The 129,096-nt window shown below is 41.7% G+C and overlaps 3 protein-coding genes across 5 annotated transcripts; all 3 read left to right on the top strand.

Annotated features, from left to right (window-relative positions):
• The first annotated feature begins 4,714 nt into the window (after positions 1-4,714).
• Positions 4,715-15,956, top strand: zpld1a (zona pellucida-like domain containing 1a). 2 transcript variants are annotated; one of them, XM_044041463.1, is made up of 11 exons: positions 4,715-5,039; positions 5,602-5,715; positions 5,947-6,167; positions 7,573-7,754; positions 9,058-9,130; positions 9,550-9,647; positions 11,236-11,316; positions 11,412-11,583; positions 12,502-12,604; positions 12,955-12,984; positions 14,959-15,956. In XM_044041463.1, exons 2-11 carry the CDS (start codon positions 5,610-5,612, stop codon positions 15,132-15,134), a joined length of 1,242 nt encoding a protein of 413 aa, XP_043897398.1. In that variant the 5' UTR covers positions 4,715-5,039; positions 5,602-5,609; the 3' UTR covers positions 15,135-15,956. The 2 variants fall into 2 exon arrangements, with proteins under 2 accessions (XP_043897398.1, XP_043897399.1); XM_044041464.1 differs by lacking the exon at positions 14,959-15,956 and adding an exon at positions 13,111-13,251.
• Positions 15,957-22,515: 6,559 nt separating this feature from the next.
• Positions 22,516-27,245, top strand: si:ch211-103f14.3 (zona pellucida-like domain-containing protein 1). Its single transcript, XM_044042804.1, has 12 exons — positions 22,516-22,553; positions 22,661-22,751; positions 22,831-22,941; positions 23,199-23,419; positions 23,524-23,708; positions 24,060-24,132; positions 24,752-24,849; positions 25,005-25,085; positions 25,170-25,335; positions 25,414-25,519; positions 26,558-26,578; positions 26,703-27,245. Exons 3-12 carry the CDS (start codon positions 22,833-22,835, stop codon positions 26,828-26,830), a joined length of 1,188 nt encoding a protein of 395 aa, XP_043898739.1. The 5' UTR covers positions 22,516-22,553; positions 22,661-22,751; positions 22,831-22,832; the 3' UTR covers positions 26,831-27,245.
• An 11,526-nt stretch (positions 27,246-38,771) lies between these two features.
• Positions 38,772-121,237, top strand: alcama (activated leukocyte cell adhesion molecule a). 2 transcript variants are annotated; one of them, XM_044042188.1, is made up of 16 exons: positions 38,772-39,062; positions 85,718-85,824; positions 88,375-88,594; positions 90,368-90,432; positions 94,559-94,646; positions 95,536-95,706; positions 101,991-102,115; positions 103,060-103,192; positions 107,910-108,022; positions 108,835-108,958; positions 109,653-109,774; positions 112,614-112,743; positions 114,861-114,887; positions 117,306-117,420; positions 117,833-117,953; positions 119,103-121,237. In XM_044042188.1, exons 1-15 carry the CDS (start codon positions 39,005-39,007, stop codon positions 117,915-117,917), a joined length of 1,683 nt encoding a protein of 560 aa, XP_043898123.1. In that variant the 5' UTR covers positions 38,772-39,004; the 3' UTR covers positions 117,918-117,953; positions 119,103-121,237. The 2 variants fall into 2 exon arrangements, with proteins under 2 accessions (XP_043898123.1, XP_043898124.1); XM_044042189.1 differs by lacking the exon at positions 114,861-114,887.
• Positions 121,238-129,096: the final 7,859 nt, after the last annotated feature.

Raw genomic sequence — 129,096 nt, 5'->3', positions numbered from 1 at the left:
TAATTTCCTAATGATTTTTATATAGTTTCAGTAATATACAGGCTTAATGTAGCTGAACTGATTTGCAACAGGTCTGCTGCTCGGGAGAGGCAGAGCTCGCACCCTCCATGAATAATGTATTTGTCATGTATATAATGGCTATGTCAACCAGGAGCAGGAGCTTAAACAGGGATACTCTCCGAGGGACCCCAAGAATGATGCAAAGACTTGCTTGTATGCATGCCAAGTGATGACATTTTTTTGCCAACAAAGGCCCGAGAAACCTGCCCTTTCATTTTCTCAAAGACGCTAAATTATTTGTGTGCCACTCAAACTGATAAAGAGGGCTCAGTGTGACGGCACTCAGTCTAGATTCATTTCACCGCAAAGAAAGGATCCTCAGATCTTTTTTTTTCTTTCTGTTGAGGAGGGGGAGGGGGGGGTGTCACCATTGGTTTTTATCATAAACTGAAGCAATACCACAGTTTTGTAACGCAGCGATTCATTCTTCTTCTGCGACCTTATTCAAATGCTATATTTCCACCGACAGTGAGGTCATTGACACTGACATTTACAATCTCACTGTATATAAAAGACGTGGAATTTGTCAAACGAGTGGGATTTGAACGTGCCAGTCTTAAAATCTGAATGCAAAGTGGAAAATAAGACTCATTACTTCACAATTACAATGCACATATATAGTATCACAACAGCCGTGAATATTCATAGCTAATTTGCATTTTGATTTTATGTGAAATAAATAAGAAAATGCTATTATTGGGTGTCAGTCGCCATCACAATTCACTTTTATTTTTGTAATTAACAACCTCCTCAATCAATGACAGAATCATTAATGTCAAAAGGTTTAAAACACGTCGGACTAAATCGTCATGGGAAACGTGTACCTGCGTATTCATCAGGTAGCCGTTCTGTCTGCATCAAAAAATCAGTCACCGGAGTTAAAAGCTTTTCATTGTTAAAGGAAAGTTCACACCGTGCTGTAGAATCCACGACACAAAGAATTACACAAGCACCGCGTAAAAGGTGCTTTAAGGTTTCCATTTCCCAGTTGACTTATTACATCATAAACAAGTTCGGCTTGTTGGCGTGTGAATTACCATACGCTCACAGACTCTTCATCAGTCCAAAACACACCAATCCAGATTTTACTCAAAGCCAGAGGTCGTGAACTGTGGAGCATGCACAGCAGAGCTCGAGTCTGACCGGTTGTACTCCCGGGTGCATTATCTGAGTGTTTGAGAAATTTAATTTCGTACAATTCTGGTCACACTAACATGTTTAAATGTTTTAGTTGGAAGAACACAATCATTTGTTTTAACGTCCGCTGTGGATCACTCCAGCAGAATGTTGCTGAAAAACCCAGGATGGCCCGGTTCAGAGGTCACGTGCGGAAGCTTGAAAGTCGCGCAGCCACGGTCGTTAGCGTTTGAAATCAACTAAAGATGTCGCAAACCTCTGCAGCGCATGAATGGAAACACAGACCTGTGGCTTCTGACCTCGCTCGTATAACTCACGGGGGGGAACGTCACAGCTGTGTGCCCTAAAACCATGGATGAAGGAGTGCACAGCAGATCACGATAGATATTTGTACTTAACCCCGGAGTGGAGGTCATCTTCAGAGGGAAAGTAATTACAAGCTTTTTTTTCTGAAGTGTCAGTGTGATAACAGCGACTTTTAATTAATGGTGTTAGTGCCACAATGTATACAGTATATTATGTTCCATAGGATCATCAACCTTATAGAAATGACATCAAGCGAAAGCGAAAGTTATTGAAGTCCTTTACTACAGACTTCTGGTTACAAAAAAACGACTATTTTGCTATTTGGTCTGTCACCTATTGGATGATTCCAGCTGTTAATCACACTCATGTGCCATGTGCCTACTTTCCTCTCAACGGGAGCATAAATAACAATCTTGTGCTACTGAAGACCTGAAACTAGCAGTAGAGATCATTAACTCCCCCTTTTTTTTCTTTACAACAAGTGGTATCGCTCCCCCCCCCCGTGGCTATGCAAATTGTAACTTCCTAATTAGACTCAGCCTGCAAGCGAGAGCCACTCAGAAGGCTTTGGCCATCCTTGGAGACCCTCAGCGCCAGTTCTGCACACAGAATTTAGACTTGTGCCAACACGGAGGAGGTTAGCTTAGGTCAGGAGGGTCAAATCGCATAGATCGCTGAAGTCATTTTGTCCCATCAGCTGCGTAAATATTGAGCTCTCGAAGTAACACCATTATCGCCGATGTTGAAATACAGCGGCGCACATAGGCTGAGCTAAGTCAGCTCCTGAGATTCATCCTCCTCTTCCTCACATAATATACTTCACACACTGGTATAGTGAAATTAGATGGAGATGAGAGTGAGAGATAAGGTGACTCTAATAATTAAAATTCAATGCATGATTATTATTTTGCGATTCATAAAAACAACACACCCTGGTATATACAGTAGAACAGTATTTCTGATTTTCCTCCGAGTACCACTGGTGGTACACGTACCACAGTTTGAGAACCATGGCCTTTACTGCATGTTCTATGTATATATATATATATATGTGTACATATATATATATATATATATATATATATATATATATATATATATATATATATATATATATGTACATATATATATATAAAATAATATAATAAAGATATTCCAAATCAATACAATCCAAACAGGAAGAAGAATACATGTGCACAGCATATGGACAGACTGATGGATCGATGGATCGTTCTCGGTAGTTATAGTCTTTTCTGACCTCTGATTAGTATTAGTGACATTTCTTACGGCGAGACACCAGATTACAACTCAGGTGCACATAAGCAATCCCTCCGTTTAATATAAAACTAGCCTTTGCAAAAAAAAAAAAACATTTTCAAAAAGCACATTAGCATTCATGCTGCCCTGACAGACAGATGGAATCAGAACAGGTTCATAACACTGTGTTTCCTACCAGAGAAGTAAGGGAAGGGAGTGGAATTCATGCCTTTTTTTTTTTCTTTTTTTTTGTTAAATTTGATATGCTGTCCCAGAGTGGCAGCAGCAGCAGCTGTGATGTCTGACAATTTTCCCCCTGCCAAATATAAGCTAATATTCTGCCCAAGATCAAAATCTTTTGCATATTCCCGCATGTTACGTTCTATCACACATGAGTATAGCTGCATACAGTGTGCTCGGGTAAATCCTAATGGGAAAAGTTCAAGAGGAATCAGTTGAGTTTAGGTTGAGTAAAAAGAATTAGTTCCACTCGGTGAACTATATGTTTTAATCAAACTATGCAATATGAAAACTTTGCAGTATGCCTCACGTGCATCCATTCACTTCTACTCTTGTTGTAGGAGAATCTACTCTACTGTTGTGTGTTCACAACTCAACATGGACAAATCTATACTTGCTCATGTTCTGCAGCATATATTCTTTCCCAGCTGTAATCAAGAGATTATAAAATGTGAGCTATCCTATAACATAAGGAGCCATTAACACACAGACAGCACTCAGGATTTGGCTTCGTAAAACCTTCCGTGTTTGGCCTGACAATGCTAATCTATCTGGCACCGCAGGGTGATGAAAAGTTAAAAAACGACATCTTTATCCTCCATGGTCGCCGTGTTCTATGGCCCAAGGTTCTCGCCATCTGATAAAGACCAACGATCAGGCATATACAGTAGAGTGATGAAATGAGTTCTGGATAATTGAGGGCCCGGGCCTCTCTAGATGGATATCAGTCCGCGGTGAATCTCCAGGTTTTTGGCCGTCATTCCTTATTCCTCATTCCAATTTATGTGGATTAGCAAAGTCCTTATAAAAAAAGACAGTGTCTATCCTCAAGCATCAGTGTTGAACTTTCTGGACTCTCCCAAGTGAAAACCAGAGCAGTGAAGGAGAAGGGCTGCAGAGAGTTGCTGCACACAGCAGCAGCTTCAGGAAGGTGTTTTAATCTGGGACAGAGCCATAAGGACCGAAAGTTTATGTTGGCAAGTCACTGCAAGTGCTGAGGACACTTTATCAGCAAAAATAAATGCTGAGGACGACTCCAAATTAAGAAGGTAAGGGCAAATTGCACCTGATCAACAATGCAATCTGATGCATTGTTGTTGTCTGAAGACAAGCTGTGACACTACATGTCAGACCGCTGACAATAAGGCACTGAGTGAAAGGAAAATAAGGAGAGGAAAAGTGCAAGTGGGTGGATTCTCTAAAGGTCAGCAAGCACATTTGTGCTCCTCTTTTGTTTCTCGCTGGACTTAATCACAACTTTCACTGCACTGTGCTTTTCCATCTCGTGCAGAATCACCGTATGTCGATTGCTGGAGGACAGGACAGCAAGGACGGGGGGGGGGCTCTGGAACTCCCTTGGACCTCTGTGAACTTTGTTTTATCTCTGCGGTGGCAGTCCTGTGAGCAGGACTCACAGATTGGGGGGGATCAGGTATGAGTAGGAGGCCTGCAGCAGCCCGCAGCTCCGCCAAGCAGATTGCCTGCTGCTGTGCTGACTGAGGACTGCCACACACAAAGCATGAAAAGCGTGGATTCCCGTGGCCGAGGGCCCGTTTCGGGTTGTGCTCTGCACTCCCCGACCAGCCCACGGAGAAAGGAACGGCTCAGTCAGCAGGCCGGGGCCACTGGAGCGATGAAAAGATAATTCCCCCCCCCCAACCGCTCCCCATGCTCGCCCACCTCACCCCACCCCACTGCCATTGGACCTCATGCAGCGTCAAACCATTTGTGAGCAGTGACAGAGGCAGATTGGGCCGAAAGGATATGAGTGGGAAACTTCAAAACCTGCTCATGTTTCTGCGACCGTGAAAGGATTTGTATAACACATTCAGATTTGATGGACTTTCCCATGTTCGCCCCGGACAGCCCTTTTTTGTTGACATGTTCAAATAATGAATCTCTTATGTGTGGGATCCCTTTTTCCCCCCCTGCCCCTGAGTCCTGTTTCTAGTTGTCCGGCAGGGATGCTGTGTGGACCACTCCGTCGTCTGGCCCAAGCTTATGGAGAACCGCTGACTTGCTGGCTTCCAGGAACCAGGGTGAGTGGATGTATACTTTTAAAAGGCAATTGTTTTATCTCAGGTTTGTGGGCACAACATCAACCTTTGCTGCCGGAGCTGGAGACGTTAACGACAAACAAAATGGCGCAATTAATCCTTTAATTTGTCATTTTCCTCGGGACTGAGACTCTGCGTGTGCGCATGTGACTGACGTCTATTATGAGATAACGGGACAATGAGATGTGCTCACAAAGATATGCCATTATACCTCATGGAATGACCATTGTTATCAACACATTAGTCAGCATAATTTACTTTAACTTTGATGCCAAACCTGCAGGTGCTCAAAGATAAGTCAATGTGGCATTTGTCTGCTTTGATTCTGCTTCGCAGCCATGTGAAATATGCTCCTCTGAAGTCAGAACTGTCAGGAGAGCTGAAATCTTCGGGGGAAAATGTTCCTCTTTGACATTAGCATAGAATATGTTACAGGGTTTTTTTCCCTCTCGGTGAAAGTAATTAAATAATTGCTGGATTTCTTTTTACTTTTTACTTTCTGTAAAACTGTGTCCTAGTTTTTCTAATTCTTGCTCTGTTCCAGGTGCTGAAATGGATCATATACATTTGATTCTTTTACTGTTTAGTAAGGCCTTATCAGCTGGAGCTCAATTTAATGGATTCAACTGTGACGGCAACTTTCACAACCGCTTACCAGGTGAGGAACTCATTATATTTCTGAGTAACTGGTCAGAATGTATATATGTATATATATATCTGTATATATATATATATATATATACTGTATACATATATGAATAGCCACATTAAGGCGAGAGAAAATGTCCATAAATCAGCGATTAACACTTTAGGAACTAACTTAAAAGTAATGTTATGAATTAATTCATTCACTCACTGAGTAGTTGTCTGTGTGCGCGTGCCTGTGCAGCGGAGAGAGACATCAGCGTGTACTGTGGGGTTCAGACCATCACCCTCAAAATCAACTTCTGTCCGGTCCTCTTCTCCGGCTACTCGGACACCGACCTGGCCCTCAACGGTCGCCATGGAGACGCCCACTGCCGCGGATTCATCAATAACAACACCTTCCCCACTGTTGTAATCTTCAGCATCAGCCTGGCGTCGCTGGAGTCCTGCGGTAATTCCCTGGTGGTAAGCAGAACAATGGAGACACAGAGTTTTATTCACAATATTAAGTGTTTGCGTCGCTGGAGAAAAAAATATTATTATAATCAATATTGTTGTTATCATTATATAAGTAAACAAGTATTATACTATCAGCTTTAAGAAAATATCATTTTTTTGTAGTATTTAATTGTGGCAAAGTTGAAAATAACAAGTTGATATAATATTTAAAAGCACTCTACACAGTGCTGGTGTATATGATGAAGAATAATATTTGACTATAGCGACATTAGCTTTGATATAAAACTCTGACGGCATAAATAATTCCACAGTTCATCTGAAACATTTCCAAACACAAATGTACACATATTTATAGATAAATTGATAGTTATATCACAGAATAGCCACGTAGTATGAGTAATAGGAGATTTTTGTATATGCTACATCCTTTATTTTGTCAATTCTGCTCAAATCTGTATATAGATGGATTCACAAAGTGACAATTTCCACTTATTTGTAACTCCAGTCCGTCGTTACTTAGTGTAAAATTCACTTTCAGACACTTGAAAGGGAGGCCTGTCTGTGAGGCTGCGTAACAGGGGATTGGGGAACTTCTTCTTCCTCTTCTTTTTTTTTTTAAACAATGGATAATTGTAAGTTGCTCTGGTGAAGCTTTACATGGTGACCTCTGCCAAGGACATTTTGGGCCCTCTTCTTTGTCTCTTGGTAATAATATTTTTTTAAAGAAAAACCCTTGAATGAACTTTCTAGAAACTTGGTAGAAGTGTGGAGTTTGGGAGTGGAGTGTGATTCAAAGGGCAGGGATGCAGATCTTTGGACCCAAGAAATGGTCCATATTTTAATCCCGGTCGATGAGTCTTTCTGTTTCTCGACATGCTATCTTTAGGACATTTTTTTTTCCACAGGGAGATGTAGTATGAAACTTTAACTGTAGCAAAAAGGCTGCCAGCAGCTTGTAAAAAAAATCAAAAATCTGATGTGACTTCTACCTCAGCTGGCTGTGTCACTCTCCGCATCCATCTTCTGATGTTGACAAGCTGTGTTTTTTCCTGCACGGGAATGAAGTCCGGCACGTCTTGTCTGTGTGAAGGCGTCGTACGAGAGATCCTGGAGGCCCTGTCAGGATGATGACGAGCAAACGATTCTTTAAAACAGTGTATGGGGAGTTTTTAAAGTGAGTCTCTGCTGTGAGCTGTCTCTCAGCAATATTTTTTTTTTTGCTCCGTGATTGAGCTGCGCGGAATGGGACTATTCCTGGAGGGTCTGTTGTCAGATAAGGGAATGACTTGGGGGATTAGCGAGGTGCATTAGTGTGCTCAGGAGGTATGGCTGACAGTACTCACTCCTGTGCCGGCCAGTTAGTGAGCCACAGGGAGAAGTATTAAACCATACGTGATGTTCTGTGCTGCAGGTCTCCACAGCTCATGGACCCAATGCTTATGGGAACATGTCCCTGGTGCAGATTGGTAACATATCTGGGTACATCGACACGCCGGATCCCCCCACCATCATCAGTTACCTGCCAGGCCTGCAGTACAAGTTCAGCTGCAGCTACCCACTGGAATACCTGGTCAACAACACACAGCTGGCCACGTAGGTCTCATTTCCTCACTTTTACATTTTACAAAAACTTGGATAGTTGATGTCGGGAGACGAGGGAATTGTTGTCTTCTTGTCTTTGTGGTTTCCCCGTGCTTCACACAGGAGCCTTGGCAGCAGAATAAGCACATTATGTGATAAATACACACAATAAAATGAAAATGAGACAGCACTCTGGTTAAATAGTAGGAGCCAATACTTCTTACTTCACTCTGATATTCCATAGGCTGTTTATAGCAGAGACTGTGAAGCAGACGGTGTCGTTAAAAGGCTACCCGGAATAAAACTGTCTGCCACTGTGAATATAAATACAGATTTCAGATACAGATTGGAATTAACTTGGTTTGAAATTGAGTTGGGGGTGGGGGGGAATACAGAAGGGCAGTTAAATAAAAGTCTGAAAGGGACATTTTGACATAAAAAAATAGGAAAAGGAAAACAATATTTATGAAAAATACTGTATAACTTTATTAACTTCTGTCCTGAGTGAACCTAAGTGTTTAGCACAGAGGTTATTTGTGCACGTGCACACGCACACATCCTGATTGTGTCTTCAGATCTTCAGTAATTCAAACCACATTCAGAGGAGGTCCTGGGACACATGTGGCCACATTCTTGTACATGTGTGCATGCAAATCTGTCATCAGGAGGCATTCAACCTGTGACTCACTTGCAGGTTCAAAGTTAACTGAAAGTAGTTTACACTCCTCAAGGCCCTTTGCTGATTTGTTTGAAGCCACTGCCACGATACTAATTTTATTTTCCTGATTTTACTTACCGTTCACCCAACCCTAACCCTTAAACCAAGTCTTAATCCCCAAAAAGCCCTTTGAAGATGCATGAAATGTTCTTACAATGTCACAAACATTCTCACAGAGAGAGGTTTGCATCAAAATGTGACCTTTCAACGTACTGCAGAGATGTCACACATGCACAGACTGATACAGGTAAACACTGACAACAGACACATCTGCTCAGTCAGGCTGGTTAAAAGCATCGTTTCTGTCTATTTGTGATCAGATCAATACAGAATTTCTGCATTGAGAGACGACAAAACCTCTAAATAATGATGCCGTTGAATCCACATTTTTGCTTTCAAGTGCGCCCAGTTCTCCAAACTGTGCTCCAAAGCTACAGTTTTGTGATCACAACATGAAGGTGAAAATTATTATTATAATTATTGTTATTAATGTTATTATTAAATGCTGCCTGTTTAGTTTCAACATCCGTGCTCCCGGAATAAGCTTCTGAGTGGCTTTAAATAATGACCCAAAAGGTTTTCTCATCTTCTCTGAAGGTCAGCAGCTGCAATCACAGTGAAGGAGAGCAATGGTACCTTCATCAGCACGCTAAATCTCCTGCTGTACAATGTGAGTTCACATCACCCCTCTACTGTAATATAATAACATAACATACAGCTAATCTTTAACCACCTTTTAAATCTGTTATTTCAAGGATTTCTGAAAGTGAATGCACAAAAGGGGACAACACCACAAGTTCATAAACCCTTTCATGCAGCTCAGGCTGTTAATAGATGACCTTTAATGCCACAGCTTGACAGAATTATGCCCAATTAACCTTAGGATTCATTTAAAATAATGTTCTCTAAACACGTCGTTATGAACCAAACAACATAACAGTAGTGGAGTGAAAGTGAACCAATCAATCTAGGTAACAGGATCTGTGGCAAACACCATGTGGAATTTGTTTGTGTTCACTATTTCCTGATGGACACATCCTTCATTGAACTTCCTACACTTTGCTGAAACGCTTTGTGGTTCGTGTGCAGGACTCGTCGTATGGGCAGCAGCTGGCCATTCCCATGGCGGGCCTGACCCTGAAGACACGCGTGTACGTGGCTGTGAAAGCCTCCAATCTGGACAAGAGGTATACACACTTACATATCGACTACACACGTTCACTATCATCTGACATCATGCGATAATAGACAAATGTAAGGTGGGTATTTTTCACATATTGTGCAGCGAAATACACCATGTTTTAGTGTATCAAATGTCTGGATTATTGTAATTCCCTGTACGTTGGTTTTAGACCAGTCCTTTTAAGAGAGACCACATCATCACAGCCGTGTTGTGCTCTCTCCACTTGGGGCTGTTCCTGTTTTAGGATTGATTTTAAAATGTTATTGTTGGTTTTTAAAGCTCTAAACGCTTGTTTGGCACCATCTCACCTCTCTGAACTTGTTCGCTGAGCTCTGAGGTCTAATAACAGGCTGTTTTGAGATGTGATCAAATCCCAGCTAAAAACACACACGGGGTGATCGAGTCCTTTTCAGCTGCAGCCTAAACTTTGGAACGAGTTACCCGTGGAAATTAAATTAAATTTGCCTTTAAAGACCCGCCTCCTCTCCTTGGCCATCACTTCAGGATAAGAATAGTCAACTCGGACACTTTTACTATTCTATTATGTCACTGTTTTAAAGCACTTTGGTCAACTGTGGTTGTTGTGCTCTAAAAATAAAGCCGACTTGACTTGACTGGGTGCTGCATAGCAAACTGCAGCTTGACTCATAAACACCTTAAATAAATCAATTAAAATAAATCAAAAGAATTGACATCAGTTCACCTTTGTGGGACCTTCTCTCTTTTAGATCCAGCTGCTGCTAATGATGATACAAAGAGGGCAGGCAGGGCCCAACCATGTGAAGCTTTTTCTGAGGCTTTACACAACTTGAGGAAACTCAAGGTTTCTAACTGGTTTCTTAAGGTTTATTACGGCAGCTCGTGTGTTACCAGGGTACCCTACCATGGCAACGTAACGCCACATACCTTAATCAACAGCAGAGAAATGTCATGGTTTAGATCAGATTAAGACATGGAGAATAATTGCCAGTATAGCACTCAGTAGAAAGTGCTGCCATTATTAGATGAAAATCTCTTCACTTTTCCCTCTTCTATATGCTCAAGATGAGGGAACGTCATTATTGCAGAGAACCAGCGAACCTGGTTTACTTGTAATTCTGAAAGCAGGTTTATTCATTCTTTTATACAGTATTTATCTTCTTTTTATGTATATATGTATATATATATATATATATATATACATATACTGTATATATATAAAATATATATCATGCTCTCAAACCAGTTTGACACTGCCAGAGCTACAGTTCAAAGAAAGCGTGTTGTCTTTCATGCAGCCACAATACATCTAAGCATCACATTCATTAAACAACATAACGGTTGTGTTTAGCTTGGGTGAGTGAGACCAGAGAATGAAGAGAAGAGATATCCTGGTTAAATTAATCTTGCTTTGGGTGTTATTCCAAAAGTGCAGACTTACTGGAATCATTGTATCCACTTCTCTGAAGGTGTCTGAACTTTTGCTTCCTACACTGGAAGAAACACTATTTCTCTATAAGACACAGTTTCTAGGTGACAACATAGTACCGTCAATTAGTGCTCATCTACAAAGAAAGGCTCGGACGAATGAACTCTTTCCTATTGTAAACTAGATGGAACGTTCTAATGGAGTACTGCTACACCACGCCCTCCGGAAACCCTAATGATGACATGCGCTATGATCTCTTCGTTAGGTGAGTCTCACGGCAAACACATCTCTGATTTGTTTTTTGCTTTTTTCCTCTCGCTTCTAATGACCATCCTTTGTAACCCCCCCCGTCCCTGTCAGCTGCAACAAAGACCCTCAGACCACCATCTTTGAGAACGGGAAGAGCCAAATGGGCCGCTTTGCCTTTGAAGTATTCCGCTTTGTGAAGCACAAGAACCAGAAGATGTCCACGGTGTTCCTGCACTGCGTCACCAAGCTGTGCCGATCGGACGACTGTCCGCTGCTCATGCCAGTGAGAACGAGAAACCTCTGAGGATAGCATGCGACACGTGTGATTTGTTGGCATCTCCACGACACAGATTGACAAAACTCCTTTTTTAAGTGGCGGATTTTCTAAAGTAAACATTCCCATTGTTTCAATTTTGTCTTAAAATGATAGATAGGTGCCAGTTTCTCTCAGGAGATTCAGAAGGGTTCCACAAAGGCCCTCAAGGTCTGTGTCTTTGTGATTGGCTGACGCTGCACACCCTTCCTTTATCGCTCATGTTCATCCCGTAAAGGCAGCGTTTGACAAACAAATCGATGTCAAATCGCGTTGTCTGTGCTCATCCAGCGGGGATAAGATATGTAAGCCTGTGGATTTTTTAAGTGTGATGTAAGGCTGAGACAACGCCGGGTTCACCCGAAATTCAGTTGAAGCTAATGATTCGATTATTGATTACATTGCACATGTATGAAGAGGTGAAGGTTTAATAACAACAGTCTTTAGTTGCATCTTATTTTTTTTTTAAACCCAAGCTTCAAAAAGAAAAGAAAATCAAAGTCAATCACATATTCCTGAATTCCTGATCATGCTTCCAAACAGTGTTCTCTATAGGCAGTCAGTATTCTCTGTGAAGCCATTGCGCTCTTGTCTCGTCTCTTTGTCTTATAAATCATTCAATTTGAATCATTTATGGCGTAAGACAAGTAATAAATGCCGCAGCGTCAATAATGACTCAAATCACCGGAATAATTTAGCGTTTGTCCTTTTAAATCCGTCATGTTTCATTTAATGCTGTAACCGGGAAAGCCTTGGATAGAATAGACTGTGAAATGTGGAGAGGTTCGGGTCACATTAGCGATCCGTATCACGAGGATCACGGCGGGAACGTGCAAGGCTCCGCTCTGTCACCGTATCTCCCTCTGACATTTTTTTTTTTTAACACAGATCTGTGGCAGCAGGAAAAAGAGAGACGTCTCAGAGGGGAAAGAGTCAAGCGCGGCATCTGGAAACGCTGTCCTGACCGCTGGGCCCATCATCACTCGCTTTGGTATGTACTGATAACACTCCTCATTCTACCTCTTGTTAATCCTCCTCCTCAGAGTTTCCCAGCAACCGCTGCTCCTCCACAACTGAGAGTCACCCTCTCCTCCAATACAGTATATATAATAAATATACCATCATTTCCAACATAGTGTTTAAATGACATTAAAAACGTACCGAGTGTGTCAAACTGGATATCTGACACACAGTTTTGTTGACTAATGACGAAAACCAATGAGGGTGACCCAGATAATCACAAAGTGCCTGAAGGCATCCTGTTGATTTGTGTGCTGAACAAAAACTATATACATATTGCTGTTACATTAAACGCACCCTTTTTGCCTTTTTTGTTCACAGACGAAACGCCAACCAACAACTCTCAGCTCGGTAAGACGTTCTGTCATGTTGTGTGTGCAACGACACGTTCATCGAATGTGATTATAATGCATTGATTATAATGATTTTCGGCAAGCAAACCAGGTCTTTAGGTGACTCTTTGTTTTTCTCCTGTAGGCCACGATCAACACTAATACTTCTATAAAATACCTCAGGGCTATACGTGCCACTCCACGTGTGCTCCATGTCTTATTGCCTTTCAAAGACATGAAAGAGGGGATCATGACAATAAACAAAAGCCACCATGCTGAAGGAAAACGCCTCGTGCAGTTCAGTTCTTTGACTCTTTTATGTCTAATTATCCTGCAAAAGTCCGTGCCTTGCAGGAGTTGTACTAACGTGCCATTATTCTCAGCCTGTGCTATTCTAAATATAATTGCGCTGTGCAACGCCCCTTAAATGATTTGAATGGAGAGACAGTTGGAAATTCCCCCAGACACTTATTGGCACAGAGGGCAACAGCAGCTGATTGCTTTTATTCTTTGCACAAAACCAAGAGAGGGCAATGCGTTCTGCAGGCAATCATTTTTTTCTTCTTTCAAATGTAGAAACACGCGTGTCCTACAATTTAGTGTCTGACGACTGAGCCGCATTTTCAATTATACTTACATGTAAGGAATGAGTTTTATGAAACAAAGAAGTACATTACTTATGCACACTTGCATAACCATGAGGTGTATGTGAAGAAGTCAGGGTGGTGAAAACAATCCGCGATACCTCCTCAATGTGGGCAAGGTCGTCACAGCACGGCTGCATGAAACTGCCGTGACTTGTGAAGCAGTTGTTTTCCATGTCCTGAAGCATTCAGAATCAGTTAATTAAAAAGATTTGTTCAGTTTCTTCCTGCATGACTCCGTCTGACACGGTCACTGAACTGAAATACAGTTGGGCAGGTGTTGTGATGCGGCTCGCTGCTCGTGATCGCAGTCTTTCAGCAGTGCTGTCGCTAAATACACCAGACTCCCCTGTTAAATATTGAGATTTTAGACATTTCCTTGGTAAATGTTGGCGATTAACGCATGTTTTCAGGATTGGAGAGTCTTTTGCAGACTCTGTAAACGCTGATTTACAGTTGGGCACTGGTCACGGCAGTCTGATGACGTCATGCATCGTGTCAGCTCAGCTCGCTTGGAACACCCCGTGTGGGCAGGTACTAAAAAAAAGTACCAGGCACAATCGCTAATGGAGAAGCAAAATAACCATGCTGTGCAGAGGCGAGGCGAGTCGTGCTCGTGGAAACGTGCTCACATAGAGATTAACAGCCGTTCACTCTCTCACCACTCACACCTACGGTGAATTTAAAGTGCCCACTTTGGGCACAAAACACCCACTAAATGGTCTGTCTCCATGGCATCACCAGTCAACATCCTGTCCATAAAAAGACATCACAATGTCACCATAACTCTGTAACAACTCTTCTCCAGGCTTTTTGTCAAATTTGTCCCCAACTGTGGTCTGCTGCTTGGTAGACCCCACACACACACACACCACCAGCTCCTTGTCCTACGGGTCCAAATTTGGCCTCCAACACTTCTCTGGTCTCTATTGTTGACAAAAAAAGAAAGAAAGACAAAATTCAGTGTAATCTTGGAGAAAATATGCTCCATTTGAGGCAGTGCAGTAGGAAAACGATGTTGAAATGCAGTACGTCCCGTCCGGCATCCATTTTTTGTCTGTGCGACTCCAATCACGGCGAATAGATGGTTATCTGCTGTTAGGTTGAATTTCTACTTTCCCTTCTTTTGCTGAACACTCAGGCTGTTTAATTCCTGCACAGATGGCTGAAATATTTTGTCTTTTGCTATAAAATCCAACTGTGACCTCCCAGCGTGTGCACTTTCTCAGGAACAAGAAAACAGCGGAATATTCAGTGGGCGTTTTTCAATGTGGCCGATTTTGCATTCTGAGGTGAGCCATTTATGAACCAGAATTGATTGTTCCATTGGTGCTTTTGTGCTGTTCCAGGCCTGCTGAAAGCTCCAGAGTTTCAGATAAACACGGTGACCGGCGCCCTCATCTCAGGAGTGATCATCTTGGGTGTCATGAGCGTCTGCTTCTTCATCTTCTCACTCACCCTCCTCAAAGGCAAAAGCCCCGTGATCAGCACCTCGTCTGGAGCTCGCAACCCAGCCTTCAGCTGAACACCCCGAACCCGACTCACGCATGTGACGCGTGCATGTAGTCGTTTTTTACAAGATAAATGTGTAATGTTTGATCTGTATATGTAGTGTAGAAGTAAAGCAGGACTTTTCGTATGATATTTGTGATCAACCTGCGGGTGATCGCCTGTCGTGCAGCTTTAACCCACATAGTGGGTGCACTTAACTTAACTTAAATCAATACCTCAGCTGTATGTTTTTCAGTTGCAGGTAAAGGATCAGTTACACGGCTCACAGTATATTTGTGTATAATTTGCTGGTGAGAGAATTGAGAGAATTAGTAAACGGGGAAAAGGGTGCTGTCTGAGACTGACTGAAGTGAGCAAACAGAGAGCCTCAGGGTCGACTGCTTCTGCTTTCACCGCTGAATAAATAATCTAGTATATTGATATAATAATAATAATAATAATAATAGCATCATTGAGATTTTAATTTATTAACATTGTTAAGTTGTGAAGGGTGTGTTTGTACTCGGCATGTACTTGTGTGTGTATCATCTACCTGAGATTTGTTCTAAAGGCCTTTGCACATTAACAGCAACGCAAATAAATGGCACCGATTCTTGGAACATTTTTCAATGTCACTGTTCACATGACATGTTCACTTTTTTTTAGAAGAAGAAGAATTTTAGTTCACTTGATTCACATTGTGCTGGACATACTTTCTGATATCTGTCTGGACAGTTTGAAGTAAAGAAAATATTATTAATGTCTGAATAAATCTCATTCATAAACTGGTGTTTCACTAACCTTTCCTTTGAATGTGGTAGTGTGAAATTAAAGATACAATATGCATTTATACAGATAGTTAAAGTGGATATTATTTCTTTTATTCATTTAAGATTTCTTTTCTGATTTGCTGACTAATAATGCCTTAAGGTTTTGGTGGTTTGGTTTAGAGGCGAATCTTGTCTGCGATCGGACAGACGTCCTGAGGGGCTACCGTAATGACAAATATATTGGTGCAAAACTCCGGTATCCATCCATCCATCTTCTACCGGGACGGGGTCACACCCTGGACAGATCGCCAAACGGTCTAGGAGTTGCGGTCATGAGAAGTACACAGAAGGAAAAAATGCAGTTGAAAATGAACAAATGATGAAATGAAAAGGGCTAAAAACTATTTTTGTACCATCAATTATTCTTAAAAATGACAAAAGAGCTGATTTAGTTCCCTTCTACAGGTCAAGTCACACATGTATCATGGCAAATTATAATCCATATAGCATGTTTTATTTTTTAATAGGTCTTCTGTTCTCTCTTGTTATATCAGGTGTCCACACCCTGACGTTCATTCATTAAAAGCCTTGTTTTTTTTTTTGATCAAGTGTAGTGCACGGTTTGCCCACGGGAACAATGGTTTTAGATTCTGTTTTTTTTTTTTTTTGAACATCATCTCTTTATCGCGTATTAGGTGTCCCATCTCCACCCAGATTGTGTACACGTTTGGTATATCAAGCTTCTTCATGAGACAGGATGTGAGGATCTCATTATTGACCCATAATAATAACAAATTCAGTTCAGACATATAAGTATGACTTAATGTCACTGAACTCTGGGTTGGTTGAATTTTAGAAATGTGAAACTTATTTAACAAAAAACAAGATGATACAATATGACAGCTTCAATCTGAAGCCACCTTTTCCTGCATGTTAATAATTGCTTTATTCATTTGGTTGTGTTTCTGGCCTTGTTTGTCTGTTTTTGAGCAGCTGAACACAACATGTACGATCCCGATTTAATGCAAATATACAACAAGTAAACTAGGAAAAAGAAACACAAATGTCGGAAGCAACACACTGGGATATTGTTGTGTTACGTTGCTTGATTTGTTTTTGTTTTTTGTCTTTTCAGACGCAGAGGCAGACACACGGCAGATGTTGCCAGTGATGTGTTCATTCATTCATTCCTTCACCACCACAGTGTTTGGAGGTGTAGTGATGGAACAGGGAGTGGGCAGGTGTTGAAACACTGGACTCACAGCTGAACTATGACTTTTCATTTTAAGTATTAATGTTTGGAAACGGTGGAAACTAAAGCTGTTTTTTTTTTAGCTGACATCTGGAGATATTGCAAGTGCTAGTTTATCCTGCCTACCATGTCACAGATGGTGGCTTTTGTCCTGGCAACCACCTGGATGGTTCTTTCGCTCTTGATGCTCAAGAACAACAAACCTGTTTTTGCGAGTGAATCACTTGAGTCTTTGAGGATTATTACCCTTTCATCCTGTGGAACCAGCTCCCAGACACCGTATCCATATTTAAAGTTAGACTTAAAACCTTCCTTTTTGGAGCCATCGCTTAGTTACGCTGCTATATACCTAGACTCCGGCGGGAACTCCTGTGGTGCACTCACACTCTCACTCTCAGGGTATGAATATGACATTATTACATGTCAATAACCTTGTTCTTTCTCTCCCTAGATTCTGCCTTTCGTTCCCAGGATCCAGATCCAGCTGTGAATTATCATTAGTAGTATTTTCATCATCATTTCTGCTATAATATAAGTATAATTTCTCTTCAATAATCTATGCTGCTACATGTGTAAATGACACTGTAATAGTATAAAAATGAATTTAATGCAACTGTTATATACAGTACCTGCTCCTGGTCTTTCTCTTCTGTCTCTACCTCGCCTCCGTCTTTCCCTTTCTCTCCCCCATTTTTCCATTTCACCCCAACCTGTCTAGACAGATGGCCGCACACTTTTAAGTCTGGTTCTGTCAGAAATTTCTTCCTGCTGTTAAAAGGGAGTTTTTTTTAATCTCTCCACTGAAGCCTAGTGCTTGCTCCTTGTGTGAACTGTTTCTCATTCATCATATTGTTAAGGTTTCTGCCTTACTACGTAACTTTCTATCCCTTTCTATTTGGCGCTATACAAATAAAATTGAATTGAATATACCAACATGAAGTCATGAAAATTTAACGTCGAATGTGCCAGTATAATGTCATCACAGCAGTATGTAACTTTAACATAACCGTTGTTAGGGGGATGCCCACAATCAAGTGTTTTTAAATATTACCGTAAATGACTGAGTTCTGATGGGGATGGATTTGTGCTTTGGGGAAACGTTCTGTTTGTAATCTTATAAGAGTTGCTCTGTGCCCTGAAAAACAAGTTGACACTTCAGAACACCGACGAGCCGAATAGGAAGACAGCCGTTCAAAGTACAGAACCATGTCTGATATTTAATTTAAACTGCCTTTTAACTCTGAGTCACAGAATAAATCTGCAACATTAAGTACCGTCTGAGGGCTGGGCGGACAGAATGGTTGATGCAGTGAGCGAGTCTCAAAAGCATGTCATTGTGTAGATCAGATTTGTCAAAGTCGCAGAACCAGTCGGCCTCAAAACTGTCTAATGCTGCAGTATTGAACCAAGAACTGCCATCTTTACCTCACTTTTTCAGGGATGCAACTTTTTGTTTTTAACAGTTGTGCATATATTATAACTCCCAGTGAGTATGTCTTTGCAGTTTAGGAAGTTTTGTAGCAGAAGGTGAGTTATCCTGAGAGATTTCTAAAACACATCTGGTGAAAACACTGACTCTCTGTTCACCCAGTGACGAAATCCATCATCCTTGTAAAATCTATGGATAAAAACATAAAACTTAAAGATAACAATGTGACGCAACTGACATCATACATTTTTCTCTTTGGTCGTCTGTGGGGTTTCTTTTACACCTTTTTTTTACCAGCTGTCCCCTTTGTGCATGTTGGATGTGGTTTCAGGTCATGTTCCCGACTGATCCTCCTGTTGTTTATCTGTCACTCTTGCAACTCATGGTGTCTGACAATGAATTAGCCTCTGGGTGCAACAGCTAAACTAAACTAAAGTCAACTAAAGTCTGCTGTCACTCGGTTGGTGAAATTGAAAATAGATACTGGAAGGCTTCTGGTTCCTAAAGTTCTGACTCCAGACACTTCCACAGAGAGCTCACGATGAAAAGTAGTCATGCCCAAACTCCACTCAGCACAATTTGTACATTAAATATCAAATCTGTACAACACTTGTTTTGTCTCAGTGACCTGTGCCTTGAGTCCAGTTTCAAAAGAAACTCCTCGATCAATCAAGACAGGCTGAAATCTGTGCAGCAATAGAGCTCCGGGCATCGTGTTTGTTTACACCACCATGTTGACAGGAAAAGCCTCTGTTAAAATGAATGGCACCGGCGGCGGGTTTCAAGCCATCAGTGCTCCCTGTGCACTCGAAGTCCGAGGAGGTCGAGCAACATATTGCTAAAACTTGACACACGGGAATATAAGTGACCTTATTAAGCCACTGGGGTAGATATTAATCCAGACCTGCAATATCCTGACACCTTCAACTCTCGGATAACTTTCCCTTTCCCCAATGAAGCGTGTAAAATAAAAAAGTCATATGCAGGAAAGTCTACGACAAGTATTACGGCCAAACAGAAGAAAAAGAACAAAGTCGTCATCTTTCAAGAATGAAGTTGTAATAGCACTGTGAAAATAAATTCATTATGCGGAGCAGTTTTGTGAAGTTATATTTTGTTTTTGGGCTTCACAATGGAAGGAAATACTTAATATTTTTGGCACATCAGCACCACATGATCATTAGCATCGGGACTTTGGAAATATTTGGGAGAAAGAATCAGAAAGAATGAAATTGTGTCTTCTGTGGAGCAGAAAATGGCTGCTGTGTACATCTGTGTTCTGTTGTTATTTAATGATAATACTACTAATAATAATACATTGAATTAAACAATGATAAAAAAACTTAATTTATTACCTTTATTTTTTCTCTTTTCGGTTTTGGCCCTAACGCTCTGTCGTATTCTGTACCTGACATGCAGTGATCACCACACAAGCGGCATCCGTTACCTGTTACACGTGTGATTTCCTGTATAAATTTGGCCCATTAAGCCGAGTTATAACACTATATATAACACATTCTTTGAGAAGCGCCGCTACGATAATCCTGATCTATGGCTGACGTGTCAATGTTTCTGTTTATACAAAGGCAAAAGTGAGGAGACACACTGAGCGATTTAAACAGCCTTTTCGTCCTTGTTGAAGACAACGAGTCGCTCCATGATTGATTTGTCTTACGTGAGTGACTTTTCCTGCAGATTAACCAACAGCACACCGCGAAACTTTAACACTCTTGACTTTCTATGGCACACACAGATCCCAACTGTGGCGACACCTTTTCATCCCTCTCTCCCCTGGAAACACCAAATGCTGCAGAGAAGAATAAGAGGACTGTTATCTCCTCCTGCTGAATTAAAAAAGACAGTGACTGTAGGGCTTATGAAGTGGTTTAATCCAACAAAGGCCGTGTAAAAGCTTGTGTATTATGTGTCTTACTTGACACATTGTAAATATAACTATGCAGCACTTTTCCCTTATTAAAAGCCACTCAAAGCACTTAAAACTCACCAGCTCAGAGCTCACCGATTCCATAATCAAAGACACATTTGTACAAAGAGGATCAGGCATCATTGTCATTAAAGACAGGAAGGATTATACATTTACAGCATTGGTTTTTGTAAACCAGGCCTCAGCGACAGCACATTTGCATGTGCATCAGGGAGTGTGATAGTGCGACAGTGGCCGTCCACTGTCCAGCAGCCATTAGTAAACAGCTCATGCCAGGAGAACAGGAGCAGCGAACCACAAGTGATCTGCATATGAACGACTGCCGGCCTCCAATCAGCGACTTCATCCTCAGCTTCGCTATTTGTCGTGCCGCTGATCCTGACACCTGCAGACGAAGAGTGAGGAAGCTGCAGCTGTTGCACGACGTTTATGTCCCGTCGATGTTGACGGTTTTTGCATTTCACTACTACTGAGTATTCTCTGGAGAGTTCTCTCACGAATGTTCATGGGCACAAGGACATGGTTTGATTTTTAAAAAGCAGCCGTTAACAGACCTCACTTTGAAACACTGGAAACTGACTGAGTTTCATTTCACTGAACGCTTTCAAATCCAAACTGAGAGTTCTTAAAGGCTGACTCCACGACATGCACTTGTTGTTCAATAATGTACTATTCCTTTGATGATTTGTTTTCTGCTCGTGTTTTAACTGCGTACATTTGTAACTGTTGAGTGTTTGCGTATTTGCTGCTGTCTATCTTGGCCAGGACTCCCTTGAAAAAAAGAGGTTCTTAATCTCAATGGGATTTTCCTGGTTAAATAAAGGCCAAAAGTCCTCACTAAGGACGCTTTACAAGTATGTATGTGTGTGCATACTCATAAGTCCACAGGGGGGCAGTAGAAGTTCCACACTGGAGCTTTAAGGCTTCCAGAGCTTCAGGATGACCTCATATGAGGTTTAGTGTAAAATGTTACATATGTACAAAACAAATAGAGATCTTCATGGAGATACTGATAAATATATTCAGTGTCTCCATGTCTGACTTTGTTTTGTCAAATTTGACAGATTCTACATCCAGATACAGAGATACGGATTGTTTGGCTTCACTTTTGGGAGCACATGTCTATGATTTTTATAGATTGGTATACAGTGTTGTGCTTTTGAGACACAACATAGACACCGTAGTTACTCATTACTTAGCTCAGAAGTTATTCAGTGACTCGGAGATAAATAAATTTAAAAAAAAGAAAGAAGCAAATTTCAGACACAGCACTCGTCTTTGAACTGCTGTTTTCTGGTTTGGGCCGACAGTTTTCTGAAGTGTAAACTTGTCCTCTGGTCACATCACAACTCTTTTTTTTGTAAATCATGAAAGCAAATCACAACACTCCTGCAGAGTTTGATACTGGTGATGCAGCCATTTAAAGTTCTTCTTCTTTTTATCAGTAATCTTTCATTTTTACATAAAGAGACGGTAGTTGATCTGTGTTGCATGCAGCACGGATCAATCAGATGTGATCTGACTCTGAGAACATCTCACTTTGTCACACGCCACCGCCAACACCCTCTTCCCTGTGTGGAGAACTTCATTCACGTCAGAAAATGTGGCAAAAACAAACATAATCTGGGGTTATTTTTTGCCGGTGCATCCATCACAGCTGCTTCGTAAAAAAACAGTGGCATGGAGCAAGAGGAATTGTGTCCATGGTGAAGCACAACATAGAACTCCAGAAGACAAACGTAAACACAGCTGCTCTGTGCAATATTCCTCAAGACACTGGGATAACGTTGGAGGATGATCTCTGGGTCACGCTAAAGGATATTGCTTTTATTATGAATGCAAGAACTCTCACCAAAGAAAAGGGCATCAAAGTATTAGGTGTGATCTCCGGGGATTTAACACTTACTTCATAAAGTCTCATGTTAGCATTCTAAGGGAATCTATATTTTGAAGAAAAGGAGCACGGCCATTGTTTGCGGTCCCTCATAATGAGTCTCGCTGTGTAGGGTTTCATTAATGCTTCGGTGCAGTGACGTCCATGGACATTGTACCTTAAGGTAAGGTCCATGGTAGCCCCTGTACAAAAGACATGGCTCCCATTCAATAAAGTTAAGGTGGATACACCAAACCACACTGACCTTGTTTCTGTCCAATCACGTGACAGAGCCACAGCTGTATTTAAGAACCTCCAGCTCCACACATTGGCCCACGCTGGAGACAAGCACAGAAGAGGGGACAGCAGCAGTGCCACAGAGGTGGGTGCTTTGTTTTTTACATTACATTACAGACGCGTGTGTGCTTATTTTAAAGCATATGTAACTGTCGCTGTTGCAGGAATGTCCACAAAAAGGAAGGCTAAAATGAAACTTCTTGGTGTTCTCTTCTTGGTGTCCATGGTGGCAGAAAGTCACCAGTTAACGTGCACAAGTGAATTTCGACGTCCAGGTACAGTATAGAGCTGTGTTTGTTCTCTTCTGATCCATTTTACGCAATCAAGCCATGTCGCTGACCCACTGATGTCAAAACATATGATTGTCAGGATGCATGATTACATTGAGACGGCACATTCTTGCCTCCAGGATTTTTCTGTTTTCCTTTCCTGACAGATGTGAGATTAGGTTTGTGGGCCGAGTAAGAGTTCATGTGACAGTTTGTTTAGAAAAGCTCGGTAACGTGTGTCTCCCTCGCTCGCTCTCTCTTAGAGTACACTGACATTTCAGTTTCATGTGGGACGGCCTCGATTAGCCTGGCTATCATCGTCTGTCCCGTTATCTACACCGGCTACAATGAATCTCTGCTCATCCTCAACAACATATACGACAATCCGGAGTGCAAGGGAACTCTGGATGAGTCCGCCAACCCGCCTGTTGTCAGGTTCACCTTCCCACTCAACATGACCAACGCTTGCGGCAGCCTCTTCCAGGTTAGTAGAAGTTGGAGGAGGACTAAAATTCTTTAAAAAACGCCGTCTCTCTTTCTCTGTGTGTGTGTGTGTGTGTGTGTGTTTGACTCATGTGTTGCCTCCAGACCACCAGTGCAGCTGGAACAGGGATCTTTTCTGACTTCTCCAACATCCAGACGGTTAATGTCAGTGGCAAGGTGCAGTCTCACGATCCAACCACGGGAATGGTCACCTATAACGCTGAGCTCAAATATTTCTATTCCTGTGCTTACCCTCTGGAGTATCTCATCAACAACACCCAGGTGGACGTGTAAGATCTCTCTTCTTCTGTTTATAGAGATGTTTCCTGGAGCATAACTGTACATGGGTTTGTTGAGACGATCTGATGAATGTCACACTCTCATATTTTATCGAATTATGTGACATTTCACTCAGACAAACGCATAGATGCCCTTTTCCGTTCTGCGAGCGTGGGTTAAAAGAAAATGAATTCACGGACTTGGCGATACATAACTGTCGCCATCACAGTTTCTCTCAAAAGAAGACGTGTCTCACAAGTAAAGCTAAAGTTATTTACTGGTGTACAGCGTCACGTGAGATGCAGTCAGATATATTCTACCCCTCACTCACACACCCTCGTTTTGTCTCATGTCCCATGAAGGTCATCTTCTTCTATTGCATTGACGGACAAGAATGGAAGCTTCATCAGCACCCTGAGCATGAAACTCTACAGTGTAAGTTGAAATGACATGTTTGAGACATGGTTCTGAAAACAAATTGTGTGTCCTTAAGATGTTTGTGGTGTTAGATTAACTGGATGCAGGGCTGGGACGGAAAACAAGCCAGAAAACACGAGGAGAACACAAGGAACACAGAAGAACTGATGCTGAAAAGTCCAGTCAGAAAAATCTCTAAAAAAAATCACATTTAAGAAGTTGAAAAATGACAGAAAGTAGAAAATATTCACATTTATGAAACTGGAAAATAACAGCTGAAAGAAGCTGAAAAATAACAAAGTAGAAAATATTCACATTTTAGAAGCTGAAAAATAACAAAGTAGAAAATATTCACATTTTAGAAGCTGAAAAATAACAAAGTAGAAAATATTCACATTTTAGAAGCTGAAAAATGACAGAAAGTAGAAAATATTCACATTTAAGAAGCTGGAAAATGACAGAAAGTAGAAAATAGCCACATTAAGAAGCTGATGTCAACATTTAACAGCTTAGAATTGTAACTATGTAATTTATGTAAATGTAAGGAGATGCATGCGATTCTTCTGTTTTATTCTGGCTCTATACGACTTAATAGTGTATGCTGAAAAAATGACCTACTCCACATGTTTGTTGACAGGACATCAACTTCCAAAATCCTTTAGTCATACCAACCAGTGGATTAGAGCTAAGGACGGCGATTTACGTAGAAGTCGAAGCGTCCAACCTGACTGCTCAGTAAGTGCTGACTCACATATTTCACACAACGCACTCTTGGATCCGTAGTGTCTCAGATGTTTCCACTCCTGGGACATAATAAACTAGCAGTGAAGCGAGTGTTCTTCAGTGTAAAAGTTTCTTGATTAAAAGTCCATTCTTCCCTCGCCCTCCAGGTACAACGTCCACCTGGACCGATGCTATGCTTCCGTCTCTCCTTACCCCACAAACTCCTCAGCCTTCAACCTGTTTGTCTCGTAAGTCTCATGACTCAGGCTCAACAATGGCAACAGTCCATCGCCGCCGTGCTGGGTCAACTCTATTCCCTTGATCTCAAACAGGTGCTCTCAGGACACCATGACCTCAATCTATGAGAACGGTGACAGTCACAGTTCCCGCTTCTCCTTCAAGGCCTTCAGGTTCATAGAGCAGCAGAACGAGACGGTGTCCACTTACTACATCCACTGTATCGCACGACTCTGCTCGATCAGCACCTGCATTGATTTTGTGAGTGGAGGTTCTAATAACAAAAGAGGGACGGAGGGAACTTTGTTTGTTATCTTAGTTTCTTTGTCTCATCTACAGAAATGTAGCAGCACCGCCAGGAGGAGGAGGGATGTGTCTGCCAGTGATGTTTCAGAGGCGACCACCTTATCCTCCAACTTCCCCATTGTCACCAAAAATGACAACCGTGAGTGTGACTGTGACTGTTTGACAAACTTTTCCATTAGAGGTTCCAAGCGAGCTAAGCCGATTCTAAAATGTGACGTCAACAGAGCGCTGGCCACTGATTGGTCAGAGAGTGTCGTCACAGGAGTCAAACCGCACAATGCCAAACTGTAGATCAGGTAAAAAGACTTTGAGGTCCTGGCAACCTCCAACATTGAGCAAAGGAAATGTCTAAAATCTTAATATTAAACAGAGGAGTCTGGTGCCATAACACTATAAAAAGACAGCACTTCAGTTAAGAAGATAAGCATCTGAGATGCAATTACACTGCGAGCATTTGCAATTTCCCATTTAGCCCACGAACAGACAATCCATGTCAGTCGTGAATCGTCCACAGTCAAACTGCAAACTCTCCACATTCGGACACTTCAAGTCTGTGGTAAAGCACAAAGAGAAAATCTCCTCGTCGTCTCACAATGAGCTCTCAAATCGTAGAATTCAGCCACATTCTCTGCCCTAAAAAGCTGGAAGGAGCACACACACCCTGTATGTCACAGTTATCTGGATCAAACCTCCTTTTTTTAACAATCATCTATTTTTCCAGCATCACTGACGACCGCAGCTTAAATATAATAAAGAGCAGTGGTAGTAGTCATGTAGCGACGAGGAAATACACTGTTCTGTAAAAGCAAGTATTCACATCTTTAAATGTAAATGATCTGTAGAATAACATCCATCACTAGATTTCTTCATCATGACTTACAGCGTCATTGCCTCTGAAGCGATGTGCAACTCTGGGTAACACTCTTTAATGCTAAGTAATGATTAAGTGATTATTAATTAATCATTTACTTTTCCTCATTCCCTGTTGATGAGGAGTTGTGCACCCACATAATGGTTAACCGATCAATAATTACTAATTACTTAACCATCGGCACAATGATTAGTTTACAAGTGTCAGGGTTAGACTACTAAAGGTCCACTTAATGAAATCTACAGTGTTATTCCTCATGATCATTGTAATCACCTCATTGATTTTCCTTTTTTTTTTTTTTTTCAGCACTGACATCTAAGGAGGAAGGTATGTTATTGTGGCTTTTACCAATAATAATGAAATGTTTCAAAGCCAATGACAGACAGTGAGATCCACTGGTTCCTCAGTTAAAAAGTAAATGACACGATGCCGTGTTTGTACTCGTCACCAGCCGTGTCCAGTGCCAAATCCAACTCGGGCTCCACGGTGGGACTCGGTGTAGCTGTGGGCGTCCTCGCGGTGGCGGTGGTCGTGGCTGTGAGTGCGGCTGTCATCTTCTACAGGCGGCTCAGACACTAACAAAAGTAGCGCAGACACCTGGATGCAGTCATGCGCAGCAATGTCTCCCGCCTGGTGTAGAACTAAGCCCCGGCATCATATCACCCATAAAGTAGCATTCACAGTACGGCGTGGCTGCAGTTCTATTAGAAATGTACTGTGTAGAATTGTCTATATTTAAGAGTGGAGTGCACAAACCTCTGGACAAAGAGATGCTTTGTTTTCGTAGAGAAGCTGCATCATATAATAAGCTAAAGTGTTTATAGTGAGGGTAGAAAAAGTGAGTCCTTCTTAATAGTGTTGTAAACGCAACAAAACTAAAAATCACTTTAATCAAACCATGTCTCAAAAGACTGACAAGAATGAAATCAGACGAGTTTTGAGAGACGCCACTGTTGGATGACTGTTTACGGAGAAAGTTAACATGTAAACATGACGGCAATAAAAAAAAGTTAACAATCAAGTTACTTTCTGTGTGTGTGTTATTTTTTTTAACTTTGTTTTACGACATTGTACTTCATCCTCGCACATGTTAGGAATCCATGGCCAATCTCACCCAAACATAATGTATCTCCACTTTCTATAGCTCTCTGACCCCATCCCTGCATCTTTTTGCATTGACAGGATATTGTGTGTTGGTTTTTTTATGTAGAAATCTTCATTATCTAATGACAACGGTGGAAGATACAAGGGAATAAAAGAAAAAACAGACCTGAGTTACCACAGTTGACCCCTCATGACCCAAAAGAACACTCTTTTTAATGTAAATTCATAAAACATGACATGACATTGTATATATTCAGTGTATCACATATCGTTTATGTTTGTTCCTCTGTCGTTGACAACCTCCAGGGATGTTAAGGTTAGGGGACATGACAAGTGGTTAAGGTAAGGGATTATGGGATGGGATAATAGGTTGCGATGTGGGCATGAATGTAAACAGGGGATTAATGTAGTGTTGGGTTGACGTCACATTGGAATCTGTTGTGTCTTCTACTTGCCCGTGACCCCAATGAGGACTTCACGGTTAAGACCACACACACACACACACACACACATCATAAGACCACAATGGAGGTTCACATAATATCACTGAAACCAGACTCAGTCACTCTCTGTCTATACAGGCTGCTCTTGAACTTGAACTTGGAAAAACATCACAACACAATATTACAATGAGTAAACGACAACACTAGGACTGAAACTGAATACCGCTCTGTCAAAAGAGGTGGGAAAGTCCGGGGGCAACGGATCTCCACATCTCTGTTTCGTGGAATCTGGAGCAACGGTTTTTTACTTTGACTGGTGTTTGGAGCCCAGCTGGCCACGTGCACAGTTCCCCCTCACCGAAAAACCTCAAACAATCTTAATATACCTATTGAAGATCACGCCTCATTGTTGGGCTAAGAAAAGAATCCCTGCTCTTACTTTTCACCATAGCTCTCCTTTTGTATTATTCACCGCAAGTGAGCAAGCAGCTGGAGAAGAGATACTGTAACATGCCTCCACGTCTTTGACACTGTATGTACGCCCGATGTACATGAATGGCCGTGTGATATTTGTTTTCAGGCTTGTTGGTATAGAAAGAGAGGATTTCTGGTACGGACGGTATAACTTAGAGATCTTTAAAAAAAACAAGATACAGGACTAAACTGATGGAACGATGGAGGAGAGCACAAACTCTCATGATGTCAATACACACAATTGTTAATAAAATGAATAAATAAATGCTGAATACAGACGCCTTTTAGAGCACCACCAAAATCAATACGAGAATGTCATCCAAATCCGACCTGTACACTGCTGCTCACGTAGGAACAGGGGAGGAAAAAAAGGCTAAAAATACAACCTTCTTGGTAAATCACTGATCCCACATTGTCCTGTCACTCCTCAAGACAAAACGTCCGCCCCCGCAAAAACACTGAAATTCTGTGGATTGTGAATGCACTTCCCCTTCCATTCTACCATGAGCGGGCTCACTTACTTCTGCTTCAGCTGTGTTTGTCGTCTGATCGCTCGTCATGTGCAGAACAATCACGAGCACGAGCGTTTATACTAATTGGGAGAGTTTTGAACGACAGGAGCACCACAGTATTTTCATTAAGCTGCTGCTGCTGCTGCTGCTGCTGCTGCTGCTGATGCGGAAAGATCAATTGAGTCCACTGATGAGACAGACATCACCCATCAGGATGATGAAAGAATGTGATCTAAGTGATGTGACCGTGACATGACTGTCAGACAGACGGCTTCAATTGTTTCTGAAAGTGTTGATGTGAGATCACACGCGACGATTTTTGGACTTTTTCTTTACACAGAATGGAGGCGGGAACAAAAAGCATGCGGCGAGCGAGCCGCAGTTTGGCGTTAATGAGAGCGGTCAGAATGCGGCTACAGAAAGTAAGTCACATAACCGCGATAGCAGAGAAGTCAGCATCTGAGAATGATCAACAGAGTCACGACAGACAGAAGAAGAGTGCTTATACATGCCTGTCCCATGCTGTCCCCAAAAAATATACCAGCCATTCTAAAGAGAAGGGAAAAAGGGCATATACAGTACATATACTATATATATACTATATATATACTATATATTTAGTACAAGTGAAAGTTCTGGTGTAAAAATGTACCCAAGTTAGAGTAAAAAAAGTAGCTTGTTTATAATGTACCTGGTTACTTTTTTAACAAGGTTCTTTCTTGTGTCGTGCCAAAAGGACACAAATCTCACATGAATTGTTTTTAATTAAAAGCAAACCTTTACTAATTAAAGTGCTGACATTCACCTGTCATCAACATTCGTTCACCTGTCCTCATCATTCACCTGTCCTTATTGTTCACCTGCCCTCCTCATTCACCTGTCCTCATAATTAATTCACATAATTAATTCACATTAATTCATCATTCATTCACATATCCTCATTCATTCACCTGTCCTCATCATTTACATGTCCTCATCAGTCATTCACCTGTCCTCATCAGTCATTCCTGTCCTCATCATTCACATATCCTCATCATTCATTCACCTGTCCTCATCATTCATTCATATCCTCATTCATTCACCTGTCCTCATCAGTCATTCACCTGTCCTCATCATTCATTCACCTGTCCTCAACATTCACCTGTCCTCATCATACACCTCAGTTAGAGTAACGGGAGTAAATGTAATTCATTACGTTCCACCTCTGGCCACAGGAGCGTACATTTAGAATAAAACAAATCTCAGTTCCCTTCCATTGCGGCTAATTTGATTCCCGTCGCTCTGTGATTCTTTCGTAAGCTGGATTTGTTTTCTCGTCTCCAGCTGAGTCACCCGGGCGAAGGTGTCTGATGTTCAAAGATCCCAAACACCCTATGAACTCAAGTCCAACACCGACAACGACGTGTCCAAGTAGCACCATGACTCTCGACTACAGAGCCAGAGAAAACAAATGCAACACAGTCTTAAGTTTCCTCCCATTCTACCTAATTTGATTCAAGTTGCACTTGTTTTTGTTTTAAACTTTAGCCAGCCGAGTGCGTGTGTACGCTCCCGTCTTTGTCTCCCGACTTTCATCTGCATGACAAGCTTTGTTTGACTCTGCCTGAAAATAATAGGATGGAATTTCCCTTTCACTCGTGCTGAAAACTGCACCAGTGGATTCAAAGAGAAACTCCATCAGCGAGACGCTCGGTTACTGAGAGGCAGAGAAGTTCGGGCTGTTGTTTCTGAACAGATGACAGGAGGATCACTGAGACTTTGAACTTGCCAGCGAGCAGAAGTGGGCAGCAGAGAGTTTTCAGACGAGAATACACACCTCTGTGTTCCACGTCGTGTTCACACGCACGCACACAGTATGTAAATGATCAGATAAGCACTCCATTATTACCACTTAAACCCCTCCATCTTGAACTCAAAACCATGTCTCGTTTCCAAGACAATTTTGCCCATTTATGGCAATTCCTTTGACAAACCAGCAGGAGGCACTTTAATCAGTTGTTCCCTCTTGGAGGGTTTTATATAATCCGTCAACACACAACATACTCATTATCCATTGACTTGGTAATTATTCTCTTATGCCACCCACCACCCTGCTAAAAAACATCTTTAATTTAATTAACAGAAGCCTGAAGTCTAAAATACAAAACTTGGTGAATAAAATCGTCTCATTAAGACTTAGAGGTGTCAAATAATGGAATAGTTTTTCCTCATTGGGCTGAAAACTATCTCGGAATGAATTGTTTTAATTGTATTTGATGTATTATTGTTGCATTATATAAGGGTTGTCTGTGAGAACGCATGTTGTGTTTTGTAATCAGAGTATTCTCTGCATATAAGTCTGATTGATTTTTCACTCTCTCCCTGCACTGTATCCATTATGTTTCACTTGTGTGCAGAGTAAATCAAATCACACCAATTTGAATTAACAGAGAGTCATAGTTTAATCTCAATCCATAAACTGTCTGAAAACAGTTGAGGACACTCCTGCTGTGCGGCATAATTCAGTGGACTGAGAAAGTGATCAGGCTTCTTCTCTCCTGTATGGTGAGGGGGTTTATTTTTGGTCATAATTCAAATATTTAAAGATAAAACAGTGCATTTCCACTGAAGCCTTTTCATTTCCCATTCCCGGGTTATTTGATTATTTGTTGTCTATTTCATCTTTTATAAATGCAGTTAATTTCATTTTAGTTAAGTTAGTTATGTTTTTTTTTTCCATCGGCATTTAACATATTCTTTTAATTTAAAATCAGCTGTTTCAATTTTCTTTCTCTTTTGAACTTTAATTGTGGTCTGATTTTTCCTGCTAGTATAGCTGAATTCTTTTTTTTTTCTGTAATTGTGGCCTAAAATATCCTCCATGAAATTATGAACATTCATATTCCGGTTTAAATGAGGAGCAGGAGAGACGTGGAAAAAGTCAGAGATGCTTCTCTTTGTGGCGTCATGCCACACCTGTCCACTGGATGTCCTCAGTGAGCTTCTCTCCTCTGCCACTGCTGCTGATCACCTGACTGCCTTTGTTGTCAGCTGCCTTGCCTCCTCTTCTTTTGCTCATTAGTCAGTTCTCTTTATGATTTACTGTCAGACTGTCAGTTCCTCACTTTCAGATTACCTGCCGACTGATTATGTGAGTGTCTGGTAATCTGTAAGCCAGATGCTGGCTGTCTGTCTGTGTGTCTGTCTCGGGCTGTTTTCCCCAGTTGCTGTCCTTTCTCATCTGTACTTTTTTTAACTTATAGCAGCAGGAAAGGCAGAATGTAAATAATGACTTGAGTGACAGCTGACTGCTATAGCCGCTTCCCTTACGGTCCACGCTGCTTCACTGTCACACTGTCACTCCTCAACGACTGTGTGACAACAGCTGTGGTCAGTCACATTGTCTGAGAACAGGTCAAAGGTCAAGGCACGGAGTTACAGACGCACAAGCTCATTAAGTTGAACTCTATTACGACTTAAAACTCTTACAACTGTATTAGCAACCTGTGTTTAAAAAAAGCCACATTCTCACACAGCTCTGGGCTGCATTTATATTTAAGAGTTGTAATGTAAGGAATGCAGGAATCTTTTCAGATTTTCATTTGTTTTTCACATGTGACCAAATAGCGATGAAGTTCACAAGTATTTTAGGGAAATGTTCTCACTGGTGGAGTGCAGCAGAGGACAGTCCAGATCCAGAGACCAAACATGGGAAGATTCCATCAAGCGGCAGACCGACCGGCTGAGGGAAAAAAAACCCGGCATCTTTTCCCTGACCCTTAAACCTTTTCCTGACATTGTGACTAAACCTAACCACGGGTTACTCACTGCTTAAACCTAATCATATGCAAGACCAGGAAATGGTTTCATCGCGCTCGTTTCCTCATTTCGCCCAAAAGAGCCAGGGTTTGAAAACACTGTCATTTCATGTGCACGTCCCTCAGACATGTAATTAAGTAAAGTCATTTTGGTTCAGAAAATATTTATTGATATAAATAGCCGAGTTGTGTGAGAGTGTAATTTCATTTGGGGCCAGTTTCGCAGCAGATCTCGGATCTGAACCCTGAATTAGGTCACAGCTGTGCGTCTGCTTTTGGGTCCTTGTTTGCTCTTGTTGGCTAACTCACACTTCTGCAGGGTACGTGTCAAAAGAATATGGAGCAGACTTTAAGTAAAAAGTGAGTGTGGAAATGTGTGCATTCTAACTGCAGCACCCAAGTGGTCTTGGTTAATACTAGTAAACAAAGGCCCGGGATAATGTCCTTGTGCAGGAATTCCATCTGGAACAGATAAAGCGTTTGGTTACCATGCTTTATCTCTTCAACCACACTCAATCTGATCCTTTACTGGAAGAAAAGAGGAGAAACTGTTGCTACATTGTTCAGAGGAGTCAAGGCGAAGATGTCCTTGAGCTTTGTTCCCCGATCAAGGACAGCTCGTGTTTTTGAAAGGCATCCACCGGGTCCTCATTTCATACAAACAGGTCTATGGGCACAACAACATTTACATATACTTCATAAGCAATTGCTGCATCAGCTTCCTTGAAAAACAAAAATGTTGAATTAATTATAACTTGGACATTAAAGTCTGAGCATGTAGTGACTGAGCAGATAGCAGTTGTTGTGGTTACTTCTATGATAACTTAATAAATGGAGGTTAGGGATCAGATAAAACTAGGCTATTCATTTAGTATCTACCGCTAATTCTGTGGGTGAACTGGAACCAGACCCAGCAGACATTTGACGTGTTTCCACCGGCTCGACTGCTGGCCACTGATTGGTCAGAACGCTGTCACAAGAATCAAGCCAAACAACAGCGGACTGTAGCTCCGTTAAAAACTCTCAACAATCCTAAAAAACGTGGGTTAATCTCCAACAATTACCAGGGAAATACTTAACAGAGCTTAACAGAGTGGGTTGTAGTGGAAAACCAACCTAAACCGAGCCGTGCCGAGGCGAGTTGGGACCATAGGTGGAAAAGGGGCCATCGGGAGAGAGGCCTAGTCCATGTGAACAGGTGATCATAAGCTGTATTTGAAAACAAACGTCAACAACCTTTTTTCCTTCTGTTTTATTTGCGTGTGCTGCTCAAGTGGGTGTGGTTTCCTGTTCCCTCGAGTCTCCTGCACACCTGAGATGACTGTGCACGCCACGCTTCATACATAAGGGCAGACTGGTTCAACCACACGACTCGGCACATCGGAAATGCATTCATGAAAACCTGTTGTTTTTTCATGCGTGCTCAGGCTCATCCACCCACCACTCAGCCACTGTGTTGAACTATGTGTGTGTGTTGGAAACAGAATCCCTTCAATGCGATGCAACTCTTATCAAATCGTTCTCGTTTTAAATAAAACATAAAAGTATCGCACCTTTTTGAAAACCCACTCAGCTCCTGCATTTTCATGAAGAATGAATGGGCTCAAAGCCGAGAGCCGGAGGAAGATAGAGAGTATTGAATTATGAGACAGACTGACGTGTTTGTTTTAATCTTGTCATGGGATTTGCTCATAATAAGGAATATTGAATGGCAACAGCCTTGTCCTTCACACAAGACAAACGCGTCTGTGCCAGCAGCTAATGCACAGCTTCAGGCTCGTACTCTTGTACATATGTCGTGTGTGTGTGTGTGTGTGTGTGTGAGCGTTTCAAATCAAAGCCAGCTGGGTGGGGGGATTACTTTTTACCAGAAAGCCCTGATCCCCCTGGTTTAATGTGCTGTTTTAATGTTGTATTTTCTGCCCTCATACACTTTTTTTTATATTTAATTTGCTGATATTTTCTGACCTGCCTGTTATTACTGTATCTGTTGATGACAGCTCACAAGAATGCTGTTTTCCAGAGAAGCACAGAACTATGTGGCTCAGGACCTGTGATTAGGACTCCGTGTCCTTCAGTCCGTAACACTGAAACATTCTGTCAGCCGCTGAAGTGCCACTGAGCAAGACCGGCATTTGCGTGCCAGCAAAAATACAACCAAAAAATTACACTTGGCTTCTGTGTGCAAAAAAAAAAACCTACCAATTATGGAAGTCAATTATTATAGCAAATAAACACAGAGCAGTGTTTTCCACATCATGGAGAAAACAAACATTGCTGCGACTGAACAACACCATCCTCAGTATCTGGAGTCTGAAGTGAAACCCTCATGGAAGGAAGGTGCATGTACTCATGAATGATTTAGTGATTTAGTGGAGTGTGCTGTACTAGCAGAGGAAAATGTAACTAACGGTGTAGGATAAAAAATGTTACAAGATATGTTTCATTTGAATGCCTATTCTATAAGTTTGTTAACAATAGCCGAAAACGTTTGCACGGTTCATTTGATAGTATTACTTTATTATTATTCTTAGTAGTGCTAGTAGGTAGGTAGCCAGTGTGGAAAGTAATGAATTGCATTTACTCACATTACTGTAATTGAGTAGGTTTTTTGTGTACTTGTGCTTTTCAAAGTCATTTCTAAACTTTGTCATTTTACTAATGATTTATTTTTTGTTTTTTTTACTCCCCTATATTTCCTCTAACTATCTTTGCTACTCGTTTCCACCAAATAAATTCATAAGAAGAAGAAGAAGAGTTGGTATTATGGTCTGTTTTCCTCGCCATGATGAGCTGCGATAGATAGATAGATAGATAGATAGATAGATAGATAGATAGATAGACAGTCAGATAGATAGATAGATAGATAGATAGATGGATAGATTGATGATCCATGTCAGGTTAGCCCTCTGTTGCGTCGCTATAGCAATAACATCCTCACACAGGAGAGCAGATGACATCAGTAACAGTGCAAAAGAGACATTCAGGTGTATTTAGTGTGCATGAGTGACCTGTGGACAGTGATGGACAGATGGTTCATGCGATCACCTGCCAAGTATCTTTCCCAAACCAAACCCCCCACACCCACAGATGGTGCTGTGGAACAAACCATCTGGCACATCAGGTTAGTGGACCACTGCTGTGCAGAGGTACTGGGGATTTAACCACTGGTCTCTTTTAAAAGATGACTCTTTATATGACATAAATAAAACATCATAAAAAAAATAACAGAGGCACTCACTCCTCCAATGATTGCTTAATTTGGGAGTTTTGGATTTAAGGTCAGGGACGCTTCTCTTTAAAGAACAACGGGACCTGAGAGAGAGAGAGTAAGAAGCTGAGGGTGATGCACGACTGTGACCTTTTCTGCAAAGAATTACCTCCGAACAATAACTGTAATTGAAGGCCATTCAGTGCCAGCTGAATTGCATTTATTTTGACTTAGCAAAATGGGAAAGCATTATATCTGCACGCAGGCATCAAGGGGAAGGTGGAAAAAAAAGCTACAGTTGTTGTTTTTTTATTTTTATTTTGCTCTACAGAAAAGAAAATTTAAAAGGGGATAATTATCTTAAAATTGATAGAGCTTCCAAATAAAGCAATCTGTGATAATGGAGAGTCGATTGAAGATTCAAGTAGAAGACCTGGGCCAAACTGATTAATTCAAAAAAGGATTTATGACACATTATTTACAGCAAAGCGCTCATCCTGGCTGGGCTGTATATGCACAATGTCTTCAACGCTTGCACTATAGTCAAACAGCACAGTTATTAATTAGATTATTTTGTTGACACTGACTTTTTAAACGTGAATACGTCAACATAGCTGAGAAAACAATATTCATTGTCAAATGTTTGGATTTCCCTTGGTTGACCAGTGTTCAGTGGCGACACTGACCGCCTTTCATTACACCGAAGCACGGACATCTAATTGATAAAAGGCAGCGTGCAGTGGCATGGAGTTGCTGTGACCGTGCGTGTTCACAGTCTGCATTATGCATCAGCTCAGTTTCGTCTGTCAGTCAGCAGTTAAGGCTCTGCTTAGTTCCCACAGTGATATGAATGGTTGATGAGTTACTGCAGTCGAGTGTGTGTGTGTGTGTGTGTGTGTGTGAGTGAGTTTTGTCTTTCTTTCTGGTTTCTGAACAGATGGCATCACTGCCATCACCGCCTCAATCCTGACTTCTCCCGACTGGCTCCTTGTGGACTTAAGCGTCTACTCAGAGATTTTTTTACTGATCATATTTTAAAGCTTGTATGGGTCTAGTGCTTGTGCCACATCATGAAAAGGTTGACCCTATTTGAGCCCGCGTTAGATCCTCTGACGGGGCCTTCCGTCCGTCCCAAAGTCAAAGCTGAAAGTGACTGAGTTCTTGCAATTGGGGGCCCCTCGACTTTGGAACGACCTCCCTGATGAAATATGTTCTGCATATTCAGTTTATGATTAAAACCAGTCAAATATTGAGTTAATAGTGGTGATAACATCCTCTATTACTTCTTCCTTCTCTTAAAACCCATTTTTACAGACTTTTACCTTTTAGTTTTTAGATAATTTTGTTTTTTTCATCACTTTGTTTACTCTTTTGCTTTTATTATATTGACATTGGTGTTCTGAATGTTATTGACATTGGTGTATGAATGCCTCTGTCTGCCTTAGTGCAGTGTTTCCCAAACTGTGGGCCACGGCCCACTGGTGGGCCTTGGAGGTATTGCAGGTGGGCCACAGAAGGGAGTATAAATAAAAATTCTTCCATTTACCACATTATTCAAAAAACAAAACAAAACAAAACATATTCTTCATTCGGGGAGAGAAAAATATTAAATTGAGAGATAATTTGGGATGAAATGTGTTGTTATTCACATTTAACAATTCATTAATTCATCTACAACTTTGTTATTTCCCCCTGTCAATGCAAGTTGAAATGATTATTTATGGTAATTATTCATTGGTTATGTGGACAAAACATTTGAATTTCATCGTTATATCTTAACAAAAAAAAAAATCTAGGTGTGTGCATTTTTAGGGTCTTAAAGTTTGGGAAGCTCCTCTTTCTGTCGTGAGTTTCTGTTTGTCAAAGCACTTCAACTCTTTTGTTTTCTAATATCATTAATAACAGGTTATATGTCGTGTGTAATAATAATAATAAAATAATAATAATAATAATAATAGCTCCTTGCATTTCAATAGGGTACTACGCACCTTGTGCTCGAACCCTAATAACTAGGGCCGTGCGCAGTCATGAAAGGGCCCTCGCGTCCCCCACGCAAGTCGGGGAGTGCAGCAGTTCCCTGACCTCACTCGACAGTCTTCACTTTTATTCGTTATTGGGACGTATTCGGGGTCAGCTATGAAGTTTTGAGGGGAAGGTCGATGTATGCCAAAGTTATAGGGCACTTCCTGTTTCGCCCAAAACGCCGATGGACACCTTTCGACAACTTTTAGCCTCGGATGTGTCTGGTACAAATGGTGTTTGTACAATGTTGGTGCGACACACACGCTCATAGGAGTTTATGTACATTGCAAACCGACAAAATGGATGGCAAAATTTTAAAAATGGCCGACTTCCTGTTGAGTTGAGGCCATGGTTCCTATTGATCGTGGATCCGTTCATCTTGGGTTACGCCATCTTCCCGCCAAGTTTCGGGAAATTCGGCGGCACTCAATTTGGCCTCTGTTTTCACCTTAGGGGGGCGCTATAGAGCCATTGAGCTACACACAAGTCCGGGCACTATGCCAATAGCGCATTTTTGCCAGACCTGACCTCCGTGCAAAGTTTATATGCACGTTTAACTCACTCAAAAATGACCACAAAGCCACAGATTAAATAATGATAAAATAATATAAACAATAGGTTCCTTGCACACATTTGTGCAGTGATAATGGATAATCATACTGGCTAGGATTACTATTATTACCTTTTAAGTTGTTGGATTGTATATTGTGCCATTTTGTGTATTGTCATTCATCAAAGCCAAATGTCACACACACAGTTGCACTTTTTTAACATCCCCTCCTCTCTATGATGACCTTCACGTGGCTACGAGAGTGGCCAGATTTCCGACAGCACCTCACAGCACCAAAGGCGGAAAAAAGCCCCAGCGTTGCCTCCTCCTCCTGCTCTTGTTTCTCTCTCTCTCTCTCTCTCTCTCTCTCCTCGCTGTGTCACCTGCGCTCCCTCCCTCCCTCCTTCTCTCTCTCGCTCTCTCTCTCACACACACACTCATTTCTCTCGCACACTCAAAAGAAGAGGCAGAAACTGAGCGCGCTCTCCGGCTACGTTTTGGACTTTCCACCCGCTCTCACTACAGCAGCGACGTATCCTCCGGCTACACACCGCGCACAGCTCACTCTCAGCGGCTCCACTGCGCCTCCGTAGACGCTCCTCACTTCCTCTGAACGACTTTTTGTTTTTTTATTACCAGGATGACTGCGGCTGTTTTCCTGTTACTGGCTCTCATGTGCGCCGGCACACTCGCCCAAGGTAAGCGCCGCTCCAACACTGTACTGCATCTGTTTCTTTACCCCCGGAAGTCACCTTTTACTGCTCTGTGCGTAAAAGTCGTTAGCGCGTAAAACGTGTCAAGCTTCTGTTTTCTGTTTCCTTCTTCTTCTTCTTCTTCTTGTAAGCCTGCTTGTAACACACACGCTCACTTTGAATACCTGCAGGGTGACGCACACCTCTCACCTGAACTTCCCGCTCCTGCTCCCATAATAATGATAATTGAGCGTAGTCACGTAGCCATGGGATTCGTGTGCCTGATTCTGCGGGGAATACACAAAACCCCTGACTTTATTATGATAATAATAATACTAAGAAAATGTCAAGTCTACGTCCTAATATTCACAGTCAGAGTGAAGGTTAATGCATGTGCAGTTTATACCAGCTGGATACCATTTATTACTAAATATTTACTTCATTGTGCTACAGTAGCGTCTATATGGTAATGTGTAGCACCTTTTAATGTTGACTAAATGTCTCCTCGTATGTGAACATGATGTGTTGGGCACTTGCTTTTAATAAAGCCAGCTCCCTGCCTAAACAAATAATCCACCCCCCCTTCCCCTCCTCCCTCCCTTCTCCTCCTTCTCTTCTCTTCCTGGCACCCCCAGGGTGAAATAGTGGTCACTGCTATCAGATCATTTGTTTGTAATTAGGGATGTGGTTGTTTAAATTCTCTAGTAATCCAAGCCTCTGTTTGTGTGTGTGTGTGTGTGTGTATGTATGTATAATGTGTGTGTGTTTGAATGGACCACAGAGGGGAAGCCAGAAATACCTCCGTCATACAAAGTCTAATGACTTTTGTCACTCCAGTCACAGGATCGTCTTACCACCCCGTGTTGTTATACGTGTATAACTCCTTGTTCCTGTGTTTATAAACGCAGCATCTCATTAGAGCCGTGCTTTAGTGGAGAAGCTAAATATTTTCTGGATTTTCTTTCGTGTGTTGGCTTTGTTTTTTTTTTAAATAAACCCTGTGTACTTTCTGAGGTCTGAGGGGGTGAAAGGCTTTTGTTTTGAAAGAGTGTTGGGTCATTTATAGACAGGACAAGTCAGACTAAATGTTTTTTTGTTTGTTATCTCTGTTTGTTGCGTCTGTGTCACTGGCCACCTCCAGCCATTTGGGGGGCTGGTCTTCGTCAGGGCGGCTAGAGGACAGGCAGCCTGTCTCACTTGTGGATCTCTCTCTCTCTCTCTCTCTCTCTCTCTGTGTGTGTGTGTATGTGTGGGGTAGGAGGTTTGACAGGAAAGGGTGGGTGGGTTCCATCACCGTCACTTGATGCTGTCTGCTCTGTCTCTGGATCAGTGACTCCGCAGGAGGACGGCGCGCGCCTGTTTCATATCACTTATTTATTTATTTGGTCACGGTCACATATTTGATTCAAGTGACAAAAAACCTTATTCTCCACATAGTGACAGATAGCAGCGGCGGCGTTGATAGCAGCAGAAGTTGGTTTCCAGCCCCGATCTGTGGCCGTCCACACATCAAAGCGGGGGGGGGGGGCCCCCTGCTTTCAAAGGGACTTTCAGATTTAGGGGTTTTAATGCCACAGAAGGCTTTTCTGTGGCTAATATGAGGGTGGATAAAGCAAAGTGCTGGGCTGTTGAGGGTATGTACAGGTTAACAGTTTGGAGAAGTCAGTATCAATAGCATCAAATGTTCCTGGTGAAGCGCTTCAAATTCTTCGTTTTTGATAGAAAGTCTGCAAACAAACAAAAACGCCTCTTTTACACCGTGACCAGTGCGCATATGTACATTTTTGTCATCAAAGCTAAACCAGTCCTCTTCTCTTACAAATCTCTGAACATCAAAGGAATATTTTCATGTGTTGTTGGTCCGAGAGAGGCTAGCTTTTGTGAAGCGCTGAACCACTCGAGCCAATTGTTTTGAAAATGGGTTAATTGCTCGAAAAAGCTTCAGAGTGACCTCTCCTGGCGAAGTGGACGGGAGGCTTTTACTCACTGAGCAGCCTCGGATAAACTACTTTACTTAGAAAAGAAAACAAAGACCTTTCGTTCTGAACCATCTTTGCTTTGATCACGCTTTTAAAAATATGATCTTTGCTTTGACTGAATATTATGTTATATTTACAGATAAAGATTGGTGAATGCGTGTATTGTTGGACAGAGTGCTGGAAAAATGTGGTGTAGGTAGTAACTATGGCAGCGGGTGATGATGTGGGATGGTGTTTTTTGTTTTGGGATCCAGCCGGGTTCTTCTTTTTTGGCTCACAACTTCTCCATTTTGGAAAACACTCACTCACGAGGAACAGTGCCAAGGAATCACCTGATTGGACCACGAACCAGTCAGGTGATTCATTCAGGCAACGAAGCAGTTGCTGCGTCGGATCACGTCATATGTCACAAGACCTTAAGCAGTGAAGGAAGAGGAGGTTGATGAGAGAGCAAATGATCTTATCAGGAATAAATCCGCTGCGTGGGGAAAGCTGACTTTACTTAGTACAATTTCAGTTAAACTAGCACTTTAACATGTATAATTAAAAGCCCGGTTTAGCTGAACTAACACAGGCATTTGTTATTCCTACTATGTGAATAAATGTTCTGAGCATTCACCAAGGTGTCATGTTTCCATCACTGCCGATGGGAGCAGGAAATCAGGGGATGATAAAAAACCTGCAGAGTCACTTGAATCCAAAGTGAATGCAGATTGTTTCCATTCACTGTGCAGACTAAAGCCACATGTTGAAAGCCTGATTCATGGCTCCACGTTCGTGCTACGGTACACGTCGGTCTCTGGACGACCCGCACCTCCTACGGAAATGTAACTACACGGTGTAGCGAGGCAGAGCTTCACAGCTGTGATTGGTCCACTTGGTGCATTATGTTCCGGCTCCATGAACCAAGCGCGGTGAAGGATGGATTGTGTCGAGAAGTATGATTTGTATGACCTGTAATCTTCCCATTACAAAGACACAGATTGCAGCAAACTCGGTCTCCCGAGATTGCTTGTTTACTTCGGGTTTTTTCTGTTATTTTATTTTTCAATTTGTTTGGCTAGAGACAGTGTGGAGGAGACAGGAAACAAGGTTAGAGAGATGGAAGAGACAGGCAGTAAAAGGTCCGCCCGACTGGGAGTTGAACCTTTGGCCAGCTGCTGAAGGCATATTGCCCATGTGGTTTGCATCCTAACCACTTAGTCGGCCATTGTTTGAAATAATAAGCAGCGGCTCCATGTGGAAGCAAACACTGTGTCTCTCAGCACATGAGACTTATCCTCCTGTCACTGTTGGTTCAGTGGTTGTACACAGAGATGAAGTGTAAAAAGTAACTGTTCACCCGTTCAATCTCAGTCGCCATTGTTTGATGTACACAAAGAATCTCAACACAGTGGCATAACAAGTTTTTCCCATCATGATGAGAAGGGGAGGGCCTTTTGCACTTTCTATCCTGACTCAAAAGCCCTGTTTTATTCTCTGCTTTATCTTGGTTAAAACTGGGAATGCAGCAACAGCAGCAGCAGTGGCAGAGATGCATTCTGATAGGTTTGTACTTTTCAGAAAGATCATTCAGTGCCAGAGCACACGTGTAACTGAAAGCTTGTACTAGGACTGGGATTAAGTTCCTGCTGCAGGCCAGGTTTTCCCTCTTTTATGGTCTCACTGGTGTCACAGGCCGTGCAACAAAGGGAGGCTCATAAAAGTTAACTTTGAATAAAATGTAACTTTAAGGTTTGATATTATCTGCTTTTGACCTAGATCCTGATACTGTAGGGAAGAGCTGCTACCTGCCAGATATCCGATAACAACCAGTTAATAATTGACTACTACATTGGTGCATAGCCAGAAAGTTTATCCTCCCAGTGGCGTGATGGCTATCCATCTTGTTTAAGATGCATTTTCCATTTGAAGCACAAATGTCCCCCATTACTGTACCTCGATCCTTTTGATCCTTTTTGAGCACGGATTATAATTCATTCTAGTCGACTCATGCTTTAAATATGTGCCATGAAATGGACCCAATGCCTTAAACTGTGGATTATAGGTCAAGCAAACTCTCCTCTCTTTAATCTTAGGTCTTTTTCTCTTGTTGAAAGCATCAATAAATTAGGTGTGTACCAGTTTCTAACCAACCTGTCTTTCTGAGTGTTAAATGCTGATGATGTAGACGTTCTAAAATCAATCACTGCCTTATAAAACATTAGCAAAACAACAATTAATGTGTTAGTCTGACTCAAACCAGACTTTTAAAATACATATAAACATTTTTACTAATTCAAATTGCAGACTTACACATCCAGATAGTGTGATTGGGAGTAGAATTAATACTGCATACATTAAACTGGATCTAAACTGGGCGCTGTACACCTGCTCCACACTTACTCCCTTCTGGCTTTGACATGGAAATAATAGAAGAAGCTGGTACACAGAAGAAGAAGAAGACAACAGAGAGGAAAAACATGACAAAAACATGGCAGGTACATTTTTAGGACTGACAAGGAGACTGAGGTAAAGCGCTGCCAGCTCAAAGAATGAAATATTTTAAAGCTTATAGATGGTAGGAAGACTTGCAAAAGCACTGGGCAGTTGGTAAACTAGAAACTGCCTAATATAGTAAGCTGAAAAGGGGGCACATCACCACCAATCAACTGATAGATTCCCTGCTTATGCTTGTGCACTGGGACAAGAGCAAGTGGTTCTATAAAACAATGTATTTGAGCTGCAAATGAAAAGCAGTGAATGTCAACAGAGCTTCCGTCGTGTTTAGGAAGTTTGATAAGGCTGGAACCAAAACAGTGAGCCATCAGTTTACATCCGTGTCTGCTCAGACTTTTTATGATACATACTCATGATTCACTTCCTGCAGTGCAAACAACGTTCAACCTGAAAACACAATGACCCTGGCCATGGAGACACATAAAAAAAGGGGGTCATTACTGCTTCTAGTCAGCACAGCCAGACAAGATCATGGGAGTGGTATGTGCTGTAGTGCCACTTGAAAATTGCCTTTGTTTGGGGGGCAGGGTGTTTTGAAAAGTGATCTCTATCTGCCTTGACATGTAAAACTGGAGGGAAAATACCTTGATGGTTGTCTGTGCTGGGTAAGGTGGGGCTGGGAGCTCCATCCAAACCACCCCAGTCGCTAATTTCTGAAAGGTCACAGTCTGTTTGAAGCTCCACCTAAATCGTTCTGTCAGATCGTTTTATTCTCCTTGGTTATTCCGAACGCCTCCTTTAGCTCCTCCTGCTCCTCGGGGCACATCAGCCCACCACAGCCCTCCCCCCTGTAACTATTGCTATTGTCATGTGAAAGGGCTCAAAGGTTTATATGGTTCCTTCAATAGGTTAGGGGAAGTCCTTCTCCTATGAGCTGCTGGGGAAATGATTTCAAAAACTGTGACTGATACATCACATGTTTTATAGAAATTCTGAAAAAAAGGTGACATCTGAGAGAAGCAAGGGTTTTTTCCTCCAGCGGCGATGACATCATAAAGAGCAGAGAGAGCTCAGGATGTCATCATGATATTATCAGCACTCAGGAGAGATGCTTTAAATAAATGTTGGTGTTGGAGTGGGGCTGTGGCATTAACTCTGCACCAGGGTTAATACAGTGATTCAGTCCTACACTTAACTGCTTCTCTTTCTTCGGCTCGATTAACAGTTCCCTTTCTCCACAGAAACAAATGTGGGTCGCTTTAATTAATTCTGATGTTTTCCCCTACATTGGCATGTAAATGCAAACGTACTGTTGAGTAAATAAAGAATCCCCCGGGCGGCGCTCGTGGTGGCAGAAATGACAATGGGTTTGACTATGCGTCCTCTTTCTCTCTCTCTCATCCGTGATCAAGGTGTTTGTGCATGCAGCTCATTTACTGTCTGGACGTGAAACACAAATTGGTACTTTAAAGATGTCAAGACACTCGGAACAGCTTGTGAGAGTAAACTTCACCCTCGTCATAGAGGAATACTCGATACATTTGAACCCATTTGAGGCCACATGGCTGTGTAGAAGGACCTGCAATTAAAGGACCTTTCTGAGTTTGAGTGTCCAAAACATGGACAGGATAACTGGACACTCTAAATTGAGAGTGGACATTTGTTTGTCTCTATGTGTTGACTCTGTGATGGACTGGTGACCTGTATAATGTTTACCCCCCCGTCATGTGGAGGATAAAGTGGTAGACAACGAGTGAGTGCAGCCATTTGAAAAGATTTTGACCCCGCCTTTCGCCCTTTGCGCCCATATACTTGTCATTACGTTAGCCCTCAGGACTTCCCTTGGAACGACAGACAAGATTCACCAGCGACTGTATTCCTAAACGGTTGAATAACTGCCAGATATTGAGCGTTATCTTGCAAAATAGACTGTTCACTGTCCTCGCTCCCCATCGACATCCGGACAGCGGAAAGTCTCCACATCTTCTGCCGCTGACTAAAAACATATTTCTTCCGACTCTACCTCGACTAAGACGACAACGACAAAAAAACCCCAAAAAAAGGTATACGTCGCACTTATGACTAGCACTTCATAGTTTGGTTTACTTGAAGCTCTTACTTACTTCTAGCTCTTATTTGTACCCAAATGTTTAAATGCACTTATTATAAGTCGCTTTGGATAAAAGCGTCTGCTAAATGACATGTAATGTAATGTAATGTAATGCAAAAAGGAGCAGAATGGGAGGCAGAAGCAATACAAAAAAACAGCCATAAAATCAATATAAATCCAGGCGGCCTGATTATCTCGATGGTCATAAGAGGGTTAATAGCTATTTTAAAATCACCTGGTTAGAGCTGGGAAATGATCATGTTTCCCTTAGAGCATCAACATCCTTTCCATTAAAGAACATGTCACACTCAGACCTGTATTCAGCTTTGTCCACATGTTATTGGATCACTAAGGACAGATGTTATTACCGCCGTAAACACGTCCACCTACGAGCACGGCTGCCACTTCTAATAACAATAATAATTATCAAGTGGTTGTCATGTCCTTAAGAGAGAATTGTCTGGAGCGTCCATCAGAGTCCCGCTGCAAACTGCACGCACCAAATATATTCAGTTTTTTTCTGTGATAGACGAGCAAAGAAAATGGGAAAATCTTCACTTTCAAGAAACAGAAATCTGATAATATTTTATTATATTAATCTTGAACCACTTAATTAATTATACAATAGCTGACAATTAACTTAGTCAGTAAAACGCTCTACTTCAAATAATTGAGGAATAGGTTGCTTGACGAGACACATTATCAAACTATGTCACAAAAATGAATGTTAAAATGTGTTTTCCCTCGAACAGAACGTGCACTGTTACATAGTTAATGTTGCTCGGACACTGTCTCTATGTGGCTCGCTTTTAAGACAGCACATTATTCCTCCAGCACACACTGCACCTTCAACAAAGATACACAATCTGCCGCAGCGAGCAAAGAGAAGCTAATGAAAGATCAGGAACAGACCATGTTAAATGCGTATGGTAAGTCCCCGCCATTCCTCTTTGTCAAGGTGAGAAGCATATCTAATGCTGGAGCCTCAAATAAGGCTGTGTGTGTTGGTCGGTACAGTGGAACTCCCATTTTCAGCAAACTCCCTCCCCTATCGACAACAAAGTACCTTACAGGAAAAAAAAGGAAGCTGTCTAAAGTGAAAGTGAATGAACTCATGGGCAAACCCACGGCGACTCACTCACACTCACATGAGAGTGTGACTCACTGGTAAAGTGTTGCACTCTTCCTCCTGTGGTGAGCAACGTCAGGTTGTTCCCATCTTGTAATGATGTCATGGTGAAAAGTCGCTTGACAGTTCCAGGGAAGCGTGACTGTGTCGAAATGAGAAGTTAAACGCTCCGTTTGCCCAAATCCCATCAGTGGTGCAGCAGTGGCGGCAGCTTTGTTTAATGTGCAGGAGAAAAAAATTCAAATTTGATCAAGACCACCTTGCCAAGAAGGAAGGAGGAGGAAGCGAGAGGAAAAGAGAAGCACAGAAAGTCATAGGTTGATCAGGGCGTGAGTGTAGCTGAGCAAAAATCCAACTTTTTTTTCTCTCTTTGACCTCGGCTGTGGATTACTCTCTCATTAGGGATGAATCGGTATGAAAAAAGTAATTATCATGGATTATTACAGTATTAAAACGCTAATAAAATATTAATGTGGATATAATACACACACTGAATCACTGCCATCATTAGTATTATTGTTATTATTATTACTATATCAATTATATATAATATTTTATGAAGTCCCAGGTGCGTCTCTGTCGCACTGTCCCATGTTTTCATCGTCATTAAACAAACCCCTGCATCTGAAACACTGTAGTAAAGTTCCCTGTGATACTGGAAAGAGTTTGTGTTTTTTTTGTTTTTTTTTGTCGGCGCAGTAATCAAACGAGGGTTTAAAGATAATTAAAATCGGAGATGGCGATGCTCACCTTCGGGAACGCTTTCCGTCCTCAGCTCCCCACCCCTGTGTGCTCCTGGTAATGGAGTCATTTAAGTTATGTGATGAGCAGAGATGGGGACCTCCCATTAGACTTTGATAAATGGCTGCAGATATATTAACTTTCTTATTCCCACGACGGAACCACACACACACCCTACCGTATATATATGTGTACATTCAAATGAAAAACAAGGTTTGTTTCATTCATTTGTTAGTTTTTGTGTGTGTGTCCACTTGTTTTGGTAACTTCTTGGGGACTTTTTGTGGCATTATATAAGCGTTGACTTTATCAGAATGAATGGAAATCAATGCAGTGTCCTCACAAGAATAGCTGTTTCAAGTCTGTCCAGTGGTCCAAGTGAGGCAGAACCTCATCCCTGAGGAAGTGGTTAAGTTAAGTATTTTTGCTGTTAAAATGAATGGAAGTTAAAATGCAGTGTCCTAAGAGGCATAGCAAGCCTGTGTGTGTGTGTTTAGCGCCGCCACTGGATGAGTTTCATTTGAAAGGAGCACGCTGTGCTCAGAAAGACTATTATTTATGTAGATAAGAGGTTATTCTTACCCAGAAGTCCTTGCCACGGCATACTGAGAGAGCCACTGAGAAAGCTCACTCAGATAAGTTCTAAATAAAAGATAGAATAAATGTATTTGCAATACGCAGATCACTTTGTAGGCGCTGAATACATGAGCCGATGCGTGATGAGAAGGGGTGGAATTGGATAATATAAAGACGTGGATGTTTCTCTCGTCAGCCACCTCACCCCGGGAACTCTGACACGTACTTATCAGTCTGAGGAAGTTCGGCTCTTATTGTGCACTGAAAAGAGCGATGACCTCATGAGCTGACATACAAGTCTCCACCCCTTATCCGAGGCAGTTCTAAAAAAAGCTATTTACAGACATGAATGTTGGGTGTGGACAAGGACTGGAAATTTGAATCACTTTAAAGTATTTAAAGTACTCTGTGATCTGTCACCTTTTTTTTGGGTGTACATAACATTTATTTTTCTCAGATTTTACATTTTTAAATGTGATTAGTTCCTGGTTTGTCTGCTTAGTGAACAAATTTGGTTTGTGGACAAACCATGACCTCTGAGGAAGCGTTCTAAAAGAGAGTTGGAGTGTTAACACAAGTGTTAATGTGTTAATATCGGCAGTGACTTTCAGCCTAATATCATCTGTCATGAGCCTTTCCGTGCTCGTTGGATGAGAGGAGCCCAGGACAGAGAGCCGTTCTCCCCGTTGATCAAACTCAACAATCAACTATTTTTCCAGCGATCTGCCTTCTGCAGCTTTAAACCAACGCGGACTCTCTGAGAGTCTTATTAAAGCCCGGCTGAAGTGTATGGTGAAAAACCCTCTTGGGACCCTGTTAGGACTGAAAATGAAAAAGAAATCAACAGACACAAACCAATTATAACTGGATTTAGACTCCTATAAGCAGCAGCCATTGTTGCAACCATACATGTCAGTATCCGGATGCAGTTGAGCGATCTTTAAAAGAAAAAAAAAAGCTGTGTTACGACTCAGCTGAAGGGGATTTGGGGGTAGAATGATCACATCACCTCAACAGTGTAGTATAACAACACTGCCTGGCTACCTGCTGGACACCGCTTGAAAAAAGTCAATGATGCACATTTCTTGCCAAGAAAGTGGGTTTTCCTAAAAGCTAAACACTGACTTTTATGTGTATGAACATGAGTAGGTCTGATATTTGAGACACAAGCATTTGACTTGTTGTTTGACCTGCATTCCTGAGAGGTGCAGGTCAGCTCGTCTCCCTTGAGCTAAAAATGAAAATATGCATGTTACACAACACAAAACACCTGAATAAGAATCTGTATATATATATATATACAGATTATATATATATACATATATATACAGTATATGTATATATATGTATATATATATATACATATATATATATATATACATAGGTGTGTGTGTTCTTAATCCGGCAGAATCTCCATCTGTTTCTGAGCTGATCAAAACCACTGGATTTCAAAAAAGAGAGAGAACAGTGTGGTCACTCTATTCACGGTAATTTGATTTGTCACAACAGCTTCTCGCCAGACTTGACTTCACAATCTTTCATTTCTGCACAAAATGTCAGCGCCGCAGACCTGTTGTGATCGCCTTAAAAGATGTGACAGTGAGGCATTTCCCTGCGCGCCAAAGGATTGAGTTACAGTGTATGTGAAGGTGGGGGTACCAGCAGCAGACTTAGGGGGCAAGAGGGCACATCGCTGGGTTTTTTGGGCTAATACTGTACAGCCACGACAATGTGGAGCGGGCGTTTCGCCGTTTGAGCGCGGTGGCTGACAACAGGGGCACCAGAAGAGGCAGGAAAGTGGGTCATGTTGACATTCTCTGCTACTTTTTAATTGGTGTGTCTCAGTGGCTTTCACAAAGCGAGCATTCATCTCGTATTTGCCCTGCAAAGGGCTCCTATTGCTCAATGAAAGCACAACAGCGGTAGATTCGCCCCCATTTGTGGCAAGCGGTGATGAGCTTGTGTCCACCACCTCGGGCCGCACGAATAATTGCCAAGTAATCCAATAATCTGCTTTATGATTAAGGGCAATATTAGAAATGGAAACACACGCCGCAAAGGGCAAATGTGGGACAAACAAAACAGCATTGTTTCGTATTTGGAATGCCGCAGGAACAAAAAAAAAAAATATTCGTAAATATCAGTCCAAAATGATCACAATATGCTCTACCGCCACCCAGCATTGTCTCCAGAATTCCTCTGTAAACATCAAGATAATGGATCTGTTGTTCATTAACAGCCAACAAGCTTCACACTCAGCAGAGTGATTAGAATGAACCTGTGGGGATTTGAATGTCAGCTTACAATCCAAATTTTTGCAACCCCTTCATCAGCATACACCACCACCAAAGACATGATTCTTCAAATTCTGACTGCTTTGTCTGACTTTGTGACTATGCTTGTGCGGTTCCTTTCAAATGCTGTGGGGGGAAACAAGGTGCAGCTCGGGTCTGGATTTAATTTGTGTGTGAGGATGAGGAGGAGTGTTGTTGCCAACAACTTTTTTTTTATTTTTTATTTTTTTTTTTTACAAGGTCTCTCTCTGTCGTACAAAAGCAAGACACATCATAGAAATGTGGAATTCCTTAAGAGAGAAAAAAAAAACTTGAGATAAAGGAAAGTAAAAACACTGACAGCAAGTAGGCCAAGGGAATAAAATTGGAAATTCTCTGTCATGTTTTTCTAGAGAGCGGTAAATCGCCCCACTGGTGGTTGTGTCGCTACGACACCGTTGATAAATGGACCTTGAGTCGCGGCGTGGCGACCATCGGATGAGACGAGGGCTACACGGACACTACACGGTGTCCTCATTTCCCAAAGACCTTCGGATAAACACGTTCACAGGGGATGCGAGCTCAGTCCGTCGCAGAGCCGTTTGGGGACGGCGCTGGAATGGAAGCATTTATTAGATGCACAAAGCTTTCTAACATTTGCCTGCAGCAGTGCGAAGGAGGAGGAGAGATGTGAATTTAAAGCAGGAGGATGTGAAAGGCCTGACCTTGGGCTGTAATGGGAGGAAAGCCGAGATTCATCTTGTGTTAATGGGCTCTCTGGTTTATTGTGGCTCTGACATAGAAGTATATCAATGGCAACCTGACCAGACAAAGTGTCAGAGGATCCGGCTCAGTGAAAAGGGCTTTGCCATTAAAGCTTTTTGTTTGTTTTTCCTGACCGTTTTCAAATGACTCTTCGCCGTCGTGAACAATCCCAGCTCATTGCAGCTGCGAGATATTGAACGCGGGGAAATCTGTCATCCCGGCGACGAGCGATACATTTTTCATACCGATCACAAACGTCGACATCAGCGAGGACATTAAAATTCAAAGCACACTAATACTGGAAAAAGTAACTTTTTTTTCGGAGAATTCCTGATCCATAACACAAAATCTGCAGTCTGCACGACTCTCCTTCCTTTACAATCTTGTGGGTGTTTTTTTTTGTGTTATCCCTCCAGCATGCTGTTTCTGTTGGTAATCCTAAACCTTATACAGCCTGAAGCCCAGGCTTTTGGTTTTTAATCTGACAGCCACCTCTGTGCTTGTGTACCAGTTGGTGGTACAACATGATGCTTCACATGATGCTGTCGAGCGGCTCAGGTTTCAACTCAGTGGGACTGGCGACGCGGCCCACTCTCATCCCTGTTCACACAATCTGCAGGAGATCCAAATAAAAAAAAACATCTTAAGGACATTTCATCCTTGAAGTGTGGCGGCATTACTGTTTTGGAGAGCATTAATATTGATATTAATGCATCATTGACGAGAGATGAAAAAGATTTCCTTTGCATTAATGCAGGCACGAGACGTGGGTAACCACCTCAGCTCCCAGTTACTCTGTGGTTGTTAAAACGAAGACAGTTGCTCACAGTGAGTGTCATTGTGGTATTTGTATTAGTACACCGTGTGGTCAGGGCCTCAGAGTGGATCTGTTGGGGGGTTTTCAGAGTAAAAGCCCCACAAATGCCATTTTCTGACATGAAGTCAGACGTTTTTGCTGGAGTTTGGCTGCTCACACTATAACAAACGCAGCAGGAGTTCCCGCGTTGGACAGGTGACAACTCTGGAACTGCCAGGTGGGGGCGGGGGGAAGGGGTGTTTGCTTTGGGGTCACAACGTGCAGGAGGCAAATTTAAATCAAGCTTGCTTGCATTCTTCTTGCAAGGGGCTCACTCAGACATTATAGTGACATATGACTCAGGAGAATGTTTGGAGCAGCATTTTCGTTTTCAAAGGCCCCATGAACAATCTCCAAAGAATGTCAGGACTCCGCTGGCCGTCTGAAAGCAGCTACAGCGGTCAGGGCTTTCGGAGAGGAGAGGAGTGGTGCATGCTTGACAGTCGGCGGGGCTCGGTCACTGTCCTATTTTTGTCCATTGTGTTTTTTACACCGTGGCTAAAATGTCATAATTACAAACAGGATCCAGTACAGTTTCAGCACCAGGTGCCAATAGTCTGTTGATTATTTCTAGAGTTGCAACTAATGATTGTTTTCATAATTGATTAATCGTTTGGTCCATAAAATGTCAGAAAACCTTAAAACATTGTTGATCGACGTTCGTCAAACCAAAATGATTCACTTTTAACGATGAAAATACTCACATTTAAGAAGCTTAAACAATCGGAAATCTTGTTTTAATCACGAAAAAAAGCTTCAAACCGATTAATCGATTATCAAAATAGTTGTTGGTTGATTTAGTAATCAAAGTTAATCAATGTATTCTCATAGAGGAGCGTATATTTTCCACACTATTGACTTATAGTTAAGCTCCATAGTGTGTATCAGCTTCACATTGTGGATTATTCTGAGTTCTTCAGAAAAGCTCCTATACATTTGTGATTGTCACTTCTATTTTCTTTTTTTTTTAAGACTCTAAATGGAGAAATAATAAAATACTGTGCTTTGGTCCTCGGCGGCACTCACTCTGTGGTATGTGATCCCGGTAAACAGCGCAATACCCTTCCCGACAAATACTGTCACGGACTCATGAGTTCAAGTATCAGTCAAAAGACGGAGAAGAGATGGACTTTTCTCTGGCGAGCAGATGCTGCTGTCTGACAGTTTCTGTCAGAAGCTGAGAAATCCACCAATCTGAGCGAGACATGCAGCCAAAAACATATACTCCGAGTGTGACGCCTGTGGGAGTGTGTGTGTGTGTGTGTGTGTTAGTAATCATTAGCAGCGAGCTTCCAGAGAGCAGTGAGGAGACCAGATAGTGTTTCAGACATCAGTGTACACACTGAATTACTCGTTATTTCCAAATTTAGCTCGAGCTAAGACTTGGCGAGGAGATATCAGACATCTGGGGTGGGGGGGCGGGACACTCAAGCTCTTAAGTTCTATTGACATAATTCCCAGCTCCCCTTACTCATCGCTTTTTATGATTATACATAACCAGCTTATGCATTGTATTGAGAAACAGTCCTAAAGGCACAGCGTGTGGATTTTCCTTTATTGCTGCCGAATTATAATAATTTAAAACATGTGTCGGTCGTAGTACACTGTAGGTTTTTCATAGCACTTTCACATCTGGCCTAAGATCGTTGTGGACTCTGAGGTCACGTGGATGTTGTTCTTAGGTATCTTTTCCCCTCTTGAAGTTGAAATCTATCAAGATCACAGGGCTTCACATCTCGGCTGAGACTGAAAGTCTTAATGTAAAGTTGTAGTTTTACTTTTCCCGCTGTAGTGAGAGGATTAAGCGAAAACAGACCAGTGTTCTCTTCTGAGGTCTGTGGGGGTATTAAGGTTTAATTTTAACTCAGGGACTAGATGGGAACCAGTTGAGGCTTTGTCCTTTTGCTCTTATTGAGGAAATACCAAGGTGATCTCCTAGGGACCTTCCAGAGAAAACAGCCAGCACCACCACCACCACCACCAGGCTGTCTCTCAGGATGGTCCAGCACTCAGGTATTTCATCCTGAACTGGCTCCTTCGTCTCCACGGCAGTGTACCAGGATCGGCTCATGACTCAGACACCCTGACATTTTTGCTTCCATTTATGTACCTTTTAGCTCTATTGCTGAGAGCCACTACAAATGTGTTTACCACTGATAAGAAAGCAGAGAGAGAAAGAGAGAGAGAGGGAGATTCCTGTTTCAAGGGATACTTTTGGGATGTACACTGCCTTTATTTCTTCTTAGTAACGCGAGACAAAAAACACACAGTCATAAAGGCTGATACTGGCCACACAATTACAGAAGTGAGCATCGGGGCCAGTGAAGCTGTGACGCCTGCCTGTCAACATGCTGATGCTCTGACCCTGTGGGTTTATTTATTCAGCTATTACATTTATTACAAGTGCTCAGTAGGACTCAAATCTGCGCAGGCGCCACTGCCATGGCTGTGTTGGCAACCGCAGCTCCCCCACCACACGTGTGAATTTTAATGCAAGCCGGTCTATAAATGGTTTTCGTGTTACTTTTAACAACAATGTCTAGGTGTTGTTGTTGGCTGCAAGTAATGGTAGTGATGGAATTCAATCGTGGGGAAAATCTGACAATGATCTCTGTGTTCGAGGTGGAACAACATCCTCTCTGTGATTTAAATTGACTCTCCTCATAGTTTACAGACAATCTTAAGTCAAGGCCGTATATCAAGAAAATGTTATTATTTTTTTGGATTATCTAGTTATTGTCACAACTAGTATTTGAAAGTAATAATGCCATTGCCTCAGGTTGTAAATCTGACTCTCCACGCTGCCGGCATTGAGTCACCGTGACTCACTGCCACAGTAGCGTCAGCGCTGTGAGGCGAAAGAACACACACATTGTTCTGTGGGTCTTAGTCACAGATTGAAACTCACACTTCTTAGAGCTCACTTCTCATTCTGATCTCAGCGACACACTGGTGAAGCTCAGTGACTGGACTTTTGACTGGATGACAGTTGTAATGTCTCCATGAAGTCAGTCTGACCAAAACCAGACTCAAATGGCAACTGGATCAGGTCATGCCCCACAGTTCCCACCCTGACCTGCAACTAATAGAAGACACTGGTACACTGAAATAAAAAGGAGAAAATTGATATTTTAAAGTTGATGAATGGCATGAAGCCAGGGAATAAGTGGTCTACGTGCTAACTAACCACCAGCCGATGTTTCTGTTTGTGACGTGTGAGGTCAATAAGGTGAAAAAGGAGCGCATATCGCCATTTATTCTTTCAATAAATCGATTCTTCACTTGTGCGCACTGGGACAAGGACAGCCGTCCAATTAAACAACGTGGTTCTACTTCACTTGTGCATGGAAGCCTATCGAGTGACGGGCAACATAAACACCTGTCTGAATACTCAAAAACTGCCTCTGTGACTTCCCACAGCAGCATTCTTACATGACACCTACACATACACACATATGGGGTAACAATAGGTTCTTGCAGCGGGTAAAGAAAAGCCTGTAAGAGAAGAGAATGCATCTCTGTCCTCATTTGTAAGGCAGCCCACGCGACGCCGGTGCAAAGGTGCAGTGCATGCCAGCCATTCCCGTGTCTCCGACTGACATATACAGCGGTTAATAAAGGGACCTGAGGCTCCAGACTTCCCCTCTAAGACCACCGCGTCCCTGCCTCGGCTTTGACTCGTATTTGGCCTTTCATGGCTCCGTGCTCTCCGTCTCGTTCCATGTTCGCCGAGTAAACCTCGCTTCCTTTGAGACAAGCGCGACCCGCTCAGTTCATTATGCTGCGGCGGTCTCCTCGGACAACGGAGACCTATGCCGTGTTTTGTGTCACTTTCCTACCAAAGGGATTCACCAGCACTTGTCACCTTACATTGGAAAAAACAGATACTGTTGAAATAGACTTGAGGTTGGACTAATCCAAAAAAGAAAGTGAGAACATCAGTGGAGAGTTTGTTTTGAGTCATTAATAATCCATACGAGCGTAGCTGATACCTGTCCGTCGCATTGCAGCGATGACAATGTTATCTTTTTACATCATCTCACTTGTATGTGAATATTTTCCAGAACTGCTGGTGCCGGTGGCAGAGCGAAGAGGATTGTGACACAACTGCTAATAACGTTTCCAAAAGATTGCTTCCATCTACAGAAAGGGGTGGAAATTGCAAACGAGCCCCAAAAATACTGGATAGATAGACTTGAAGCTTTTCAGCTTTGTTCCCCCTCTCTACCTCTCCTTCCCCCTCAGAAGCTTGAACTGTGACATGCAGCTTTTGAAGAGAGAGACGCTTTGGTGCAGTCGAGACTCCCGATGATGCCACGATAGGCTTGTTGACTTTTTTTGAAGCTCACTGAATTCACTTAATCTTGTAAAAATAAATAAATAGTCAGCCCGGGGGGAGCTAAATCATCTCGGTTTGAAGTGATACATATATATATATACATATATATATACACATATATATCACTTCATGTATAAATTTGCTCAGTCACGACATACATCCAGACTCTTGTGTGTGTCGCAACCTGAAAGAAAGACAAGCTTGTACTGAATAACGGGGTCATATGGTGTGTATAACATGTTCTTTTCAAATCCTGTTGTGTGTTTTTTTTTTTTTTCTTGGTCAAGTTACTACTTGTGTCAGGGAGCCGATGACAGTAAGACAATCACGGCTGGTTGCTCCGGGGCGAAATTCCAACCAGTTTTGTAAGACTGAAAAGGGAATACAACTCACCTCCGGTGTCTTACTTACTATACACACACTTAACAATTAGAACAAGCCTTTGCTCTCTCTGTATGTGGTAACTCGATAAAAGAAGTGACAGTTTTACAGCACGAACAAAGCACTTTGTGAACGTGGATACAGTTTTTGCTGCCAATACTAAATTGACTACTTCCTTTTTTTGCCTCTCTATACTTTATGAACTCAAAAAAAACAAGATTTTAGTTTGTTGACTAGGACTGAAATACTTATTACTTGATTATTAATCAATGACTAAATGAATCGTTGAGTGTTTTTCAGGAATTTTCTGATTTTTCAGCTTCTTAAATGTGAGTATTTTCTGGTTTCTTTGCGCTACGTAACAAAGAAATCATTCAAGCTGAATCATTTTTGGTTTTTGGACAAGACAACAAGACGAGACATTTGAGAACATCACCACGATCGACATTTTATGGACCAAACGATTACTCGAATACAAGGACATTTTATTTTTAACAAACCTGGAAATGATTCACTTTTAATGATTTCTTTGTTATCCCGAGCAAAGAAATGAATAGAATATTCACATCTAAGAAGCTTAAACAATCGGAAATCTTTTAATCACGAAAAAAGCTTCAAACCGATTAATCAGTTACCAAAATAGTTGTCGATTAATTTAATTAATTAATTGTTTCAGCTCTAAAACACAGATTAACATCTTTTAATGCTTTCTGACATTGTATGGACCCACAAACCCCCCTCCCCCCAACTGATTAATTGATAAATTATTATCATCACAGACAACATTTACTTTTGAGCAAGATTTTCAGGTAACTGTTGCAGAGAAGCGAGGAAATGTGAAACATAGTCACAATTAAGAAGTTGTTTAAGAGAATAGATTCACGTTGAGCTTTATGTTAGCTTTTTAAAGCTTTTAACAAAGTTGGTCGACGCCTGAACAAACAACCCTCTGTCAATCGGCTCGCGTTGTCAACCTACACGTATGTCAGCGCTGAGCTACCTTACATGCACGCCGTCTGTCTTCACTTGGTGATGAAAGGGAGATGACCTTCACGCTTGTCCACACATACCTTCTAGTTTGTTACCTTTTGTTTTTTTTTTCCCCTGACAAACGGTGTGTGTGTGTGTGTGTGTGCACATTGTGACACGGCTCACTCGCTGGTTTTCTTTACGGATTTGACTTCTTACACAACAAGAGTTTTTTTCTTTCTTTTTTGTTATTGTGGATAAAGAACAGTATGGTTAGAATGACTCCAGAGCAGAGAGGAAGACAATCGCGCACAGCACTTGTAAGTGGGAATCATGAAATGCTAATGTGCTGTCGTTAGCGGAGTATTTGAGAGCCCTCCCAGTCTGTCACCTGTGGCTCTCGTCTTTTCCTGACTAGATTGTTCTCTGCACTGAAACCAACGCAAACATCGCAAATTCACATCTGCCTGAAACAGTCTTTCATTAACCGCCGGCACAGAGCCCTTAAATCACTCGTCTGTCAAATCATTCCCACAGTAAATTATTCATTTCCCCTTAATCTGCTGTTGGCATTATATAAATTGGTGCCATCACCTTGAGGATGCATGTTCTCCAGCAGAACAGATTACTGTCAGCAGAGCTGCTGTTTTCCTGTTGTTTCTATCCCGAGTGTAAAACCTGAAAAACACACTCTGCTGCATTCCTGTTGTACAGTTTGTGTAATTCTAGTCATCACTGTCTTCCATCTTAGACGTAGCTTCGAGCCGTTTGCGCCCCCCCGGCGTCTGATGCCTCGGGCCACATTGTTTGGCCTTTGTTTCCGCGTTATTTGACCTGACGATGGTGGAGCTGTGTAATAGGGTTAACGTTCACGTCATGTGAGTCACGCAGCGCTTGGAATACAGCGGAAAAAAACTTGATCTGATTTACTTTTAACTTTATTCTTGAGATTAATCCTAAATTCCACATATGGTTAAAGCTGGGGTAGGCAACCTACTTCAGCGTCATTGATTAATAATGTCATAATAACCTTTTTATTGTACTGTAAATCAAGTGATCTGAGAGAGAGAGAGATGGACTCACTGCACCTCAGTTCGGCTTGGTTTACAGGTAGAAATATGAGCTTTGAAGGAAGAGTTTGACCAATCAGTGAAAAGAGAAAGGGGGCGCTCTATTCTACTTAAGGACACTTCCTCTTCTGTGGAAAGGTCGCTTCTAGGCTGTATATTTTAAAATCCAGGCATCACAATGAGTAATCAAACTCACGTGACTAATAACAAGTGTCTGGCTGGAACAATGAATCCATTATTCATCGATTTGAGTGGGGTTTTTGTTCTTATTAAAATAATTTAAAAGTTTTCAGATTTTTCAGCTGGAATGTGAATTACTAATGAATTATTACAACCTTTGAGAACATAACTTACAGTTTTGAAATAGCTATAATAAACATTTTCTGACATTTTATTACTCGATTAATCCAGAAAATAATGGACAGACTCAACAATCCGCTAGACGACTTAAGATTCCCTCAAAAATCATAAGAAAATGTCCCTCTGGGTATTCTCAATCTTTACACTTTAAATCTTGAGAGCAGCTTTAGAGAATGATTTATTTAAAGTTCGAAATTGAAAATCCTCAACTGAAAGTGAAGCTGGAACTCATGGTGGATGGACTGAGCATGATGTCACCCACTGTATTTAGCTTGTTATCTAAAACCAGGAGATAAAAACCACTGCCTTTTTGTCATTTCGTTTGAGGCGGAGCAGGCCGCGCTACACTAAAGTGGGCACTGAAATCAGAGTCAGTAAAAATCAGTCATGAGAATGAGAACACGGGGAGGGCGATCAGGGGAAAGTTCAAAACCCCGGAGTAGCTCTAGGTTTGGCTTTCACAAAGTGTTTTCTATGCATTTGACTCTCTAACAAGATCTTTTCCATGGCGTCGGCTCGGATAACATCTTAATCTATTTAAATCTGCATAGATAAGAGATAAGGCGGAGATTGACTTATTGGGATTCTGATCATGGCGAATTTGTCGTTTCTAGATAAACATGCACCGACTCAATCGTGATAAGCGACAATTCGCAGCCCTGCTTAATGTCTCTTTCCTCCATATCAGCCCGGCGAGGAGCAGCGGAGCGTTTAGCCGCTGATGGACGTGTTTTTAAGCTTTTACTGGAGAATATCACTTGACAGGCTGTGTCCATTAATATCCACTCTGATAAACATGGAGAGCTGCCACGGGTTGACTGTTTGTGCTAATGGACTTCTGCTTAGTAGGCACTTGTGCTTTCCACTTTCCACAACAGGCAAGTGCAGGACTCATGCATGCCCACGAACATAATGACAGGACGTCTGCCGGAGGTCAACATTTCTTCTAATTACTCGTCTCTCAGTCCAGGTTCCTCAGCTGGAAAAACAACAATGTGCACAGTCAGTGGCCATTGTTTTGTTTTTGGGCCAATTATGAAGTTTGCAAGTAATGAAATGCACTTCCAATTTATTTATTTTTGAACAAAAAGGGGCCTAATGTTTGTGTCCATCTCCGTTGACGAGCGTAATGATGTCTGCAGACATGCTGGTGCCGGCAGCCTGCTGAAGCAGCAGAGAGCATTTTCCCAAATAGAATGAATTAGTCTCAATTCTCAAGGGTACTAGCCTTTCCATCTTTTACTCCCACTACAGGGCACCACAGACAGGGGCAGGCAGAGGCCACATTGCAGCTGATGAGGGAAGTTTATATGAAGGACGCGTGTTTTACCTTGGGACCAAGGCAGCGTAACACATGGTGCCCATGAAAGAGGCAAATGGAGAAGGAGCAGCCAAATAAGGTGTTGCTCTTTGTTCTTGTCAGAAAACAGTTTCCCCCCCAGAGGGCTCAGAGTCGGAGTTTAAAATCTGTGGCCACTGACATGCACATTTCATGTGATTTACGAACAGTGAGCCCTGTGAGTATCAGAAGCCACGTCAGCGCTCGCAAGAACCACTTCCACATTGAGTTGGTCTCATGGATAAAATCGTCACCGTTGAGAGGCTGAATGAGCAATAGACGAGTCTTTGTAAGCGAGTCTCTTCTGTTCGCTCCACAGAAAATGTTTGTTTCCATGAAGAACGGAAGGCAAACATGAGCAAATTAAATCAGCACTGCAGCCGGCTGCAATAGTAATTGTTACGTTTTTTACAATAGATCATCTGTTTTGAGTAACTTTTTCTTTTAGGTTCTCTGATGATTTTTTAAAAATTAATTACTGTTAAATAAATTAAAAAAAAAAACTATTAAGTGACGAGAGCCCAAGTGAAAGCTTAAATATGAGAAATCATATCAGGCCAAGTTGTCTTTGTTCTAAAAAGGCATTTGTTTGCTTAACTTGACAAGCAGTAAAAAGTCTGTGAAGATGTCCGTTTGTGTGCTTCATTTGTTTTTCAGAAGGCTGGAACGAGGAAAATTATCTTTAGAGTGCGCTTGTAGATACCGAGATCAAGCATCTGGCGTCTCGTATAATAAAACTGTTACACGCCGTTTGAATATTAAAGCCTTAAATATTGTTAGTAGCTTTCAATTCTCATATGCCCGAGTCACTTGACACTTTAATTCCTATTGCCTCGGCTTTATCAGCCGCCCTCTAAATAGTAGACTTTCAGGCTTTTTTAAAATGACGGCGAGCCATTTCCTCTCTTTAGGACACCCCACCATTATTTACATGGGTCAATTGGGTTTTTTTTTGTCTCCGGTTAATCAATCTCTTTTTTATCTGTGTCATGTCTGAAATACAAATTGCAAAGTGCCTCAGACCTCAGTGCTCTGCATTCCTCTGCAGATGCATGTGAATAATAAGGGTGCTTTTTTTTTCCTTGTAAAGGTAATGACAAAAGCAGCTGTAGGGACGAGTCAGCCCTCCAACTTCCTACTCCACCACTTAACCCCGCCACCACTACACTCAGCCGCCCCCCCGCCGCCGCCAACAGCGGCACTTTAGAGCCAGTGGGAAGAGTTTGTTTGACCTCCTTGACCTCATCCTCTCTATCTGCACTCGCAGAGAGGGAGACGGAGAAAAGGAGCCGATCTGCTCCGAGCCACCTGTTCGACATTTTATCTTCCAGCAGAGTGTCTGCATGCGTGCGTCCACGGCTTTTATTTGCATCACCAATGTCCTGCTTTTATCATTAAACGACACCGTTGCATATTTGCTCAGGCAAAATAGTTGTTTTTCCCCCTGCTCATGTCATTGCCTCTTTCCCCAGGCTATGGGGGCGGTGGGAACAGCAGGAGAGAAAAACAGTGCCGCAATTTCCTGATCAAGGAGGAAAAGTAATTTTTGTGAAGCTAATGTCAAACTTCTGGTGTAAATATTTACTTGAGCTGAAGTAAAAAAAAAAAGTACCAACATTAACTTGTGGAAAACAAATCATACGATGGAAAGTCAACCAGATAATGAATATCCATTTGCCGCAATGTTTCGGGGCACTTTTGTTGGATTCAAGCAGCATGTAATTGCGAAAAATGATGTATTTGTTCTGTAATATTACACCATGTTGGGAAATCTGTGTATTACTACACACATATTATTATTTTGTGCACTTTTTTTTGGATTTAGTCATTTTTCAAAGCTCATCCGTCGTTTTAGTTAAAACTATGTATGACCTTTACAGATAGAGAAAAGTACTTTTTCTTGTCAATATAAATCAATATATACAGTAAATAAATTCATATTACGTGACACCCGGCGCTTGTGTGAGGATGGGATGTACAACGTTCCCTCCCCTGACCATGGTAATCCATGTTTTGTTGTCTCTGGTGACATGGGCATGCGTTATTCATTTATTTCTTTTGGCAGTGACAGGTGTTTGTGGGAATGAAGGGAATGGAGGAATGAATGTGAAGCATCCCTGGCCTCTAGTCCTGTTGTTCCATTAGTTGGAATCATGCTATGTTGGTGGTATGTTTATTTGTAGTGTGCAGATTTTTTATTTTTTTTTCCTTTGGCCACCCAGACTGCCCGTAGTGTAGCCTGAATGTAGCATCGAGTCAAGGCCACATCCTCCCTGGGATTTGTGTCTGTGTCACACCAAAAGACGTATAGTACAGTCGAGTATCTATGCAGACGCCGCATTGTCTGCTCCGGCCATTCAGGAGATTTGTTAACATAGCTGCCATATTTGTCCAGGCGAGATCAGAACTGTAATCAAATAGAACTAGTCTGGTTTGGTTCTCTGTCCTCTGTGCTCACATAATTCGCAGAATTCACAATGAGGCGTTTTCACTTGTTTTTCCTGCCCCCGTGCTTCCACTGAAACACTGCTCATTCACATTTGAAGGGCTCTGCATCACAATGAGCCCCGGCACCAAGTGTCGTTCATGCCCGTTGTCTCCATGCCCATGACACACTTGATACATCGGGACGTGAAGAAAGCAGCTCCATGACTCTGGCACCCTCGCGCGCGCCCCACTCTTCCTCACAAATAGACGTCTAAACTGAGGAATTGGGAAACTGATTTTGTGTGCGAGTGTATTCATATCCTGTTATGTGTGCCAAGATAATGTTATCTAGGTGGGCCCAGGGGAGTGCTAACACAGCACAGTTTGTGTCTGTGTGAGTCAGGTCTACTTTCCAGTACCGAAGGCATAAGCACGCACGCACACACACACACACACGGCTCTGCCTTATCACTCCCTTCCTTCCACATTGTCTTGCTGTCCAGCTGCCTCTAAAACCCACACCAGAAGAAAAGGCTTATTCTTCTGCATAACTTTTTTTTTAATTTTCTTTAATGGCAGGTGAGGACAAGTCATGCACGGAGGTGCTTCTGTGTGTGTGTGTGTGCTGCCGGTGCATGCGAAAGAAAGGGATTATGAACTGTCAGTCAATTTGCTCCCAACTGTAAAGTTCTCGAGCAGCAAGGCAGGGGGATTAGGGCTGGATCAAAGCACTTATTCATCCTTTTAAAACTTGGTTTGAAACGGACAGGAGAGATGAGGAAGACTGGTGGACTGAAACAGGGGAGGGCAGGGTAAGAGAGCGAGGCTGTGGAGCATTGATAGTGCTGTGCTGTAACACCTGCAGTGTTGAGAGAATCTTTCACGAGAACTGCAGGTGGTGCAGCTATTCTGAAACAACACTGTGCCCAGTCAGAGTCCAGATAAAGTGCCAGACTGCACAAGACACCCCCCATCTCTCCCTATGTGTGTGTGTGTGTGAATGGTTGTTCTAGTTTAACCCTTCGGGGAAATGTATACACTGTATGTATTGTTATTTTTATGAAGGCAGGATAAAACATTCTGGTTTCTTTTCCAGTTTCTGTGTAAATATTTGTTTTTTAGCACATTCATTGCTGAGACACAGGTTGTGTATTGTATCCTCAGGGCCGTTTGGCAGGCTCGTCACCTGGCAGCGTTCACATGCAACATGTGGCATCATAATTGTAAAATGAAGATCACTCACCCTTTCTATTGTTAGCCCTCTGTCCCATTCAGTGTGTGAGCGGCTGACGAGGGTGGAACTGGAGCTATGTTGGGAGTATCAGAGTGGATTATGTTCCATTGTCGGCCTCGGCTCACTTTGCGTTATCTTCCAGGGCTTTTTACCCGTGCTGGTTCGAAGTCGTACTCTCAGGATATCATCTGGCATTCATTCATACATCCATTCATCTGCCACTGCTTATCAAGCATTTTATCACAGTGGGAGCTGATTAAGCAAGTCGGTCCAGCAACACTTTCCAGATCCTCTGGGGTGCCTTTTTCGGCATTCCCCAGATTAGATGAGAAGATTAGTCTATCCAGCATGTTCTGGGTGGGGTGGGAGGGGGATGTTAACGATTAACCAATTCCCGGTTAATTGCGGATGAGAGTTTCACTTCGAATGTCTCCATAAATTTACAGACAGTGTCACTTTCATTGTCGTGTGCTTGTCACTTCTCCAGACATCACATGCTGTGCAACTAAGTCTTATGCCAAAGTGTCCACATGGTTAGCAGAAGAAGTAGCAAGGAAAATAAACGTGGCGGTACCTGATTTGCACCTGAAGGCGCAGCAACAGCACAGGCGCAACTCTTTGGGGAGCAACTCTTTTAAAGTGTTTCTTCTAACAGAGCTGAAGCAGAAGTTTAAAAAAATAAAATAAAAATGTCCTCGACGACAACAACAACAACGGCCACTGCATGTGTAAACCCCATACACTGGTGGAAAGTGACATACTTGCTATTAGAGAGAGTGTGTGACATAAGTGATTCTTTCATGTGAGAGCTTCACTGCTCACTGATTCATGACATGAATGTTTGCTTCTCTAGTTCTGGTCATCTACCAGTTGGACGTGCCTTGAAGGTGTTGACTGTCGCCGCCAGAGGCGAATATAATACGATACAGTGGAAGATCAAGAACCATGCCTGAAAGGCCTCCTCCTTCACCTCGGTGACCTACCTCGCTGCACACATCTAATATCGCTTTCTTTGGTTGCCAGAATGAAAGGCATTGATATGATCCTCTGACCTCACCCAACGTGGCTTCTCTCCACTTGGCTCACTCGGATTCAGAGTCCCTCACCTCCTCTGCAGGATGTGCAGGAAATGGGAGTCGACCTCGCTCACAAGAACTCTCAGCCAAGAGTTCCGAGGCCACAGCAACACACACACACACACACACACACACACACACAAGTCGTGGGGGTTTATCAGGTCTGTCCGAATGACTTACTCCGCCAATCTGATCTAACTCACCACCAGGTGGTAATCAGTTCACAGCTCTGCCTCGAGCAGGTCTGATAATAGAGAGATACATTTCCATGTTAAAAAGGAAACTGAAGTTAAGATTATCATCAAAGCCACAGCCTCATTTAACGGCAAGGGAAATTTAACGTAGTTTAATCAAACGCAAATCTGCGATGTTCTCTCGAGGAGTGAGCGGTATTAAAAAGACAACTGTGCTCCGAATAGGTCTGACAGATACACGTGTAATGAATTGCAGTGTGCATTAGTGTTACGTGGTAAACACGTTTCATTGTATGTTTTGCAAGCTCCGCCGGTGACTGAGCACATGAATTTATGAACTTGTGTCACGGCGTGTAATGAAGCGTGACGGCGGTGTGTCGTACAGTAACATTCCCGAGCATGACTTAAGGTCGCAGTCACACTGAAAAGGGTCATATTTAATTGAGTGAACGGGCCGGCAGATTTCTGAAGACAGTAGCTCATCATTCATGGTTAGCGAGGGAGGTGCGTGGTGAATGAGCAGCATGATTCCACCTCAGTGGCGTTTGTGCTTGGATTTAGCAACATTTCAGCTGGCGCTGCATCTTTATTTCCCTGAGAACACGACGGCAGAAAGTGCAGATGCCTTTCCTCCTGCTTTCCCTAGAAATGTGTTGTTTATTGCCACACAAATCTGCACGGCAGATCGCAAAAGCAGTTCCTGACTTTACAGCTTCTATGGGCCGCTTAGAGTATTTTCTCCTGAATGGAAGTCCAGATATGCCGCTGTACAGTCCTGGTTTTATGATGATTAATGGCATGACGGGGTTCAATCATGTATGTTTTATACTTTTTACTCGTCATCAAACACAGAACTAGGGATGGAACCATGCCACTTTTTTTGAGTCTGATACCAATATCACAAACTCGAGTCCGATCCGGTCATTTTAGACCATTTCTGAACTATGAAGCTACACAGAACAGTCGAAAATAGAACCCCAGGCCCCTTTTCATTTACTGTGGAACACTATATATATGGCCAAAGGTCCAAAGTCAGAGCCAAAAGATGGAGCAGTGATTATAGGCTGTGTGAACTGTGTCTTTTATCTCGTCTCCTGTGAAGCATAACGCTACCTTAACTTGTGAAATGGAAGCTGTGTCCGTGTGTGTGTGTGTGTGTGTGAGGTACTGTAGGTGCTGTTGCACTTAGCTGCAAACTTAACAACTGCTAATTAGTCTGGTCGATCATGATACATAATAATCAGGTAAAAGAAAAAAAAAAGAAAAAAGGAGCTTGCTGCACAATAATGAGCCACTGATGCTTTGTCATTTTCACGCGGCCGACAAACGATAGACGGAATGAATAATAGAAAAGGGAGGAAGCCATTCATGACTGGTGAAAGCCGGTGATCTCTACCTCCATTACAGCAATGATCCACCCACCCTCTCACAGTTGCCCTCCCACCACTAACCCTCCAAGGCCTTGTTGTTCTAATCTGTGTGGGTAATATATCACACGGCAAGTCTGATTTTAAAGTGCACCTACCTCGCACAGTAGACGGATGAAAATGCCCACAGGGCTCTGTTTAGGTGCTCTGGCCCTGTGTTCTCTTTTCCATTCATTAAGAGGTTTGCCTGCCCTTTCTTTCCCCCTGCCTGCCTTATAATTTCAACAGTGGGGAGAATTGAGTGGACCTGTGAAGGGGAGTAATTGGAAAGAGGCTAATTTCAGTGAAACACTTTAATAGCACTGCATCAATATGTTTGCGATGGAATTCTTTCTTCCAACCTTAACTAATTTAAATTGGATATCATTTTATCATTTGGTGGTGTGAGGTGGTCATTCCCACCTTTCCCCCCTGCCCCCTCCCCTTCTTTCCTCTAATGACTTTGTTGGTGTTATAGTTTATATTAAAGCGGTTTTTCTTCCTAAATGTTTGCCTTTCATCTTCCGCAGGCTTCCGTTGTACTGTTGTGTAAATGAATGCCACATGTCTGCAATCAGCAAGGAACGCCTGAGGGAAGTTAATTCTGTTTAACTTCGCGGGCGCAAAAGTACAAACTGATTAATATGTGAATTGATTAGCCAGCAATGCTTGATTTTTCCCCTGAATAAATTGCAGCTCTGAATGTAGAATGACAGGTGAATGCTGATGCAGTCGTAGTCATAGCTCCAGACAGGGAAGACTTTGCCTTAAGCCAAGCGTAGAGTAAACGTGTACAGTTTGTACTCATACATTCACACATTCATACAAAATACAATCATTTCGGTGAGTGAGTGAGTGAAGCCGAAGAAAAAATATAGTCTATAAAAAAGGTTTTAAAGGCACTATGTTACTTTAAAATGATGCATCAAGTCGTAAAAGAGATTATAGCAGTGCTATTTCATTTTAGGTGCACCTACATTTGTCAACACGGCCACAGTTTTAAGGGTTGCCTTGTGGTCATTTACCATAATTAATTAATACTTACAGTATGTAAATGATTATAAACAAGAATAAGGTGTAGGTAAGTGAAATTTAGTGCTTACACACACACGCACATTAAATGGTGACATTACTTTGTGGGTTTGATCAACAGGGAACATCCTGACTGTTTATTACTTACTAACTCTACTGAGAATAACTATTATACTATATAATGGACACTACTATACTATATACTATAGTGAGGTCTACTGTAGTGAGTAATTATATCTAATTGCGATATGATTCAGGATATTTGCGAGGTAATGGTCATTTCTACATCATTATTCTCATTTTCATTCGCAAAAAAACATATTTAAAATGATTACTGTGTGCTATTTGTGCAGATCTGCGATAAACATAGATGTTCCCTTTAATTCTGTGGAATAAGATGTGTGTCGGTCAAGACAATAATTCATCAAACATCATATTTTGACACTCATTTTGGCAAAATTTGGATTCATTGTTCAGCCTATAGTGAGTATGTTGTCAGTACAAACACAAACATTAATGCCACAAAAGCTGATTTAGATTTAGAGATATAGCATTTTTTTTCAGCTGAAACTGTGTACCTACATCATTAATGTGTTTGAACAGCTGTATGCTAATAACCCCGTATGAAAGTGATGATTATCTTTGCTTTATGGCCTGGCTCGGTTTTAATCCCCGCGGAAAACAAATGCATGTGGAGAACGAGGGCATATAACTTTATTTTATCGTCGAGTTTGACTGTCGTAACTGAAAAAGAAGACAAATCAATAAACAACGATTGCTTTCTTTAGTGAGAAGACAGTAGGGACTCTTGCAATCGTCGGGGAGCTGGCGTTGTGTTGTTTTTTGTCATAAGCAGCAGCAGCAGCAGCAGCAGCATCAGCAGCCCTGTGTGAAAATCATGATAGATACCAGGTGAATTCCACTCTCCACTCTCCTGGATATGGATTTAAGCATTTTTTTTTGTGTGCTGTAAATCACGTCGTCAAGTAAGACAATAACCTAGCACTGCAGGCTCTATGTGCGAACGGAAATGTTGACAGAAGTCGTTCCGGACCTTCTCCTGAGATCCTACGCAGCGGGAGAAACTCTCATTAACTCGCAGCAAATTAATGGACTAGTGTTTTGCCTCCTGCCAGCCTCCAACCCCTCATCATTCTCTGGACATTATCTGGAGTTTATGCCTGAACGAAAGGCGACAGTGAAAACAAGACTTATAGGGGATCGATATAATCACGACTGTGTTTCTTTTCCTATCACTATTACACCACACAATCAATTTCAACATCATAATGACAAGATTCATCCTAACGTTGGACAGACCAGCATTAAATAGCTGTTAGAATAACAGCCACAGTGTAGAGAAATGTATCTTTCACAGTGACACACACAAGTTTAACAGAGAATGGTTGAAAAATGTGAAAAATAGGATTTGCGAGGACAGAAAACTCTAGTTTTATGTGGGTGAAAGTAAATACTCCAGAGATATAGAGTACTGGATCAGTGCATCATGTGCACACTCGCTAAAGCCCAGTCTTTACTGTGCGTGAGGCATTTCTGCCACCGCTGCGAGAATCAGAATGTCCCACGTGAGGAATTGGAATAGGCAGTAAATTAAGTATGTGCCTTTTGAGATGAATTGAGTCCACGGGTTTTAACTGTCCTTAATGACACTAACAGAGCGCCACAGTAGCAGTAGCACTCCTGGACCCTGTTTCCATTACAGCGACTTCATAACTTTACATGCGTGTGTTTGCCGAGAAAACCGAAGCAGATGTCCGCCTAAATAAAGCTGGTGTGTTCCGTGGCACCGCTGATGGACACAGGTAGTAATTTAAACTGTCACAGGGAGATGAATCCACTGGGACTCGGGCAGACCTGCTCTGACCTTCACACCGCAGGTCACCGGCCTTGTTCTTTTTCAGTTCCAGATACTGATGAGAAGTCCTGCTGACTTGTGTTTTTTTTCCCTTTATGTTATAAAACCTGAGCCAAAAGGCGGGTTTCTGTGTAGTAGTGGCAGCACAAGCACAGGTTTGAATAATGCAAACGTAAACAAAGTTCAGACAGGCCCTTTGTTCAGCTGCCGAGTTATCTCTTAATATTTCCCCTGCCAACGCTGGATGAAAAAGGGATCTGTTTTGCCTTAATTTTTCATTTACCATGCGCCCTGGTATGCAGCCGCGATGTTTAAAAGCTTTAGCTGTTGGTTTTCACAGGTGCAACATGTCTAAACCAGTGAGCAGTTTCCACGTTTACAGCTTGTGCTGGAATGTGGTGAACTCACTCACTGTGTGTCAGTGTATGTGTGTGTGAAATGGAGAAGATGTGAGACAAGTAAGGGCAGAGGACAAAGGGATGAGTATGGTGGAGGGGGTGGTGGTGGCGGCGACGGTGGCACTGAACAAACCTAACTTTTAGTTTAGCCTACGGGCATCTCTTATGCATGTGCTGCACTCTGCTAATTAACAAAAAAATAAGAACAAAAGATTTTATTGGAAGTGTTGGAGGTGTTGGAGGTCGCGTGCCTGCTTCTTGTAGTGAATAAGGAGATGGCACCTTCATTTATCTTTGTAAAAACAGATACATACATACATACATACATATATATATATATATATATATATATATATATATATATAACTCTAGTTCCAGGAGTTGTGAATATCCACATGAGAACCTTAAGCCTCATCTTTGAAAAATACCCTCAGCTGTGGCGGATTTACGGGGGGGGGGTTTTATGGCTTTCGGGAACATCTGAGGCTCGCTCATTTGTGTTCAAACCTCCTGCACGCATGTTTGGACCGTAACAAAAGCTGTGATTAGCCTGACTGCGTCTTGATGCTCGGCGTGTGTGGTGAGTGGGACAGGTTTCAAGACGGTGGTTTTTGCAGCTCCCACTCAGTCAGCGATGGATCAAAGGCCATCATCTATGAAAAGTAACTTCTCTGTTGTTACAGCAAACACGAGGTGTTTTTCTTTAAAACCTCCAGCCAGCACATGAAATTCTTTCTGCCCAACAGAAAAACAGAAAAGTGTGAACTCAATATCTATTTTGGTGTTGATGAGAGACAGAGACTGCAGCTCCGTGGTAGAGCGAGGCATCTGTCAACTTGAACGTCGTGGGTTTCATTCCCAGCTCCATAAGTCTACGTGTTGATGTGTCCTTGAGCAAGACACTTAACCTCACGATTATTTTCTCGATTAACCGAGTAATTGCTCGGTTCAAAAAATGTCAGAAAATATTGATCAGTGTTCCTCAAACCTGGAAATGATGACTTGTTTTGACCACAAACCAAAAATGATTCAGTTTTACTGATTTCTTGGTTCTATGGAGCAAAGAAACCAGAAAAGATTCACATTTAAGAAGCTGGGAAATCAGAAAACTTGCTTTCTATATGGAGTTTGCATGTTCTCGCCGTGTGTGCGTGGGTTTTCTCCGGGTCCAAAAACAAACAAGATGAAGTCAATTGAACGTTGCGGGTGCACTCTGCCTTTTACCCTACGTCATCCGGGATTGGACAGCTTAATTAATCACAGCGGGGGGGACGGACAGTGATGCTTCTACTAACTTCTCAAGGACATAAAACACAGTTGAAAGTGACGTGAAAAACCTCTCTGGATTTAAATGCCAAGTTAATATCTTTGTGTTCCAGGCAAAGTCATTTTGCAGCCTGACTTTTTTTTCTGGTATTATTGCCTTTATTTTATGTCAGGCTAGAAAGTGTGAAAGGTGGTTGGAGACACAGCAAACGACTTGAGCTGGACAGAGAGGGGGTGAGTTATACGCTCGCCCCTAAATGTGACTTTTTTTCCTACCGAGTGCCTCATTGCTTTATTAGGTGGTTATTTTTTATTTTTTATTTTTTTATTGTTTGGGATTCATGAATCCCTAACAGTGTGTGAATGTCACACAGCTGATGTGACATTTAACATTTAATCTGAGGAAATTGAAATACATTTATATTTCTTTTTATTGCTCATGACTAATCGAGCATTGATTATTAACCTGTTCAACTATTGGTTAAGGAAAATCTGTGTGTTCCAGATATACTGGAATATACACATTTGGACACATTTGCAAACCGTCTGTGAAATATTCAAAATGCTGAAATCCTGAAAACGTGTGCTGCTGCTGTCTGTCTTGACAGCTTGTGTTTATATAATATATAACTTTCTTTCTAAATGTCTGTCTGCTACAGCGCTCAGTAGACGATTAGGCTGCACTTTGCCGTGCCCATCTATTTTGTCTTCCTGTTTACTGAAGGTCAGCGCAGAGGTGAAAACACTACGCTTATGTGGCCTCGACATTGATATTATCTACAGTTACACACTGATTTCCCAAAGATGCTTGGGACCGACTGTCCTTTACGGACAACATTCACCCCACTAAGCCAGTCAGAATGTACCCTTATAAATCATGTCAGATGGTACAAGAAATGAGGCTAAGTAATGTGAGACTGTGGAGGAGGTAAACACTGACAGAAGTTTAATGTATTCCCTTTAGCTTGCCCCTTACATCGATACAGATGATGCTGCTGGCGGATATTGACACGTGTATTGATGTGCATCTTTCTTTATTGCGACTTATTGCCTACATCTCTGCAGCATTAAATATGTTGCTCGAGACTAAAGGGCGACACACTCCACTGAGGCCATGGACTTTTGTTTTGCTGTTTACTGTTCAGTGATATGTGTATATACATCTGTTGTTTACTCTCCACTTACTGCAAGCATGCCCACTGTCCCATTCATACCAAAATGCAGGGGGGTATGTGTCAGTTTGGCATTCCACTCATGCATATATTATGATGAATATTCTATTCCTATATAGTGTCCTACCTGCAGCACCTGCAGCAAAATTTCAAAAAACAAGTTTGATTTTCATCCGCGCTTGTTACCCCGTGTATGCTACACGATGCACGACACACGATTAAGCTGAAATTTGGAAACCCGATCCCAAAAGTAGTCGCACGTGTGAGAAATAGGCTCAAAAACGTTACTGGTGCTGTCCCACTGAAGCTTGACATCCTGTAGATCCAACAGGAGCTTTAAAGAAGTTTACCATGAATGCATCTCATGAGCAACATACTGCAAACCCTGAGTTATTTTTATTAGCTGACATGCACTTGAGTTTAGAATATTCAAATATTCAAATTTGCTTAAAATGCCCATCCCCAAGCATTAATGTGAGCAGTTTATTTTGGATTATTTCTCTCCGTTCTCTGATTTGCCATCTTTCATGTTTATCTTCATGAGGTCCTCAACGGTCATGTCCCATCTGCCAGAAATTTAGAATAGACTCTTTGGTAAATCGCGTGAGGCATTCAGAAAAAAAAAAAAAAGAAGGTTGGGAAACGTGAAACTGTGTTGGAGGTATACGCTGACACTAGTTCAAACTACCCACTTAAAAGAATTCCCGTTTGCTTGACCTTAGATTGATACAGATGGCGCTGCTGGCAGATATTGACATTTGTATCGGCGTGCATATGGACTCTTGATTGCCATTAGAGCCGGTGACAAATTATCTGGTAAGTGTGAGCAAGCCACTCGACTACTGTCAGCGACCCCGACCCTGACAGCTTGGCTTGAGGACTCCAGGGGCATTCAGACATATTGTGTTACAGCGGGGTGAGGGACCCTGCAGATGGTAAAGCATTGTCTTTAAGTGCTGACACTGTATCCGTCATTAAAGTGTAACTTAGCTCAAATCCCTCAAGTATTACCCGAGGATCTGTCAGAGGGACTTTTGCACAAAGCTCAAGCAAAAAAGTTGGAATGAGAAACGGGATTATAGCTTTTTTCATAAAAAAAAAAATGTGTTTTTTGATTTTATATAATCAGATTTATTTCAAAAGCATCATGACACCCATGAATGAAGAGTTTTGCATTCAACTTGCTTACGTTTGACCTTGGTAAGAGTAATTCATCTCATCATCTCTTGCAGGGAATCCTATTAATATGCAATGATGCCGTCTCTTCCCACATTGGACATGAATTCGAATTACTAAAAGCAGTTGAAAGTAGAATGCTAAAATAGTGATTTATTTTTGAGGGAGGGGGGCAGACTTCATTCAGTGATAGTTGCACATGTGTGCCAGAAAAGCTGAAATTAAAATGTAAACTGCAGGATCAAAGTGTCTCCTCACTAATGTGCTGGAGCTTGGCCTTAATCTGATCCACGGATCATACTGGAGCTAATTACCATCTGCTCACTTACACTTCCTGGCCCTGGCACACTGGCTTGTTTTCAATTACATCTCCTGAAATAAGATTACAGCTTCCATTTTTATTTTTGGCAAAGAGAGCTGCATGGCTGCATCTCCACCAGGTGCGGACCATTATGTGTGACTGGTGGAAGTGCCAGCCGCTTATTTTCCCCACTGCGTTGATGGGGTTGAGGGTGCAGACCAGTGGAGCTGAATTGTTCTCACCATACAGAGGCATTATTTACATTTCCTAATCTGCTGTGTGGAACGTTCAGACTCTAACGTCGCACATTCAAGTCCATCTCTATCTCTTTCCTTAAAACTTGTTTGCATATCCTTCTTTCGGCATCTCATGTTCGCCCATTTTTCATATGTGGAGAAGAAAATGTGTTTATATTCCACATTAACAAGGGTTTCAAGAAGCCTTTTTTATTTCTAACAGCTAAGTCAGAGCAGTAAATGCCTATAGACAATACAGTTAGAGCTGATAATCTGATAATCAACTATTTTGATAATTGATCAATCGGTTTGAATCTCTTTTCGTGATTAAAACAAGATTAAACATGATTAAAACATTTCCAATTGTTTACGCTGCTTAAATGTGAGTATTTTCTTCATTTATTTGCTCTGAATAACAAATAAATCATTAAAAGTTAATCATTTTGGTTTGTGGACAAAACAAGACATTTAAGAACATCATCATTTCCAGGTTTGACAAACACCGATTAACATTTTTTTAAGGTTTTCTGACATTTTATGGACCAAATGATTAATTGATTAATTGAGAAAATAACCGACAGATTAATCGATTATGAAAGTAATCTTTAGTTGCAGCTCTATATACAGTACATGTTGTTCCAGCAGCTACCTGGCAGGAGTTGACTTATACAGTCACTATATAAATAATGCATGGACATATGTGATCCCAACATACATTACATAAGTCAATGCTACAGCATACTTAGCATATGAAATTGTGCTTTAAAGAGGTTTGTGAGTGGTGCTAATGATTCCACGCTGGAGGATTTCATTAGTTCCTTGAGAAACCTCTCTCAGGGCTATGTCTAATTGGGCCGTATTGATTGAAGGCATGGACTTGCGATGGCTGAGAGTGATTTAAGACAAACAATCTCTGCTTTGATACACTCAAAACCTGTTTTGGCTCAACCATCGTGTTCTTATTATCTCGAGGGGTGCACCGCCGCATCTGAAAGAGACGCACCAGGCTTTCGATCGGCTCCAGTGTGAACCCACTGATGGCGTTGATATTCGGGTTAGGGACCAGGATAGGACCGAGATTAGGGCTGGCCTTAGTGGATATTCACCGCTGTCTCGCAGACAGACTTTTATTTTATTCATACCATCAGCATTTCCATGACTAATAATACATCTGTAATTGTTATAAATAATATATTATCCTTGTCAGTGGCTGCTGAGTACCGGCTTGATCACAGCTCACAGTGGTGTTTCAGCGTGAATGGACTCTCAGGGCTGTTGCCATGAGCGCCTGAATGCGACGCGGTGCGACACCCCGTGCATCTGTAAGAACATGAAGCTCTCGGAATGAGAACAAGGCTGGCTCAACACTAATTAAAAAATAATGACAATTTCTGGTGAGATGACGGCGAAACCGAGGAAGGAAGCCGCTCCGAAGTGTTGCAACGCAACATTTTGCACATAAACATGAAGCCCTTAGTCTAACTGCACTATGCAAATCACATAACGTCGTAGACCACAGGTGTAATGCACAATTTAAAGGCAGTGGTCAGACCTCATTATCTGGAGCAGGGCTCGTCCATGTCCACTCGTTGGACATTGAGATGATCGAACCGTAAAACATTGTGGTGGACGATGAAAGAGTTCTCTGCTGCCTTGCTGTGTCAGAGACTTACTTTGCCAGTAAAACTTTAAGCTTATTGTGCATGTTATTGCGGCAGCTGAACCGTCCCCGGCACAAAAAAAAAAAAAAGTGGACGAGATCGTAGTTAAAAAAGAATAGTTAGACATTTCACACTAAAGCAAAGGACAATTAAAAAGGAAGGTGGCGTCGTCCATCTGTCCTCACCCGGAGCCGAGGTTTATACCACCACATCATTATTTACACTTCTACGTTGTCGTAATCACCAATATTATTGCATCACCGCAGCCCATTACATTTATGCGTGCAATTAGAAAAGGGAAGAACTAAATCAGTGATTTAGAATTTAAGGGGGACCCTGAATGTTGTTTTATAGGGTATGTTATGTTCAGGTACTGAAAACACATTATTGCTTTCAAGGCAGTGACGAGGAGCAAGTCACAAAGTTGGTTCTTTAAAATGGGTTACTTTATATTATTATTATAATTTGAAATGACATAATATTTCTGGGACCTGGTAGAGCTGGTGCTCCTCAGGCTTGAGGCCCTCTGCAGTGACCCCCATTCGAATCCAGCTACTGCAGCTGCCAAGGCAAAAGGTACACCAAAAAAATAAATAACCCGGATTTCAATTTCATACATAAATGTTACATTGATCCAAGTAATGTCCACTCAGTTAAATTCAATTTGATGTAGGGGAGACACCCAACCCCTGTGGCTTTAGAATGGTATTTTATTCGACCAGAATATTCAGATTTGTTTTTTTTTAATTGTCGTTATTCAGATTACTGTGTCCATGTAAACATAGATAGTGACTGTGGACGTTTTTGTAATCCCAGGGACAAATAAATGACAATAATCTCACACGTGTGAGATTAGTCCACCAGCTCTGTTTGTTGGAAGTGCAGTATTATATCTCTCTGGAGTTCCCCCTCCTTAACAACACTCCGTGTTACCAGTCCTTGTGTTTTATGTGTTGTTGCTCTGTACAGCAGCAGTGCCATCGCTCAGAGTGGGGGACACGTGTTAACAGACAGTGTAGGAGGAAGGCAGGTCCGAGGCCTGTCGGGGGGGAGGGGGGGGACGCGTTGGGTGAGTAGTCTGTTGTACATATCTGGTGACAGACAGTGTGGGGGTGAAGTATAAACATCCCCTCCTCCCTGCATGCACTGCTGACACACACAGTGTCAACATACAGTGGGACCACAGCTTCCTCCTCAGCCAAGCTGCCATTTATAGCAAACCTAAAGTCTGACTTTCAGTGAACCTTTGATCGCTGCTTTGGCAGAAACCCTCCTGATGACTCATGCAGATATGCAACACACACACACACAGCCAGAGACAACCCCACACACACCACGCGCTTGCTCGCTCACTCACATGATATGAGCTGGGTCGGGCAGGGTTTGCTAATATATGATCAGTAATTGGGCAATTTAGTTCTGGGACATTAGAATTGATATCATTTCTCTGTCCTGTGAGATTCTTACTGTTGATTAAGTTTCATCTTCTGAAGGCCTTTGCCTCATTGGTACAGCGGCTTGTGCTAATTGAAGTCTTTTTTATTTATTCAACACTTTACACACAACTGTTCTGCTGTTGGAGGAGTTTTACCAGGAAAAACATAAACTTAATTATTCCCTAACAACTTGTGTGGTGATGTTGTTATTATACAAATTGCATAATATGAATAAATAACCCTTCTATCCGTTTGGTCAGTTGACCTGTTGGCTGTTGACCTATGTCCAGATAGTTGGGGGCTCCTACTAAGCAATTAGTGCAGGGTAATCCCTATGCTAGTCACCCTGTAGTATGTAGTGAAGACTATTAAGACTCCAAATCACAACTTGGTTTTTAATGTTATCAGCATTTCATCTCATTTAGTACACTGTAATCATGAAATACTAAAAATATAATACTATTTAAGAACGTGCAGTACACGGTTATTATAAATGAACATGTCACCAATGCAACAGTTTTAGTTCAGTGTGGTTCATTCATATTTTTAAGCAGGGCAACACCTAAACTGTCACTGGACAAAACGACAGGCTTTTGTCTTCCCTGGAAAAAAGGAACACTTGGCATTTGGTCAAGTATATTGACTGACCCCCACGTTTGATCGGCAGCGATTGATAAAATATTGGCATTTGTCATGTCCGTCGGTAACTGAATCCACCGGGCTCTGTTTGAACATTGTTCTGTTGGTCAAGTTTGAAGAGGCAGAAGTAAAAAAAGATATAAAAATGGAACACCCCCCCGAGGCTGCTCTGTGCTGTCTACTAACCCTTTTTCCACTTACCCAGAGCCTTGTGACATTAAACTTGACATGCCCGAAAAGCTTATCACTTAAAATAGCTTATACAAGCTAATTGTGTGCAATAGTATACAAACTTTGACTGTGTTTAATTTTAACTGCTAATCGTGTGTATCTATGCCGCACATGTTCAAATGGAAAACTAACATCATGTTGTCTGCCAGTGTGAGGATGGTGGTCTCTATCATCACCCATGATAATGCTGCTTTGGCACAGAAATCTTACTACAGATTTTTGTGTCACACGTTCCTTCCCCTGGGAACGTGTGTGGGCCCGCTGTAATTTCACACCATCCAGCACAAACGCGTCATTTATATAAAACTGCGCTTATCTGCGAGAGGAGAGCTGTCCACCTATCACAGTGATCACAACAATGTCAAGCTGCTCCCATTATGCTTCCAGAGTCGAGACAAGTGGATGTGTTGTTATGCTAATGCGTGCATGTTAATCAACTGCGCGCCTGAATGGACGCTTACCCCGTCTAACATTTGAGATATCAGAGCGACAGCAGACTTGCAAATGTTTCTGCAGCTGTCCACAAGGTCGTGGAAACAAGAGGAAAAACGACCATGGTGGCATTTTATACATGAATGCTCAGACACAAAATTTGGACGGGTTGATAAATGAGGCTGGTTTTAATGTGTCCCTCTGCCAGAAATGGGTGTGTGGAGTTGTGTGGGAAGTTTCACATACCTTTACTTTCATGTCTATAACATCTTTTTTTTCTGCATCTTGCGGCAGCAGCTGTTTTTGCACAGCGTCTGCGAGACAGCGCTCCGATTTGTCATGGCATTTGCCATTGTTGACAAATCGCGCATCATGCCGTAACCTCTTACCGTGATTTGTTTCTTAAACAGGTTTTTATCCTATTTGTTGAAATTCACTTCACTTGGCTGATACCGCCGATACATGAAGTTGTCTGGGGGAGGTGGGGGAGAAAAAAATAAAGAATATCTGGTATCTGTAGCCTTCGCAATCTTGTCGGAAACATGAGCAAACCTCCCCTCGCTGTCTCCTTCTCTCTGCTTTTACCACTGTTTTCATGTGTTCTTAGCTTGGAGCGATGACTATAGGGCAGACATGAGGGGATGGGATGCATCACTTGCATTGTTTGCGGTGTAGCCTGCTCGAGCGAGCATTTCCAGGCGTGATTCACTACATTTTTTTGTTATCATTTCTAGACATATTTATTTATTGATGGCTTTCCAGTCATGAAGTGGATTTTCAAGTCACACACTCGAAATGTAGGCCTGCTTCTTCTTCTTCTTTTTGCAATCTCTGTCCACAGAGAGCTGTGCATAATGAATTCCACTCATACCACTCATACATGACCACTGCTCACAAATCCATTTATATTTCATTCATTTATTCTACATTTAGCGCAGTCCACGTGGCAAACCGATCCCCGTATAGTGGTGGATGTAGCATGGATGTAGCATAATGTATGGATTATGCTCCTTTATGCAGTTGCATAAAGGAGAGAATATTTATTCTCGGCAATTAAAAAAATGACCGCCAATCTATGTACATTTGCTGATCACTGTTATTGAGAACAATGCAACGGAGCGGATGTTCTATGCGATCATTTTCTCTCGGACTAAGTGTCCGCACGCGAACACACGGAGAGAACCACATGAAGAGAAAATTGCATAGAGACGCGAAACGGGTAATAGTTAAATCCCACTTTTACATTAATGCATGAGTAAAAATAATCTAATGACAATATATAGTATAAAAGGGTAAAAAGCATAGGAACCACTTTTATTCCCTTGAAAACTTTTAATAAGTTTTGCGATAATACTTTAACACTTTTTTTTATGTACGAAGTTTGCTCGTAGCAGTATATATAACGTTCGCCGTATTATGTGAAGTAAAAACTCATCCATCCATCACGTCAATGGAAGTGACATGCAAAATCACAAGTACGATTTACGTTTATTATCATTTTGATCCAACTCAACACTGTGCAAAGACATTTTCAGTTAGATCCACTGAACGCAAACACATGCAGGTATGCACGCACACGCACACACGGCACTGAAGGTGACAAAGGGCAAACTCTTGCAAGTTTATTGGTGCTTTATGTTGTCACTTGGCATTAAATCTACCATGACTCCTGCGCTTTGGTGTGTTTTTATTTTTTATTTTTCAGGAGGGAGGTGCCGGGACTAGTTTGATTTGGCGGATGTGCTCGACATAAGGAATCACATTTCAGTGTGACGAGTTTGGCACTACACAGTTGTAGAAGATGATGTTAGACTTGCTCGTAGATTGACTTGCTTGCTTGACAAGGTTGACAAGGAGGAATTATTGTAGGAAAAATAAAGTCTTTTCGGCTCTTGTTAAAATGCATATATATGGGTTTCCTCCCGGTGGGCTTTGTTCAGTCTTTGTGTGCTCGGTGACAAAACTTGTCCCCGGGTATTACCACAGCGGTTATTGTAGTGCAGACAATTTTGTGAAATGCTCATAAATGGTTTTAGTTTAATCCAACCAAAACTAAGACTTCTGTATAGTGAGACTAATTTTATGACCTAATTGTTCCACTGCTGCTGGTGGAGGTTTAGTTGAGACTAGAGGAAATTTGCATATCACATTAAAAGGGAATTTTTATCACTTTGTGAATATGATATATATACACGCATTAAAGCTGCAGGAGGCAGGGACGCAAGATAAATAATTGGTTGTTGAGTTTGAGTACTACAACCAATTTTTGACAAAAAATTGGTTAAAGTTGCCTTCCTGTCTACGTCGTCTTCACAGTGTGATAACACAGAGTCGTCTGAGGAGATGTGGGGGGGGGGACTGGGGGGAGAAAAAAGAATTACCACTGCTACAAACTTCAACTCGTTGAAAAACTTTAAGGGAAACATATTGAAAAGGACCGAGTTTGGAGAATGGGATTAGGTGCTTTTGTTGTGATGCTGGCTGAATGGGGGAGACCACACAGAGGTCTGGTTTCATCTCCCCAGGAACACATTGTTCAGCTGCTAGATAATCATGAGATAAGCACAGTTGTGTTAGAGCTGCCAGAGCAAACAAATACATGCCTCAGGACAGAGGGTTGCAGGTTAATGTTTTGGAAGGGTGGTTACCGAGCATAGCGGGGAAAAGTCGAGAGTTGAGAAGCCAGAGTGGCTTTCCAATCGACCTGGCAGCAATGCGTGAATAGGAGAGCGCAGTCCCTATGATGCACGTGAAGTCTCAAGCAGAGGAGACGAAGACGGGGGTGAAAAATTAAAAGTTAAGTGGCGCGGGTTTGGCAGTAAAAGACTGCACCTACTATAACCACAGCCCCTTTATCTCCAGCAGCATTATACATGATATGAGATCTAATAAAAGAAAAAGGCTTCCTGTAGAATCATTAATTAGCTGGAGAGATTAACAGTAAAATTGTTGTAGTACAGCATATAAACTTCACTCGTACATAATTAACCCTGGAATTCTAATTAAACTATTGCCTGATGGAAAAAAAACAAACAAAAAAAACAACAACTTTTAATTGAGTTCTTTGAAATGAATTCACTTGTTTAGTTCGCATTACAGGACGCATTCCAATTGGACGCATATGATTATGTAAATGCTTTATGTCTGCGGTGCACAAAGCAGTTGGTTAAAAACACAATTTAAAGCCCAATAAGGAAGCCCACGGCACTCACAGTTGTGCTCCGCATTATCCTCTCCAGCTCTTAATCAAGCCGGCTAATGTGCACCCGCTTCCTTCCCACCTGTGTGAACAATGCACTGCGGTCGTGGCTGGCTTCCAGACAAAGGCTGCTCTTTTGTTGAGGGTGATATCGCCGATACCGGATGACTTATGGCTTGCACTTTGGGAGATAAAATAGACAAACACCGTTGTCTTTTCTCTTAGGTACGGTTAACAATTATGCCTGGAGGAGAAAAGGCAATAAGCAAGCGTGTGACCCTGACAGGGTTTGAGAAATAAAGATAGATGAAGGGAGTGAATTGAACAAAAACACGCTTCCGGAAGTACAGGAGCAGATTTACAGTGCTGCTGCACAACATGGGAACCTATGACAGGCGAAGTGTGTGTGTGTGTGTGTGCTTTGTGTTAACCTCATGGCGTCTACCGTTCACACCGATGCTGCAGCCCATTAAAGGGTCATTCAGCGAATTAGCATACACAGACTACGTCGTTCCCTCCCTCCCAGTATTCGAGCACGAGTGGGTAATTGATGGACTGAATGAAGTGTGAAGTGCTCTGCTCGGAGACGAGACATCCTCTTTCAATTTGTGAGTATTACGGCCAATTTATGCTCCGTTTTCGTCCGTTTACGTCCGGACATAGTTGTTCTCACAGCTTTAGTGAGGAGTGCCAAGTACGTAAGTTGCAGGCATCAAAATAGCGTCCGTTAAAAGGGGTTATTTTTATTCTGCTTGATCCGAAATAAATGTGTGGCGATGGAATACCAATGAGAGAGATTGATAACAAGGGGCATTTTCAATATTTTCCTTTTTCTCGACTGTGACTTTTGACAACTTCGAACTTCCCTCGAGTCAAACAGCCGAGCACCTGGCAGTCGCTCCCTTGTCTCTTGTTTTCTGGCTGCAAGGATAAACCAGCATGGTGTACACGGTTGTTTCACTGCGACTCTGGGTTGGCTTCTTCCTTGTTTTCCCGACTGTTGACTCCGTTATGCCCCCGCGACTTCTGGTGGTATTGCTCTGTTACGCAAAGTAACGGACAAAAGAGGCTCCAGCCGTCTGTGGAGTATAAATGGGCCTTTTTTACATGCAAATGTAGCTCACATTATCCGGGTGTGTTTGTTAATTACCTTCATTTGAACCCCGGTTCATGTGTTTGTGTGTACTCCATGATTCATTCATTATCTTCTGTTGTTGTCCCACGTGTACAAAATATGCCCCAGCCAAATGGGCTTAGGAGACTCCCATTATTTAGCAATACAGACCAGTAAAGCCGGGGGAGAACATAAATTACAAATAGTATTCAACAAATAAACCTCCTTCATGTCTTTTCCAGGCTTAAGACACACAGGGAGCCAAATTATAGATATTAAACTTAATCAGCTATTACAATCCGTCATCATTAGAGAACATTTCTGTATTTTGAAGACATTTTATTTCTGCAAAAGCGTTCTTGACTGAGTGTAATGTCAACAATACAGAAGAGAAAGAAGTGCGACTCATTCTCAGTTTCACCTCATTCACACAAAGCCCATTTCCTTCATGAACATCTTTAAATCTGCCAAGTTTGAGGGTGATGGAAAGGACTCCTGCTCTTTGCTTAGTGACTTAAGATCGCTGACGTTTTGCTAATGTTTGCTTTAATGTAAGATTTAGCAGAGAAATTAGGGCTGACGTGAATATATGTTCTTAATTTGGGTTTTTAACAAAATGTTTTTTATGCCATTTCTCTTCAAATGTAGCCAGCACTAAGTAAAGCGAGTGTAGCCACAGTGATTGATTTCTAATAAAAACAAATAATAAGGAGGCTTCATCACGTTCCATTAAGGCAGCAAAACAACTACATCTGTGGCTGGAATGCCTTTATAAACGTCACATTTTCTCTCTCTCTCTGTGTGTGGCTGATGTCATTCTTCAGTATAATATATATATATATATATATATATATATATATATATATATATATATATATATATATATATATAAAAAGGTGTCAGCCATTTTCCTGACACTTTTCACCACTTCTCCTCTGTACCATCTGTCGGTCACTGACACCTTTGATTAAATGCAAAAACCAGTGATGTGAGGAAAGGCACGGAACCCGCTTATCACTCCTGAAATTAGAGTTATCTTTTTTTATTTTTCAACACTTTGTTCGTCACACTCTGTAGTTTCCAGGCACACGCACGCACACACACACACACACACACACACACACACACACACACACACACACACACACACACACACACACACACACACACACACCCAGACCCTCCACAATTATCCTTCTAGCTCCAGTTCAGGCTGTCAGTTTGTTTACTTCACCGTTACTGTTGGTACGTGTTTCCGGAGATGATACGTTTCGTCAGGTTTTCAGTTCCCATGTGACTCACATATGTCATTACCACAGAAAACGTGTTGCTTTTCCTCATCAAACCGGAACACGCGGCACGCGCTCGTTTGAAAAGCAGAGCCTTTGTTTGTGACTTACTTGAAATACTGAAGGAACTCAATGAAAGTCATTGTCAGCGGTCGTTATTTTGTCGCCGCACATTTGTTTGTTAATAAACAGCAACACAAGTCACAGCTGCCGCTCCTCGTTATTGTGAAAAGGCAGGGAAGAACAGAGCGGCGCTTTTGCAAGCGAAGGTCACGTTTTCACGCTCCTCTGGGGACTGACAGATGTCAAACAGTAGAACTGGCAAGTGTGCAGTGATTAATGAAGCCAAGGGTGATGATATTTCGGCACAATGTGTCCTTCCTAATAATTGAACGGGATCTATGGTGGGTTTAACAAAAATTTCTGTACGAGACAATAAAGATGTAGCCTTGCGTCGACACATTTTCCTGTTTCACTATCTTTTCTTCACTTTTGTGGCAGAAACTACTCAGGAAATTATAAAAAAAAACAAATACCGGTATGAACACAAATCTCAACCGTGTCCTTTTTTTTGGACCGCTGAGACGAGATTTTTAGTATCCTCCCCACACATAACATTCTCTGAAAGCAATGGAGTGGAAACTGATACTTGTTGTATGTTGATGGGATATCGTTAAAATGTGGCTCAGAGCAGAGGATATATATGAAAAGTCCAGCCTGGGGCTTGGCTTCGGAATAAGCGGCCGCTGCACTTGTGCGTTTGTGTGTCCTCATCGCTCAGGAATGTCCAGAATCTGAAACGTCTGCCGTCCGACCTGCTCAGAGAGAAGCTCAAAGAAGAAGATTTGGAGCGTGAAGACCTTCATGTCCCTCCACTCTGCACTGACCTCCCCCCCCATATCATCCATCCATCTTCCCTCAACTCCTTTTCTTCCCTCCCACCCACGTCTCACATGACTGGCCTGTGCCACCATAGCAACCCTCCACTGCAGTGCTTTCTCACGTTAGTGGACAGAGGAGGTGGGTTTTTTGGGCACCGAGCTTGACCTAACCAAGCCCCCCCTCTTGCACCTCTGTCTTTTAAACTTAATGGGAGGCATGTTTGAAATGTGGCTGCTCAAACTTTGGAGTGACAACGTAGTTTGGCGAAAGCTTTATTCACTTTGTTCACACCCATCCATTTGAAACACTTATAGTCGGGAGGAGCCGCGCAGCCAAACCACAGTCTCCTACAAAGTGTCTGAAAAGCCAGTGACCATATTTTTAGCTTCCTCTTGTGTTCTCTCTGCCCCTCACCACTGATCAAAGGCTGCAGAGCAAGTGTTCATTAGATAAAAGTGCAAATCCCACAAGCTATTTATGTTGTTTTTTGTTGTTGTTGTTGATGCAGGGTTTCCTAAGAGAGTGTACTACAACTCTTTGCTGGAATGATTGTTACTTGAGTTACTTTTGAATGTTTGTGATAGTTCACCTGTTGCTGTTTTCTTTGAAAAACAATATATTTTGAACACCAGTAACAGCCTTGTCTTTTCTCCTGCAGTGCGGGCTACGAACAGTGTGACTGCTTTGTATGGAGAGACCATTGTGATACCATGCAACAAAGGAGCTCCTGCACCCGACGATCTGATGTTCATTAAGTGGAAATATGTAAGTATTCAGCAGCGTTTGCCTCATGTTATCTACTGCTTTGGCGTGGTGGACTGGGTTTGCATGTGGTTGGTGGTGGTGGTGCTGGTGGGGTTATGCCAGGGGGATTATGCTGCATTTAAAAATAAAAGCCTTTATTTTGATATAATAATATGCCATATTTCACAAGTCTTTTTAACAACTGAAGACAGAGCCACCTTAGATAACACTGTTACAGAGTAACCGCAGTAAGGTTGTGTGGTGGCAGGATAAGTGGCAGTGCATTGAAAACGTGTGGGACGAATGGAGTTTGAAGCACACATTTTCCACAGCTGACACACACACAGTTACCAAAAGGAAAAAAAAAAAAAACAGGAACTTGAACCTACAGTTTTTGTATTTCTTAACATGTGGGTTGAGAAATGAGGTAGTGAAATGCAGACGTTCGTAGGAAAAAGGAAAAAAATGTTGCTCACTCATAAAGAAACATAAGTCAAGTCATTTCACTGCGCGGTGATTTTTATCATTTAAATCAAGCGTGTATTTTAAAACAAAATGCCAAGTATGTCCGACCAAAACCAGCGTGATCTCGCATACCTTCTTCTTCGTCCATGTAACAATATGTATGTATCAAGTTATCAGGAGGAGAAGAAAAACTTTCTTTGGAAGTAAAACCAGACTTTCACCTTCAGCTGGACACTTTAAATTACTTTCTTCCACGACTGTGCCGCTACGTACAGAACATCCTGAACAAGGTGCTTTTACAAAGCGTATAGTTAAGAGGTCATGACTGTTCAAATGCGCTTGTCTTGAACAACCCAATTTGAACACGGTATATTTATATTCAGGGTTCGGCGTTTTCTGATGCGTTCTCAAAATTCAATAACGGACTCGCTACTGAAACAGACGCCTGATCAAAAATATAAGTGCAACGTCACTCTTTGCTCAACACAGCAGTAAACATCATGTAAACACTTCCTCTGCCGCTAAAGTATGCAAAAAAAAAATAGCAACAGTATGTACAGAAAGAAATAAACAATACACACAAAGATAGATAAAACAGATCCGTCATAAACAGCACAGCCACGACACCGTGACACCGTGACACATATCACATGAATAACTTATCACTATCACTGTCTAAGGGAGAAAAACACACTGTGTGGCCTCCATATCAAGTCCATCTTTAAAGAACTGAAGCCAACACATTTGCCCTTTTTTCCCCCTCTGCAGGTAAATTAAAGTTTTCAATCTCTGTCCGTTGTGCTGTGCAGCAGAGACACGGGGACGCATTAAATCGGATGCCCCTCTTAGATGAGCTGCTCGTTAGGGGGATAGCATCTTTACGCACAGCTCTGTTTTATGGCTGTAGGTTCCTCTCAAGAATGTATACACGCTGTGGGAAATGGACATATGCAATTACGGGCATGTTTGCAGGCGTTATGAGAGTCGTTTTACTTTTGTGGAAAGTTTTGTAAAAAAGTCTGCCTTTGAAAGGGTCAGTGTTAATAGTGAGTCTCTGGACACTGTTTCCCCAGTCAGCAAAGATATCCATCATAACAACAGTAACAAGATTTGTGTTGGTTCTCTTAAAAACTAAAAAGCTTTTGGTAAAATCCTGCCATTCAGAAATGCAATTTAAGGCATCAGCACAATATCAAACACAAGTCCCAGCTTCTTATTTACTGTTTCTCTTTGTCATATTTCAAATAGAATATCTTTGTGTTGCCAAGGTTTGGCTTTTCCTAGATGAAATAAAACATAGCAAAAGTAATATATTAATTTAAAGAAAAAGAAAGAAAGAACAAAAACCTAATAATAGTAATTGTAATATATTTGTAGAAAAAAAAAAAAGAGAAAGCGACTCCTTAAGATATTCAGGAGTTCTCATTGTTAGTCCACCGGTGTTCAAAGCTGTCACATAGCGGTCTGAAGCTGTTCTTCAGAACTCGGAGGATGCGGTATCTGTTTTTGATCAAAAATGTAAAAATGATATGCAGGCTCCGAGGTGCAGAGGTGTTTTTTTAATTATTCATTTATTTCCCTCCAGCAGCCACGTACTTAAGACCGCACTCGCAATTCTGTAGTCTGAGCAGAATGTAATGTATATCACTTTGCAGATGCACCTGCTGCAGCATCACTGCCGTAATCAGCCAAGTGTGGAGACGTGACCTTAGAGTGGGGAGGAGGGAGAGAGGGAGGGAGGGAGTCGTATGAAACTATGAGACAATCATTTCCTGTCTAGCTCTCATCCTTCTTATCAGTGCTGTTGCTGAAACATTACAGGGAGACGCCTCGTCTTGAATTTTGCATCGACGTGTCCCCCGTGTGATTGACAGGATCAACAAGATAATTAATGTTTTAGCATGCTTGAGGATTTTTCCTCCTCCTTCTTCAAAAACCCTAAATTAATTTAACTTAATACAGCGAGATTGTGATGAACACCAGAGACAAACTGTGGAGGTCTGCGGTTAAACTCTGTCTCTATAATTCTCTGCGAGAAATAAGAAATGGGCGACGCATACATTTGCAGAATCAGTTAAAGCCTGGCTGTGTGTTCTCCTGCTGCAGGAGAAAGATGACGGCACTCCCGGTGACCTGTTGGTCAAACAGGCCCGCAACGACCAGCCCACAGTTCAGGCCACGGACGATTACGCCCGGCGGATCAGCATCGATGACAAGTCCAGCCTGCTCATCACCAAGGCCTCTCTCAAAGACCAGAAGACCTTCACCTGCATGGTGGTGTCAGAGAGCAACCTCATGGAATACCCCACTTCTGTTGCTGTTCACAGTAAGATTAATATTGTCCATTGACATGAGATATTTGGGTTTTTGCTGCCAAAAAAAAAAGAAAAAGCAATCAATTCATGTACCAAAAAAATCTTTTCAGACTGATGACCAACCAATTTGGACCACACTGCTTCCGGCACTTATCCCTGTCCCTGAAAGCCACCTTTAAAAATGTAGTTTTGAAGGTGCAAACGATCATATTTTCTTCCTCCAGCAAATAGTGATGGGAATTTCATATATTTGACAGGGTTATTCGTCCAATATTCTAAACTCCAACACCAACACATGAGGGGCAGTGAATGAGATGCATTCAAAGACCCTGGTAAATTTCATCCCAATCTACAGTGTATTGAATTTGGAGGAGCAGCTCTGAAATGCATTCAGTGACCAATGTAAATGTATTTCTTTTGTGTAGTCCAAGTACTAAGTGTTTGCTGTGGCTGCCAGTTTTTTTAGTGTTTGGAGCATAAAGATTTGTTTGTTTTTTTATGCAATTACAAACCACATTAACTGAATTCTTATACTGAAGAAGATAATCAAATATTCATTCCCATCCCTAGCAACAAAAGTGTATGGTTTGCAACTGTAGTATTGGAATGGAGAAGGAGAAAGGTCCATTTTTCAAACAATTGCTGTAGACTATTTAGTATACAGTGCTTGACCTCAGACAAACAACAGACACTGCTCTGGATCAGTGTGATCCTGGTGTGGTGCCCTGCTCCCTCAGATGAGGCGCCGAACATCCGTAGCAAAACTGACACATGTCCACGTACATGCATACAAACAAAAACACATGAAAAAGAATGAGAGCCAAGAGGCACTGCATCCGCGCGTACTGCCATCTTTTCATTCATGTTAAAGAGAGAGACTATTTGTCCACCATATTATTATAAATATTATTATTATACAGAGTTCTACATATAAATACTAAATGTACATTTGTTCTACGTTGTTCCTTGTGCCGTGTGCCAAAGTACCAAATATTCCATAACAGACTTGCCACGTTAAAGCAACAAAAACATAACATTCCATATAAAGATACAACATTAAGATACTCCACGTTTATGAATCAGGCTTTTGTTAAAGGATTTACACGAACATACTTCAGATATGCATTCACGGTCTGGCTCTGGGAGCTATTGTGGAGTTAATTATTTAATCCTCTTGCAAATAAATGAACTCCATTTGTGAATGTTTTGTGAAAGTCCAAGCTATTTTGATGTCAAAAAGTCAATTATGTAAACAGGAACATTATTAACACTGACTAATCAGCCAAATTCAATTACATTTTTCCAGCTTATTTAAAAAAAAAAAAAAAAGGGCTGACAGTAGCATGCAGTTGCACCATCTACCAGTTTAGTTTTTAATAACTTTAATTCCACTGTGTTTTTGTTCCATTCTGTGCTTTAATAAACATGATGCTAAATCAGAATTTCACTCCCCCAAAAAACTGGCCATGTATCAGTTGCTAATGGGTATTGTGAAGCCATGCGTGAAATGGGACATGAAGAGAATAGCTCAATAGGCCTCAGAGAAAGTAATGTAGTTAACAGAGAGCAGGTTGGAATTATGTCCTCCAGTGTGAATATTAACAGCAAGCCAACAAGTTTGCGACCGAGAATTTAGATGGAATGGGCTTTATTATCTACAGTATTTGTGTGTCGGTTGTCACTTTTGTCCCTCAGGTCTGTAGATGCGTTTAAAAAATGTTGTTCCTCCCCGGTTACATCTTTGGTGATTCTTATTGCTGCATTTCTGCTCTTTGTGTTCGCAGAGAAACCGTCGTCAGTGACGATTATGGACAAGGCTGAAGTGCTGCAGAGAGACAAAGCAACGACGGTGAGATTCACTGCAGCCTTTACGTTTGTATTGTGTGCCCTACGAGTGGACTGAAACACAAACATTATGTGTGTGTGTGTGTGGGCTTTAGTCATTTTTTCCTTAAACAAAAGGAAGGTCTGTAGTGCTGTGCATTGAATATAAATATTTATCCTCTCTGGGAACTGCTTTTTGTCCATTTGATTGATCTCGTAAATTTCTGTTGTAGCTACAACACCGGCAAATAATGTATAATTTAAACTCGAAAGCAGCCTGTGGCTTTTGAGGACAACGAGAGAGAAATCGATTAGCAAACTTTCAGAGATGCATAATTAGTGGAGGGTGTGTGAGTCCTCGCCATGTTAGAAAAGGGATCAAATATAGTGCAATGTATAGGGGCTGTAATGGTATTGATTCTTATTATTGCACAAATTGTTGTGTCTTTTTAGTCTTTCAATGTACAGCACTTGCTGTGTGTAAATGTACTTTATAAATTAAATTTACTTACTCACTTACAAATTTGTAAAGCCATTGATACTGCTGCCATAAAGCTGCACCAAGTTCTGCGCTGCTCCTTTTTCCCTGATTACAGGCATGTGTGGCATAAATGACTGTTACTACACACTTAAGCCCTTTTTCCACCTTTTTTCCCCTCAACTCACCTTGGCACGGCACGGTTTAGGTAGGTTTTCCATTACAAAATAGTACCTCCTCAACGTGAGCGGAGTCATCACTGCGCGGCTGCACAAAACTGCCGTTACTTCATTTTACACGCGACACACACAAACGAGTGACTCGTAAAGCAGTTGTTTTCAGTGTAATTGATATTTGTTCAGTACTTCCTCCATGACCGTCTGACACCATCACTCAACTGAAATCAGCAGTGCTGTCGCTAAATACTCCAGACTCCACTGTTAAATATTGAGATTTTCGACATTTCTGACGGTAATTGTTGGAGATTAACCCACGTTTTTAGGATTGTTAAGTATTTTTAACTGATCTACATATCGGCATTGTTCGGCTTGATTCTTGTGTCGGACGTCGCACTCTGACCGATCAGTGGCGCATAGTATCGCCTCAGCTCGCTTGTAACCTCGCCAGAGCAGGTATTAAAAAAAATACCAGGTACTATCGCTAGTGGAAATGTGAAATAACCGTGTCGTGCCGAGTTGAGTCGAGCTAATGGTAACAATAAGTGCCCAACCTGACAGTGATTATCAGTAACAGTCAAAGCTGAGCACAATCAAATCATTATTTAAGGAATCAGACAAACCTCTGCTTCTCTGTTTTCATTTCATATACATATTGTATATTATTATATAAACGTGGGCTGACAAAAACCATTACATTACAAATTACAAATGCAAACTCAGTGCTGCTTACATTTACAGCATCGGTCACACACACACACACACTCCATCAGTGCTTCTGCTGTTAATTTTCCACTGGGGCCCCATGATTATGATCCAGCTTCGGTAAACGATGGCTGTGGTGATAGATGACCGAGCTCGGTATGAAAATGTGTCAACTGAAAATATCTCCCACGGAAAAAACACCACAACATATTTTCAGACTGTGACAGCGTGTGTTTGCTCCAAATCCGAGCGCGTGCTCACATTCACAGTTAAAACACCTGACTCCTGCAAGAATGTCTCCCCGTCTGTTTTAATTATCTGAACACACACACGTGCACACACACACACACACACACTCTCACATTCACTCTCGTACTATGAGTATCTGTTGGAATTATTATTATTTATTTATTTTGAAAAGCTGTGGGCAGCAGAATCACAGTGGTCACCCGTCTCTTCGCTCTAGCAGGCGATGCACATTCCTTCCACCACATGCAGCATACACACATTTATTATGGATCAAATGAACAGTGCTGCCTCTACTGATATTCCCACCTAAAAATCCAGGTGCTATTGAAAAAGCTTTGGGCATTTTGTATTGTGAGGAGACAGACGGGCAGGCAGAGACGAGGGGAATAAGAGCAAGAAAGAAAGAAAGAAAGAAAGAAAGAAAGAGGTTGCGTTGGAAGAGAGGGATTCTTGTTTTGATAACTTGCTAAAAAAGGGATGGCAGAGGGCACGGGTGCTTGATACTCAAGTAGAATTCCGAATTAAAGTAGAAGTGTCATGTTGAAAGGTGGGAGATGCACAAAGGAAGAGGCAGAGGCCACGGTTTCATTTGCTGGCACAATTCATCCCCGTCTCTAGTTTTTAATAGAAAAAAATGAAAGTCTTGCATTAATGTCAGGTACTTGTGAAATGAGAAACCAAATGCTGAAATGAATCAATCTCCAATTTGCTTGTGTGCAAAACAAAAGCCTACCTCTATCCTGACCCTAACCCCACTTTTAAATAGCTGTGAATTACAGAACGACTGACTTTGGAACAGCTTTTTATCGTCTTAAGGTAGCAACACTTGAAATGAGCCTGGCATAAGATCACGCTCTTGGACACAGAATCGAATTTCTATATTTAAAAATTTGGATTCAGCACCAAGCATCTGGATTCATATGGAATATTAAATGTACAATATGCATTTCTGTTGCGTCTCTCTCTTTCTCTCTCTCAGTCAATACAATAACAAAAGACCCAATTTGATGGCGTCCAGGAGCATCATGGAGGTCACAAGCTCTGATTAAGCGACTGATCCTCTCTGCCTTTTTTTATTCCCGAAGTCTCTTTGTGTTCCAAAGCTTTTATCTGTCGCAGGTGTCACTAATACAACATGTCCTCCTCTGCCTGTTTCAAAGTAAAAGCACTCGAGCGTTACTGTTCAATCTTTTTTCAATAGGGCTTTTTTTTGGAAATATTTGCAGAATCAGTGGCTCCATAGCTTCACATAGAAGTTTCCTGGCATTTTATTGAGCACAGAGGCACTCGTAGGACTCACAGTCATGAAAGGGCCCTCGCCCCACGCAACTCGTCATATCTAACGAATGTGAGAAATAAAATGTTTAAATTAGAGCTTTCAAAAAGTGGAATTTTAAAGTAGGTGGAGGTGGACGGAGTTCATGCAAGTACATAAGAAATGTGTTTGCAATCATGAGAGCAACAAGTGTACCAAGTTTGGTTGAAATCGGAAAAACTGTTTAACATTTAACGCAACTCTAGCGTCAAAAATTCCCCAAAACTATCGCATTTTTTGCCGACCCGGCCTCCGTGCCAAATTTCAATAGTTTTTAATGCACGTGAGCCCCCTCAAAAAAAATAATCTCAATAGGAACATCAGGTTCCTCGCCCTGGCACATTCATGCTCGGGCCCTAATTATGCATATGTTGCATTCAGGTTTAACCTGACCGTGACCCAAGTGAGCTGGGGGGGGTTTTGTATTCATGAAGAGTTGAGATTAAATTATCCTGTGGGCTGTTTATCACCCAGAGGCCTGACGTTCCCTTGTCGTGTTGTGAGATATGCGTTACATACAATCACATTCTATTCTGTGATTCTGATGCCACTGTGTAACTATTGTACTTCTTGAAAACGTGTCATTTTTTGTGTGTGTGTGTGTGTGTGTGTGTGTGTGAGGCTGCAGCACACATTTTGGCAGAGCAGGAATGTTCTTGTGACTCACTCCCTATCTAGTTCACACACACGGCATATCTGCTGCTACCTTTGCTGACCTTCAGTCCTGAAGATACAGCAAACCAAACAGTTGATACAGTGTGTGCCTATGAAACACAAAAAGTTATTCATTCCTGAATGAGAAAGTTGTTTGTCTTGTCTGGTAAATGTCCAACATTCTCCCGTTAATGTTGGAACGCAGGCACCACATTATACAACAAATGAAAGCGCCATTGATGTTGGTTTTTGCAGCAGCAGCAGCAGCAGCAGCAGCAGCAGCTGGTTGTGGTTTTTGTGCTGTTCTTTTTCCTGGATTTGCTTCCACAATTAATTTTGCTGAGTAAACTTGTGTGTGTTTACTCGACATGCTGATGCTATATTGATGTATTCCTGAGTGAAAGTGATTGCATTTTTAATTCAGGTTAAGTGCGTGAATGACATTCATATCTAATAAATAACAAACGGGATCATGTCGTCCTGCTCGTGCCTCTTTAGCTTTGTCAAGGAGAATTAGTGAAATGATTGAAAGCGGTCTATGTCGCATTGTAACCCCCTTTTCTCTATCGCTCAGGTGGGGACGTGTGTTGCGACAGATGCGAACCCGGCCGCCACAGTCACGTGGAAAAAGAATAAACAGCTCCTGGTGGCTGACGGAAAAGGTAACAACACAGCCCGTACACCGTTTGCTGACACACCTCGAAACTATCCGGCAGTCGCACCATGTCGCACAAAGAATCCTCTGGAGAGGAGCCAGTGTTGTGTGTGCTGTGCAAGGAGAAAGTGAAAATTAAATCTGTATTTGTGCTTTTATTTACCCAAGGCAATAGAAAACAAAAACGCATTATTCACAGTTGTTGAGTTGTCATGAAGGGATGTAGTAATAGGATGCCGCATCAAAGTGTAGCACATGAGTTTTTGTAAGTGTCAGACCTGCTACAGCAACTTCCCTGAAAGATCTGATCACAAGTTTATCTGATTGACACATACATGACATTCTTTAAACAACCCGTGTGTGTTCACGTGTGTCTGCACACGTAACCAGACCATCTAACTTCACCCAGACACTAACCATTTAAGTGTTAGAATCAGTTATTGTGGCTCAATGCTAATAATTTGTAAAGACTCGAAGGCTCAGAAAAACTACGCTGAAATCTGGAAGGATTAAAAATGCTGCAGGTAGATGTGGGTCTCATTGCAGTACTTGTGCAACAGAGAGGAGGAGCAGAGCAGCAAAAGCAGTCAGGTTTCACAGCAGCAGCAGGCAGGAGACAGTATGATTTTGTTTATCATGTTTGCTTTGATTACCCAGATCTATGGAAAATAGACAAAGTTATTACAGAAGCATCCGGCGAGGGGAGAAGAAAGCCACTCGAATTCAGACGCCTGCTGCTCTATATATAGGGCTGTGTTGAATCCCGATCAGGAGACTTGTTGTGGTTTGTGACCCACCTGGTTTTTTCAGCTGAACAATTGTTTGTGCACATACTGTGAGAGCCGTCTATTTGCTTTGGTTTGTGTGTGTCATCAACCTGTCTCTTCCCTCTGCAGCTGTTGTGATCACCCCCAGCACGAGGCTGGATCCAGCCACAGGCCTATCCACCACCTCCTCCATGCTCCAGTACGTCGCCACCAAGGACGATGTCGGTGCAGTGTTTTCCTGCGTGTCCGAGCACGAGCTGGCCGTCGAGCAGAACGACCTGGAGCCTTTTCCCATTCATTGTGAGTCCAATTTTAGCTGTCTCACTTTTCTCCTGGAATTTGAATATCCATTTGAGCTTGGGGGAGTTCAAGATGTACAGGCTAGAAGTGCCTCAGACCATCTGGTTCATCAGAGGTTCTTTCTGAGTGCAGCTTCGCCTTCAAGTCGCTTTGAATGTCCACTTGACCCAGCCTCAAGGACAGTGGTGTTATGTTGTTGTGCTGGATGACAAAGTGGAAAATTAAATTTCAGACTCACCCATTAGCTTAAGCCTTCCCCCACACTAGAGGATGATCGGCCAGATTTAGATCCCGATCTGGCCCTTCCGACAATCGTGGGCGCCTTCTGATTTTAGGCTAATTTGAACAGATTGTCTCGGGGTTAACAGATGCGATTTTAGCGTCATTGGATGCATCAAGAGTCTTCCCGATTTCACATCACAAGTATTAAAACACGTCTAATATATTTATGGCAACAGTATGATTGCTTGTTTAATGTGTCCTGCAAGACGTATCGCAACCGAACGGGAGATAGTCCGTTTACATTCTGAAGTCACGTTAAATCATGAGAGTTTCTGTGAGATCCCAAATCCCTGAAATTTCCTCCCTGAAATCGCTTGAATAAAGTCAGACAGCAGTGTGTGGTCCTGCGTCTTGACTGGATTGTATAGTCTGTGCTTTCAAATAGACTTTAGATTTGAAAAGGCTTTAGCTGTTATCGTAACCCAGGCATCACAGGTGAGAGCAGTGCAACAGAAGGGCGAGCGTGGTCATGTAATATTTGTTCAAATGACATTTTTGCAAAAAGTTCTAGCCATAGTTGGTTGCAATCATTTAACGGCACACACAGGTAACAATTCATTCAATTAATGTGACATGTTGTTATTGTAGCTCACATCACATGGCAGCCAAACAAACATCGTTATTAGCATTCCATGGGGAAATGTTACGGGGATAAACCCCACATTCACTTTTCCAGCAATTGGGGAAAGAAACTTGACAAGCTGCAGTTCATCCTGACAACTCAACTAAGAGCCTAACATCCACGCGCTTCACTTGCACGCTTGAACGGCGCCTCATTCCCTAAAAAGGAGCGTCACTACTCGAATGTTACCTTCTACGTAAACCGTGGCTTGTCGATATCGTCGTGTTCACACAGTGTGCGATATGATGATAATCATTCAGCGCCTGCTGATAGGCTGTGTGAAAGTTTGGCACTGGCACATGTGCCACTGCTGAGATATATAGGTATATACAGGTGATAAAGGAGCAATGTGGAAATATGGAAATATTCAGCAGCAAATTGCATTTTGTGGTCTCATGCAATTTCTATTAACATATGCACAGTACGGGTAGGAGTAGGGTATTAATATTTATAAACGAAACCTACATTTTTCACGACAGACTGTTTGCCCGTCCATACAGAGGACCAATGCTCCCTCGTGCGAACGGTTTTTATGCAAACAGATACTGTTAATCTTCACAAGAGCACAAGACTAAATAAACGCCAGCGTCTTATGAAAGGGTCACATAGGACTAACACGCATGGATATCACATGAGAAGATGAGGCAGAATCAAATTTTAAGATGCAGCTGTCCTTTATACATACACAAAATGGAAATTAGATTTTGCAGAAATCTAAAAACAACAAAATTAAAATCTACAAAATATCTCAATATGCTCGTAAATATTCCTCTCGTGTGTCTTTGTGTGATAGTTAGTAGACGTACGTGTGTACAGTAGGTCTGTTTGCACATCCTGCACCTGACTCCTTAACCTTTAATGATGTAATGGATAGTGTGTGTGCATGTGTGTGTGTGTGTCAACACGAGCACTGGACTTTTATGGATCTCAGTGTTTTGCCTGAGGGAGCAAGTTCAAAGAGTCTGTGAACCGGGGTGGGATGGGTCAGACAGGAACCTGCCGTGGCTGATTGGCCTGGGCGGAGCGCAGCTGATCGAAGGGCACGGGGCCTCACTTTGCCGTCACTGATCCTGTCATTTCAACAAATGATGGCCTGCAGCCTCAGAATGTCTGAATATCTGCCGTATAAATAACAAATTCATAATTATGCTTTAAAAGTGACACACTAGTAGGTTTGCATAGCTGCATTATATTACAGTAAAAGTTTGTCCTTGAATACATGGAATCCCTGCAGCACAGCACAGCACAGCACACAGCTGTTCACTGTCTGTACCTTCATTAAATCACCAGGAAAACACACCAGCACTGCACTGTGCTGTACCCATTCAGACCTCACACACAGAAGACCTTGGCTCTCATTCAGAAGAGTGCATACAAGAGTGCACCCATACAAAATGTGTCATATTTACAAAAACATATGCCCTTTTATACCTGGAATGTTTCCTTTATAACTCACAGTAGCAGCATACATGTTTCAGGCATATCCTCCTCTCGGCACACCCACATTTAAACCAGAGATGGTTTATGCAAAGCACCTCATGAATGAAGATACATATACAGCATATATACAGCATAGAGTAATCATTTTTCATGGTGAATCATGGCATCGAGCAACAAGACCAAGAAGTGCAGCTGGTCTGACTCTAAAGTGGGCATGGTGTGATGATGATTTCATCTCATCATTATCCAGACCAAAGTAATTGCAATTTACCATATTATTGCAATCACAAATATGTATGTAAGTGGAAAAACAAGAATCCTAAATAAGCTAATTATAAATTGTGAGATCCTGGAGTGAGTGGAAAGATGCAGCTTCCCTTGTGGCAATTCAAAAATGAATCATTAGGACTGCATGTTAGTGAAGTCGAATATTAACAGTACATAATACAGCAGCACTTTACTAAAGGAGGGGCGGGTAAAGCATGCACAATGTCAACAATGATGATTATTTTTTAGAAATAATTAATCATTCAGTTATGCAACTCTGTAATGATTTTTTATGACGACGTTATATATTTTCAAATTGACGCGTGCTTATGGGACAGTTTTGCCTCACAAGCACAAATGACATATGGTAGTTTTAATGTTTATGATACAGTAGATCTATATTCTGTCTAAAACTCGGCACCTTACCATCTGCACCACTAATCTCCAGAATGTGCATAGGCGTGGGGAAGAGTCGAAGTTTGTTTTCATACTTTTGCAAGAGGTTATTTTGTTGTGAGGAAAATGCAGTAACCACCTTGTTACCATATTTCACAACATATTATTTCAGCTTTCTTTCCAGCAAAGGTAGTATTTTATATTTTTAATGATAGATCCAGCTTATGTCGGAGTTCTCTTTTGTCATCACTTCATCTGTGCATAAACCAAAATATGAACATATTTCACTTTTATAAAGCAACAGAGATAGCTAACAAGACAGACGGATGAAAAGACAGCTGTCGAAGAATATAAAAATATAAAAAATGCTGTGTAAAGTTTCAAATAAATACGGTATTATATTGTAATGAATCATGAGTAAAAACCAACAAGGATGCAATATGTGTGCTCATGTGAGGCTAAAACTACAATATGGAATCATACGAATGCTGTTTAATTTAGATGACATCACATGTGCAGCCCACATATGAAATATCAAATGACCTTAACCACATGCCTGCTAAAACAATAGTCCATGCATAAAACCACTACATTAACACCTAAACATGTATACTGTATGCGCCACAAATTCAAAACTTTGTAAAAAAATGTTTTTAAAAAATGACCATGTCACATTTAGTCAATAGTCATCTGTCCCAGATGCCTGAAAAGCTGTCATAACAAGACAATGCAGCTTGACAGATGGAGTGCTGCTAACTCAATGAGCATATTCACACAGCATATTCCTTGATGGAGTGTTTCTGTGCATAAACGTTTACGCCTCCTGCACAGCTCTGGCCCACCTCGCCAACAGCTGCAGCGCAGGACTCTTTGTTAAAGTCATTCCATGATTGTCCCATTCAGCATTTTGCATTTTCTCTGCACCCTCACATTATAGCACAGTGCCTGCCACCGGGGGGGCAGATGATTGATGAGCGGTTGCAGTGAATGAAGGCAACACCAGGCCGTAACATGAGTGTAATGAGCAGATAATGCGGCTTTTTCTAACTCATCAATTCATTAATGTATGATGAGCTGCGGTTGAATCTTTATTTGGTGATCATCATTTGGAAAACTAATACATTCGATTCATTTGCAGTAAATAATACCAACATGTACATATTTGCACCCCTAGATATTTAACAAACTGGTGTAGGATACTTTTTTGAGTCTGATATCAATATCACAAACTCGAGTATCTACCGATACCAATATTAATCCGATATAGATACATTTGTGCCGACTCATTTCAAAGACATACTTCTCCAACAGTGTAACAAATATTGGTCTCCCAAAAAGAAGAAATAAACAGATCAAACATGACTCAGCTAACAGTCTGTGCATAGTGAAGCATGTGATATAGAAGCTATACAGGTACTGACCGATACCGACTGCCATCCCCAACAGAGTCAGTGAAATTGCAAATTTCCTTCTGCAACTGCGTGTATCACCATAAATACGCCTTATAGTTTTATTACAATAGAGTGGACATAGCATTTCAAGTCCTCCATACTTTGTGCCTTCTGTGCATGCAGTGATAGGTATTTGCTGCACTCGCAATCATACAAACATGAGGTTTAGCAATGTTTGTTCCATGTCCATTCCAGTCTGTACAACCTGGTGAATGCAGAGTCCACACGCAGACCTCAGCAGACTGGCCAAAGTCAAAACTATGAACTATGAATGTCTTAAATAACTAACTAACTAAGGGGCCTTTTCCATGGCAGGAGGAATTTATATTTACAGTTTCACAAAATGCTCGGCGGCAGAAGACGCCTTCTTTTTCTATTATTTATGGGGCTACAAAGTTGCCAACATCCCGTAATTTGCATGTCCTTGGGAAAGACAATGAAGACAAACTAGATCACTCACTGTCAACACGCAGCCGTAGCAAGCAGCAGCCGAATGTCTGGATTGTACAAATGTAAAACGCGTCCAGGCAGACTTCCCAATAAATTATTCATCACTGAGTACAATGTGAATCAAGATAAGAATTAGGCTTCTCCAGCTTCTTTCTGATTAATGTCATTAAAGGCTGTGCCGAAATGAGTGAACTGAATGAAACGCTCTCAATGGCCGACTGATTGCCGAACAATGGCAGTTCCTTGTAACTCACACGTGGAGACCTTGCTAAGTAGTTTAAATGATGCAAACTGCTCTGATTAGAACAAACTCCAGCGGTAATTTCATAGGGAGCGAAGGCAGTCAAGACCGAGTCTGCCGTGGCTGTGAGATGTTTCATCACACTACCATTTCAAGCGTTCCGCTTTTAACCTTTGCCATTTGAATGTGTGTGCGAAGGAGCTGTCATAATAGTAGCACTTTTATTATCTACCCAATAATCAAGTTGCTACTCAATAAGAGTTGTGGTTGACACACGAGTAGACACCAGTGTCTCTCAAAGAAAGGCGGCAGACCCTCAGATCTTGCAGGACATAATACGCAAGTGCAATAGATTCAGCGCTTCATTGCCCCACTAAAGGTAATTTGGCTTGCAGTGGAACACAGATAAAATAAAGAAACAATGACAATATGGTTAGTATACTGTATATTACAACAATAACACATTACACGACAATAAGATTAAAAAAGGGGTTGTTTTTTTTGTCACTTGTAAGTTGCTTTGGATAAAATAAGTCGCTGTAAATGTGATTATCTTCATTTTGTGGACAGAATAAGACATTTGAGGACATTGTCCTTCCCAGTTTTCCCGACATATGAATTAAACACGAATTTAGAGCCCTACTACATTGTTGCACAGAAACCAGACGTGATCTTGTGGAGAAGTAAAGTTCAACGGTTTATCACGTGGACGGATCACAATCAGTTTTCTGTTGACCGCATGCAAAGTCGTCACAGCCTGTAGGCTTGAAATACTTGTATTAATGTATGCACATGTTTTAATTTGAAGGTAATTCCTCAAAGATCCATACTTTTATTTTCAAGGGTTTGGGCCTTGGAGACCACATACACACAGTGAGAAAAAAATGTTTATTATTGAACTGTGAAGGAGCAGAATCTTTAATTAAGTTGTGTAGGCCTCGGCAGTAGCGAGTTCATGGAGTTTTTATTCCACTGTAATCATGTATGTATGTATGTATTTGCAGTTGCTGGATAGTTGAATTGATCCATTGTGAAGATGATGCATTTAATACTGAAAGTTTTCTGAGAAATACTCATGCTACTCTTTGTTCCTATCCCTTTTTTCCCCCCTCGATTGATCACTCAACCTGATCAGACCCATCGGAGAAAGTGAGCCTCCAAATTATGTCCAAGAAGCCCATCGTTGAAGGAGATAACGTGACACTGAAGTGCCACGCTGACGGAAACCCTCCACCCATGTCCTTCTTCTTTCACATCAAGGTTAGTCATTCCTCAAAGAGCATAGATCGAACGGCTTCAAACTAAAGTTTCTCTATCGTTTCAGCCCCCCACACAGTTGCTCAGTTATTATTGTTATTTTTAGCCTTTATTTGTCCCCATTGGGATTTTGATCTCTTGTTTACAAGAGAGTCCTGAGCAAAATAAAACATTCACAGCAACAGAAACAACGGAGCAAAATAAGACAAAAACACAACAAATAATTAATAAATTGCAAGAGTCATGGAATATATCAGAAAGAAAAGCTTTGAAGATTCACTGTGTATTATAATTGTGGCTTTTAAAATGATTTAATAGCCTTAGAATATGCCCTTAATGTGCACTTAAGCCACAAGCCTCACTTTGTGTTATATATAGTACATATCTTTCATTTTCAGATTTTCATTCATTCATTAAGGCTGCATTCATTTTTTCAATGGAGCCATGTTTTGGAATGGCATAATGCATTTATTTACACTATGCATTTATTAACACTAAATAAATACTTAAGGTATATGTTTATTAATTATTATTATTAAGTAAGTCATGGCATCACAGGCAAGTCTATCATTTCATATCCATGTGAAATACATAAAAAGCAATTAAGATGTTGTGCAGCTTCAATATGAGGCGTAACTGCTGAAGTGTAGAAGTGTAGCAGCATGGCAATAAATGAATGCCATGTCCACAGTCCAGATTGTGGACTGACATGAAGAACGAAAAAAAAAAATCAAATTTGCTCTTGGGTTTTCAAAAACCTTTTGAATCTGATTTGAGGAGCACATATATCATTTCCAATAATTTAGTGGACCTCTTTAAGGGAACGGCTCCTGTCGTCCTTCTTCCTCCTCATTTCCTGACATGATATTAGAATGACAGACACTAATAGCGGCCTCTCACTTGTCCACGCTCTCCCTGTCCTCTCTCTCTCGCTCTCTCTCCATCAGGGCCAGAAAATGCTGGTGAAAAATTCGGACACCTACACCTTGGCATCCATCAGTAGAGAGGCTGCAGGTGAATACAAATGCTCCCTGTCTGACAACGAGAAACTGGAAGCCTCCCAAAGCATCGTCGTTGGCTGTGAGTACCCGTGGACTGGCTGCTGCAGCACAGACAGAAGCCTCACACTGTTGTCCTCACTTTGTCTTTCCCTCTGCCTCGAGCCAGCAAACGGCTACTCCTCTGCCCGCCCGTGTTCCATCCGCCTTGATTGAAATTTCTTTCTTCTCACAAGGCATTTTCATTCAGTGCAAATGAAGTCCTAGAGACGAGTAATGTCAACTCCAAACTCTTGAGAGCCCAGCCTGGCAGGGAGTCAGTGTGGAATGGCAGACAGAGAGGAGAACTAATTAGACATTTCTGACATTGAGAGAGCAAAAAGTGACAAGGTTTTTGGGCGGGAAAGAATCCCAGGCAAAAGCTAAGTTGTTTTCCCTCCTACCATTCACCAGCACTCCCTCAAGCAATTACTTCTTGCTTCCCAGGTGAATGTTTTTGAGTCCTCAGTTCAAATGGGTGCTATGATTGTCATAAAAAACAAGCCTGACACATTTTTCCCTCCTCTATGTCCTGCATTGCAGTTTCATTGCATTTCACACGGCTTAAGAAGAGAATGGTGTTTTTTTTTCAGCTACCAACTTTTAAATTGAGTTTGTGACTGAGGGAAGAAAAACAATAGCTCTCTAAATTGGAAATTGTTAAGATATTTTTGTGACTGTGTGTTTGTTTGTGTCTCGGGGGAACTTACGTCCTCACAGAGAAGTGAAGTAGCTGGAGCTCCGGCTCGCCGGACCGCCAGTGACTTAAATATTCTCGGACAACTATAGCTAAACATTAACCCTCCCTATTTATCATGTGTTTTGTTTTTTCTTACACCACAACTACCTGCAAAAGCTGTCATATATAAAGTAATATAGTTACCGTATATTACTGCAGTGCATAATGTTCTCCAGACTTATTCTACTGATACTGTTTTCGGCCAACAATTTTCATTTCGGTGCATCCCTAATTTAGATGTACTAACAGTTGGTGCACGATATTATGAGCATGATGTCGGTATAGGCAGATTTTTGTGTCACTTAGCGTCCAAGCTGCCACGAAAATAGAGAGATACGGCGTCTCCAGAGGCAGTGTCAGACATGGCCAATCAATGGATTTTCTCCCCCGCGTGTATACTCAAAACTGTGCATGTAAATGCACCGACTGCGATGGGGAAACAACACCATTAACATTTATATACAGCAGGTCCACTGTAAGTTCACTCTGTTATTTTCTTTGTCTGTTTACAGCACGGAGGAACTGCATTATTCCATATCCAAAACAATGGCGAGAATAACTCTTGTTATAATGACACAGCACTGACTGTGTACTTACTGGCGCCTCTGCTACTGTTGTTTCTTTATTCTTTTTACGACTAACCAAACAGGAACCTTGAGAGACATGAAAGTTGTCTTGCGCCTCCTTTACCTTTGAACCTGTTTTTCAGAATAATAGCCGTACACCATTTGTTATAATTTGCTTTTGTGGCGACATACCCTAGAAAAAGAAAAAAAAAAGACATGTTTGATGCACACAATACATGTTTTGTGTACTGCTAACCTATATTTCCCTACACTGACTTGATGCTCAAAGAACTCCCACACTTGTCCTTGCTGTCATCCAGCTCATCACAAAGGCTGAAATACTCACCTGAAATACAAACCACGAACAGCAGCGACTTCGACAGCTTTTATTCCCCTACTTACTCTAATTATTTGGCATAAACTCACACACATTACAACTAAAAAAATAGTGCCACCGTTTTATTGCATGGATCCTAAATTTTGTGTCAAAAGGAATTCACTCAGATTTCACAAAAGGCCTTTTGTGCCATTAATGCAGAGTCATTCCACGTGTGCAAAATGAAAGTAAGTCCTCTCTTTAGTAATGCATCATTGGAATTGCTTTGACTTCATTTTGTGGTCTTGGAATGACTCTGCGAAAAAGTAGTGCATTGTTGTGAGAAGGACACAGTAAATAATGTGGATAAAAATGTGACGCAAGTAGCATACGGAGGACAGAAAAGGGCCTTGACCTGGAACATACGCGGTGTTGTCAGAGGATCTGAGATGTACTTAAGTGCAAGTCCAGACCAGGTCGATACTAAAACGCCTTAATATTACTTGAAGCCAATGGAGGCAAACTAATTTGGGGATAATATGCTCTTTTTAGTGGCTTTGGTAAGAAGTCTGGCTGCTGTAGTATTTACAGTAGAAAAGGAAGGGAAATATCCCTCAGTCGGGAAATATCTTCGCTAACAGGAAGCACAGTTTTTCAACAATACTACTATTCTAGTAATACACATAATGTGGTCATTTTCAAAGTTTTTTTCAGTTATGAACTTTGAAGCCCATATGTTCTGGGACACTGTATAAGCACTGATGTGTCAACAGAAAAGACCTCACATCTGTGGGTGATGAATGGTAGCATGTAGCCTAGAGGTCGTCATCACCAATAATAACTGTGAATTGCAGGTAGATGTTTTAATAAGAATGTGTTACAAAAACACCACCAGCACCACCACCAGTGCATGAGTTACCGGGTAAAAATGACCGCCACAGTTGAACTCAACATTTAGTTCAAATGGAACTAAAAGTGAAGATTTTCTAGCATCAGGGGGTAACAAGCAGATCATTCATCACTTTAAGGAGAGCTGTCTCTGTGGTTTGGTCTCAGCCCAACTGAAATGTCACACGCAGCTTGTTCCTGTTTTGTTTTAAAAGGCAGTCAATTGTTTAGCAAGAACTTGGAGCAAAACTCGTTGGACAGAAATAGGTACTTGAAATTAAAAAAAAAAAACTATGTTTACGTGTTCAACAATAATGAGGTGTTAATTATGTGAAGACATGGACATACGAGTTCTTTCAGAGATTTCAGAGTGGGCGATAATGTGCCGCACAGGAGGTGGAACATTCATTCTAATCCTGGAGATTTTGTTAATAAAGGTTAAAGAGTCTTCACATTGAAAGGGAAGGAGTCCGTGATGTGATGACATTTGGAGAAGCCTGGATGGCACAGTGAACCAGTAATAAAAGTGATATTTGGCTCAAGGAATGAATGCTCGACCTTCATGTTAGTATTATGTCTGCATTTGGCCACCACATCACAGCTTGGGTCTTTTATAACACACCAGGGGAAAGGACCTTATATCAGCCTGATTCATCCTGACAGACTTCTGCAGATTAGAGAGTGGTAGGTCTGACCCTTTGGATGGTGGTAATAAATGTTCCATCTCCATAAGGAGAAGAATTCCTCAGTGGAGCCGAGGAGTAGAGATTGAACTGGAAGGAAAAAATTACGGGGATGAGATATAAACTAGCCAGTGACTGGAGAAGACCAGTGACACCCCAAAATGTCTCATCTAGTTACAAAAACTTTTAGGATTTGGCCTCACCTGCTCCCTTTCCTCACCTAGAACAATGCACTTATGGAGCTCAAGTTTGGGTTGTGTGACATTTAGAATTTATGTTGGTAGATAAATGTACAGACGATTCAAACAGACGGCTGTATGGAAACTTTAGCTCATTATACAGAAATATGAGCGTAAAATAAATCATATTTCTTTGGGTCTGTACATGAGATTTGTCGATAAGAAAGGAAAAAAATCAATAACCTCACCAGCTGGCGCAGCAATATACCATATTATGTTAAGTCTTTACCGACCAGTGAATGACCTACCCAGTAAGTTCACAGGCGTAATTATTAAGCCGAGAGCCATTTTTTAAAATCTTTTTGTCCATCTGAACAGTTGAGCCAAGCTATCAAAGGATAAAAAAATTTATTCATATTTTCAGATGTTGCAGGGTTTTATTAAGCGATGGCTTGTTTGCAGAGGTGTTTCAAAGGAACTAATTCATGCATTCAGAAAGTTGCCACAAAAGCTGAGCCCTGAGCAGAGAATTACAATACGTCTGAAAGTGGACCTTGTGACATTAGCACTGAATGAGTCCCCTTCACGTTTATGGCGCCTTTGCAGCTCCAATAAGAAGTGGCAGTATAAATGGACGCCGTGTGCTGTTAGGCGAGTGTCGTGAAGTAACAGAGCCATCGTCTCTATGCCTGAAGGTGCAGTGGGGTCTTCCGTCTCATTTTCACATAACCATAGCGTGGTCACGGTCACTCTGAGCTCACTAATTGTGTTTTTCTCAGGTATGGGGCGATAATTGTTTTCAGTGTAAACTGCGCTATTAAAAAGTAAAAAGGAACGAAAAACCATAAACATGTTCCGCTGTCATTTTGATGAAACAGCAACATTTTAATCACAATATTGTGGCACTGTGATATTTTGCCTCAAGGTTATCACCCCCTCAGAATCTTAAACTGTCCCTATGCGGGATAAAATCATGAGAGGATTACATGTTATACCCAAGAGGAAAACAGTCCAACCAGTAGTGATGGCGCTCACAAGTGTCTGAACCGCCATTTTGAAGCTTCCAGATTGACAGCGACATGTTACGGTTGTGTAACCAGACATTGTCCTGCAACAAAGCTCCTACAGGGCGATGCCAGCAGTTAATCACGCTGGTGTCCACTCAGTATGTGCTTTACTTTGCAATTGAGACCATAAACTTATGATGGAAATGTTTACTGAAATTGGAATATTTTGTGAAAATGAGGGTCATTTTCAATTGAACCGGCTCCTTCCTGCAACCAGCGGTGTTGTCGCCCCCTGGTGGCTAATAAGTATATTGCTACTTCCAGGTTTGTTTCAGCAAGGAATCTGGAAACTTCCTGTAACAGTTCTGTCTTGTTTTCCCAGACCTGGACCTGACTCTGCGTCCCACTGGGAAGGTTGTGAAGAGAGTAGGGGAGAACTTGCCTGTGACGATGGAGAAGAGCACCTCGGGTGATGCTAAGGTGTCATGGACAAAGGTAACAATGGCTGCTGGGTTTGTGTTATCGATTACAGACGGGGTCTGACCAGGGCCTTATGGGAGATCTGTCCCCAGGTGGACACATTTGGTTGCGTTCCCAACCTGAGATGGGATCGCTCAGTCAGGAAGAAAGATGTTAATATGAGATCTGGAACTGGAACAGCAGTAAACGCACGTTTGTTTTCAGAGGCCGCCTGTCTTCTCTTCAGCCAGTAATAAAAGCTGACGGCAAAAATCCACTGCTGTGAATAGTGGTCAGACGCTGATTATTTGTTTTCCCGTCGACCCCTCAGGAGCTCAGCTGATAGTGTGAAACCATTTATTCAACACTGTGAGTCTGGCAGAGGGCTTACCCGCTGCTACGTTCAGTTTTCTACATTTATGGACGAGATGGTGGATTACAGAAAATGTGTTCCTGGAGGGCAACTGAAAAGTTTTCTCTCCAAACAAAAGATCCTTGACATATTAAGTAGATTTAAAGCAATTGGAGATTATTCTTAGGTATAGGCCACTGCAGCAATAAAGTAATACACACTTCTGTAGATAAGATCCTGTGTCTTTATTCTAATTCGGACATTTTACATCGTGTTTGTTTATCCCTGACTTGAATATTATACTGGCAGCCCTGAAGAAGGGGGCTCATAAAAGGAGATGGGGGAGATTAGAGTGACATCTTGCATTCATACATCTATGAAATGTCCTTGGTGTGGCCCAGCTGTGAGAGCAGCAGGATATGTGGACGTCAAGTGATGGGAAATGTGTGTGTTCCACGGTATATTTGCTGATATTGTGAGTCTGTGTGCATTTCAGAATGGAAAGTCCGTGAAGGAGCCAGTGTTCAGCAAGCTGACCTACGCCGATGCGGGAGTCTACCTCTGTGAGGTCTCCATGACAGGCATCACGCGACGCCAGAGCTTTGAACTGGTTGTTGAGGGTAAGAGAAAGTGTCGGGGGGTTGCACAATTAAATCACAATAAGACCAAGCGCGCTCTCGGAAGACGCTGCAATTATTTGATAAACGTGATGTGTGACAAAACAGCTTTCCCAGAGAGATCGCTTTTCATTTATTTGGACAAAGCCCAGATTTCTCGTTGCTCTGCTGTCTTAGATCATTTTAGCGCAAGTAGACACATTCTCCTTCTGTTTTGTAAATCTGTAATTATGATCATTCTTCACTATTGCAATATTGAATAGGACAAGTGCGCTCCTCTAAAAAGCTTAATTGTTTCATTAAATAACATTCTTCACAAAGATCGTCGGTCAACCTTTACAGAGCCTCTAAGAAGTAGCCTATAACAACAACAACAACATATTAAGACTGGCTAACGACATCGTCAGTAATCATGTTTGGAATTTTGATTATTACCATTAAACCATAGATTTTTATTGTAGCACTATATTGTGGAGTCAACTAAATTATGTGATTAATTGTATTGTACTGTTTTCTTATCTTGTGTGCTTTGTGTGACTTTGCAAATGGAGCAGCTTAGAATAATATTGTATTCATTTTTATCTCATCTACAGTATTACAGAGGCTGTGCTGCCCAAAAATCTCCCTCTGGTGTACAATGTGCTTTATTACGGTATCATCACCATTTGTGTGCATTATGTCTTCTGTGTACAATCAGGGAGGCCTGTGATCACGGGTCTGACCAAACACCGCGCTGTCGACGCCAAACACAAAGTTCTGACCTGCGAGGCTGAGGGAGTACCAGAGCCCAGCTTCCAATGGAGCGTCAATGTCACACATGTAAGTGTTGGGATGTGTGTGTGTGTGTTTGTGTGTACACATGACTTTCTATGATCGCAAGCACAACGTTTAAGCTGAAAATCATCAAGGACTCACAACAGGTTGAGACTTGGTTTTCACGTTAGGCTCAGAAGAAGGTGAGGGTTAAGTGTATCTATAAAAAAAAAAAAAGATATCGGTTTGTTTATTATACAGAGTTATGGGATGGCTGACAGATACGCCCTCTCTGTGATAAGGTTGGTTGGCCTTCTCTGACAGAGAGGCCAAATAATCACTGCTATCTGTTCATCTTTAAAAGCTTTAATGAGAACATGACCGTCGTTTGTTACAACCCCATTGTTCACGGTATCTCGTGCCAGGACTGGGACTGCATTCAGTATTAGTGCAGCAGCAGTGTCTCCTCACTTATGCCCAACAGTTTCTTTTAAATGATTCTAAGTTATGTAAATAAATAAATAAATAAATATATGAGATGGTTAAGGTTCAGGTAAGGAAATGCATCTTGACTGAGAATTGTTTATATAAATATAGAGGAGAGAAGTGTGTGTGCATCCATGCATGGGTGTGTGAAGAAAGCAGAGATGTGTCGGGTCTTGAGGAGGAGAAAGTGGCTGCGGCTGCTGCTGCTGCGGCTGCTGCATGAGGCAGGGTAACGACAAACGGCACAGTGTGGTGCGATTAAAGTGTTCTTTGAGGATCATGTCAGGAACTTGCTAAGTTCCCGCAATTAAAATAAAGACAGGCTTTCACTCATTTGTTTACCCATCTCACTGTTGCACAGACGCCGTGCTGCGCGTACAGGGAGCGATTGTTTTAGCCGAGGCTTACTTCATCTCTACTCAACTTAATTGCTCTTTTAAAAAGGAAATACTTGTAGCGACAGGCTCATAATTCTCAGTCAGGTGGAATAATTGGAAGCTTTAGCAGTGAAGGCTCCACGTAGTCGCGTACTGTCCTGTGTGTGAATCGAATGTATACTTTCAGATAATCCGACTTTTTTTTTTTAGCCTGTATTTAGCCAGGTTAGTCCCATTGAGATCAACGATCTCTTTTACAAGGGAGACTTTGTCACAGTTACAGTTAAAGTCAGAGATTAACATTAAAACTTGCTCATAAAAAAACACAGACAACCTGGACTCCAAAGTCTTCAGAGCTCGTTTGGGGTTACTATAGGTTCTGCATCTGTATCTGTATCGACGTCGTAGAACAAAAATCCAAAGACTTGAGAACGAAGAGCATCTGTAAATGTTTCTCTTCTATGAAAGGAGATACGTGATCAAACACGACGTGTTCTACAAAGGCACTGGGATTTATTTAGAAAGAAAACACCATGGAAATGACTGTTTATAAAAATAGAGACACAAGTCTCTTGGTGCTGCTGCTGCTGCTGCTGATGATGATACTGAAGCCAAAGTAATAGAGTCTGAAACCTGTGTTCTCTTAAATTGCCATCAGGGGGCGACACCCCTGTAAGTCTTGTAGAAAGTAAGCACTTGATTTTTAAAGTCGGTAACATTTTATGGTCCCAGTCACTAGTTTGAGGTCTTCTTCTCCAGTGTGGCATGATGTCTTTCTCTGTAAATTATTGCCCCATTCAGAGTGAAATAGACACTAAAGCATAAAGCACAGCGTGTGCAGAGGCATGGACACTGTGTGCTTGATTCAATAGGTTCCAGGCTGCAGATGTAAGTGGACATGAAGTGGATGTGCTCTTTTTCCAGACACTCACTCACTGTTCTATATATGATCGCTTACTTCTGGTGTCAAAACACCCACAAGGTGCTGAACTAAATACTAAACCTGAGGCTTCAGAAGGAGAAAGAACTCACAAACCGACGAGTCACAATGCTTTCATGCACAGTTAAGTTGAGCTACTACGCCATGTAATTGTCCCCGTATATGAGCACCAGCGGGGGAATTGATTTATTGAATGATGTGTGTCCGCCCTCCTCTACACAACAAGTGGTGATATGTCCCCCTTTCAGCTTATTAGTATGAGGCGTTTTCCATTTGACCTATTACATCACAAAGCAAAACTGCAGCTGGCTGCGAGTTTGGTTGCATGTCAAACTCCACTCACTGTCTTTTTATCCCATTCATTAACTTCTAATATTAAATTCTCTTAAGTTGACAGAGCGTAAATTGCTCCCTGTCACTTCAAATATGCATCAGCCATGTTTTCCCTTCTCCTGCTTCTGTATTTTTTCAAGTCCTAGCCTGTTCAAGACCACTTATATGTTGGATATATTATACGCGCAGTAGTCATTTAACTCCAGTCAGACCAACATGTTATTATTTGTTTTAAAAGGTCTGGTTTTAGTCCAGCGTGTTGCCACGTGGGAAACACGCTCCCTAAAAAAGCCTGTTTTCAATTAGCCAACCTCTCTCCACAGTGTGCGTGTGACATTCAGCCTCAGTGTAGAACACGTTTCCCCTCTAATAAAAACTGATTGCATAATAATTAGCGAGCGCTTCTGCGATGCTCTGTGTACTCACGTAATGCTCTAAAAGAAATGAGGCTCCATTTCTCAGGTCGGGTCGGGAGATTTTCTGTGTTTACTTGTGCATTCGCACTGAGTTCAGCTTTTTTTCCCCCCCCTGTCAGACGCTCGCAGCACATCGGCAGGGTTCAGCTTCCCTCCCGTCTGATGTTGACATTTTGCAGTATTTTCCTCCCATTACGTCTTCCTAGCATCCCAGCACTCGCAATCCCCTCGAATCAAAACACCGATAATGTGTGCGCCGCTAAAGAGAGGGGCCGCTGTGTGCATGATGTTTCTTTCAAATGTCTCCCTCTCTCTGAAAGTCTTCTTCTTTTATTTTCCCGCTGTGCCTCCAGGAGGAGACCTCCTACATCAACGGCAAAGCCACGCATAAAATCACGGTGGTGCCAAAGTTGAACCTGACTGTTAGCTGCAGTGTGAGCAACAAGCTGGGTGATGATGTCATGACCATCAACGTCTCCTCTGGTGAGTTGACGCCTGAAAGCCAGCTGCTTAAGTACGCTTTATTTTCCTAATTGTGGGGAAATGGTAAAAAAGAGGTACAATATTGATTGTGTCGTGCGTAATATAATAAACTGATCAGAATGACAGAAACTATATTATTATTATTATCGTTTCCATTATTATGGATGATGCTGCATTCATAGGAAACGTGAGAGATGAATAAATTGTACACTCCCGTCTGGTTGCACCCTAGTTTCCCAAGGAACGCTGACCATCTGCACATCAGTTTATTCTGCTGCTCCACAAACAAGCTGTGGTGTCGTGGATGATTGTGGCTGGTTGCGACTCCACAGCTGCAGCTTAATTACTGGAGCCTCTCTCCCTCTCTCCCTCTCCTTCTTTAATAATGACTATTCATTTGTAACACTTCAATTCTGGTTCCACAGCCAGAGACATTTCATTAAACATCTAAGGAGTAAAACAACACCCAACTCGGAGCATTTCCTGCAATTAAGGGCAATCCAGGTTAATTTTGTGCGAGTCGTCCTTTATATTCACATATGAGATAAAAAGTAAAGCATGCGAGTCTATAATTTGTTTTTTCAGACGGGTTTTATGTTATTTCTCGTCACGTCTGGATAGAAATCAGTAAATAAAGTTGTCTGGGGGGAAAAAGAAGAAGAAGAAGATTTCAACTCATAAGACAAAATGTGTTTTAGCGACTAATTGCAGAGAGTAGCTGTAATTGAGTGAATATGATCCTAGAGAAAAGGAAATGTGCCCGAGGACGAGAATGTAGTTTTACGAGGAAACAGCAGGAGCAGCGAGGAGGCATGATGACATTTAAGCCAAACAAACCAAAGAAAACAAATTACGCGGAATGCATTAGTATGTCAAATATTTTTTATGAATGACAGCTTTATTTAAGACTCTGTTGATCCATAATATAAAACATTTCGGCAGTAAAAATCGAGTCATTTGTTGTTGAGTTGACTTCCCTTCGCTCGCATGGCAGCCGTGTTTTATTTGAACGCTCCCACAGAATGGTTAGAGAAAAAAGTTTTATGCAGATCGGAGTATGTAAGTTCACGATTGTTAGAGGTTTACAGGAATGCAGGAGTGCTGCCGTTTGTTTCCTCCTTTGGTGGAATATATTGGCATTATAACAATTAGACTACACAATAACAGACTTCTGTAATTAAAGCACTCGGTGAAATGTGCTTGTGAGTTTGGGGGGTTTGATTTTGTTCTTCAACCATTATCAGGATTAAAAAAATGTCAATATGAAGTGGCACTATATAATAATGTCATGCATTAAAGGAAGAATCGATGCACAGCGACTATAAAACCACATCCTTAGCCGTCCTAAGAAAAGTCCAGCTGCCTTTATGTCTAGATATGGGGACCCAGACTTGAGCAAGTCGAGGATACAATGACACAATGACACACACACACACACACGACATGTTTGCACTTTCATTCGACATACTTAAACACAAAAGTAGGTTGCTGTGGTACACACTGCCAGACTAGATGTCAAGATCTTTAAACCAATTAATGAATTCAGTAATAGCATTTTGTCATTCGTTGCAATCAACCTCCTGCAGAATGTGTATTTAAATGCCTTCAGACAAAAGCAGGTTAGCTGGTTCTTACACCAGGCCGACCTCCAGAGACCGGACACAGGGAAACACAACAAACACAACAAAAGGAGTGCATAATGAAAGAGCAGCACTGTGGAAGGCTAACACACTGGCATCCTTTCATTTCATGCAAACATACGTGCTGTGCCATTTCTGTTTATGCTCATTCTTTATTTATGTCTCCGTTCTTTTGTCTCCCCTTCACCTGCGCTAATTCCCATTTTTGTTTTTTGTTTTTTTGGGTTAGTAAAGACTGTCTCACATTAGAACATATTCCTGGCATATGTTCTAAGAGCATAGTAAATTGTTGCTTTCAGACTAGTTTTCTGCTGTCTTTCAGCATCTAATTTCATGTGATGCTGCACTTGGCAGCATCAGTGCAGATTTTTTTTTGTTTGACACATACATTATATTTCTCTTTGGCTTTATTTATTTATTTATTTTTTTGTTTCTTTGTCTTCATTTCAGTTCTAATTAATTTATGTTTGATTTCAGTTTTTATGGAGGAGAAGGAAGAAAAGGGTAAGTTTTTGTTTTCCTTTGCCTTCATCTTTTATTTTTCCAGAAATGTCTTTGTTAATGTCACCCATTAATCTGAATATATGCACTCGGTAAACACTCATCACTTCCCCTTTTAGCACATAATGACTCACTTCAAATGCAGACAGTTCAGCGTCTGATCGTTCACTTTCATCCCAGCTTTCACATCTAGATTAGGACCACATTAGAGTGCCTGATTGTTTTCAAAGAACTTTAGATGGTTTAGATGCAGGATGAGAACACACAGTCATATATAACCCTGTCCATGTGTCGCTCAAGTGGAAGCAATTAAACTACATATTGGCTTTATTCAGACCTGAAAATAACAGCCCTGCAAAGACAAGTGTTCGGCTACTCCTTCAGGTGTGAACACAGCCAGATAATGTGTCATCCAATCATTCAATCATTCAAACCATGGTGGGAGGTGATGTATCTGTAGCCACCGCCACAGCATTAACACTGATCACGACCTAATTCAAATCTCATTTTAATGGCAGAGCCGCATGCTCCACTCCTCTTTAACTTTTTTCTCTAGCAAATAGTGTCAGTCGGTATCATATTTACCGAGGTAGCCACGGAGGAAATATCTTAAATCCGATTACTCAATAAAGGCAGGACAGGATCCCCCAAAGTGAACGAAATCCTCTTAAACCATGGTGCAGACCAAACAAATAAATAAATCATATACATCTTAATTATGCACAAAAAAATAAGAGTAAACAAGCCGAGCAACAGAAAGAACAAGAATAATGTTTGGAAAGAAACAAGATGGGGGGAGACATTAGCTTGTGATAGGGGTAATGCACCAGAGGAGGCATCTTATTTATTCATTGGTAGTCTACAGTGAAGGCTAAATGGCTTTTGGAGGCCAAAGGTGGAAACACACGGTGCATGAAAAAGGAGAGCAGGAGAACTAGACACTCGAGCTAATGTGGAAAAGAAAAATGTAAATAAACAACCCTCTTCAAGCTGTATGCAGAGTTTACCCCACAGGTCTTAAAAAGCCTGATGACACAAAACCCCATGTCTGCTGCTGCTGCTGATGATGATGAAGATGAAGATGATGCGCGTCGCCTGTTGCATATCATTCACACAGCAGGTTGTGTAGATTCCCCCTGCTCAGTGCTACCATTAGATGCTGAAGAAGCGCTTGACAGATTAGACTGGGGATTATCTCCCGGGCCACTTTGGGACAAATTTGGACTAGCGACACAATTCACCAGTATAATCAAAGACTCGTGGGCAAATCCTTCAACAACGGTCTGGTGTGGGCAGCCTGTGCCTGTGCTGTAGAGTCAGCAGCAACAAGGGTAAGGAAGGGGAAATACAGGGGTTTGATGTTATTTAAGCCCGTTCTTTAGGCGTAAATCTGCTGCAGCAAACCTTAATTGGGAGCAGCCGAAAGAAGAAAGAACACTGGGTGTATAATTATATACTGTGGCAGGCTGAAAGAAGGAGAGGAAATGCTCAACGATTTGATCAAAGAGTATAATGTCAGAATCGGGAGTTGCATGCCGCTAAAAAGATAACGATCCTGAAATACATACAACATTTGATGTAAAACACTGCGCTACTGTTTGAACACAGCCAGAGTTTAATCTTTTACAACCTGTGGATCAGACTCCCTCCCCCCTTTCCTCTCCTCACACCACTGGTGCGGTGACAGCGAGAGACTGCAGAGAAATTGACCCTGGTCCCGAGCAGCACAGCGGGGTGACGCACCCAAGATAAACAGCGTATATGAAGCCTCAAATCTGCCTTTAAATGCAAAAATCTTAAAAACTCTCTCCACCCGTTCATAAACGAGTCTTAATCAGGTCCGACTCTGTGCTGTGTTTTATGCACCCGGCGATGCATTTTTATGACCCAAAACTTTTTACGGCCTTTCCTCCCCATCAAAAAAGAAAAAAAAAGAAAGAAAGGCAAGAGATCGCTGTCTAAATCTAAATACACTTCAGAAAAGTGACTTTACAGAAAGTATGAGGAAACTATTGGACTGAAACAAATGCATTAGGAGAATAATGACGTCATCGTAAACCCAAGTCGATGCCAGTTCCAATAGTGCGCTCATGTCTCACCTGAATAACAAGCACACACACACACACAGTATCAATAAAGAGATTAAGAGGGCTGCAACATCCCATGGCAACAAACACATGCATTACATCCTGTGCTCAACTAATAAACTGATAAACCTTTAACTTCAGAAGCAGCAACATCTCACCACTTTCCTGATAATCTAAGCAAAGCTGGTTTATTATGAATACACTAATATGCTGTAACACAGGCGCTGTAGCCCGAGCTAAATGCTGAGACAGCGTTCGAACAGATTCCTTAAGGTGCTGTGTTGGAACGCCGTGTCGGTCATCCAGATGAAGCAGCGCTGCTTTCTGTTCACAGGCGCTTCGGAGGGCCCGGACGACCAGGCCAAGCTCATAGTGGGCGTCGTGGTGGGCCTCCTCTTCGCTGCAGCAGCAGTGGGACTCATCTACTGGCTCTACATGAAGAATTCAAGGTATAGAGATATAATATAATTTGCATTTTATGTCTCAGTCTCAGTCAGACCGACTGCTAGCATTACAAACAGAAAGAGCAGAATCTCCTCCCTGGACAATGAGTTGAGAATAAGAACGAGCAGGTGGGTGGTCAAGGGTTACCGATAAATAATATTCAACATTCAACACTCCCGTCTGCATGGAAATGACGACACATGCCGAAGCAGCAAGTGGATGAAGTCTCAAGGCGGGAGCAAGTAGCTGAGGGAGATGTAGCACAAGTCCAATGAGAGAGTGTGTGTGTGTGTGTGTGTGTGTGTGTGTGCAGCCTGTGGGCCTGCTGTGGGGCTACTGACTGAGCTGCCTGGAGGGGAGAGCAAGAAAGTCATTCTGCAGCAGAATTAAACTCCTCCAACTATGTATTCACCACAGACAAGGCAGCTGGAAGACTGGTGAGAAGGAGGTGGGAACATCTGAGGAGAGCAAGAAACTAGAGGAGAACAATCACACCGCTTAAAGAGTGGCCCCGGCTGCACCATGTGGGACCAAAGAGGTAAGAAGTGTCACGTTTACACACAAAGGCCCGAAAACCAATGAGCTGATGCAGGAAGGGCCCCCGGGGGCTGAACTTTAATGCGTCTTACCATTTTATTTAAACTTTAACTGGGAAGACACATTCATGTTAAAATCTCTTTTATACACAAGACCTATTATCTTGGTTTACGTTCCCGTGTAACAAATGAGATTCCCCGTCAGCCTCAGCTGCACTTTTGAGTTGTGTGTCCAATCGATTAATCGATTACTAAATGAATTGACAACTGTTTTTATATTCGATTAATCGGTTTTAAGCTTTTTTTTCATGATTAAAACAAGATTTTCGATTGTTTAAGCTTCTTAAATGTGAATATTTTCTTCATTTGTCTGGATAACAAAGAAATCATTAAAAGTGAATCATTTTGGTTTGAGAACATCAGCATTTCCAGGTTTGACGAACACCGATCCACATTTTTTAAGGTTTTCTGACATTTTATGGACCAAAAAATTAATCGAGAAAATAACCGACAGATCAATCGATTATGAAAATAATCGTTAGTTGCAGCTCTACTAATGTTTTATAATATATATTCATAGTGCATAGTTTTTGGTTCCATTTTGCAATGCGCTAAACATTTACAGCTAAAATTTTTTAATTGATTTTATTTATCACATGCTGCTACAAGCTGCAAAGTTCATTAAAGGTTGAATGAACTATCATCTTTAATTGTCTTTTTAGTTAGCGCACACCTTAAACACTTCAAGCTGGAAGCTAATGATGATTATATAAGTGCAGCTGCATGCTGGTGCGATAAGCTGCAATTTACGTACGATCCGATTTGTCGACTCATCGCAAAGATAATTTCGATTATTGAAATAATCGTTTGTGGCAGCCTTAATCGTGATCTTTCTCTATACGATTGTCTTCGTGGGCCATGTATCGCCTCGTCACTGTTGAAAATACAAATCAGTCGCAGTATTTGTCATAAGGGGAGGACACGCATGTGCACGTTTAATAAAAGTACCAGCCAAATAGGAAAGAGGAAAGAAACACCGGTGATAATAAAGTGGAATTAGCCTTTGAGATAAAATGTGGTTTTGTGTTAAAATTCAGATGACTGAAATGTGTTTTTTTAAATCTGTGTGTTTCTCTGGGGTGGGGGAGAAGCAGTTGAAAGCAGCCTGGCGACATCAAAACTACAGACTCCCAAGTTGGCTGCTGATGTGCTTCATCCGGCTCCACATAAGCAGCAACAGTCCGAGTCGTTTTCCCACCACGTCCTGCTCAGAGCCTGCTGTCCCACCTCGCTGTTTGAAGTCCGCGTCGAGGCTGCCTCGTGTTACTGTGTCATTTTGTTTCTCTGTGTTCCTGGTGAATGCTCCCTCTTTAATTCAAACTATTCTGTGAGGCTGTGTGGTTCGGGTTTTTGTCTTTTTTTTGCCACTTAAGTTCTCCCCCACCCCACCCCCCTCTTCAAAGAATGTAAATTGTACACTTTTTAAGGCCTGTATAACAAAAATCAGAAAAAATGTGTGTGCCCTGGCTGAGCATGCCAATGTTTATTTTTTTCTCCTTTTGATTCTTTGTGCGCTGTGTGTGGAAAAAATAAGCCTATGGCTGTGCTGAGAGAAGAAGACACTTCACTGCTGTACAGTATAGATCCCCAATGAAATGGTCCATTAACTTTTCAGAAAATAACCTCAACATCTCTCCCACCTCCTGACTTATGGTCACTGGGTTTTAAACACTGGAAACTGGATATTTAACTCGCAGATCCCACAACAACAACAACAGCAACAGGAGTTATATTCAGTCCTAATAATCAAAATAAGGAAGTGGATGTACTGTGAATGATTTTTACATACGCAGTTCACGGTGATCCAAAAGAAACCAAAATCATCCGTGTGAAAGCAAATTGGACACCAGCCAGTGGAGCATTGTGACACACCCAGCCGCTAATTAGTCGTTTATTTTTTTTTACTGACAGTAATTTTCCCCTCTTCAGCTCTTTTCACTCTCTGTTAGTCTCGAGAGGGAGTTTTAATTCAGCCATGTTGTGAATAATTTTATCTGAAAAGGCAAAACGTAAGAAAAAAAAAAAGGCAATAAGTCATCAGAAAAAGTAGAACTTCTGCTCTGCCTTATCTTTTATTATTTTATTATTTTATTTGTAGTTCATGCTGTGATTTTGTTTAACACACTACATTTGTCGTCTTCACGTGTGCTCCGTACACGTCCTGTGCCATCATGTCCAGGCTGACACTATGGTTTTGGAGTAGACTTCATCATTTCTTTTTCTTTTTTTCTCACGTTGTTGTTTTGGAAGAGCTTTACTGATGCTAGGTCTGAATGTTCTGTTAAATATATATATTTTTTTGGTGTATTTATATTCTGCATGTAACCTACCAGAATGGTTGTGCTGCAGCGTGCACAATGACTTGTCTGTTTTTTGTTGTTTTTTTTTAGTTTTTGTTTGTTTTTCTAAAGCCTCTGTGAAAGGCATCACGTTTTTTCTGCAAAGACACTGTGTGTGTAGTAGGGAGAGTGATTTGAAACATACGCGTACAGTATCGCGGCTCATTCTCTGCTGTAATGTTGTTGTTATCGTGTAATTTGTTTAGCTCAGTGGCGCGAAGGATAACCCAAACTGACGACAGTGCAACAGGCAGATGAGACGAGGTGCGTAAAGATGGCGGCTCCCTGGGTTTGCATCATTTCTGCTGTGGTTCATTGGACAAAGCAACATCCCCAGTGACCAAAGAAATAGTTGACAATATCATGAAGGTCGGTACATTTAGGCATAAAAGCTTCTTCATATTCAACTATTTATATGCTGTTTAAATCACTGGACAGTTTGAGAATACGAGTGGATTAGTAATCTGGTGAAAAACCACTGTGGTAAAGGTTGAACACATGGGACTCGTCTGTCGTGACGTACCCTTCTCTTACACCTTTTTGGAATACTATGTAGAACCAATGTAGCACACTTCCATAGCCTAGCATCGTTAAAACAACACTATATTTTAAAGGGAGGGTTGCAAAACTAAAGGACATGAAAAGCAGTGGGTCAATTTTTATTTTTTATTTTGTTTTTCCTTCCCCTCCACATTACCTTTTGTTTCTCTCAAAACGATCAGGTCAGCAGTGAAACCAAAGAGGGTAAGATGAGAAGGCCATAGCAGTGTTGTAAATACACACTTTTGTTTTTTGTACTGTTGTTGACAATAAAGTGTACCTTTTGAGAGAAAAAAATGACAGTGTTACATCCAAGTTTTTGTCAATAAATAGTCTCCATAACTGAACATGGTTGTCATGACAATGGACGTGGACGCCTGAATTTATGCCCGTTCCATGTGCTCCTTGTTGTGGGTGGGGGGGAGCTAGACACTGGCAGTGTTTTGGCGACAGAAGTTAGAGCTGAAGGAGACATTTTTATCCTAATGATTTTCAAACTGATTGCACAGCTGTGACAGAAAACACCACCATATGCATTTATGTTGTTCCACTATAAGCGTTGCTTTCACTACGTTGTTAACTCGGGCCACCCAGATGAGTTTTTCATGGAAAAATGATGAGTCGATTTACGGCACAAATGAACTGTGATATATTGGAAAAACAATGGAGTAATAAATAGTGTGTGTTTTTCATACGAGACCGCACATGCACCGGCTCGGAGGGGAAGCACGTGTCCCTGTACCAACTTCTTGCTACAGGAACTGACATAGGATAAAAGGCACCTGTACATGTTGCCAGTCCAACACAGGGCCACATAGAGACACACAACCATTCACTCTCACAGCTACGGTCCAATTGTCCAATGTGCCCAATCCCCAAATCCGTATGTTGTTGGAGTGTGAGAGGAAACAGAACCCAGAGAACCTGGAGAAAAAACATGCACACAAGAGGAAGAACATGCAAAGTCCATGCAGACAGGCCCTTGTTCGGACCTGGGTTGAGAACCTGGGTCTTAAAGACAATAAGATGCACGTCCAAAGACATAAAGTGATTTCACTCCTGCAGAGTTGTGCTAACCAAACTAAATGTTTAACCCCATCACAGCAGGAAGACCACAGTGACTCCTGCCGTATGCAGCTGAGCAGTCATTATGAAACAGTTTAGTACGCCCGAGCCAGGACTATGGTCCATCTGAGACGTCTTTAATGTTCAATGACCCCTCATGATTTTTTTTGTTGGCCTCAAACTAGCCACTTACTTAAAAACAAATGACACAGCAGTAACACCATTCCAATGTTACATGGTGGCATAATCTCTTCTCTGGGCTAATTAGTGGGCATCCTGCTGTGTGTGATGAGAACGCGCCCTGTTTGTGCCAAATGGGGGCCGTGCCAGCCGTGGGAGACACAAGGTACGGCATAGGAGGACAACTGAAACTGGAGTAGGAGGATATAAGTGACATCACTGACTCACTGATTTCTCAAGGGAGTGCCGTGCCCAAGTCCTTGCAATCTTTGCATGGGATTCTCAGATGCTGAGTAAAAATATAGACATGGAAACTCAGCAGCCCCGGGGGGGGGGTGGATATTTTTGATCAGACAAGTCTCTGGATGATTCTGGTTCACTCCTTGTAGGGGGAAAAATGGTTTCCTCCACCTCTTGGTTTAGGCATTTCAAACCAAACAAGCTGTCCAAGGCATTTTCCTCAGCTAATAACGTGCTGTGGGACAAATCCTTAATGATGCCATGAATAAATAAAATATGGCAGCATCAGTGCAGGGAGATCCAGTCCTGGTGTTCGGGAGAGCACTGCGGTGGTTGGGTATGGTTTTTTGGGAAATTCAGCTCATGTTGTCATCTATGAATCCTCATAAGGCACAAAACTAAAAGGGGAGCAATGAAAGGTCAATCTAAACGTCCTGATAAAAAGAATCCATCTATCTCTCCATCCAAGTGGGAGCAGTGTATACACAATGATTTAAGCTGGGGTAACTTTATGTGATTATTGATCAATAATTCCCTTTCAGCCAAATGTAAATCAATTCATGTTTGAGGGGACCTAGACTTCTGCTCCTGCTCTGGACTCCGTTTCCAGCCTTGGGGAAATCTGGCTCGTGATTGGAGACTTAAACCAATCACTGGACGGTTCAGAAAGTGATGGATGGATAGATACTTTATTCGTCCCTGAAGGGTAATTGGTTTGCAGCAGCAGTCTTCAGGCACTTCCAATGCGCTTACATTGGTCCAGGTCAACTGCACATCCACCATACTTTCAGTATGAGCACAATATAAAATTAATAACAAAATTAGAATGAGAGAGATGCCTCACAGTAGTTTAGGGCTCGGCCTCTATGTATGATCTCCATGCTTGGTCATGGCACTGCTAACAGTTTGCTGGATGTCTTATTTAACAGTTTTTATTCAGGGCTTCAAATATCAAAACACTTTCGATAAAAGCCACAATAAAAAACATGTGTGATGTGAAACACTTTGGAACCTAAAAGACAAGTTTCTGTAAAGTCTCTAAAAATAAAATAAAAGCATCCCATTTCAGCTTGTGGTCAAACCGTGACAAGATACTCGTATTCAGTCAGACTCTATTGGCTCCCCGTTAACGGACGTCGGTCAATACCGAAGCTCAAAAATCGCCACACAGAGTCCACCAACATCCACATCACGGCTTTACAATTCATCTCACCTCCAAAACCTTTTCCTCGCAGACAAAAACACATCACTCATCCACAACAATGCCAGAACAACGTCGCTCTTACCACACTGAACTACAAAATACTAACAACACGGAGCGTTACAAAAGACAACGTTTAAAGTTTGAATGCTTTTTTTTTTCTTTCTTTTCAAATAAATCTGTATCTCAAGAGCGGATCTTTACCCTTTGATAGAATGACTGTGTATTGTCGCGAGACACTTATCACACTACAATCTATTTTCATAGATTTACAGCACCTACAAAAAAAAGAAAACCTGCATAGCTTATTCACTCCCTCTCTTCTGACCAAACACAGCTTTCCAGCTGCTAATTGCACACAGCGGTGTTTAGAATTAGTCCTATTTTATTGTCAATATTTTTGATATTATTTTCTAATAATAATTCTATGTGGCTGCAGCAGAAATGCATCATCAAATCCTGACTGATTTACAAAATGAGCAACACATTTGCTCCAACATTGATTCTGTTGGGTCATGCAAAGAGCGTGCAATCTTTTTAGAAGTTTAGACAACAATGACCTTCACATTTACAGGTCTTTAAAGGTTTTAGATCGTTTATTCCCCTCACCACACAGAGGCCAACACGGTAGCCCCCCCCTGGACTTACCCTTCGTAGATAGACCTATAAAAGGAAATGTTAGTGCAAATGCAGATCAAGTATTTTTAGGACTTGGCACAGCCGCCCTTTAAGACAAACCAGGCATCTTCACACCATAGCTCCTTCAATATGAAGAATCCTATTCTCAGTGCGTCTCAACTATCAATCGAGACATCTCAGATGCACGCACGCAACCCATTCAACAACCTGATCAGCATTCTTTCAAAGACAAGCTGCCAAAACAACCTTAAAACCCCTGCATCAGTCAAGTCACTTGCTCAGCAGTTCCAACAAAGATAAGGACCAGAGTAACACCTTCACACATTCAGACCACCCCAAAAAAGATGACAATGTCACATAAACCAGCTTGTGATCCATGTACAACCCTCAGCTATATGACAGATGGAGAATGCGGATAGAACGGACTGACACAGGCACGGCGGCCATGTAAAACATAACGAGTGGGGACACGGCGGCCACCCAGAATAAAGAAAAAACACAACACCTACTCTTTGAAGATCTTCATGAAGATCAACCTGAAAGATAAAATGTCCAGTCTCAAACTTAAGTGTAAAAGGACTATTTTCCTGGTGCAAAAGGCCACCTAACAGTGAAAATGACCATATAATTACAATGGATGGGAGAATAAAGCTGATGAAGATTTGTGGGAAGTAAAGTCCTAAAGTTTTAGATGTGAAATTAAATTACTGTTGTATTGATATCACTTCATTAAATTATGTTAATTAGACGTCAAGTTTGAGTTGAGGTAGTAAATTGTCTCTAAGGTGTCACCCACCTTTTTGTTTTCGTTTTTTATAAAACAGTCTTTGTGAAGCTGGACAAGTTCGAACCAGGTCTCCGCGAGTAGAAGTTTGTTCCTTTAAAAAAAAAAAGTAAATGACTACTTTAAATGTTTTGAAATATGCAATATAGATAAAGATATTCAAATAAAAAAGCTAAATTAAGCCAACACGACCCTTCGACAATAGATGAATGAATGAATGAATGAAGTGACATTTAAGATAAAACTTACTCACCCTTCTGGACCAGTCATCAATCTGGACCAGGTCGAACCCGCCATCTTGAATTTCCTTCGCCTTGTTTTGTATACAGTGAGCTGCCGCGCGCGCGAGACCAACATTTCGGTGCCTGACGTCACGCCGCGCGAGTTTTGTTATCTTTTTCAAAGTTTTTTAAGCGTCTTTATTTGTTGCTACTCTTCGAAGTAACAGCACTGAAATGACGTTGGCTGGAGGAGGAAGAGAGAGAAGAAGAAGCTGCAGGTCATCAGCTGATTGAAAGCACCTGCGCGAGGATGGACAGGTGTGTCCTGTCACCAATCAGTGTCCTCTTTTACATGCTGCACCTACACAATATTCACATTTCCCTCCTTTACCTGCGTGTTTTCATTCATGTTTACGTCTGCATTTATAAAATATTACATTTATTATATTTATAGAGCAAGATAAATAGGACATAGTCACTTTATATACTTGCTTTTATTTTGATTATTTGTTATTTATTAGTTACCGTTTCTTTTTATTTCATAACGTCAGCTGTGACAATATACTTGATTTAATTTTCATGTTTACAGATGTAAACATTCATGTTTACGTCTGTATTTATAAAATATTACATGTATTATATTTATAGAGCAAGATGTGTAATGTTAAAACTTTGAAATCACACATTTGTAGGTTTTTGAAGATTTCATACATGCATCATTGACCTCTTTCTCCTATTTTAAAAGGCCTGGAATTTTTCAACTTGAAACTTTGCCTCATGTAATGACGCGAAAACCAGCTTCATGTCTTCTCTTCTGTCCAAAATATACCAACTTTCTTACCCAGCAACCTCTACTTAATGGTGTACCATGTGCTATTGTCACTACCTGTTCGTAGTGTTGTGTAAATGGCAACTCGTGAACAGGAAATCCCGATATACTCATATGTTCCAATGTTTTCTACTATTTCAGTGTCTACAACCGTCCTTTAAATATATCCTTTGGTGGAGTTAGTTGTCGAACTCTTCTTTTCGTGTGGGTTTAATATATTCATACATGTTTATTTTGATTTCAGCCAACCGTCATCTTCATCGCCGGGATGGTGTGAGCTGTTGTTTAAGTTGGTAGCAAAAGCAGCAACTTGTCCGTCTGTCAATTCTCTCCCTGCCTGTGACTTTCAGCCACAAGCCTGCCGGACATAAATCTTTAAAATCAGCTCACAAATATATACAGCACATAGCTTCATCCTGGGAATAAATCAAAAAAAAAAAATCAAAAAAAAAATCTTTATTTCTCTGTCCCTGTCCATATCCTCTTCGATTTTCTCCACACCTGCTCACCTGATCACCATCAAGGAGCCACTGAATGATAGTTCAGCTTCCTGACTTGCAGGTGTAACACACAAACACACACACAAAATATTACATAAAACAAAGATATTGTGACTTTTTATTTACTTGTCCATGAAAATGCATCAAGACTAGGAAAAAAAACAAACAAAAGAAATCTATAAATTAATTGCACGTTACTTTATGCTTTACATATTACACTTTTTTTTGGAGCACATGACTACAAATATGGATTTAGGGAATTAAAACTGCCCTTTTGCAACCTAAGGCCACTTAACCCCCCCCGGAACAGACAGGGAGTCCAATGGAATGGACAAATCAGAGCTTCGTTATTCAAGTTTGAAGAAACCAAAGTAAAGAATAACCAGTGCATCGATTAAGATTCACGTTAAAGGGGAGGGGGGGATGCCACTGGATCTTCACATCTTAAGCCCCTCTTCCTATGTGTGTGTGTGTGGCAGGAAATGCAATAAGACAATGCTTTCATCTGTTGGGGGGAGAAAGGGAGAGCAGTCTGGCAGAGTAGTTTCTGACAAGCCAGAGAACATTTTCTGCTTCGGTACAAAAAGCACCACCACAATATAAACAATGCATGAGTGTTGAAATGTAAATCAAGTCCACAGTCTTCCCCACACACAGACACACAAACCATTTTCGGGAGAAGGAGATAAAGCTGCTAAGCTGATGACTCAGCATTATCGAAGTGCTTTGTTATACATTTATGTGTGTGTGTGTGTGTGTTGTGTTTTGTTCAGCTGACATACTTTTTAAGGCTGTGCTGCATAAATGCATGGTGCAATTCTGGAAAATAAGGGCTTGTAAGTCCTTTTCTTTTTTTTTGCACTGTGGAAACAAGAGATTAGAGGCCTGGATTCCTCCCTTGTACACAGCACTGCTCATTATCACTGACTCTCTCCGGACTGGTCATAAGCCCTGATATTAACATATGTACATTTTTAAAAAAAACGCAGTTCCCCCTTTAAAGTGCTACTGAGGAAGGAAGGAAGGAAGAAGAAGAAGAAAAAAAGAGAGATGACAGTGGGGGTGAAGACGTGCCGCTGCGTGGCGCGATGTGTCTCACGAGAAGCCATTCCAATGTTTTCCGTTACACTGACCACATCATTAAAACATAGACTGTATATATAAAAGTGGATGTTGTCTTCGGGTTTGAAAAATGAAGATGAAGAAGTGAAACGGATGCAGCATGCATCCAGCCAGGCAGGCAGGCGGGCAGGCAGGCAGGCAGGGGGCGAATCTGAACTCTTAATTTAAATGGGCAAATGAGCCTACTTCTTACTAAAGTTATGATCATGAGCAAGCAAACATTTTCCTGAAGAGCTGATGGTCTCAATCGGTCGTCTTCTGCAATAGAAAATGATGGAAAACTTGGGAATAAGGCTACAAAACAGGAGTTTGTTTTGCCACTAGAAGAATATATATATATGTATGTGTGTATATATATATATACACATATATGTATATATATATATACACATATATATACGTATATGTAAATATATATATACAGTCTATGCCCTGAAATAATCAGAGCACGAAAACAATTGGTGCTGCGTTCCACACGCTTTAACAGCACATCCACTAATGGCTACTTTGCCTCCACGTGGTATGGCTCTCTGAAGCACATCGCCGATGTGAACCTAGTACGCAGAGAAAGTTCCGCCTTGTGTCGGGAGTGAAATGTGAACTCGGGGACAAGAGAGCCTCGTAAAACACACACACACTGTAATGATTCCGGCTTATTCCCCACACATGAGTGCGCCACACAGGTAAACAAAGCTTTCATGTTCGAGTTCACACTCGCACATAAATACTCAAACGTGGGGGGAAAAAAGTGGGAGTCAGTGAGCTGCGTTATTAGACCTGGGATCATCCTCACCACCACCACCACCTTGCACTGCATTATCGAGATGTCCCAAATGAACCTTCTCATTTCCATCTCCGGAAAGCCAGACGATTCAATATTTGACCAGAAACACTGTTATCTGCGCCGTGAGGAAACTCAAACACCAGGGACTGGAATCAATCAACAGTTTTAAAGCCGCTCTCCGAAGAGAACGACAATACATCTCCCAAATAATATTTTGATAGTGAGTGCGTGGAGGTGAAAATGGGTCAGTGCAGTGTGTTTCCCTCTGTATGTTTATTCAGCTCCTCTCATGGCACAGAAGAGTCCAAACAGACAGCAGGTCCACTCTGATTCTACTTGTTTGTTCATTTTGGAAAACAAAACAACAACAACCAAACAAAAAGAAGCACAGCTCCAGATGCTGCGCAGTCTCCGGCTCAGTCGGCTGAATCACCTGACACTATATGAAATAACCAGCCCTGATACACAGCAGTTAGGATGATGTAGTCCGACTCTACCTCGACTAAGACGACAAAAAAACAAAACAAAACAAAACAAAACAAACAAAAAAAACTTGTACATCGCACTTATGACTAGCACTTCATAGTTTGTTCTACTTGAAGCTCTTACTTACTTCTAGCTCTTATATGTACCCAAATGTT

The sequence above is a fragment of the Solea senegalensis genome, linkage group LG13 (assembly GCF_019176455.1).
Source record: "Solea senegalensis isolate Sse05_10M linkage group LG13, IFAPA_SoseM_1, whole genome shotgun sequence".
In the NCBI taxonomy this organism is placed as follows: Eukaryota; Metazoa; Chordata; class Actinopteri; order Pleuronectiformes; family Soleidae; genus Solea; species Solea senegalensis.
Note: the sequence above shows the minus strand (reverse complement) of the source record. Positions and strands in the feature narration are given on the sequence as shown.

What these genes read in the sequence shown, in the direction of transcription:
- zpld1a (XM_044041463.1), top strand. Translation starts at nt 5,610, where the DNA reads ATGGATCATATACATTTGATTCTTTTACTGTTTAGTAAGGCCTTATCA. An exon ending in AACAACACACAGCTGGCCAC is followed by an intron (nt 7,755 to 9,057) that starts GTAGGTCTCATT and finishes TCTTCTCTGAAG; the next exon opens with GTCAGCAGCTGCAATCACAG. An exon ending in GCCCATCATCACTCGCTTTG is followed by an intron (nt 12,605 to 12,954) that starts GTATGTACTGAT and finishes TTTTGTTCACAG; the next exon opens with ACGAAACGCCAACCAACAAC.
- si:ch211-103f14.3 (XM_044042804.1), top strand. Translation starts at nt 22,833, where the DNA reads ATGTCCACAAAAAGGAAGGCTAAAATGAAACTTCTTGGTGTTCTCTTC. An exon ending in TCAGCACCTGCATTGATTTT is followed by an intron (nt 25,336 to 25,413) that starts GTGAGTGGAGGT and finishes TCTCATCTACAG; the next exon opens with AAATGTAGCAGCACCGCCAG. An exon ending in ACTGACATCTAAGGAGGAAG is followed by an intron (nt 26,579 to 26,702) that starts GTATGTTATTGT and finishes ACTCGTCACCAG; the next exon opens with CCGTGTCCAGTGCCAAATCC.
- alcama (XM_044042188.1), top strand. Translation starts at nt 39,005, where the DNA reads ATGACTGCGGCTGTTTTCCTGTTACTGGCTCTCATGTGCGCCGGCACA. An exon ending in GGAGGAGAAGGAAGAAAAGG is followed by an intron (nt 114,888 to 117,305) that starts GTAAGTTTTTGT and finishes TTCTGTTCACAG; the next exon opens with GCGCTTCGGAGGGCCCGGAC. An exon ending in CTCTACATGAAGAATTCAAG is followed by an intron (nt 117,421 to 117,832) that starts GTATAGAGATAT and finishes TATTCACCACAG; the next exon opens with ACAAGGCAGCTGGAAGACTG.